This window comes from Lithobates pipiens, unplaced genomic scaffold (genome assembly GCF_037356315.1).
Source record: "Lithobates pipiens isolate NorthernLeopardFrog02 unplaced genomic scaffold, aLitPip1_a1.2 Scaffold_8, whole genome shotgun sequence".
Taxonomy (NCBI): domain Eukaryota; kingdom Metazoa; phylum Chordata; class Amphibia; order Anura; family Ranidae; genus Lithobates; species Lithobates pipiens.
In genome coordinates this window covers 159,647,769-159,791,947 of record NW_027507903.1, presented here as the reverse complement: position 1 = coordinate 159,791,947, position 144,179 = coordinate 159,647,769, and the positions used below count along the sequence as shown (strand labels likewise).

At 43.7% G+C, this 144,179-nt stretch overlaps 1 protein-coding gene and 1 pseudogene across 2 annotated transcripts; both read left to right on the top strand.

The window, feature by feature from the left end:
* The first annotated feature begins 34,793 nt into the window (after positions 1-34,793).
* FAM107B (family with sequence similarity 107 member B) lies at positions 34,794-122,147 on the top strand. Of its 2 annotated transcripts, none has more exons than XM_077474267.1 (4): positions 34,794-34,962; positions 110,430-110,613; positions 111,790-111,940; positions 115,482-122,147. In XM_077474267.1, the coding sequence occupies exons 2-4, from the start codon at positions 110,486-110,488 to the stop codon at positions 115,596-115,598; spliced, it is 396 nt and encodes a 131-aa protein (XP_077330393.1). In that variant the 5' UTR covers positions 34,794-34,962; positions 110,430-110,485; the 3' UTR covers positions 115,599-122,147. The 2 variants fall into 2 exon arrangements, with proteins under 2 accessions (XP_077330393.1, XP_077330394.1); XM_077474268.1 differs by lacking the exon at positions 34,794-34,962 and adding an exon at positions 92,767-92,787.
* LOC143964648 (U2 spliceosomal RNA) lies at positions 58,279-58,387 on the top strand (annotated as a pseudogene).
* Positions 122,148-144,179: the final 22,032 nt, after the last annotated feature.

Genomic DNA, 144,179 nt, shown 5'->3' with positions numbered 1-144,179 from the left:
AAGTCCACAAGCTATGATGCTAATCACTGAAAATTGTTCACACCTGAAGTTCTGACGGCCTATCTCATTTCTTGAGACCTTAACAAGCCAGAAAAGTACAAATACCCCCCATTTTAGTAGACATTCCAAAGTATTTAGTGAGAGGCATGGTGAGTTTTTTGAAGTTGTAATTTTTTCCCACAATTCTTTGCAAAATAAATATTTATTTTTTTCATTTTTTTTTACAAAATTGTCATATTAGCAGGTTATTTCTCACACACAGCATATGCATACCACAAATTACACTCCAAAAAACATTCTGCTACTCCTGCTGAGTATGTCGATACCACCTATGTGACACTTTTACACAGCGTGGCCACATACTAGGAGCATAAATTACACATATAATTTCTTGACTACCTCTTGCACTTTTGAAGGCCCTGGAGCACCAGGACAATAGAAATGCCTGAAAAATGACCCGATTTTGGTAAGAAAATACCCCAAATTATAATCTTTGAGGCATAATGTGTCTTTTGAACATGTCATTTTTTTTCTATGTTTCTACGTTTTTGGAAAATGTGGAAAGAAAATGAAAACTCATTTTTTAAACACAAAGTTGTCCATTTATACAATATTTGTAACACATAGCATGTACATACCAAAAATTACTACAAATAGATTCTCCTACTACTCCTGAGTACGGCGATACCAAATGTGGGAGACTTTTCCACAGCCTGGCCACATACAGAGGCCCAACATACAGAGAGCACCTTCAGGTGTTTTAGGGGCATAAATTTCAAATCTAATTTGACTATCTATTACACTTTTGTGAGGCACTGTAGTGGCATGGATGTGGCATAGATGAGAACTGATGTGGCATGGATGAGCATGAATGGGGATGGATGAGCCGTGGATGGGAGTGGCTGAGCATGGTTGAGCCATAAATATAGTATAGATGGGATGACTGAGCATGAATGAGTATGGCTGAGTATGGATGGGATGGCAGAGTACGGATGGAATGGCTGGGTATGGATGGGATGACTGAGCATGGCTGGGTATGGCTGGGTACGGCTGGGTATGGCTGGATACGGCTTAGTATGGCTGGGTACGGCTGGGTACAACTGAGTACGGCTGGGTACGGCTGAGTACGGCTGGGGGTCGATGGGGTGGCTGAGCATGGATGGATGGATGAGTATGGCTGAGCATGGATGGATGGATGAGTATTGCTGAGTATGGATGGCTGAGCATGGATGGATGGATGAGTATTGCTGAGTATGCATGGCTGAGCATGGATGGATAGCTAAGTATTGCTGAGTATGGATGGCTGGATGATTATGACAGAGGTATGGCTGAGCATACCTCTGTGCATTTACTGTGATTTACTGCTCATTTACTGTGATCCATGATGCGCCGGGTCCTCCGGATACTCCCTGTGATACTGATACTCCCGTGTGTGTGCCCCAGGTAATGTACGCCCTCCCAGAGTTATCGAGCCATGCTGTAGCTGTCATTCGGCTATAGCGCAGTTGTTAAGTGATTAAAGTGATTGTAAAGCCTTGTTTTTTATTCTATAAAATAATAAACATGTTATACTTACCTGCTCTATTGCAGTGGTTTTGCACAGAGCAGCCCGGATCCTCCTCTTCTCGGGTCCCACTTCTGAGCTCTTGGCCCCTCCCTTCTGTTCAGTCCCCCCACCGCAGCAGCTTGCTATGGGGGCACATGAGACGAGTCACAGCTCCCTGTGTCCATTCAGACACAGAGCCCTGGCCCGCCCCCGCTCTGCCCTGATTGGCTAACTGACTTTGATTGACAGCAACGGGCGTCAATGGCACCACTGCTGTGTCTTAGCCGATCAGGAATATTGGATGGCTGAAACACTTGTGGACATCACTGGACAGACAGGGACCTCAGGTAATTGTTAGGGGGGCTGAGGGGGGCTGCTGCACACAGAAGGCTTTTTATTTTAATGCATAGAATGCCCTAAGGCAGGCATGTCCAAAGTCCGGCCCGTGGCCTGGTTTTGAATGGCCCGCCTGGTTATCTAAACATATATATCTTTTGTGGCTCCCAACGATCTCCCAGCACTGGGGCTACAAAAGATATATAGTCTGGCTGCCTCGGAGGGAGGAGGTGGGATAAGTGCCGTGCACATAGGAGGAGTATTTCCTGTTTACACGGCAGCCTCTATAAGAGGAAGTCCCATCTCCAGCACTGCCATTGGACGACCAAAGGAGGCAGGACTTTCAATTAAAGAGGCCGCTGTGTAAACAGGAGATTCTCCTGTAGGATATCTTTGGCACTCGTCCTGCCCCCTTCATGTCCTCTTCAAGGCTGCACTGATAGCAAATGATGAGTGCATTCCTGGCAATGGTGGGGCTGCATTTCTTGCAATGGTGAGTGCATTCCTGGCAATGGTGGGGCTGCATTTCTTGCAATGGTGAGTGCATTCCTGGCTAATGGTGGGGCTGCATTTCTTGTAATGATGAGTGCATTCCTGGCAATGGTGGGGTTGCATTTCTTGCAATGGTGAGTGCATTCCTGGCAATGGTCGGTGCTGCATTCCTGGCAATAGTGAGTGCATTCCTAGCAATGGTGGGACTGAATTCCTGGCAATGGTGGGTGCTGCATTCCTGGCAATGGTGGGTGCTGCATTCCTAGTAATGGTGGGTGCTGCATTCCTGGCAATGGTGGGTGCTGCATTCCTGGCAATGGTGGGTGCTGCATTCCTGGCAATGGTGGGTGCTGCATTCCTAGTAATGGTGGGTGCTGCATGCCTGGCACTGGTGGGTGCTGCATTCCTAGCAATGGTGGGTGCTGCATTGCTAGCAATGGTGGGTGCTGCATTGCTAGCAATGGTGGGTGCTGCATTCCTGGCAATTGGTGGTGCTGCATTAATGGCAATTGGGGATCTGCAGATGGACACTGACCCTTATTTTGCTTCACAGTTCTTTATTTAAAATAAAAAAAAAAAATCCTGAAACTTCCCTCTTAAAGTGAAGGTGCGTGTTATACGCCAATAAATACAGTATATCCAAATAATACCCCTGAGCTCATCTCTTTACTCACACACAGCTCACAAAGGCAAGAGAATTATTGTTGGGCAGTGTATTAGAGCTCGAACAAACACACTTAGGCTAGGTTCACACTATAGCGATGCGGGAACGCCGCGAATCCGCGGCGTTTTCCCGCATCGCATGACTCCCGCCGGCAGTTCACACTGCCCTATGCGGACTGCTGGGAGTGTCAATTAAATCTTAATGACACCCCCAGATCCGTCCGCATATCGCAGTGCGATCTGCACACTCGCACAGGAATCGGATCGCATGGTGTGAACACCCATGCGATCCGATTCTGCTGCGGACCAAAAAAAGGGTCCCGTGCGAGTTTGCTGCGGGAGCAATGCGAATTCAGCCATACTATCTGTATGGCTGAACTCGCATCGCTACAGAGATCCGATGTGATTTGCACTGCAGTGCGGTGCGAATCACATCCGGATCTCCCCCTAGCAGCAGTGTGAACCCAGCCTTAGACCGAATTTTAATGGTTCAAAGAATGTCAGGCAAAATGGTCGGCCCTCGCGCATGTTCACTTCATCAAATCTGGCCCTCTTTGAAAAAAGTTTGGACACCCCTGTCCTAAGGTAAAAAAATCTTCTTTAGTTACAACCCCTTTAAAGCATACTGGTCCCTGGTTTCCTGAGTGTAGTCAGGCAGCTCTGGCCATCTCTGCTGCTGACTCCTGACACTTACATTATAGAGTTTGCTCTCCCAACAATTCTGTGGGTTTGTTCCATACGTACCAAGTTCTTCCTAAGGCACAAAACAAATGACTAAGACCCTTGTGTCTCTGAATGACTGTGATAAGGATATTAGGTTATAAGCAGTATGAAAGCCACAAACTGCTAAAGTTCATGTTCATTGCAATTTATATGTCTATTTATTCAAGGCAAATATCTAATTGGCATGACTTTGTTATAGGTCAGTAATGGCGAACCTTGGCACCCCAGATGTTTTGCAACTAATTTCCCATGATGCCTAACTGCACTTCAGAGTGCAAAAGCATCATGGGAAATGTAGTTTAAAAACATCTGGGGTGCCAAGGTTCGCCATCACTGTTATAGGTTATTTCCATTCAACATAAAAGACCAAACAGAGAATAGCTAAAGCTATTCCACAAACACATCAAATCTACTAAAATTGAAAAATAAATTTAGCTTAGCTTGGCGCTAGATACTCAGCCCATCATCGCAAGAGCCCTACTAAGTAGTCAGACCTGCCATAAACCTTCCGTCTTGCTGACAGCAGCCCCAATGGTACCTGAAAAGGATATAAATTAGGGGTACAATGATACCTATTGGTGCTGGTACTGAAACCAATACTTTGTGGTGCAATTTGGGTCCATACAAAATGAATGGGTGCAAATCGCACTGCAAAAAATTGTATGCCATTTCCCCTACCACTCCTCCTCCACACAGTAAATAAAGTGAAGTGTCACGTAGTGCAGCAATAGGCAGTTTATTAAAATGTTATAGCAACTCACCTGAAGTGGGAGGGCTAATGTCATGCAGGAACATTGCTAATTTTTTTAACTTTTTTTTTTTTTTTAAATAATGTGTTTTAGTATTCTTTTTTTCACAGTGATGGGGGGGGGGGGGGGGGGATGGGGGGTTTGGGTGTAATGAACGCTGTCAGTATTTTTCTGTTTTTATTATTTGATCTATTATTCTTTACAGTATTGTTGTTTATTACTTTTTTTTTCCCAAAGTGCTTCTGGGGAAGGGAGAGTGTGTGTGTGTGTGTGTGTGTGTGTGTGTGTGTGTGTGTGTGTGGGGGGGGGGGGGGGGGGGGGGTATAGGGCAGTGAGTGGTGTTGGTAGTTTTTTTCTTTTTATGCATTTATTTTTTTCCTTTTTTTTAGCACTGACTCCCGAAGGAGCAGCTGTTTTAATTGGGCTTACCGTTACCTTCTTGACCTTGTGTGGGTCTAGGGGTTTACCGAGGTAGATGGCCCAAGAACTGCAGAGACTGACACCAGATCCGCTTAAGGGATTTTTATTTGCGAAGAACAACAAATGAACACAGTCTCTCAAAGTAGGGTTAGAGGGTTTACGTAGGAAAGTCCAGGTACTCTTTGAACTAAGTCAAGTAGAAAAGAGTCTCTCACATTAGGAAATCCAGAGAATAGCCATTCACAGCTGGATCCTCACCCTTATTTGATAGTCCTTCTTTCACTAGGCCTAGCAGCCGATAGTGTTCAATCAAACCGAAATCTCTGCCACAGACTTGCTATAGGACACTTGAATAAAGTCTCTGCCACAGACTTGTAGAACACTTGAGTAACTGAAAGATGTAGACAACTTAGTGAACCCTTGTATGGTACCAGTATCTTGCAGCCAATCCGGCGATACCATACGAGATCAGATTCGCTTGGGGGTCTTTCATCTAAGCCTCCAGGCTCCTTCTGAGATGCAAACCCTTGCGTGGCCTTCTCCCGAAGAATCCTTCCCCGGATACTTTTTCCAGTTGCTGGGCCTCTCCACAAGCCGAGACGGCACAGGACCACCTCCGAATCCTTCCTTCAGTTACTTTGCCTCGGGCCAGCCAGCCCCGAGACTTGGAATTGGGTGGATCCGCACCCCAGGCCATGAGAGCCCTGAGGGCTGGTCAGGAGGACCAGGACCAAACAGACAGAAAGCACTTCTGAACCGGAACCCCAAAGCACGTGATTTCAGCACCTTAAGTACCCCCTCATAAAATGCACAGCAAAAGTGACACTCCCACTGGGCTGGTTCCTGGAGAGAACTGGCACTAAATGCACCCAACTGGACTGTGTTCTAGCACCTGCCAGAGATGACAACGCCACCTATAGTCAAGCAGAACACAATGCAATCCAGCCAGACTGGTACTGAGACCAAAATTTAGTGTAATTGAACCCATAACCAAACTGCGGTTCCAGGAATATTAAATGACAAAAACACATAGCGCATGCTCTTCAGGAGCCAGCGCTACATAAAGAATGAGGAAGGACATCTGGTTACAAAGAATGGGGAGATGATGAAGGTATTGAATTTATTCTTCTTCTCGTTCTTCGAGGGAGTCGGGGGGCTAACCAAAACTGCAGTGTTTATCCTTATGACACATCTCAGGAAGCCCCTCCATGGTTAACAGAGGACAGAATTAGAATTAGACTTCGGAAACTTAACATTAGTAATAAACAAGAACGGCATCATTATCAGTAATCCGCATGGATTCATGAAGAATTGTTCTTGCCAAACCAATCTATTAACCTTCTATGAGGAGGTGAGTTGCCATCTAGATAAAAGAAGGCCAGTAGAGGTGGTGTATCTGGATTTTGCAAAAGCATTTGACACAGTTCCCCATAAACATTTACTGTACAAAATAAGGTCCGTTGGCCTGGATCATAGAGTTAGTACATGGATTGAAAACTGGCTACAAGGGCGAGTTCAGAGGGTGGCGATAAATGGGGAGTACTCAGAATGGTCAGAGGTGGATAGTGGGGTCCCCCAGTGTTCTGTGCTGGGACCAAACCTATTTATTTTGTTCATAAATGACCTGGAGGATGGGGTAAACAGTTAAATCTTTGTATTTGCGGACAATACTAAGCTAAGCAGGGAAATAACTTCTCCGCAGGATGTGGAAACCTTGCAAAAAGATCTGAACAAATTATTGGCAAATGAGGTTTAATGTAGAAAAATGTAAAATAATGCATTTGGGTGGCAAAAACATGAATGCAATTATACACTGTGGGGCGAACCTCTGGGGGAATCTAGGATGGAAAAGGATCTGGGGGTCCTAGTAGATGATAGGCTCAGCAATGGAATGCAATGCCAAGCTGCTGCTAACAAAGCAAACAGAATATTGGCATGCATTAAAAAGGGGATCAACTCCAGAGATAAAATGATAATTCTCCCGCTCTACAAGACTCTGGTCCGGCCGCACCTAGAGTATGCTGTCCAGTTCTGGGCACCAGTTCTCAGGAAGGATGTACTGGGAATGGAGTACAAAGAAGGGCAACAAATCTAATAAAGGGTCTGGAGGATATTAGTTATGAGGAAAGGTTGCAAGCACTGAACTTATTCTCTCTGGAGAAGAGACGCTTGAGAGGGGATATGATTTCAATTTATAAATACCATACTGGTGACCCCACAATAGGGATAAAACTTTTTTTGCGAAAGGGAGTTTAACAAGACACGTGACCACTCATTAAAATTAGAAGAAAAGGAGGTTTAACCTTAATCTACGTAGAGGCTTCTTTACTGTAGAGTGTCAAGAATGTGGAATTCCCTTCCACAGGTGGTGGACTCAATGGGGAGCATCAATAGTTTCAAAAAGCTATTAGATAAGCACCTGAACGACAGCAACATACAGGGATATACAAGGTAATACTGACATATAATCACACACATAGGTTGGACTTGGTGTCTTTTTTTCAACCTCACCTACTATGTAACTATGTAACAATTTAATTTGTTTTTAAAAATTTTCACACTGCTTTTTTGGGGAAGGGGGTTGGGGCAATGGACAATGTTGTGGGGGGGGGGGGGGGGGGTGGTGTCAGTAGTTCAATTTTTTATATTTTTTCTTACAATTTTATTTTTTATAATTTTTTTTGCAATTTTTTTTTTTACAATTTGTATATTGATTGTATCTCCCCGTTGAGACAGAGAAAGGGACTGAGGATACAGATTCCCCAGTGCCTTTCTCTGCTGTCTCAGCATTGAAGATGAATGGACAGGAGACAGCGGCTAATGACATATTTACCGGCCCCTTCCTCCACTCTGCATCCTGACACATCCCCCCCAGCAGCCAGTGGGAGAGGAAGGAAGCCAACTATGGGGGATGAGGGGGTGGAGGAGGAGAAGGAAAGGGGACCGGAGGAGCAGCCGGAGCACACAGGGCAGAGGAGGAGGACATGGAAAAGGAGGACACAGGGAACAGCCGGGGATGATCGGCGCAGCGGAAGCCACGCAGCCATTACTTTGACAGGCTCAGGCTGTCACTAAAACCGGGCCACTGAGCAATCGGCCCACCGGGAAACTCAGAGTAGTCTCGATGGACAGTACATGCCTGCATAGCACTATGATGGCGAGTCACACAGCCATTCATGCTCAACAGTGTTCTGACATGTCCTAACTTACAGTTACCAGTTAGCATTGCAGACCAGTTGACTTAGTCTTTACAGAGAAGTAGAAGAAATAACACGTGTGTGTATTGCTGTATATGCTGTTGGTAGAAAATGAGCGGGAGGATCTGGAGCAGTGGATTAACATCACATTTTGTGTAAAAATTTACAAAAGTGCGAGTGAAACTTTAGCTCTGTTAGGAAAGGCTTATGATGGACATTCCATGAAGAAATCGAGTGTTTCTGAATGGCATAGGTGGTATAAGTAGGGTGGGAGGATATCCACGATGAGCAAGAACCCTGATGCTGATGTGTTTTTTTTTATCACAAGGGGATTGTTCACTATGAGTTCATAGAACATGGTACAACGTTCAAGAAACATTGTTACTTAGAAATTCTGAGAAGGTTACAAGAATCTGTTCATAGGAGAAGACCGGAACTCTGGCCTGACAATTGGATTCTCCACCATGACAATGCTCCTGCATAAACATTTTTTTTACAGTCCTTTCCGGGAATTAAATTTTCACATCTCGTATACTGAACAGTGTCCATGTACGGTGCCAATAAAAAGCTGGAATTTCTAAATTTTCCACAAATCTCCATCTAGTCTATGCAGCCAGCTACATTTTCCACAAATAAAAGAGTAAGTCCACGTGGATGCTTAGCAGCCTTATAAAGATCAAATCTTTTACTGACAAGGATTAGACTGGCCTGCTGAGGTGCATAGGCCTAAGCAAAAACCAACTATTGACATAATGACAAAACCCCTTGCCCCCATATAAGAAACCACACTTAAAATCATTAAGTTGGAAAGGGCAAGGCCAAAGCTTGATTTAATTTCCAACATGTGAACACTTTAACCACTTTCAGACCGGACCAATTTGCTGGTCAAAGACCAGACCACTTTTTGCGATTCGGCACTGCGTCGCTTTAACTGACAATTACGCGGTCGTGCGACGTGGCTCCCAAACAAAATTGACGTCCTTTTTTTCCCACAAATAGAGCTTTCTTTTGGTGGTATTTGATCACCCCTGCGGTTTTTATTTTTTGCGCTATAAACAAAAATAGAGCGATAATTTTGAAAAAAAACGCATTATTTTTTACTTTTTGTAATAATAAATATCCCCCAAAAATATATAAAAAAACATTTTTTTCCCTCAGTTTAGGCCGATACGTATTCTTCTACATATTTTTGGTAAAAAAAATCGCAATAAGCGATTATTGATTGGTTTGCGCAAAAGTTATAGCGTTTACAAAATAGGGATAGTTTTATAGCATTTTTATTAATAATTTTTTATTATTTTTTTTTTTTACTAGTAATGGCGGCGATCTGCGATTTTTATTGTGACTGCGACATTGTGGGGGACCCATCGGACATTTTTGACACATTTTTGGGACCATTGTCATTTATACAGTAATAACTGCTATATAAATGCAGTGATTCCTGTGTAAATGACACTGGCAGTGAAAGGGTTAACCAGTGGGTGGCAGTGTAGGGGTTAAGTGTTCCTAGGGGTGTGTTACTAACTGTGGGGGGGTTGGGCTTTCATTTAGTGTACACTGATCTCTGCTCCAATCACATGGAGCAGAGATCAGCGTCACTAGTTGCTAGGCAGAATGGAAAAATGTTGTTTACACAGCATTTCCTCCATTCGGCCGCTCCGTGAGACGATCGCGGGGATGCCCGCGGCGATCGAGTCCGCGATCGAGTCCGCGACCGGACTCACGTGGGTCCCGACCAGCGCGGGAGCGCGCCGCCGGCGGCACGCTCCCGATGGCACGGCGGCATCGAATATTGGACGTACATGTACGCCAATATGCCTGCCCGTGCCATTCTGTCGACGTACATCGTCGTGCGCTGGTCGGGAAGTGGTTAAACAAGTGCCAGCCACAGTTGTACTGTGAGCATGCTTTATGCTTCAACATTAACTAGGCGAATTCCAAAAGGGGGCCTGCCCTTAAGTGCTGGACAGACAGCCTACTTCCAATTTTCAATCAAGGGCATAGCATAGCAACTTTAAATGCTGGCAAGGTCAAGAAACTGCTGAAAAGCTGTGACAGACCATGCAAAAAAGGGGCGGGAGGGTGGGAAGCTCTTCCAGCCATGTTTTCTTCAAAAGGCCCAGAATTCCCTGGGGGCAGAACTTTAACTGAGCTCAGGTCCAACCCATCCGCCATGACTTTACCCAATCTTCGTTGACCACTCACATGACGATTACTCCTAGCTCCTGGCCATGCCCCCATCAGTCAAGACTCTCTTTCTCTAAAGGGGATCAAGAGGCCTTCATTATAAAATGTTCTTATTCAATTTCCTTTAGATTAACCTTCAACTATTTAGTGCAAGGGGCTGCCTAACTGCATACAAATTGAGGGTGTTTAGGCTTGACCTCATATGGTTTTGGTAAATCTAAAGAAAGATTGTACAAGAAAATTGTATGGCCAGTCTCAGTATGAATGTATTACTTATTGTACTGCTTTGAAATATTTACATACTAATATAGTTCTTTTCAGATGAATGGAACTAGTGACACTACACAGGTGTAACAAAAAGGACAGTTACCAAATTATTTTACGTTATGGGGAACAGAACAATCGATGGTTACACTGCAAACAGGGATGTAATATTTATCAACGTCATTATATTGTTTTGCTATTTACATAATAAATATTAAAAAAACAAATACGCAGAGCTAGAAACAAGTGTCCTTGTATGAGCTCGTTGAGAACATTGCTGTTTGCCCTGAATCTTATGCAGACAGATTCCTGTAGTTAGGACACTCCTGTACACTCTCGTAAACCTTGAAATTTGAGCTTGGATTCTGCTCAGATTATATATACAATGCCAATGAAGTATACATGGCTTTAGTGTGATTAGGAAAGAATGTGTTTAGTGATGACTAATAATGAGCTAAACGTACCTGGGCTAGGCTTGGGGTAGGTCTGCCAAGTTTTACTTAAGTTTGGGTTTTGGGTCCCAAATCTGAGCCTCGCTGAAATCAATAGGTGGAGCCCATGCCTTTTTTTTTTTGTGGGTTCCCTCTTAAAGCTGATAGTGGGGAACTGAAGGGGAGCACAGAATTCACGTGATTGATTGCACACCTGTGGCTAAACACAGGCATGAGTTACTTTGGACAAGCACAAGTCACCTGAAATTTTGCTATTTTTGCACTACTTGAGAACGCTAATGTTGATTTTATTTATCTTTTACATATTTTCCATTTTTTGACACTTTTTTCAATGGACTTTTGTTTATTTACATTTTTTTATGATAATCAATTTTTCATTAATTGTATTATAGAGGAATTTGGGCAGGCATCATATATTGTTTGTGATTAATTATTAAGGATGAAATTTGGTGTTTTAGATGGTCTGATGAGATCACCACTATTTTTGCACTCTTTGCACATTTATTTTAGGACTGGGTGTTGGGTATAGGGTTGCAAAAAGCACAATTAACAGAGCAACAATAGTACACTACCCAATATAGGTCACAAGGTGAGCACATTTCCTATGGATTTTATCTCACTATTGGAGAATTACTCATTAACCATTTGAGAAGAGTGACCCATTGGGGAATCACCCTTCAGTTCACAGGAATAACTACCACCCATTCATTGCATATTCACCTGGGAGGATTGCTCCCTAGAGGGAATGACTCTTCAGGTGATGAAAAGCCACATGTAGAAATATACATACACACAAGCTATAACTGCTTGCCGACCAGCCGTCGCAGTTGTACTGCTGCAGCATAGCTCGGGTGCATGAATCGGCGTTATGTTACGTCGGTAACATAAATGGCCACTAGGGGATACTTGCACGCTCCCGCTCATTCCCCAAGCCGATGCAAGTACCCAGTGTCTATATCACCGCTGGCCTCCCACGATCGCTTGCGGCACATGGAGAACCGGGAGCTGTGTGTGTTTATCTCACAGTTTGCAGTTCTCTGAGGAGTGAACTGACAGATCGTCTGTTCATAAAGACTACGAGCAGTGATCTGTTAGTTTCCCTGCACAGTCCCATCCCCTCCAGTTAGCACACGCACTAGGACACACATTAACCCCTTCACGGCCCCCTAGTTTTAACCCCTTCACTGCCAGTTGAATTTTTACACTAATCAATGCAATTTTAATCACACTCATCACTGTATTAATGCCAGTGGTCCCAAAAATGTGTCAAAATTGTCCGACGTGTCTGGCATAATGTCACAGTCATGATAAAAATCGCTGATTGACACCATTACTAATAAAAAATTATTAATAAAAATGCTATAAAACTATCCCCTATTTTGTACATGCTATAACTTTTGTGCAAACCAATCAATATACGCTTATTGTGTTTTTTTTTTTTTTTTTTTTTTTTTTTTTTTTAGCAAAAGCAGCCCCAGACATTTACACTACCACGACCATGTCTGACTGTAGGTATTATGTTCTTGTTATGAAATACTGTATTAGTTGTATGCCAGATGTTAAAGGACGCACACCTTCCAAAAGTTAAATTTTTGTCTCAGTCTACAGTCTTGGGGATAATCAAGATTTTTTTTTGGTAAATGTGAGGTGAGCCTTTGTGTTCTTTTTGGTCAGCAGTGGCTTTGGTCTTGAAACTCTACCATGGATACCATTTTTGCCCAGTCTCTTATTGTTGAATCATGAACAGTGATCTTACCTGAGGCAAGTGAGGCCCGTGGTTCTTTAGAAGTGGTTCTGGGTTCTTTTATGTCCTCCTGGATGAGTCGTCATCATGCTCTTGGAGTAATTTTTGTAGGCTGGCCACTTCTGGGAAGGTTCACCACTGTTCCAAGTTATCTCCATTTGTGGATAATGGCTCTCCTCGTGGTTCACTGGAGTTACAAAGCATTAGAAATGGCTTTGAAACCCTTCCTAGACTGATACATGTACATTACTTTGTTTTTAATCTGTTCTTGAAATTTTTTAGATTGTGACATTATGTGTGGCTTTTTGTGATCTGTTAGCGTGCTTCACTTTGTCAGACAAGTGTGCGAGCAGGGAACGTTTGGGAAGAGAGAGGATATGAGCTTAGAGAGAGGGTGGGCAAAAGATTTGCTTGGATTTATGATAGTTAGGGTGACTGGGGGGTATTTGCACTAGGAGGGGACATTTGGGGGAGGAGAGGATTTGTGCTGGGAGGGGGGATTTCAGCAGGGAGAGTTTTGTATTGAGAAGAGGGGGAATTTTTGTTTGGGGAGATTTTTGGCTTGCAAAGGGAATTCATGCTTAGGGCTAAGTATGCCGATTAGTGCTCACTTTTGCTTTTTGCTAGCACATGATTCTCATACATCTTGTGTGTGTGTGTTGGGGGGGGGGGGGGCGCAGTTTGGCGTTTTTGCCCTGGGCTAAAATTACCCTGCCCTGGCACTGCCCCTACTGCTAGAGCTGCTGGTCTCCGAGCCTGACCTCTAATTGTGACATGCGTATATCAGGCTTAGGTTTAACAGTAAGTCTAAGCCCCTGTACACATGGTCGGACATTCTGCCAACCAAATCCGTCAGATTTTGTCCGTCGGATCTTGTCCGAAACTGTTGCATACACACGGTCGGACTAAGTTGTCGAAAAATCCGATCATTCAGAACGTGATGACGTAATTTCGTTACGATGGGACTACGTTCAGGCTAGTAGCCAATAGCTTTGATGTAGGAATTTGATCTGAGCATGCGTGGCACTTGGTCCGATCAAAATTCTCTACACATGATCGGAATATGTCCGATCGAACCAGTTGGTCAGAAAATATTTCCAACAAGTTGGAAAATTGGGTCTGACAGATATTCAGACGGAATCAGTCCGATGCATACCACACACAGTCGGATTATCCGACAACACGGTCCGATAGGACACATTCCGATGGATTCTCCGACCGTGTGTACAAGGGCTAAGAAAAATTCTATTGTTTTACCCTAAACCTTACCCTGAGCCCTTCACTAATACTAACCCTGTATATCCTAGATCTAATACTAACCCTAAAGCCTATTGCACACTACAGTTTTTTTTGTGCAATCCAACGGGTTGCACAAAAAACAAAACAAAAAAAACTGTCAGCTGCGGTCGGAGCCACTATACTAACCATGCAAGGTTAGTTCAGTGATCTCCCCCCGCTGAGATGTGTTCTGACAGGGGGACTCTGTTTGGTTTCTATAGGCACCAAGAAATATTATTGACATGGACAGTCCCTCCTTCCTAATGAATGTATTTTTTTCCTTTTTTTTTGGTCTGATGCATATACCTCCATAAATAAATGTGCTATTTAACTCTCAAATGCATCACATTGTACTAAATATCTTGTCCAGCATATAAATGATTTCCAAATAATAGTAAAAGGTGTATGTATAAGCATATACATATTGAACAGATCATTATTTGTAAATGCATTTTTCATTATCCAGCTTTGCATATTATGCTTTTCCATCTAAGCTATGAGGTATATGTGAGGAATATGTTACAGAAAGGTGAGCAGATACAAACAATATATTAATGGACATTATATTAAAAAAAAAAAAACAATATAAAATTGTCTATGCGGCTTACCGCAGCTGAATTAGAACCGAAAGAAAGCAATTGTATTGCTGTCTCCTTCGTGATTAGCCCATCATGTTCTCTGTTCTGTATATTATTTTATAAGGAAACTGCTCAGGAAATTTGGTCTACAGGAGACATAAATTGTTACCAAATGGAAAATTGAAGCCCGTCACCCCAGCCTACAGACTCACTGGCACAGAACAAATTCATTTAAATAAAAGTTTCTATTTATTATTACTTTGTTCTGTGACTACAATTTATTGATACCTTCCATGGCATGTTGACCTTCCTATTATATCTTATGCCTGTTTTAGGTAGCACATTATTCATGTGTTCATAGCAACATCTTTAAACCACTGTCTATTAAGTCTTTATCACTTGATAGCTTACCATGCTTAAGGACATTGTGGATTCATTAAAGTGGTTGAAAACCCTCACATATACCCAATGAAGTGACTGGCCTCAGATGAGACACAGAGATGAAACAAATCTCCCTACAAAAGTTGTGCATGTCTATCTGCAGGCTTCTCTTCTTTACATCGGTACAAAGTGCTGAATTTTAAAGCTTGTCTGAGCGGTCAGAAAAAAGGGGGTGGAGAGCTAAAGTCACAATCTGCAGAGCTCAGTGAGGAGAGCTCTGAGAGCTGATTGGAGGGAAGGGACACATCCTCTTTCACACAGCACGCAGGAACAGAGCCGAGGCTGTCAATTAACTGGAGGTCCCTCAACTGTCCCCTTTTGCTCTTGGTGTCAGGAAAACTAGTAATTCATGCTGATAGAGGAACGAAGCAGCAGACAAAAGTGACACTAATGCAGCGTACACGCGATCGTGTGTGGGCTATTCTGATCATTTTTTGTTTTAAAAATCTGACGGACCTAGAAATAGAACATGTTTCAAATCTGTCCGATGGACTCAATTCCTATCGGGAAAACCGTTAGTCTGTATGCTGGTCCGACGGACCAAATAAGACGCAAGGGAAGCTATTGGCTACTGGCTTTTTTAGTACTGTCTTATGGCATCACATAATGAATGAACGGACTTTCGAACGGGCTTAGTCCGTTCGTGTATGGGCAAGTCTGTTCGTTTGGGAAGTCCACCGAAAATCCGTCAGGAAGACCGTCGGACCTAGTCTGCCAGAAAGTCCGGTCGCGTGTATGCAGCATTAGTGATCTTATCTCAGACAAGTACACACTATAGAGGGACATGCTTTGTTCATATTTCATGTATGCTGTGCAAACATGCATGTTCATATCATACTTTAATGACACCTCCAGCACTGCAGTATATTGGGTAAGGGAGGGTGGGGCAATAGTGATCAAGAATTTCTCCCCACTAATCAACTCCCCATGTAAGAAGGCTTGGCCTGGGGCTGTTGGACAAGGCCTACATAGTGATTAGCATTTCCCCATCTGCCCATTCATGGTTAGTGTACATGAGTATTTCTTATGTGTTTGCCATGTGTATACCATGGAATTTGGGATGATTTCACATTGAGATGTACAGAATAATAAAAGCAAAGCACAAACTGACTATAGTTATTCTCAAAAGCCTGTGTTCACTAGTCCTTGTCCTGCAGGGAAATGCATCCAATACAACTATCCTTCAGGTTATTGTTTGAATGCGGTGCTACATTATCTGTCACAGAACATTATTACAGGCAGTATTTGATTAAATTATATTGTAATACTGTCCACCTAATTTCTTAAATTGCTGACCACGAAGCAAACATACAAAATCCATTTTAGCCTTCATGCTATCGTATTGTTATGATTTCTATATGGACTGTTTTAGCAAATCCCTTGTCCTGAGCAGTCTTTTAATACTAGTTAAGATAATACAATCAAATTCAGTCCAAGCAAGCAATACAGTAATGTGCAAGAATAATTTACCTCTGACATCATAAATCTACTTAGATGTGTTCAAGACAATCACTGTAATGCAATGCTGGCAACCATCCAAAGTCCGGATAAAGATATTGCTATTAAAAGCTTTCTGGACAGAGACAACAGACTTGACCGAATCATGTTCATAAGGATACCTGTGGAATTTATATAACCAGCAAAAGGCAACCTGGGCCATATGATATCCTTCAGAAATGTGGAGTGCTCTCCCTATAACATCCTCTAGAACTCCTGTTGGCTACATGTATTGTATTTATGTAATGACAGAATACAACCAATGTAGAATGTGTAGCCCAAAGAGCAAGTCAGTTCACAACTACCAAACTGTGCATGCTGCCAATGAACATGTACAGGTAGTACATTGCCCGTCAATACACACACTTTACTACATCTGCAAAAAAAGAACATGCAAACGGGAGATTGTATTAGGTTCCTTCAAATGTGCCAAATTGGAAATACAACTTAACATGCAAATGGCTGCATTTGCTGCGCATATGTGTCAGTGTAGGTCAATATGTGTCAAAGCGTTGAAGCATTTACTCCCCTCTAAAGGGTAATCCTATGGTGCACACACTTATTAGTTTGGCTTGCATTTAATTAAAACAGACATCTCCAAACTGCATACTCTGCACCTTTACACATACCATGTGTGGGGAACATAGTCAACAGCACCCACTGGCAACAGGAATCTTCAACACTCTCCAATTGGCTCAAGAAAACAGTCTAGGAGTTTTAGTTTATTTAGGGAATGTTGAACTTGGATAAGGATTAGGGTACATGGGATGCCCAGAACTGACAACTGAACATCTGTTTACAAATGTAAACTTCAAATGGTTGAGGAACTGCTAAAGTCTCTGGCTGTTAAAGTCCAACTTAAGTATGCTGCACACTAGTGGGAGTAATGATGCAGCTCACACAGTAAAGAAAATAATTGGACTGATTCAATGTTCAAGAAACAGCACCTGGCTGTTCTAGGCCCAAAATAGAGATATGGGGGTGCTCCTGTCACTGCACTCTGGCTGTCCCCTGGGTCTCAGACATGTGCCATATTGTAATACACTGTCTTCTCTGTAGCTTTGGGCGTGATGCTGGTTTGTACTCCCTTGTAGTCCCCTTTAAATTGTTTCTTAAATCCAGAAAGCTGCTGCTCTGGCCTCTCTGCTGGGCAGGTTATTCCTGGCTTGGCTTGAAGTCTGCAGCTAAGTTAGCTGATTGATGTCTTGGAGGATTCCTTCTCTATCTTCTCCTGCTCCTTTTTTTTCTGCCCCAGGGGCAGTGCCCCCAGCACAGGGGTCTCCTCCAGACATCTGGACTCTGCTTTCAGACTGCCAGGCTTCTGAGCAGTGGCGGCTGGTGAAGTTTTTGGATGGGGGGGCGCCAGACCCCGCCCATCATGACCCCGCCCATCATTTTGGCCCCTCCCACTTCTCATAAAACACGCCCCTTATGTAATCTGAAAAAAAAATTGACGTGGGTTCCCCCTCCAAGAGCATACCAGGCCCTTAGGTCTGGTATGGATTCCAAGGGGAACCCCCTACGCCGAAAAAACGGCGTGGGGGTCCCCCCCAGATCCACACCAGACCCTTATCCGAGCACGCTACCCGGCCGGCCAGGAAAGGGGGTGGGGACGAGCGGGCGGCCCCCCCCTCCTGAGCCGTACCAGGCCGCGTGCCCTCAACATGGGGGGGTGCCTTGGGGGAGGGGGGCGTGCGGCCCCCCACCCCAAAGCACCTTGTCCCCATGTTGATGAGGACAAGGGCCTCTTCCCGACAACCCTGGCCGTTGGTTGTCGGGGTCTGCGGGCGGGGGGCTTATCAGGATCCGGGAGCCCCCTTTAATAAGGGGGCCCCGGATACCGGCCCCCCACCCTATGTGAATGAGTATGGGGTACAATGTACCCCTACCCATTCACCTGTGAAAAAAAGTACAAAAAAAAACACAACACAGGGTTAAAATATTTTATTGCACAGCTCCGGGGGTCTTCCGTCTTCGGGGGTCTTCTCGCCGGACTCCTCCGCTATCTTCTTGTAGCTCTTTTGCTAGCGGAGGAGTCCGACTTTCTTCCTCGCCGCCGGCCTCTTCTCCCGACTTCGGGGGTCTTGTCCCCCTCTTCGGTTCTTCTGCCGGGCCACCGCGCCTTCTTATAGCTCTTTTAGAGGCGGTGGCCCGGTCTTCTGCCGCCGCCGCCGCCGCGTTCTTCTTCTTCTTCTTCTCCTTCTTCTCCAGGAGATGTTGCCTCGACGATCTCCCTGGCCGGAATGCCAGGGACGCGCTGCGCTGCCACTTATATAGGGACAATGGGGCGGTGTCACATGGGTTGATGTCACATGGGTTGGTCACATGGGTTGATGTCACATGGCGACTGTGACATCAACCCATGTGACCAACCCATGTGACATCAACCCATGTGAAACCGCCCCATTGTCCCTATATAAGTGGCAGCGCAGCGCGTCCCTGGCATTCCGGCCAGGGAGATCGTCGAGGCAACATCTCCTGGAGAAGAAGGAGAAGAAGAAAAAGAAGAAGAAGAACGGCGGCGGCGGCGGCGGCGGCGGCGGCAGAAGACCGGGCCACCGCCTCTAAAAGAGCTATAAGAAGGCGCGGTGGCCCGGCAGAAGAACCGAAGAGGGGGACAAGACCCCCGAAGTCGGGAGAAGAGGCCGGCGGCGAGGAAGAAAGCCGGACTCCTCCGCTAGCAAAAGAGCTACAAGAAGATAGCGGAGGAGTCCGGCGAGAAGACCCCCGAAGACGGAAGACCCCCGGAGCTGTGCAAAAAAATATTTTAACCCTGTGTTGTGTTTTTTTTTGTACTTTTTTTCACAGGTGAATGGGTAGGGGTACATTGTACCCCATACTCATTCACATAGGGTGGGGGGCCGGTATCCGGGGCCCCCTTATTAAAGGGGGCTCCCGGATTCCGATAAGCCCCCCGCCCGCAGACCCCGACAACCAACGGCCAGGGTTGTCGGGAAGAGGCCCTTGTCCTCATCAACATGGGGACAAGGTGCTTTGGGGTGGGGGGGCCGCACGCCCTCCCTCCCCCAAGGCACCCCCCCATGTTGAGGGCACGCGGCCTGGTACGGCTCAGGAGGGGGGGGGCGCCCGCTCGTCCCCACCCCCTTTCCTGGCCGGCCGGGTAGCGTGCTCGGATAAGGGTCTGGTGTGGATCTGGGGGGGACCCCCACGCCGTTTTTTCGGCGTAGGGGGTTCCCCTTGGAATCCATACCAGACCTAAGGGCCTGGTATGCTCTCGGAGGGGAAACCCACGTCAAATTTTTTTTCAGAAATTTGGCGTGGAGTTCCCCCTTCAGAGCTCATTCTCTGATTGGCCACGGCAAAAGTCGCCTGGCCTGGGGAAACCTTTCTGGCTGTGAAAGCTTTTTGCATTCATTCAGCTAAATGCACGAACATTCTCCACAAAGTAGAAGCTAGAAAGCCTTTATGCGGTGACTCACCTCTGGCAGCTCCGCTCGGGCTAAGGAACGGAGCTGCCTACGTCACTTCCGGGTTTCGTGAAGCAGCCAGCCGGAAGTGACTGCCTGTCTAAGAATGACAATGCTCCCGCCCGTAGAATCACAGTGATTTTACGGGCGGAAGCTAGTCGGCGTTCTGCAGTGCGCCGCAAGGCGGGTTTTTAACCCGCAAATGAAGCGCCATGGATGCAATCTTGTGATTGCATCGACGTGGCACTTCTCATAGTGCACTGTGACCGGCGCCACAGTACACTATGTTAAATTGTTAAATGACATTTTTTTTTTTTTAAATGTCTTAAAGGGCCCGTTTTTTTTTTTTACTTTTTTTTTTTTTTACACCTAGGGAGAGGTGGGGCGGCGCCCGGGCGCCCCCTATGGGCGGGCCGCCACTGCTTCTGAGTATTTATGGGCTATAGCCCCAACTTTTGGGCCTCGCCTCCCCAGGAATTGGTGGAAACCCCATAAATATTCAGGCTGCAGCCTCTGTCCCTCCACCCACTATGTTCTGGAAATATCCAGAGTTCCAGAAGATAGGGGGAGGTAACCGAGCCACAGATTTTGAAGCACTGCACAGCCTCCAAAACAAAATTAACACATGCCTCTCTGCCTACATCGGAGCCAAAGTAAATGTACCTACACTAGCAACAGTGAAAATGCCAGGCACAGGATGGCACACATATACAGTGTTATCCTGTCCACTATAAAAGCAGTTCACAGGATTGAAAATGTGTATAGTGCTATGCTATAGGACTACAAAGGATAAGCTAGTGAAGGGATCTCCAAGCTTTCTAAGAAAAGGATCTCTGGGACTTTAGGGGATGCTAGACTGTCTGTGGCCATTGGGAGCAGAAAATGCCCCTTCATTTGTTTCAAAGGAAGAAAGCATGCCCAATTGTTTGTATCAGTGGAAGGAATAGTGATCCATCAGTGGTGTCTTTTGGAGGAATAGTACCCCAAGGGCTAGCTAAAGGCAAGCATAGGGCCCCATCTGGCCGTCAGGCCATAGTTTGGAGACCACTGGGCTAGTGTACAAAGATCTGAATAATCCCTACACACGTGTCTGCAGCCCTCTGCACATGTATTCAGATGTATTCAATTCTATGCACTGCACATGTGATTATTCTATAAACTGTGCAAGATTAAAAAAATCAGCGGTCCTAGGCAGCACCTGTGAATGAATATACCCAACAATGTGTAAAAGACATTACTGAATAAAACTGGAAAATTCCCTTGTATTTAATATTACAGAAGCATCACACAATTCCAGTGCCTATGAATCCTCACAAGAAGAAATTCTTTGGCCTGATTTCTCAAGGTTCATAAACTCGATCACAAGGCCATTCATTTTAACAGATGCAGCGAGCATAGTTTAGGGTGATTTTTAATCTTGAGATTTAAAAATCTCCCAGTGGTAAAAAAAAATAGTTCTTTTGTGCAACTGCTGGAGATTGCTAGGTGATTGTTAGATTCGATTTATAAGATTGAGTAGGAGTATGGGGAGGGGAGTATGCTTGGATGAAAAAATCTTGCAAAAAATCTTCTATATGAGCAATTGTTGAGTGAATAATCTCTTTCATAGTTTCATAGTTTCATAGTTAGTAAGGTTGAATAAAGACACCAGTCCATCCAGTTCAACCTGCGTGAGTGTCTACAATTGCCCCTGTACATTGCACACTCACATTGGTCCCTACCCTCAAAGAGCCTACAATCCAAGGTCCCCATTCATATACTAGGGCCAATTTTGGACAGAAGCCAATAAACCTACCAGCATGTCTTTCTCCAATTAAAGTCTATGGCGGGATTAATTGCTAATAGTTTCTGCTACATACTGGTGTGTGATTGTGGGAGAGCAATACATTGGCCATGCTACTAAAGAAGTCTTTCCTGTAGTAGCTCACATAGCACTAATGTGATACAAACACGACATCAAGCGTATTTTATTAGTACAATTGGGTTACTAAATATTGCTCATGAAGCTTTATACTTACTTTGAAATAATGAACAAACACTCAAGTGTGTGCCCTTAGGCTCAATTTACATCTATGCATGTTGCTTTTGAGCTTTTCTGCAGTGCTTTTTGTGGTGCTTGCCACGTTTTTGGACATGTGTTTTTACCACGATTTTATGGCGATTTTGCAGCGCTTTGCTTTGGTTGCTAAGGAGGGTCATCGTGTTTTTAACAACCAATGATTCATCACCTGTCAGCGGGCTTCCCCGCTGAATGTAAAAAAAAACAATTGTCGGCTAAACAAAATTGTGAAAAAACAGAGTGGATTCCCCCCAAAATCCATACCAGACCCTTATCAGAGCATGCAGCCTGGCAGGTCAGGAAAGGAAGGGGACGAGCGAGCACCTCTACTTCTCTCCTGAACCATACCAGGCTGCATGCCCTCAACATGGGTGGTGGGTGCTTTGGCGCAGGGGGTGGCTCTGTGCCCCCCCACCTCAAAGCAACTTGCCCCGTGTTGATTGAATCAAGGGCCTCTTCCCGATAGCCCATGCTCGGTGGTTGTCGGGGTCTGCAGGCAGGGGGCTTATCGAATCTAGAAGCCCCCTTTAACAAGGGGGCTCCCTGATCCCGGTCTCACCCCATATGTGAATGAGCATGGGGGCTGGGAGTGGCTCAGAGCAGCAGCTGTGACTCACAGACAGCATCACTCCACTGTCACCTCCCTCTTCCTTCTAGAGGATTTTACAAGAAGAGGAGGGGAAGAGAGGTGGAGCTACCTGGGGTTGGCAAGCCTCCTTGAAATGCCCAGGGTCAGCCCAGCTGGGGAGAAGTTGTCGGGTGGAAGAACTAAGAATGGAGTACTAGGCTATCGGGGCCTTTGAGGGAGCTCCCCAGTCTGGGGGGGGGGGGGGGGGTGATTTTGGGCCTGGGACTCGTGTGCAGGATGGAGCCCTTTAAGAAAGCATGAAAGATCTGGGCAGGAGGCCCAGAATAAGTCAAAGAGGACAGCAGAAGCTAGTACTGCCAGGCAAGTCTTCAGGAGGGAACCTCCGGTTGCAGCCAGGAGGGCTGGTGAGTGGCATGTGCAGTCAGGAGGACTGGAGAGGCATGCCAGAGAGGACTGAGAGAAACAATCAGAGATGAGTGTGGAGCTAGTAGGAAGGATTGCAATGTCATAGGCAGTGAAGTCGGGCAGCTGCAGCCAGGAGGGCTGGCACGGTCTGAAGAGGACTGACTGGGAGCAGTAGTCCACCAGTAAGACAGCTAGCACTAAAGAGACTTTCTACATTTCTGCTACAGTATAGGGGCCCGCGGTCCCTGCCTGCAAAAGGCTATTGCTAAGGCCTAGCTGAACCAGTGTCAGGCCTAACTACCATTTGCTAGCTGTTCCTGAAACCACAACATAGGAAGTGAAGAGTTGTGCTGGAGGAGTCTGGAGAAACACGACATCAAGAGATAACTAGGGAGAGTGTACATAGTTGTCTCTAGCAACTTTTCGATTATTTCACTGGGCATCCCATATTTCCCACACCCTATCCAAGTTAAATTCCCTCAATAAAAATAACAAAAACAAAGCAATGGACTGTTTATTGTCTTGTAGTGCCTGGGAAGTAAATGCTAGGCAGGGTGACAGGTGGGCCACATCACTCAGCAGCCCCTATGGGGATACTGCCTCAAACTGGCCAGATTATAATGCTAGATTCCGATTTGGGCCCAGTCTTTTCAAATAGAGGGGAGAGAACATAGAGTTTGTTGAAAAATCCCCTTTGTAAAAGGCTATAAGAATGTATGAAAAAAGAAATTATAGGAATAGATAGAAAAAGTAAAAGAAGAGGGAAATATATAGATATGTGGGAGTAGTAACCAAAGTCAAGAATGTGCAGGGGCAGGGGTGATGGGGCATTGAGGACACCCAAGTGGAGACTCTGGAGCTCCACACCTATAGGGAAGAGTTGCTCTCCACTTGCAGTGAGGGGTGGGTGTACTGTACCCAAGGAGGTCATACCACAAAATTTCTTATGGATATCTGAAAGAATACTAGTGAATTATTCGTGGATAAAAATACATCGACTGGGCGACGAACTTCAATAAAGCTGACAAAGTATTTCTTATGGATATCTGAAAGAATACTGGTGAGTTATTCGTGGATAAAAACACATCGACTAGGCGACAAACTTCAATAAAGCTAACAAATTGCTTTTTCCAAGCTTTCGCTATGGTTTGTTTCACGATCAATAAAATATAGGTCGCTAATTTGAATTGGGAGCAGTCAGATTTTCTAAAAAGTTCAAAGGCATATTGCAAGTGATTAAAAAATAATTTATGCAAAGGGAAAACACTGTAAATACGCATTTGCAATTTTTGATTTTATGTGCCATTATCAGATTTCCTTTTACATTTTTTAACTTTGTGAATAAAGGTTGACTGTTGTAAGCCCTCCAGTCAGTTTTTCAAGACCCGGCCACTTTTTCTGTGCAGCTTAGTTTGCATATAAATTTGGAGAATAATAAACACTTAAAAAAAAAAAAAGGAATTAATAACTCAAAATGTATTATTACATGATTCATTGCACACGGTTATCAGATGAGAGTATTTTTTTTTTTTAATGGAAGCAGTCCTTCAACTTTGCAGACAAACCTGAAATTCAGTAGCTGCCATTTTTAGAGAACCTGCTTTACTCCCTTCCCGCCTAGCCCAGGCATTCCTTTATGTGGTCCTTATACCCATTGAATGTGTTCTGTTAAATCTATTTTATAAGTGTTAAATATACCTGTTCATTTTTATAGGGCAGAACTGACAACACATGCTTTAGAATTCAAAGCCACAAATACAATGTGTTGTTATGTCAAAGAGGAAGAAACAGCATGCTATATTTCTGGCACATCAACAGTTATTTTCTTTTGTACTTAAAGGAATAAAACATAAAAAAATCTGCATGTATTACGCAGATGTACGAAACTTGTTTTTAACTAACAGTTGTGCTGAGCCGCTCCTCTGCATGCTATAGCTGTCAATTTTTATTGGGCAAGGGGTGGGATATAGTCAGGGGCGTCGGGAGGGGGTGGTTAGGGGGTGCTGAACCCCCCGAATGTGACCCCAAAAATCCCCGAGTCTCAGGCATGCAGCTCTCCATTGTTAGCCCTGAGCGGCGAGACCAATCTGATCCCGAGCGCTGCCGAGTGTGGCCAAGTTCCGCCGAGTGTGGCCGAGTGCCATAGCAGGTCCCACCTTCTGGAGCCTATAATGGATGTCCCACTGGTCCAATGCCGGGACCGCGGGACATGTGAGGTCCATCATTGGTGCTACAGGCTCCAGAAGGCGGGAATTACAAAGCGGCCGCCGTGCCACATCCCTGTCAGTGTATGTAGGTCAGGCAGGTCAGTCTAGGTAGGTCAGGTAGGTCACGGCCCAGCCAAAAAAAAGCCTGCGTCACCTAAAACAATGTGTTGTGATTGCAGCGCGATTTACCACATGACAATTGCTGCAAAATTGCAGTGGGATCGGGGTGGCATTAGAAATAATGCATCGCAAACACGCCCTGCATTTTGCAGCCACTTAAAATTGCGGTACAGAATCGTGGCGTTTCCGTCCGCATCCATGTGTGTATGCAGCCGAACAGCATACATGCAGGTAATTCAGAAACTTGGATCATAGGAACTGCAATCACACTACTCCTGCCGCTTCTCTTTTCTTGGTCATTAGAACGACCTTGAAACATTTTAAACTTCAGAAAGGAATAAGGTTTTCTCTAACAGTAAACAAAAAAATCCATCATCAAAAAATATGGTATATTAGAAAAGAACAACGATTCAGGTATAACTTGAGGACTTGTAGCTACTAGATAAATATTTGAGGTATTCAGAATTTGCAGTTTCTTAGCCATTGAACAATAGAATGAAATGTGTAGTATTAACATAGCATATCTGATGCCCGAAGCAAGGGCATGGAGGTATGACTACATCATGATGATTAGATATAGACTGAACAATGACAGAATGAGAATATTTTTTAATATTCCTAGGTAGACCCCCCCCGCCTGTTTGACACTCTCATAAAAGTGCATATACAGTAGCTTTGGGCTTTCCAGCAACTACTGTAAAACATTCCTAGATAACAGACAATTGCAATAGATGGCAAAAGGTTTTACAGTATTTCTGCCTGCATTGCGTCTAACAGTGGCCTGTAGGTTCTTTAACCACTTCAGCCCCGGACCATTTTGCTGGCCAAAGACCAGACCACTTTTTGCGATTCGGCACTGTGTCGCTTTAACTGACAATTGCGCGGTCGTGCGACGTGGCTCCCAAACAAAATTGTCGTCTTTTTTTTTAGAGCTTTCTTTTGGTGGTATTTGATCACCCCTGCGGTTTTTATTTTTTGCGCTATAAACAAAAATAGAGCGACAATTTTGAAAAAAACGCATTATTTTTTGTTATAATAAATATCCCCCAAAAATATATTAAAAAAACGTTTTTCCCTCAGTTTAGGCCGATACGCATTCTTCTACATATTTTTGGTAAAAAAAATCGCAATAAGCGATTATTGATTGGTTTACGCAAAAGTTATAGCGTTTACAAAATAGGGGGTAGTTTTATGGCATTTTTATTAATAATTTTTTTTTTATTAGTAATGGCGGAAATCAGCGATTTTTATTGTGACTGCGACATTATGACAGACACATCAGACATTTTTGACACATTTTTGGGCCCATCGTCATTTATACAGCAATCACTGCTATATAAATGCAGTGATTCCTGTGTAAATGACACTGGCAGTGAAGGGGTTAACCAGTGGGTGGCAGTGTAGGGGTTAAGTGTTCCTAGGGGTGTGTTACTAACTGTTGGGGGCTGGGCTTTCCTTTAGTGAACACTGATCTCTGCTCCAATCACATGGAGCAGAGATCAGCATCACTTGTTGCTAGGCAGAACGGGGAGATGCTGTTTACAACGGCATCTCTCCATTCAGCCGGCCCATGAGATGATCGCGGGTATGCCCGCGGTGATCGAGTCCGTGGGACGCGCAACCGGACTCATGGGGGTCCCGACTAGCAGGGCGGCATTAAAAATTGGACGTACCTGTATGCCAATATGCCTGCCCGTGCCATTCTGCCGACGTACATCGGCGTGCGCTGGTCGGGAACTGGTTAAAGCATACATCCTAGACCATGTAACAAAACAAGTCAGTATACAACAAGAGGTGAGATTCCAACAAATGTTGAAACAGGTCCTAATATTCATCATAGTTGCAGTTTTTTTTTTAATCATTGAACACTTAGGATAGCCTCCATCACTTAAAAGAGGAAAACAAATGGTGCACCTTTCCCAGTGCATCTGTAGGGTAAGCGAGAGTCCCAGCACCAGAAGACCAGTGCGGGCTTATGCTCATATTAGTGCACATATGCATTGTTCACGTGCTAGTAGACATATTCATTTTCGTCTGATTGCAGTTATGTCCAAATTTTGGGTATTTTCGTTACGTTTTAACAAAGGATAACAAACGTGCAGAATCCGAAAACCAAAAGATCCGACATAAATGCTTTATTTTTGTTTTTGTTGTGACAACAGTTCAATATAGATAGGAGATTCGACATGATGCTGACAATAACAATCTGTGTCCATCAAACCTGTGGTTGAATGTGCCTAACCTTTGCTCTATTAGTCCAAGATTATTCTACATAGGGAGAAAAGATTTGACATTACAGAGACAATAGCAAAAAAGGTCGAATGTGCCTAACCTAACTCTATTAGTCCAATATTATTCGACATAGAGAGAAAAGATTCGACATGAAGATTCGATGAAGCAGTCGCCGCGAGTGGACATTTATGGTCAAATGCTCCACCCATAGGCAATAGAAAAATTCTAATATTGGTTGACTAGTAATAATAATTAATAAATATAATTATTACTAGTGTCATACAACATTAGAATTCTACTATAGCTTGTAGGCGGAACATTCGACCGGAAATATACGATTGCAGCGTCATACAGTTTAGCTGCTCCGTCGAATCTTCTAAGCCCCCATACACACGGTCGGACATTCCGACAACAAAATCCGTCTGATTTTTTCCAACGGATTTTGTCTGAAACTGGTGTTGCATACACACGGTCGGACAAAGTTGTTGGAAAATCCGATTGTTCGGAACGTGATGTGCACATGTCTACATGCTAGTACTTCTGCCTTTAGAAGCCTCATAAGACAATCGGTCCAAGGATAAGGGGGAAGGAAATGGGCAAACGTGATCCAGGATCCAGGAAACAGTTCAAACGTCAAGTCGAGTCAGGTGCCTGTATGTGTGCGTGCTTTCAGTGCACTTGTAGTGCAAAGCGGATTTGCCTTTAGTAAATAACCCCCATAAATCTCCTACTACAGTAATAATCTACATGTGTTTTCGGTTTAAAAAAAAAATTTTTTTCCACCTCTAAGCTTTCTTATGAAACTGTCCCCTGGCCACCCTGCCACACTGCTACCAAGACCTATGGACCCAGATAACAAGGATGACTTTCCACAAATTTGTGGCAGTGTTGAATTGTAAGTCATTTAACTTTCTGCACATTTCCATTGGAAAGTTTTACACTTTCAGAGCACTTGAAGCACAAGTTCTAGTTGACACTTTCCCGATTTGTAGCAAATTTGCGTTACAAGTCCCTGCAAGTTACAGTGATAAGTCTACAGCAAGAGCTCTGCAAGTCACAGTGACCCCTGTGGTGGGATGACTATTGCACAACATAACTGAACAAGAACTTGCAGCAGACTTACAGAATGTTTGCAAAGAAAGTTGATCTGGAGTCATGCAATGGAGATTTGCTGCAATTGTGCAACAAACTTGTGAATCCTGGCAGGTCTTGCAAGTCATTTTCAAACCTGCTATCTGGGGAGTTCCATAGGAATCACCTCAACCCATGGGCTCCCAATTGGAGCTACAACTGTTTGTAGAGTGCCGCACGCAGTGCGAGAAGGAAACAGTGCCGCTGTCATTCACCGCTGTGGAGGAGGAGATTCCTTTACTCCCTCTCACGCTGCCTGTGTGTGTGCGGTGCTCTGAAAAACCACATGTACAATTATAGTTTAATGTAGGAGCACAAACATAGAAGGTGGGCTTTCATTTCCAGCCACTGTACCTATGCGTTCACAGTGACATAAGCTTCGTGTTCTGAAAGCTCGCTCTCTGCATTTTCCAAGCACACTGAGAGAACTGCTACCAACAGGTTTCGGTCAAGGCTTCTGATCAGTAGTGTATTTAGGTTTTGTGCTGACTAGGCCTGACCAAACTTGTGTACCCTCTAATTTAAATATGATCCATCCCTTCCTGTCAAGGCCACACCCCTTGCTGTTTAAGACCTGCCCTGAAATTTTCGAGTGGGGACACTAGTTCTGAGGGCCTGGGGGGCAATGGATTCCTTTAATTTGCATAGCTTTCCTCTCACTTCCTGTTTGGCTATGGGGCAGGAAGTGAAGGGAAATCTCTGCACTGGGAAAGGGATGGTAAAAAATAAACTGACAAGGGCTATAACCCTCCTTTATTCTATCCAAACTGAAAAAAAAAATGTTGCCTATAGTTGTAATTTAAGCACAAATTTCTGATAATTTTATGGAGAGGACTAAGAAGATATAACCATGTCAATGGTGCAGCAGAAAACATATAGCAGAGTGAGGAAGGTTTGTGGTCCAGGATGATAGGACAGTCAAAATTGGAAGCGGTCCAGCCGCCCACACCGTGGGCGCTTTATGGGGGTGCCAGACTAATTTGCCTCTCAGCCCAGTACACCCCATAAGACTGGCGCTACACTAACAGTGTAGCACAAGCCGGCGGGGACTCTTTCTGTGCTGCCTTGTCACCTAGGCCAAGATACATCGTTGCTTCTGATCAGGAGCCAGCGAGGATGGGCTCCCGATAATGTGACCGAAGTGAGAGCCAATACAGAAGCAACACCACCTCCCAGGCTTTAAATCCCACTTATAGGTACTACTGGAAAGTGGTATTAAGTGGTTACCAAATATACAACTGCTTTTTATGCCTGGAGATTAGAATTGACAAATATTAGCATATTATTCAATTGCAAAGTGATTGACAGCTATATTTTGCTTAAAGTATAACTAAAGAGATTTTTTTATTAATTTAAAGTTGGAAAGAGTGGTGAGGGGTTAGAGCCCCCATCAGACTTTTATTGCTTTCTGTATTCCTGTTAGGAATATTTGCTAATAGTCCTCATGTAATAGCAGAATGAACATGACAGCTTCTCTTTACAGTGCCACTACTGGCAACTAAAGCAATTATCACTTGCAGCAGGGCTGTGCCTGCACTGAATGCTTGTTTTGTTCTGGGGAAGAAGAAGAAGATTTACTTACCCTATCCTTTGCAGTTAATCCAGGCCATAGATGGAGCAATTTTTTTTCCTTCAACCAAGAAAATCGCTTGATTTACCCATCAACACAGTAAGGTAGGGTTCACACTTGCAGAAGCCGTGGCTCACAGCAGGGGGTCCGGTGCGATCCCTGTTCACTGATTCAGGTGCTAATCAGATCCAAATATCTGCCTGAATTCGCACCTGATTCAGAGCCAAAGACGCACAGGACCCTTTCCAAATGCAAACTGCAGCCACCCCCGAGGTGTATATCTGTATCTGGCTCCATTGAGAGCCTGTCACACTCTCCTGTCATGCGAACTTGATGCGGGGAAACCCACATCCAAATCGTATAAGTGTGAACCTAGCCTTAGTGTTGATGGGGGAATCCCGCCCACGGAGCTATTATTAGTGATTATTGGTAGTGGCTACAGCCACTGGAAATAATCACATGAAAAATTAGATCGATCAACTTGGGTACAATCAGCCTGCCCATGCATGGTTTGACTCTTGGCTAGTCCCTGCTGAACCAGACGATTTTGAACCGTTTATGGCCAGCTTTAACCCTTGTGGATTGCAACTTTAAATGACATCAAGGGTTTATTAAATTGCTAATGTCACCTCTGGAGCCCAAAGAAGCTGATCAAGCACATATATTGCTTAATCGGCTCTTTCCCTGTCCACAGCAGCCAGGAAATTACAAAGCTAAGCCCTGGATTGACAAAATCCTCACCACTTCCATGTTCTACTCTAAGGCCGGGTTCACACCGCTGCGATGCGGGAACGCCGCGAATCCGCTGCGTTTTCCCGCATCGCACGACTCCCGCCGGCAGTTCACACTGCCCTATGCGAACGGCTGGGAGTGTCAATGATATGTTAATGACACCCCCAGATCCGATCGCATATCGCAGTGCGATCTGCCGACTCGCACAAGAATCGGATCGCATGGTGTGAACGCCCATGCGATCCGATTCTGTTGCGGACGAAAAAAAGGGTCCCGTGCGAGTTTGCTGCGGGACCGCTGCGAGTTCAGCCATACTATCTGTATGGCTGAACTCGCAGCGCTACGGAGATCGGATGTGATTTGCGGTGCGAATCACATCCGGATCTCCCCCCGCAGCAGTGTGAACCCAGCCTTACCGTTGACACCCACCATGCCTGTCCTAGGCCAGCAGGAGAGTAAGTGTTGCCCAGGATACATGGCAGGGGTGGTACCTTACTGGTGGTGTGAAGGTCATTAGGCAGAAGTCATTAGGTGGTTTTAGTCTGCATTCATACCTGAGCAGAGCATATTCCTGTTGGTTAAGAATTTTCTTCAGGCTTATTACAGCTGTTTTTGCACGTCAAGCTTCAGGAATTTGTTTCTTGGGCAAGGCAAGGGGAGGAGAGGAGTTCTATAGGAGAAGTGGAGTGCTTCAGGTGAAAAAGCACGTCTACAGGAGCACTCACTGAAGACCAAAAATGTCTATACACTCCGGTATTTTTCTGAGCATAGGATGTAGAGTGTTACGCAACTATGTGTGAACAGGGACAGATAAAAAGAAAGGGACTCTGCATAGTCAGGTGTAGGCAAACAAGCAGATAGGGGATAATTATTAATTTTTTTATTTGGCGACGATCTGCGATTTTTATCATGGCTGCGACATTATGTGGACACATCGGACACTTTTGACACTATTTTGGCACCATTGTCATTTATACAGCGATCAGTGCTATAAAAATGCACTGATTACTGTTTAAATGACACTGGCAAGGAAGCGATTAACCACTAGGGGGCGATCAAGGGGTAGACATGGGCATCGTCAAAAAATGTTTGTTTCGTTCCGTTTCGTATGAAAAAAATATATAGTATTTCGAATAGATTTGTAAACTTTTTGTTAAAATAACGAAAGTTCGTTATGATGAATTTATCATTATGAGGGGTCCCCACCATCCCTGTGCTGAGTTCCCAGGTCTGTACACCTGCTCTGTCCATTATGAGGGGTTCCCACCAGCCCTGTGCTGCGTTCCCGAGTCTGAGTGTACACCCACTGTGCCCATTATGAGGGGTTACCACCATTCCTGTGCTGTGCTGACTTCCTCTGACTGGTGAACAAAACATGATTTGAAATTCCGAAATTCGTTAATGAAATTTCGTATTTTGTATAAAATTTGTAAGGATAGAAATTCCCCATAGGGTTCCCACTATCCCTGTGCTGACTTCCTGGGTTTTTACATTTTAGATTTGTTAACTTTTCGTAACAATTATGAATTTTCGTTATGAATGTGGATCCGAAATTCGTAAACGAAATTTTGTATTTCGTACGGAATTCGTATGCATAAAAATTAGTATTTCGGATTTGTACGAATGTACGAATTTCCAGAAATTGGTACGAAACAAATCCCACATGTCTATCAAGGGGTTAAGTGTGTCCTAGGGAGTGATTCTAAATGTGGGGGGGGGGGGGGGCTACCTAGGACATGACAGCGATCACTGCTCCCTGTCAACGGAGATTTACCCTCTCCATAAAAGTTTTATGCTCTGTACACACGGTTGGACATTCAGACCACAAAATCCATCAGATTTTTTGTGATGGATTTTGTCCTAAACTGGTGTTCCATACACACGGGTGGACAAAGTTGTCGGAAAATCCGATCGTTCGGAACGTGATGACGTTCGTTCGTTGCGACGGGACGACATTGAGGCTAGTAGCTAATAGCTTTGGTCTCGTAATTTGATCTGAGCATGCGTGGCACTTTGTCCGATCAGAATTCTCTACAAACAATCAGAAAAAGTCTGATCTGATTTTTTTGTTGGAAAATTTGAGATCCTGCTCTCAAATTTTTTCCGTCGGCATTTCCGACACACGATCGGATTTTCCTACCATATAATACAATTGGACCTTTTCCGTCGGAATTTCCGACTGTGTGTACAAGGCATTAAAGGGAAAATTTTCCAATAGAGACACTAGTCCTGGTGACCTGGGGGTGCCCAAGGAATTCCCTTAATTTGCAGTGATTTTCGCCCACTTTCTGGTTATTGGACAGGAAGTGAAGGTAAATCTACACACAAAGATGGGACAAAGATGGCAAAAAAATAAAAAATCTGAAGGGTTATAACCCTCCGATTGTACAGGGTCGTTTTTTTTTAAATAACAAACATTTCATACCTCCAGTGGCCCTGAACCTCATCTTCTGGGGTCGCCGGGCAGCTCTTGCGGCTCCTCCCCGCATCAGATAACCCCCTTGGAGAAGCGTTCTCCTGAGGGGGTTACCTTGTGGGCACGCTCCTCTGTACTCGGCCCCGCCCCTGGCACCTCAGTCATTGGATGTGCTTGACAGCAGCGGGAGCCAATGGCTGCGCTGCTATCAATCTATCCAATCAAGAGCCGGGACCCCGTGGGGGGACAGCGTGTCCCCGAAAGATGAAGGGGTTCAGGTAAGTAAAACGGGGGGGGGGGGTGGGGGGCCACTGACTGCCAGGTGCATCCTGTGCATTAAAGTGAGAAAACACAAGGGTTTACAACAACAACTTTAAGTGGGGTACACACTATAACAAAATGGGGGGAACGATCGTTCCGATTTTCCTCATTGTTTCACAGCAACTTGAAACCAAGGAAAGAAAAAATGTACAAAAATTCTCGTACGACAAAGGCTTTTTTAATTTTTTTTTTTATTGTATCTGATTGAGTTCAGTCTTCCTTTACTGATTTTTCTTGTACGAAAACGGTACACATTAAACGACAATCGTTTGTTCTGTTCCCGTACGAGAAAAATATTGGAGTTTGTCCCTTCGGAAATTTTTGTGCAGAAGGTTGGAATCGGTTGTTGAAAGTTGTGTACACACTATCGGAAAATCGGATGATCGTTCCTTGGATGAAAATGTTCGCCCGATTTCCTTAGAGTGTGAATGAGCCCCGAGTGCCGGTTCACCCATATACGATGCGGTAACCAGCGCGATTCCAGTGCGGGTTCCTGCATCGCATACAACTGCCCTCTGCGAACCGCTGCGGGTGTCAATAAAAAGTCAATAACACCCCGGGATTGGTTTGCTTATCGCAGTGCGAACTGAGAATTCCGACTGGAATCGGAATGTATGGATGTGATCACCCGTGCAATCTAATTGTGGTGCAAACAAATAAAGCGGGCACACAATCTGCATTTTTTAGATGCACACTGCGCGTAGATTTGTATGCCTAAACGCAGCGTTTTATTTCTGTCCTGTGCCCTTAATGGAATCTGGATACAAATTCCCATGAAGAAAAGTAACATTTGTCAGCCCTTGGATTGTGACAGAGGCACAGCATGTCTCTCCCAGGCTCTGATCAGATGAAAGCAGTGTGTGTTTGTGTGTCTGTGTGTGTACAGATTACAGGGGAACTAAATTACTTCCAGTCCATCTCAACAAACAAAACAGGCAGAGCATGGGAACCACTACAAGCCGCCTGTGTGATGATGGGAGGCGGGGCTTGGTGTGGGCCAGAACTTCCCTCTCCTCCCCTCTCCAGTGTGAGCTGTAAGAGGTTAGTGAGAGGTGGAAAGGGGCTGAGAGCTGTCCAGGCACAGCAGACACCCCAGGGTGCAGCCCCAACACCGAGCCTCCCTCCATACTGACACTGGACTAAGGAATACAGACCTCCAGGGGAAGGGCGCTGGCTGCAGGCAAGGTATGTCTGGCTGCAACTTTCACAGCACATGTCACATCCTCTCCATACCATGCTTAGCAATATGCTCAGCAAGTTCATCATTCATCAAGACATCAGCTAAAGGACAAGCCTCTTTGTGTATTGCCTGGGATCATTGATTTCTCTTCAAGGAGGGGATGTATTAGGAGTATTGCACTTTTCTGCTCTTTGCTATGTTTTGATTGAGGATCAGTGCTAAAGGAAACAATGAGTGTGCATTGTCAGTGTGATTCCCCCCCCCTATAGATCAGTGTGATACCCCCCCTAGATCAGTGTGATACCCCCCCTTTACCCCCTATAGATCAGTGTGATTCCCCCCCTTCCCCCTATAGATCAGTGTGATCCCCCCCCCTTCCTATAGATCAGTGTGATTTCACCCCCCCTTTCCTATAGATCAGTGTGATTTCACCCCCCCCTTTCCTATAGATCAGTGTGATTTCACCCCCCCCTTTCCTATAGATCAGTGTGATTTCACCCCCCCCCCCCTTCCTATAGATCAGTGTGATTTCACCCCCCCCCTTCCTATAGATCAGTGTGATTTCACCCCCCCTTCCTATAGATCAGTGTGATTTCACCCCCCCCCCTTCCTATAGATCAGTGTGATTTCACCCCCCCTTCCTATAGATCAGTGTGATTTCACCCCCCCTTCCTATAGATCAGTGTGATTTCACCCCCCCCCTTCCTATAGATCAGTGTGATTTCACCCCCCCCCCTTCCTATAGATCAGTGTGATTTCACCCCCCCTTTCCTATAGATCAGTGTGATTTCACCCCCCCTTCCTATAGATCAGTGTGATTTCACCCCCCCCTTCCTATAGATCAGTGTGATTTCACCCCCCCCCCTTCCTATAGATCAGTGTGATTTCACCCCCCCCCCTTCCTATAGATCAGTGTGATTTCACCCCCCCCTTCCTATAGATCAGTGTGATTTCACCCCCCCCCCCTTCCTATAGATCAGTGTGATTTCACCCCCCCCCTTCCTATAGATCAGTGTGATTTCACCCCCCCCCCTTCCTATAGATCAGTGTGATTTCACCCCCCCCCCCTTCCTATAGATCAGTGTGATTTCACCCCCCCTTCCTATAGATCAGTGTGATTTCACCCCCCCTTCCTATAGATCAGTGTGATTTCACCCCCCCCTTCCTATAGATCAGTGTGATTTCACCCCCCCCTTCCTATAGATCAGTGTGATTTCACCCCCCCTTCCTATAGATCAGTGTGATTTCACCCCCCCCCTTCCTATAGATCAGTGTGATTTCACCCCCCCCCCCTTTCTATAGATCAGTGTGATTTCACCCCCCCCCCTTCCTATAGATCAGTGTGATTTCACCCCCCCCCCCCTTCCTATAGATCAGTGTGATTTCACCCCCCCCCCTTCCTATAGATCAGTGTGATTTCACCCCCCCCTTCCTATAGATCAGTGTGATTTCACCCCCCCTTCCTATAGATCAGTGTGATTTCACCCCCCCCCCCCTTCCTATAGATCAGTGTGATTTCACCCCCCCCCCCCCTTCCTATAGATCAGTGTGATTTCACCCCCCCCCCCTTCCTATAGATCAGTGTGATTTCACCCCCCCCCCCTTCCTATAGATCAGTGTGATTTCACCCCCCCCTTCCTATAGATCAGTGTGATTTCACCCCCCCCCCCCTTCCTATAGATCAGTGTGATTTCACCCCCCGTTCCTATAGATCAGTGCAATCCCCCCCCCCCCCCAATAGATAGATAGAGGGGGAGCGCATTGTGTGTGATGTGGTATTCTGCACATGGTGACTTGTGTACAGTTGTGTCATTCTGGGGAACTTTGTGATGTGTAGATCTTATCAGGAGGGATTGTGCCATCTGGGCCACCTTCTGATCACTCCAGGGGTTTAGGGAGGTGGATTCTGAGCCATTGCTAAAGACTCACAAATGATCCCCCCTGGGTCTGCTTTATTGTCTGTACAGTATTTGCAGTTATTTGTGGATGATGCACAGTAAATCCCATGCAGCCATTGTTCTGATGACTAACGGTAATGTGTTACCATATAGGAAATGGTGTGACAGTTAAGTGACCGCACACATTGTGACAGCTCTACCAGTTGCTATTCTATTGTGGAAAAAAAGAACTTCAACAATTGTCCAGACTGAAAGGCGAAATTCAAAAAAAAAAAAAAAGGCAGAAGTCTTATTTTGAATTAAGTAATTAAATTATTTCTAGGAAATTTGAAGTTGTCATAGCTAATGTAAAATGAATTAAATTAATAATATTAAATTATGAATAGAACACATTTTCATTAAAAAACTATTTATTATTATCCATAATATACTAATTCTAATTACATTTATTATAATTAGACATAATAGTATGTTTTTTCATAAAATACTATTAATAATTTATACATTTTAATCAAGTTAATATTTAAATTACTAATGGTGTAATCATATACTATTAGTAGTTTTTATATTCTTATTTTATCAATAATGGAAAATATTGCTAAATAATTGCTAAAAGTATAATACAGTGGTTTCCAAACTACGACCTGGGGGCTGAAAGCGGCTCTTTGCATACCCTTATCTGGCCCTTGGGGCACTATTCCTTCCACTGACATCAACAATGGGGCAATCATTTCGGCACCGGTGATGGGCCGCTGTACCTCCATGCCGGCACCGGCGATGGGGCTCTAATATTTCCCCCAATACCAAAGATGGGACCATCATAGGAACTCTCTCTGATGCCAGGGCATTTTCTGCTTCCACTGACCATGGTCCGTGTGTGTGTGTGTTTATTATTTATATATATATATATATATATATATAATGTATGTGTGTGTGTGTGTGCGCATATACATTCTTTTTTTTTTTTTTTTTTTTTACATAAAACATTAGAGCAATGGAAATCACTTTTTTTTTAATTTTATGTTTTATTTATTTTTTATGTGATAAAAGCAGCAGAAGGCTTTAGTTCCCTTTTAGTGGAAAACTGGAAAATTCTAATATTGCCCAGGGATTTTTTTTTTATTTTTTAAATAGGCTGAACCAGTAGTAATGATTCCAGTGAAAACCACTGCTAAATAGGGGGTGGTGTGAATAGGCCCCTGAGTGTGGCTGAGCCATGCTGCATGCTGATTATGTTGCTGTGTCTGGGGCTCTCAGGCTTTCCCATGGTAGGCCATGTGCAGTAATGTAAACACGGCTCACTATTTGTAGCCAATCTGTTCTCTTCCTTTTTTATTTTGTTTAGATTTTGTGACATATTTGATTTAGGTTTTCCTTAATTGTATACTCCTATTTTTTTGGAGTTGGCATTGTGTGAGTTCTGTAATTTTAATCTGTTTTGTGGGCAGCATAGCATTACTCAGCTATATTTGATGACGGAAGCACATTATAGTCCACCCCATGGTATACTGAATCATCTTAAAAGCATAATCTAAGAATAGTAATAAAGAACCTCATTCCATTAAATAATCAATCTGATCTGCAGCACTATACACCATCGTACACCCTCTGCAGACCTGTTTGGTGAGTTCATTCGTTCCAGGGCTTGTTCTATTTCCGTGTCCTCATTTTGGACTATCTGGTTATGACTTGGGCCGCGATCACGTGCATTCATTTGCCTTTAGAGAATATTCCCGAACGCATATAAATGCAGGTAATGATTTCTCAATGATATCCTTCAGACTAGGAATCTATCTGGGTTGGGGTCATTCACTTTAGCTGTGGCTTTACCACTCAGGACACTATCTGCATGGAGTTTGCATGTTTTCCGTGTTTGTTTTTTTTGTTGTTTTTTTTCCCCTGGTGCTCTGGTTTCCTTCCGTACTCCAAAGACATGCTAGTAGGTTAATTGACTCCTGTCTAAACTGGTCCTGGTATGTGTATGTATACATGTGAGATAGGGATCTTAGATTGTAAGCTCCTTGAGGGCAGGTCCTCCTGTGAATGCACAATATATAAATTGTCAAGGTTAAATGCCTGAAATGAATAATGTAAACAGATGTAGACGCAAATGGGTGCAGAGTCCAGGACATTGTGGGGCGCCGTTTGTTTATCTTTTTGGGCTAGAGGGGAGCTGCTCATTGGCAGCCTATAAAAGGGGTGTGGCTTGCTGGGCACAATGAGGTTGATTTTTTTTATTTATTTATTTATTTTTCGATTAGCTACTTGCTGGAACTCCACTTTTAGGCTCCATGCACACTGAAGCTCAAAAAAGCTATTTCTGGACGCCAGATTGCTGGCAGAAAACACTGGTTGAAAAACCTGCTTTTAACAGCGTTTTATACTAGCGTTAATGAGCGTTAATGAGCGTTTTACAGCGTTAGCGTTAATGGGCGTTTTTTATAAAAATACACAGAGGACACTCCAAAAATCCCACAATGCATTGAAAAAAAGAATGCCGAACACTAATGAACGAGCGTTAATGAGCGTTAATGAGCGTTTGTCGTTTTTTGCCGCTGAAAAACGGCACTTTGAACGCGAATTTCTGGCGTTCAGAAAAAAGCCCATAAACTCCACTGCTCATTAAAGCTGAAAAACGTCCATGTGTGCATGGACACATAGGCTAACATAGAGTGGAGTTTATGGGCTTTTACAAAAAACGCCCAAACTCCAATAAACTGCAGTTTATCAGCTTCAGTGTGCATGGAGCCTTAAAGTGGTTGTAAAACCTTACAACCAACTTTGACCTACAGGTAAGCCTAGATTAAGGCTTACCTGTAGGTCCAAGAAATATCTCCTAAACCTACACGATTTAGGAGGTATTTGCCGAAAGACAGGTGCCGCTGTCTACAGCGCATGCGCCATAGACAGCGTCGCGCAGGCGCACTGAGCGCGCCGCTGTCAACGGCGATATGCCGCAAGTGCCGGCTCCCGTGTGCTTGAAAGACGGCTTCGCCGAATGACAGCAGCTGAGCAGCGAGACCCACCGAGAAGATGGATGCTCCAGACTGCAGGGGACAGCGGTGACTTCGCTGGCTCTTGTGTCAGGTAAGTGACACATAATGGACTACTATGCGATGCATAGTAGTCCATTATGCTTTACCTTTGCAGGGAATCAAAGAGGAAGTAAACTCATCAGGGTTTACGTCCTCTTTAAGCTTTGACAAAAAAAAAAAATAGAAGCTGATTGGTCTCTATGGAAAGTTACACCAGATTTTGCGCTCTTCAGGTTATTAAATCAACCCCAGTGTGTTTTGAATGGATGCACCCAGCCCCAGCTGGCAAGCTAAAGGATACACCCACAAACAGGGAAGCAGGGACCAGCCAGACATAAAAGAAAAAAAAAAAAAAAACACTTCCTAGAAGACTACATTTTTATGTAAGTCTAAAGCCTCATGCACACGAGACGCAGTTAAACGCGCGTTCAGATGCAGTTGGACAGTTTTTTCAACTGCACCTGAACTCATTCAATGTTATCCTATGTGTCCATGCACACAGTCTCGTTTTTTTCCGTTTATATGCAGTTGCGTTTAATCTCGTTTTTCCAGAAGCAAAAAAATGCGTTCAGAAACAAAAATTTCTGCGTTTCAGACGCAAAACGCGGCAAAACGCGGTAAAACGCGGCAAAACGCCGCTACCGCGTTTAGCCGCGTTTGCGTTTATATGCGTTTTTAAAGGTGACCTTTTTTTTTACATTAAAAATCTCAAAAATGATTGCAAATGATGAAAAACCATTAGAAAAATATTTTAAACAATTGCAATTGCAAGTGGACAATCCACAACTTGTGGCAAGTGACGTGGCAAGTGGACAATCCACAACTTGTGGCAAGTGACATGGCAGGTGGCAAGTGATGTGGCAAGTGGACAATCCACAACTTGTGGCAAGTGACGTGGCAGGTGAAGTGGCAAGTGACGTGGAAAGTGGACAATAGACAACTTGTGGCAGGTGACGTGGCAAGTGACCTGGCAGGTGACGCGGCAAGTGACTTGGCAGGTGACGTGGCAAGTGGAAAATCAACAACTTGTGGCAGGTGACTGGCATGTGACGTGGCAAGTGGACAATCCATAACTTGTGGCAGGTGACGTGGCAAGTGACGTGGCAAGTGACGTGGCAAGTGGACAATCCACTTGTGGCAGGGGACGTGGCAAGTGACGTGGCAAGTGGACAATCCACTTGTGGAAGGTGATGTGGCAAGTGACGTGGCGAGTGGACAATCCACAACTTGTGTCAGGTGACGTGGCAAGTGGACAATCCACAACTTGTGGCAGGTGATGGGGCAAGTGATGTGGCAAGTGGACAATCCACTTGTGGCAGGGGATGTGGCAAGTGACGTGGCGAGTGGACAATCCACAACTTGTGTCAGGTGACGTGGCAAGTGGACAATCCACAACTTGTGGCAGGTGATGTGGCAAGTGATGTGGCAAGTGGACAATCCACTTGTGGCAGGTGACGTGGCAGGGGACGTGGCAAGGGACGTGGCAAGTGGACAATCCACAACTTGTGGCAGGTGATGTGGCTGGTGACGTGGCAAGTGGACAATCCACATCTTGTGGCAGGTGACGTGGCAGGTGACGTGGAAAGTGGTGTGGCAAGTGGACAATCCACAACTTGTGGCAGGTGATGTGGCTGGTGACGTGGTAAGTGGACAATCCACAACTTGTGGCAGATGGCATGGCAGGTGACGTGGAAAGTGGACAATCCACATCTTGTGGCAAGTGACGTGGCAGGTGATGTGGCAAGTGACGTGGCAAGTGGACAATCCACAACTTGTGGCAGGTGATGTGGCAAGTGATGTGGCAGGTGATGTGACAAGTGGACAATCCACATCTTGTGGCAAGTGACGTGGCAGCTGACGTGGCAAGTGACGTGGCAGGTGACGTGGCAAGTGACATGGCAAGTGGACAATCCACATCTCGTGGCAAGTGACGTGGCAGGTGATGTGGAAAGTGACGTGGCAAGTGGACAATCCACAACTTGTGGCAGGTGACGTGGCAGGTGATGTGGCAAGTGACGTGGCAGCTGACGTGGCAAGTGGACAATCCAAAACTTGTGGCAGGTGACGTGGCAAGTGACGTGGCAGGTGACGTGGCAAGTGATGTGGCAAGTGGACAATCCACAGCTTGTGGCAAGTGACGTGGCAAGTGGACAATCCACAACTTGTGGCAGGTGACGTGGCAGGTGACGTGGCAAGTGAACAATCCACAACTTGTGGCAGGTGACGTGGCAAGTGACGTGGCAGGTGAAGCGGCAAGTAGACAATCCACAACTTGTGGCAAGTGACGTGGCAGGTGATGTGGCAAGTCACGTGGCAAGTGGACAATCCACAACTTGTGGCAGGTGATGTGGCTGGTGACGTGTCAAGTGGACAATCCACAGCTTGTGGCAGGTGGCATGGCAGATGACGTGGAAAGTGGACAATCCACATCTCGTGGCAAGTGACGTGGCAGCTGACGTGGCAAGTGGACAATCCAAAACTTGTGGCAGGTGACGTGGCAGGTGACGTGGCAGGTGACGTGGCAAGTGATGTGGCAAGTGGACAATCCACAGCTTGTGGCAAGTGACGTGGCAAGTGGACAATCCACAACTTGTGGCAGGTGACGTGGCAGGTGACGTGGCAAGTGAACAATCCACAACTTGTGGCAGGTGACGTGGCAAGTGACGTGGCAGGTGATGTGGCAAGTGACGCGGCAAGTAGACAATCCACAACTTGTGGCAGGTGACGTGGCAAGTGAACAATCCACAACTTGTGGCAGGTGACGTGGCAAGTGACGTGGCAGGTGATGTGGCAAGTAACGCGGCAAGTAGACAATCCACAACTTGTGGCAGGTGATGTGGCTGGTGACGTGGCAAGTGGACAATCCACAGCTTGTGGCAGGTGGCATGGCAGATGACGTGGAAAGTGGACAATCCACATCTCGTGGCAAGTGACGTGGCAGGTGATGTGGCAAATGACGTGGCAAGTGGACAATCCACAATTTGTGGCAGGTGACGTGGCAGGTGATGTGGCAAGTGGACAATCCACAACTTGTGGCAGGTGATGTGGCAAGTGATGTGGCAGGTGATGTGACAAGTGGACAATCCACATCTTGTGGCAAGTGACGTGGCAGCTGACGTGGCAAGTGACGTGGCAGGTGACGTGGCAAGTGACATGGCAAGTGGACAATCCACATCTCGTGGCAAGTGACGTGGCAGGTGATGTGGCAAGTGACGTGGCAAGTGGACAATCCACAACTTGTGGCAGGTGACGTGGCAGGTGATGTGGCAAGTGACGTGGCAGCTGACGTGGCAAGTGGACAATCCAAAACTTGTGGCAGGTGACGTGGCAAGTGACGTGGCAGGTGACGTGGCAAGTGATGTGGCAAGTGGACAATCCACAGCTTGTGGCAAGTGACGTGGCAAGTGGACAATCCACAACTTGTGGCAGGTGACGTGGCAGGTGACGTGGCAAGTGAACAATCCACAACTTGTGGCAGGTGACGTGGCAAGTGACGTGGCAGGTGAAGTGGCAAGTGACGCGGCAAGTAGACAATCCACAACTTGTGGCAGGTGATGTGGCAAGTGACGTGGCAGGTGATGTGGCAAGTCACGTGGCAAGTGGACAATCCACAACTTGTGGCAGGTGATGTGGCTGGTGACGTGTCAAGTGGACAATCCACAGCTTGTGGCAGGTGGCATGGCAGATGACGTGGAAAGTGGACAATCCACATCTCATGGCAAGTGACGTGGCAGCTGACGTGGCAAGTGACGTGGCAAGTGGACAATCCAAAACTTGTGGCAGGTGACGTGGCAAGTGATGTGGCAGGTGACGTGGCAAGTGGACAATCCACAGCTTGTGGCAAGTGACGTGGCAAGTGGACAATCCACAACTTGTGGCAGGTGACGTGGCAGGTGACGTGGCAAGTGAACAATCCACAACTTGTGGCAGGTGACGTGGCAAGTGACGTGGCAAGTGAACAATCCACAACTTGTGGCAGGTGACGTGGCAAGTGACGTGGCAGGTGATGTGGCAAGTGACGCGGCAAGTAGACAATCCACAACTTGTGGCAGGTGATGTGGCTGGTGACATGGCAAGTGGACAATCCACAGCTTGTGGCAGGTGGCATGGCAGATGACGTGGAAAGTGGACAATCCACATCTCGTGGCAAGTGACGTGGCAGGTGATGTGGCAAGTGACGTGGCAAGTGGACAATCCACAATTTGTGGCAGGTGACGTGGCAGGTGATGTGGCAAGTGGACAATCCCCAACTTGTGGCAAGTGACGTGGCAAGTGACACGGCAAATGCAAGTGTACAACTGCTCTCTATGCTGCTGCTGCTCACTCTGATCAAAATAGCAGAAATAGTTAAAAAAAACGCTTTGAGAGCTTGGGGAGGGTCTACATGATGTTATCTTTATAAACGCGTCTAAACGCAAACGCGTCTAAACGCGTCTAAACGCGTCTAAACGCGACATGCAAACGCGGCAAAACGCGCGTTTCTAAACGCGCGTTTCAGCTTTTTTTTAACAGAGGTTTCATCTGCGTCTCGTGTGCATGAGGCCTTAAAGTGACTTTGAAAGACAGCCTTATTCTCCAACAGCAATCCATACACATCCACTACCTAATAGCCCTGTAATCTATTGTTCATTAAATCATATCTCCTCCTTTTCTAATAAGGTCTGTGAGCTCCCAAACCTCTCCTTTCCCCCCCTTGTTTTATAACAAGCGGTGCAGGTTAGTTGCGATCATGTGCACACAAGGATTGGTCAAGGATACCACTCCTTAAAGGGTAAGTTCACCTTTTGTACCTTTTTTGTCCCTAAATTCCAGCTCCCCTATGCACCAGTATAGCATTCATGTACCTTTTGATATTTAAAAAAAAAAAAAAAAAAAAAAGCTTTCCATTAAATCTATAGTTGCTTACTTTTCTTGTCCTAATCCACGTTTCCAGACGTTTCCATTTGTAATGTCTCTTTCCTTACAGACTGTAGATCATGACATAGGAAGGAGTTGACCAGCTGACCTCATTAGTACACACCCTGCATCATCCACCCTCCCACTCCCAGGTGCACGGTTTTTAAATGAAATGAAGTCAATCAGTGATCACCATTCTCACTTCTTGTACGCGGGACGTTTCTCAACCTCTCCTGAACGCTGTAACATCACAGCTAGTAATCCACGTTTAAAAACGCGTGTTTAGCAGCGTTTACAAGCTGCACTTGCGTTCAAGAGCGTTTACTAAAGATAACCTCAGGAGAACCTCCCAAATGATTAGAAAGCACTAGAAACAAGTATTTGTGAACTATTTCAGCCATTCTGTGAGAGAACAGTGTGAGTAGCAGCTGAGAAAGTAGTGTGCTTGTAGCTAGCTGTTATTTTTTTGGTTGGTTTGTTAATATGGATCCCATGATGAGCATGTGTGAGGCAATGCTCCTGATATTGCTTTTGCTGAAGCTCCAAAGATGTAGAAAATTGCGTGAGAGGACCAGACTTCGTCGCTACCCATTGATGGCTCAATGCATTTCCACAGGATACTTTTCTAATATGTATGTAGAAATTTTTAAATTTTACACGCATGTCAATTGCCACCTTTTTGACATTCTCTTGGAAAAGGTTAGACCCCGTCTAGTTCACATAACACGTGAGAGATTGATGTAGGGTTACAGGCTAGGAGAAGGAAGAGACGATTGTATGAATCTCATTAGCTAGCTAGCATGTTGGGTCATAAAGAAACGCAAACAGCCAGACATTAGGGTCTTCAGCTCAACGTGGGGGTCATCAAGTTAAATTCTCAATGGCTGACGGGTGAGTGAAATTCCTATTCAACTTCAGGTGGATGGGCTGCCCTACGCGCGATGAGTGAAAATGCTTCAAAACGCCCCCCCCCCCCCCCCGCTAAAAAAACGCATGTGGAAATGCGAGTTCCCACTATGCAGAGTTGTGAATGGGATTTGACAGCTGAGTGTTTCTGTCCACTCTTTCTTATGTACTTGTATAAAGATGGCCATACGCTATGCAGTCTGATTGTGTAGCCATGTGAGAAGGGTGATCACTGATTCATTGCTATTTTGGTGCATAGGGGAGCTGGAAGAAGTGTACAATGGTGAATTTACTCTAACTTTAACCAACAAAAGCGCACCAAAGATACAGCAGGCAGGACTTTTCAAACCACAGCGCAAATGTAGCTCAGCAATGCGAAAAGCCTCGATGTTTCCCGCTGGAAACTTGCGTTTCAGGGCGACAAAAGCGCATCAGTGGGAAAAGGCACTAATATACATTTTTCTAAGGCTCCATTCACACAAATTTAGTTTTTTATTTTTATTTTTCATGCTTTTTACAGAAACGCAGGACATTTTTTCTCTAACATAGGTTCCTGTGGAACACGTTCTCATGAATGCATTTTTGTGCCTCTGCATTTTTGGAAAGGGTTAGGGACTTTTTTTAAATGCAAAACTGCCAAAGGCCCCTTTCACTCAGGGTGGACTCTGCAAAGCACATTCACCTGCTCAGCGGGGGGTCTCTCTGAGCAGGCGGTTGACGGGTCCGGACACGGCCCCACAGTCCTCTATGGGGCGGTACTATGGAAACGGACCACTGGTCCATTTTCCATTCGACTGTCATCCAATCTGAACCCCCAACCATCTGTTTTTGAGGGACCGGATCGGATCAGATACTGGCGGGTGTCAATGGACACGTGTCTGCTGACATCCACTGCTCCTTATCCAACAATGAATGGTCCAATCAGGTTCACTTGAAAAATGGACAGGCAGACCCAATTGGATCGCCTCTGTGAAACCAGCTTTAGTCTCTGTAACTGTCTTGTGAACGGGAGGTTCCTGAATTGGTATATTGATTCTGTATCCATGAATACTCTTTACAGCACCATAGTCTTATTATCATACAGTATTCATATTTTCCAACATTTATACAGCATTTACGAAATGGACACCGTACAGTTAAACAATTCAGTAGACCTAGGACAGGAGGGTCTTGCTCATGAGAGCTTACATTCTAAATGGGAGGGGCAAGTGATACAAAAGTTAATAAGGGATGCATTGATGGAGAAAGGTGAAGAGTTGAGTTTTTTTTAAGTGGAGGGAACCTAGTTTTCTCTGAGTTTTTTTCAGCGCTGGCCTAAAGGCGAACAGATTAGGCAATAGTAGGAATGCTCTTATCAAAGCTGAATTCCAGGAAAACTAAACTTTCTCCTGTGCAGTGGGGCTGCAGCTGCACTACAAGGGTTAACTACCTTAGGGAATTTGGTAAAGCAGCTTTACTTACCTGATCCTCCGCTCCTGCAGGCTCCCCCACACTGCTAGACTGGTCCTGGCAGCCTCTTCTCCCCTACACGCTGGTGGTCTAAGCTCCTCTGTTGTCATTAAAGTGATTGTAAAGGTTCAGTGTTTTTATTTTTAATTAAAATAACAAACATATCTTTTAATTACCTCCACTGTGCAGCTTGTTTTGCACAGAGTGGCCCCAAACATCCTCTTCTGGGTTCCCCCGGTGGCTCTCGCAGCTCCTCCCCCGTATCAGATAACCCCCTAGGGGAAGCGCTTCCCAGAGGGGCGTAACCTTGCACGCGCGTGCTCCCGAGTCCAGCATTCGACGTCCATAGCCGCCGATTGTATGACTTGGGCCCCGCCCCCCTACACTGCTATCAATCTGTTCAATCGGGACATGAGACACCACCCGGAGCTGGTGTGCTCATTCCCTTCGCATAAATTTCGAGGCTCAGGTAAGTATAAGGGGGGCTTGGGGGTGCTTCTGCATTGAAAAATGTTTTTTACCATAATGCATTTAAGGGGTAAAATGGCAAAGGTTTACAGCCCCTTTAAGACTGATGCCGGGCCCAAAGCTCTGCACTGGACGTGAGGATGCAAAGCAACAGTCCACCTCCGGAACATTGAAATGTGCTGTCAGCCCGGCGGAGGGAAGGGGGAGAGTGTGCAGACGATCAGGTAAGTAAATACGTTTACGGTTCTAGACATAAATGAGTAGCCCAATTGGGTGCTGGTTATACGGTTCAAGCTGGATTGCTCAGATCAGTGGGCCACTTGCACTCCGGCTCCTTCATACAGTAGACCTCTTGCATGTTTTTCTTCTATAAGGGTTTTTAATGCTGCTTTTAGGGGCATCTGCCATTTTCTTTTTGTCCTACCTCTAGACCAGTGTTTCTCAACTCCAGTCCTCCAGGCGCCCCACCAGGTCATGTTTTCAGGATTTCCCTCACATGAATTGGCTGTGGAAATCACTAAGGCAGTGAAACTGATCAAATCACCTGTGCAAAATAATGGAAATCCTGAAAACATGACCTGTTGGGGCACCTTGAGGACTGGAGTTGAGAAACACTGCTCTAGACGTCCCTGGATATTCGCCTATGTGTCCACGCGCACATAGCGGTCTGCAGGAGTTTAGAGGCAGACATAAACCTCATTGCCATTGTGCACCTAAACACGTGTAAACGCTAAAGCTAGGCATATTTAGCGAATGAGCATTACAGTGTTACTAAACCCAGAACAGTAAAAACAGTGTCTATATGCAGTAAAGCATGCTTGTTGTACTTGATGTGGAACCTAAGGGGTTAATCCTCTGCATTGTTTAAAAAGGCTGTTTGATCCTGTCTTCTCTGATCCTCCCCTTCTTTTTCTGTCCCCCAATCCATCCGCTGATAGAACAGAGCTTTGGGGCACTCCTGCTCTGGGTGGGAACTAACTGCCAGTGACCTCACCAGTGACACTAATATAATGATCAGTGCTAACAATATACGTCACATGTTAATAATGAGCGCTGCGTTACGGCAGCCTATCCATATGAATGGACTGCCTAATGCATCGCAATAAACCATAAATGTGCGTGCGCGGTGTTCTCCAGCACAGTGCGCTACAATGAAGGTGCGTAGGGGTGCACATAGAGTGTGTGTGTGTGTGTGTGTGTGTGTGTGTGTGTGTGTGTGTGTGTGTGTCCACAGCTCGACTGCAACAGGAGAGATGATGATTACAAAAACAAAGCAAAAAATGATGGGTGCAAAATAAAAAAAAGTACAAAAATACTACTAAAGCTTGTTTATGCAATTGTAATTTGTTTAGTATGTTTGGTTTTGTACGTAGGTGTGTTTTTCTGCCTTGTCTGATAAAACTATTGACAAAAGTAAACAATACGCATTCCGTTGGAGTCCTTTAATGGGATGGGCAACCTCTGATGCATCTGTCGCCATTCTTTATTCCTAATGCTAGACGAACAGCTGAGCTCCATTTGTTGTAGGTGCAGCTCTGTACAGTGGGAGATGAACATGAATGACCTTCCCAGAACATCATTTAAAGTCCTAGATGTAGGTGGAAAACATTAATTTTACTACATTACTATTGTAAGAAAAATCAAACTTTGCTTGTAATGAATGAGAGAAAAAAAAATAATACAATGACGTTTTTATTTATCAATTAACCACCTACAAATTGCACACACTGAAAAAAAAAAAATTTAATCAAATTAATATTTGGTGTGTTCACGCTTTTGTCTTTATCCACTTCAGCTCCAGAAGGTTTTACCCCCCTTAATGACCAGGCCATTTTTTTTTGCAATACAGCACTGCGTTACTTTAATTGACAATTGCACAGTCATGCGGCACTGTACCCAAATAAAAAATTTCCTTTTTTTTCCCCCCACAAATACTGCTTTCTTTTGGTGATTGGTCACATCCTGCGGTTTTTATTTTTTTGCGCTAGAAACAAAAAAAAAGACCGACAATTTTGAAAAAACTAAATTATTTTTTTATTTTCTGCTATTTAACATGTCCAAGAAAAAAATATTTAAAAAATTTAATTTTTTTCATCAATTTAGGCCAATATATATTCTGCTAAATAGAATACTGCAATATTGATTGGTTTGCACAAAAGTTATCGCGTGTACACATTTATGGGATATTTTTAGGGCCTTTTTAGTTATTCGTTATTTTTTTTTGTTTACTAGTAATGGCAGAAATCTTTTTTTTTTTTTTTTTTTTTTTTTTTAGCAGGACGGCAACATTGCGGTGGACAAATCTGACACCTAACTGATGCTTTTGACACTTTTTTTTTTTTTTTTTTTGGGAACCAGTGACATTATTACAGTAATAAGTGCTAAAAATATGCACTGTTACTGTACTAATGACACCGGTGGGGGGGCGTTTACAACCAGGGGAGATTAAAGGGTTAAGTGTGTCCCTATGGGATGCTTTCAAACTGTGTGGGGGGGTGGTCTCACTGAATAAACACAGAGATCCCTGTTCCTGCTTATCAGGAACACAAGATCAACAGAGTTCATCCATGTCAGAACGGTGGTCTGCCTTGTTTACTACGGCAGACTGCCGCTCTACCTCTCTGGGGAGCGATCGCGGGTGGCTGGCAGACATTGCGTCTGCCGGACCCGCTGATTGGCTCCCCCTCTAGCCAATTGGTGCGCACTGGCTGCTGCATGAAATGATGTACAGGTACGTAGTTTTGCACAGTAGAGCTGTCCTGCCGCTGTATATGTTCTGTGGCTGGTCTGAAAGTGGTTATAGGCTAACTCAACATTTTTGTACCAAGTTACACCCATATTTGTTTTTTCCCTGCAGCTGCTGTTTGTTCATTCAGAGGTCAGTAGTGTCTATAAAATGTGAGTGCTGAGATCACTGGGCTTAGGGTCCTTTGACCCTTCCTCCAGCTCTCCAACTGAAAGCCTTACTTCGGTATGGACATGGAACAGGAGGAAGAGTCTGCGGAAGTCTGGCGTGGAGCCGAAAGGCTTCAGTGCCAGTTTCCCCTAGTGGAGATGGTCATGCCAGCAGCCAAGAGGCGATTGAAAAATCGGCTCGGGTGAAGACTCCGCTGGATTCCTGGACAGGTAAGTGTCCTAATGTTAAGCCTAAAGATAAGGGCCTGCAGACTGGCTTGTCCCTAGGAACAGTCTAATTTATGTGATAAAATGGATTCACTGGCACCAGTTGTCTGTATGGCTGCAGTGCCGCCTTGCTGCATGCATTGTGTATAGATACAAAGGATTCTGGCAGGGAGTCGCATGAACTGTAAATGGCTAGATGGTATAGATGTAGCATCACTGAATTAACAAGTATATGCAAAGCCACAACTTCCCTGGTGACTAAGACCTATATACCACCCCAACTTAGACACACAAAGACCACAGAGAGGTTCTAATTATTCCAAATTCTGTCCAAAATTAAATCTTTTTTTTTTTTTTTAATACCTTGCCTAAGCATGTCTGGGCATTCTGGGACTTTTGGTTCTAATGGTTTTCTGACCTTGGTTAGTGTTGGTGTATGGTAATCTGTTTTGCGGGTTGCTGTTAATCTATTCTTTTGAATATATATATATATATTATTTTTTTGTAGCACTAAATAACTTTTCCAGCCTGTTGTACTAGTCACACTTTGTGCAGACTCCAGAATGCCAACACTGCAGTGGAAACTTCCCGTAAGCTGATGTTGACTAGATGGAGCGCACTGTTTCCACTGTGGACTTTAATGTTGATCGTATTAGAAGACGGAGATGTTGTTACTCTGCTTTATTTATCTTCTGATTACGTATTCAGTTTTTGCACATTTTAACTTCCATTGTGATCTCTTCTAGAAAAAATAGGTTCACAACAAAAGTAGTAAAAAATTGGCCATGAACACAAATTTACTATTATATGCATTTCTTAGGGACGTGAAAAATTTAAAAATGAAATGTCAGCAAGTTGTGAATGATTAACCCATAGCTGCTATACCTATACATCTGATCCTGGGCTGCGAAATCTATTCTGCTTCTGGCTGTGTTCAGTATAATGTACTCCTGATCCTTGCAGCATAAGGCAATATTTAACTTCTCTGATGGCAGAGTTTTTAAGCAGTTGCTTATTTGGATATTCATATTACCGGTATGTCTAAGCTAAATTTATCTGTCTAGTTTTAATAGCAAACCTGAAGAGATCGAACAACTGTGTCTGCCATTGCTGCATTTTTAAATTGAGTTTACTGGCTGTCTCTAGCTTTAGTCAGTTCTTGTCATCTGCATTCTCCAGGTCCACTTTTTAAGCAACTTTTTTTTTTAAAGTGATTGTAAAGTCTCGTTGTTGTTTTTATAGATTTTTTTTTTTTTTTATACTTGCCTGCTCTGTTGCAGTGGTTTTGCACAGAGCAGCTCAGATCCTCCTATTCTCGGGTCCCTCTTCTGTGCTCCTGGCCCCTCCCTCCTGTTGAGTGCCCCCACAGCAAGCAGCTTGCTATGGGGGCAACCAAGCAGAGTCGCAGAACCTTGTGTCCTTTCAGACACGGAGCTCTAGCTCGGCCCTGCCCACTCTCTCCCCTGATTGGTTAGCTGACTTTCATTTACAGCAGCAGCAGCCAATGGCACCGCTGCCGTGTCTCAGCCAATCAGGAGGGAGAATTTCAGATGGTTGAGTCACTCGTGGACATCGCTGGACAGAGAGGGGCTTCAGGTAAGTATGAGGGGGGGCTGCTGCACACAGAAGGATTTTTTTTTAACTTAATGCATTAATAGAAAAAAAAAAGTTTTTTTATTTAAATTTTTCCCCCCCTCCATCATACTTACCTAGGTGGATGCAGCATCGGTCCCCCGGTGCCTCTACACTGAGAACCAAGCAATCAAACACAGCCGATCGCTCGGTTTTCAGTGCTTCGTGAGCAGAGAGCTGCAAACTGTAAGTCAGCAGCTCTCTGCTCTGTCCCCTCCCCGCTCACTGGAGTGCTGAGCGGCGAGGGTGGGGCAGCCGGATCAGGCTCTGAGTGGCCCGCTGAGAGGCTGAGCCGGGTGTTGGTCCAGGCCCCTGGTGGATGCTGACTCTGGTCGGGATGACACGGTACCTGGACTGACATTGGTGACGTCAGCAGAGAACGGACTTCAGCCCCCTCTCTGCTGAAAATAGGCTACAGGAGTGCACATACACACAGAAGTACAGCCAAAGAAGCTTTGGCTATACTCCCTTTTTTTTGTTAAATCTTTTAAAAAAAACAAAAAAAAAAAAACAAGCACCTTCTGCCTTTACAAACCCTTTAATGCCGAACCGGTATATGACGATCTCGGGCACCTTTTCCGATCGTCCCCTGCATTGTTTACCTTTCTCTGCGGACTCGTATGCAGACACTGTGCCCACCCCTCCCCTTCTCCTGTCCAATCAGAGAGCTTTGTATTATGTGAACCTACTCGCAAAATGCAAAGCCTTCTGTGAAAGCGCAGCCAAGAGGGGTGGGCAGAGGTGTTACTGTATGAGATTGCAGCATCTCTCTTGTTAGAGCTCTGGTGGTATAGTAATAGCTGTACTCCCTGCAGTCGGTAAAACAGTAAGTTGTAAAGAAAAGAGATAAGTCCACAAGGTGGCATGAACCTTGTTGGACTTAACCCATGGGTGCTCAACCTGTGGCTTTTCATCTGTCGCGTAACTACAAATCACATAATTTGTAGATGACATGAGGCATAACAGACGATTACAAGCATGATTCCCAAAGGTAGAGGCATGATGGGACTTGTAGTTCTGCAACAGCTCAAGGGCCACAGGTTGAGCACCCATGACTTAACCCATAGCAAGCCAACACATTTTAGGCCGTGGCTGAATTCCTGAAATTTAGTTTTAAAGTGTCAGCAATCCTGAAAAATCTAAACGTGAAATGTGATCGAGTGGCATGGAAATCGGACAAAGTTTTTAAAGGCTGTGTAATTAAACCTGTTAAGTGACTATCATATGCACCTAATGTACGATTGTTCAGATTTTCTGTACAAAAATGATTTTTTTACCAGTATATGGCTAGCCTTGGTTATGGATTGGGGAATGCTGTACCCTTATCAAGCAGCAGAGCTTTTCTTTAACAAACGACAGTCTGTACTTTATACTTATAGTGGCTCTTAACTTTATTGAGACCAAGGCTCTGTAATTTCTTCTAAAATATTATACACCCCAATATTATAAAAAAAATAAAAACAGAAAAGTTTATACTCTGACAATAGTATGGGAATACAAAATGGGTATTGAAATGCTGGAAGGCTATGGATGGGGTTGGGTGTCATTGTAAGGGAGTAGAGGTTCTGGAGGGGGTGAAAGGACTCTGCAGCAGACTTGGTGACCCTGTAGAGTGTGAGGTTTTACGAGGGAGCTGGGAGCAACTGTTGGGGATGGGGTATCTCCAGGAGGCTTGGAGCTTTGCAGGGGCAATGTAGGCGACCAAAGGACCCTGTGGGAGCTGGAGGACACTGTTGGCAGTGGGGGGGCTGGAGGCTTTGCAGCAAGCTAGGGGGCACTGCAGGGTGCTGGGTGGAAGGTTGGGGCACATAGGGCTGTGTGGAGCACTGAGGGCCACTATAGGAGGTTGGGGAGCTCTTTGGGAGCTGGAAAGCACTGTGGGAGGTTTGGGGATATGCAGCTGGCTGAGGGTCCAGAAGGAGGGAGGCTGCGGCCTATAAGGGGCCACAGCCTTGTGATTGAGAACCAGCCTCATGATATTCAGTGTGTGGCTGCCTGTTATGTTAGTATAACCTATAGGAAGTATTTATGATCTACTACTATTATCAAGCTTATTCATAAAAGTAGTGCAAGGAGTAAGCTATACTGTAAAGTGGAGTTTCTATACATTGCTCAAGTTGGATCACTGAAAGATGAGTACTTTTTTCCTTTGAACATATGTGTCCATTTCATCATTTCCCAGGAGACCTCCACAATTTCCAGTATAGGGTATTCTGATATTGGGGGTCCAAAGGCCATTTATTTATACTATTAATGCATTTTTATTATTATATTGTTTTTAAATACTATATATCAGAAATTTTAATGAGATTTGTTCTCTGGAGAGCAGCTCGTGTCTGGCCATCAGCCTGACCACAAGCCATATTTAATGCTGGTCTTAAGAATGCCATTCCACACATAGCAGGACAGAGCGGAACACATTCTGCGTAGTAAATTGACTTAGAAAATCTAAATCGTGCCGCCTGGCAGTATAAGATCCAGCAGTGTGATACCCATGTAATTTACACAGCTGTCTTTAAGCTGTGCTTTTCTTTCACTTTCCTTTTCTAGTGCAAGTCTCACCTTCTGCCCTTTAAAAGTAGGAGCAGAACTGTATTTTTACTGTGTGTGTGTGTGTGTGTGTGTGTGTATTTTTGGCTGGCGTTCAGTTCTAAGTAGTAATATATAATAATTACAGTTTAGGCTTGTTAATATGGTTTAGGGAATGAATCGCATCTATGGGATAGGGTGTGTTGCAATAAGGAAACTTAACCTATGGTCTGCTTGGTTAAGGCAGTCTGTCCAAAATAAGTGGGCTACCTTTTTAAAGTGGTTCCAAGGGCAGAAGCATTTTAACCTTTATTGCATTCTATACATTAAGGTAAAAAAAACGCCTGCAGTGCAGCTTCCCTCCGCCTCCCACCGCCCTTCCTTATACTCACCAGTCAGATCTTGATTCAGCAATATGCACAAGAGCAGCAGCTCTCTCCCTGCTCATTGGCTCAGGGATAGCAATGGGAGCCATTGACTTCCTCTGCTGTTAATCACAGCCAGGGAAGGGCGGGGTTGAGCTACACTCTGCATCTATAGACACACACAGGGGGTTTCGGAGCAAGCAATCGCCACTGCCCCCATAGCAAGTGGCTTGCTAAAGTGGCACGGGGCTTGGGACCCAAGAAGAGGAGGATCGGGGCTGATGTGTGCAAAACCATTGCACAGAAAAGGTAAGCAAAACATGTCTGTTTTAAAAAAAATAAAAATACAACACACGTTAATATGAGGGAGATTTACTAAAACTGTTGCACTCAGAATCTGGTGCAGCTGTGCACAGGAAAGCCAATCGGCTTCTAATGTCAGCTTGTTCAATTGAGCTTTGACAATAAAACCTGAAAGCTGGTTTCTATGCAGAGCTGCACCACATTTTGCACACTCCAGATTTAGTAAATAAACCCAGAGTGACATAAAGTGTGTCGACACAATGCGAAGGAGTGGAGATTTGTAAATCCAGCCTTGGAATGTGAGCATTTTGAGAACCACTCCCTTTTTATTGCTTACAATGTGAGCAGTTGACACCTACCTGGAACACCCACAGTGAAATTTATGTTGCAGATCAGGCTGTCAGTCATGGAGCATAAGTGGGTGGCTTGATCTTGTGTACAACCAGATCTGCAGTACTTAGCGTAAATCGAACTTAAAGCGGGAGTCCGCCGTTTTTTGTTTTTTTGTTTTTTTTATTTTTATTTTTTAAAGCCAGCAGCTACAAATACTGCAGCTGCTGACTTTTAAAATAAGGACACTTACCCACCCAGCGCGCCCGCGATGTCGGCACCCGAAGCCGATCTCTCGATGGTCTCTCGGGTATGGGGATCAGGAAGTGGAGCCTTTCGGCTTCATTTCCCGGTTCCCTACTGCGCATGCGCGAGTCGCGCTGCGCAATAAGGATGGTCCCTGCTGTCTCTGGGATCCGTGTGTTTCCCAGCAGGCAGCGGGGGACCTTCGGAAAGGGGCGTAGATTCTACAGAAAGGGGCGTACCTTCTGCAGAATCTACGCCGGAAGTGGGTGCAGATACCTGTACTGTACAGGTACCTGCACCCCCCTCCCCCCTGAAAGGTGCCAATTGTGGCGCCGGAGGGGGGGAGTGTTCCAATGAGCGGAAGCTCCACTTTAGGGTGGACCTCCGCTTTAAAGTGTTACTAAACCCACAACAGTAAAATCTGTCAGTATATGCAGAATAGCATGCTTGTTATATTCAATGTGGGATGTAAGGGGTTAATTCTCTGTATTGTGTTAATACTGTTTGATCCTGTGTGGACAGATCCTCCCCCACCTGCAGGGTCTCTTGGCAAGGCCAGATAAGACACGGTGAGGGTAGTACTGTTGTACATGCTCAGTTTGGTCCCCATTGCTGGACAGAACATTTCCTGTTTGAGCTTTTCAGGTCACATGGCATTGACATCTCACATTTGGGTGTGTATACAGATCCTAAATGACAGCCCAGTCCCTCCCTCCTTCTCCATGCTAGTAACTAAAAAACCCACAGTGGGTAGGATGTTGCATCTTGATTCATGAATGATCCGCCTCCCATAACAGCATGAGGACACAGGCTATAGTGGAATTCTCCTCCTACCTGAACACAGCACTCAGACACGCCCTCTATTTTATCACATGGCCACCTTTTTATATGTTTACTTTAGATGCTTTATAACTGTGATCTTCGAAACTGATCCAGGGGCCAGATATGGCCCTTTGCTTGCTTTTATCCAGCCCTTGGGGCATAATTCTCCCCAGTGACGCCGAGGGCGGGTGAACAATTCGTCCCAGTGACGCCGAGGGAACAAGTCATTCCAGTGACGCTGAGGGCGGGGAAACATTCATCCCAGTGATACCAAGAGTGGGGCATTAGGAACTACATGAGATGGCAAACGATTGTGCTGTTTACTTGTATATGGCTTGATATGGGACCTTGTGATATTTTTATTTTTTTTCACAAGAAAACATGGCTTGCTCAAGAATTTGACCAATGTCACATGTTGGAAATATTGTTGCAGCCAGATGAGCTATTGCACAAGACTGTTGTGTAAAATATGGCAAACTACATATTTTAAGACCTGTTTTGTATACCCAAAATATTTATGATTTAATGTGTGTCTTAAACAGAAGAGCCAAGGACCCCACATTCATGTAAAACAAAAATATGTTCCCTATGCAACAGTATAGTTACAGCCATTCTAAGCCCTTGTACACACGGTCGGAGAATCCGTCGGAATGTGTCCTATCGGACCGTGTTGTCGGATAATCCGACTGTGTGTGGTATGCATCGGACTGATTCCGTCCGAATATCCGTCGGACCCAATTTTCCAACATGTTGGAAATATTTTACGACCAACTGGTTCGATCGGACATACTCCGATCATGTGTAGAGAATTTTGATCGGACCAAGTGCCACCCATGCTCAGATCAAATTCCTACATCAAAGCTAATCCCATCGTAACGAAATAACGTCATCACGTTCTGAATGATCGGATTTTTCGACAACTTAGTCCGACCGTGTGTATGCAGCAGTTTCGGACAAGATCCAACAGGCAAAATCCAACGGACAAAATCCGACGGATTTGGTTGGCAGAATGTCCGACCATGTGTACAGGGGCTAAAGCTTGTCATCCAATTTCCCTTTTTTATTTTTATTTTTTTATTATGGACATTATAGAAGAAGACCTTAAACTCCTTGGCTTAGGTTTGCAATCGCACTAACATAGTCAAGTAAATTCTATGGACCAGTCTCACAACTAGGCTATATAATGTAAGATTCCCTAATCCGCTTGAAACTTAATGTGTCACCCCAACATTTCATAGTGCTGATATGTGCCTGTTGTACCATGTACTTGTATAAAAAGTATCCTGCTCTCCTTGTATTGCTTGCTTTGTGTGAAATACCTGGTGTCCCTGCCTTTTGGCTAAGATCAAGTGTAGTATCTGTTCTGATCAGTTGCCAAAGGGGAGGCGCTGTTCCATCCCTATAGAGAGGGTTTGGTCAGCACTCTCCAATAGCGTAATTGGCACCCGGAATGACGGTTTTTGGTAGGGGTCACGTCGTCCTGCCCGACGGATATGGGGGGCGATGCATGATTGAGTCTGAGCCGTGAGGATGGGTGCTGCTATTGGTCTGACCCAGAGGGTCGAGTACCTGGCCTTCTGGCCTGGATTGGGGTAGTTGTAGCCCCAGACAGTTTTTTTGGGAAAGAGCACTGGCTCCTCCTTTCTGGGAGGGGAGGAGCAGTTAGTACTTCCCAAATGTAATTGGGTAGGAGTGATGGGAGCGACGGTGGAGCCTGATGGCAAAGGGCTTTCACAGAGCTCCCTGAACTTCATGCCTTCCTGCCTGGGGTGGGGGCTGCTGTGGTCTGGACCGTTGGTCAGGGCGGTCTTAAAAGCCTTTGGAGTATGTGCTCCTGGAGTGGCAGTCCAGGGGTGCCTAAAAATCACTGTGAGTGAGTGTCACTTTGATTTTGGGCACCACAGTCACTGCACCAATAGCATGCTTTTTTTAGCACCTGCCTCTTGGGTCGGGCCTTTTGGCTGATCATTTACAGTCACTTTAACGCTAAATTAAAGGAGTTGTAAACCCTCATGCGTAGAATGCATTCTATGCATTAAGGTGACAAACCTTCTGTGCTGCAGTTGCCCCCCCCAGAGCCCCCCTTTTTCTTACCGGAGCCTGATCATTCAACGACGAGCACAGCAGCTCCAGCCGTTGTCTCGGGTCTTCATTGGAAAGATTAATAGCAGCAGGAGCCAATCAAATCCAGTGACACGGGAGAGAGGGGGTGGGGCAGAGTCCTACAGCCTGTCAATGGATGCAGCAGTAAGACTTGGGAGCGTGCCCTCACGGGTGCCCCCATGGAAGGCGGCTTTTCATGGGGGCACCCAATGAAGAGGAGGTGCCAGGAGCGCCCCTGGGGACCCCAGAAAAGGCGGATCGGGGGACGCTCTGTGCAAAACACTTACACAGAAAAGGTAAGTATGACAGGTTTTAATTTTATTTTTAAAACAAACCTTTACAATGCCTTTTAAAGCGGAGGTCCACCCTAAAGTGGACCTTCCGCTCATTGGAACCCTCAGGTATCTGCACCCACTTCTGGCGTAGATTCTGCAGAAGGTACGCCCCTTTCCGCAGAATCTACGCCCCTTTCCGAAGGTCCCCCGCTGCCTGCTGGGAAACGCACGGATCCCAGAGACAGCGGGGACCATCCTTATTGCGCAGTGCGACTCGCGCATGCGCAGTAGGGAACCGGGAAATGAAGCCGAAAGGCTCCACTTCCTGATTCCCATACCCAAGATGGCGGCGGCAGCACCCGAGAGACGATCGAGAGATCGGCTTAGGGTGCCGACATCGCGGGCGCGCTGGGCGGGTAAGTGTCATTATTTTAAAAGTCAGCAGCTGCAGTATTTGTAGCTGCTGGCTTTTAAAAAAAAAAAAAAAAAACGGCGGACTCCCGCTTTAAGTATAACTAATGGCAATTATTTTTTTTTTTATTGGACCGAGATGGGATGGATTAAAATGGTGGTCATCAACCCTGTCCTCAGGGCCCACTAACAGGCCAGGTTTTATGTATTACCTTGGGGAGATGCAGACTAGAATACTGCAATCACTGAGCAGCAAAAGATATCACCTGTGATGTATTTCAGTTATCTTGCAAACCTGGCCTGTTAGTGGGTCCTGAGGAGAGGGTTAATGACCACTGGATTAAAACACTTGTGAGGTGTTTATTGCTGTCTGTGCCCCCATTAACCGATTCGCGCCCGCCCTATAGCCGAAAGACGGCCACAGAGCGGACGCTAACTGCCGGGAGGCCGTTCCTGAACGGCCTCCTGTTTACTTCCGCAATGCGCGCTCCCACGAGCACGCATCGGGGAAGTTCTGTGCTGGCAGTGTCCCTCGGACACAGCAAGTCACAGATTGCTTTAAACGGCCAATCACAGTAGCCGTTTACAGCGCGATCGGCGTGTCCAATGAGAGATGATCTCATATGTAAACATATGAGGTCATCTCTCAGCGCCGCTCTCCCTCCTCACACAGACAGAGTGTGAGAGGGGAGAGATGAACGGCTGCAGCGGCCGTAAGTTAAAAAATAAATAAAAATGCCATCCTCCCCAGAGCCACCTGCCCCCAGTGCCACCTGTTAGTGCCATTTGTCCCCAGTGCCATTTGTCATCAGTGCCACGTATCGGTGCCATTTGTCATCAGTGCCACGTATCGGTGTCACGTGCCATCTGTTGTCAGTGTCACGTGTCATCAGTGCCACGTATCGGTGCCATCTGTCATCAGTGTCACATGTCATTGTCCTGGTGCTCCAGGGCCTTCAAAAGTGTAATAGGTAGTCAACAAGTTAGATGTGTAATTTATGTTCCTAGAACATGTGACGGCGCTCCCTGCATGTTGGGCCTCTCTATGTGGCCAGGCTGTGAAAAAGTCCCACACATGTGGTATTGTAATACTCAGGAGGAGTAGCAGAATTTTTTTGGGGGTGTCATTTGTGGTATACACATGCCACGTGAGAGAAATAACCTATTACAATGACAATTTTGTGGAAATAAATAAAAAAAAAAAAAAAAAAAAAAAATCTTAATTTTGCAAAGAATTGTGGGAAAAAATGACAACATCAAAAAGCTCACCATGCCTCTTACTAAATACCTTGGAATGTCTACTTTCCAAAAAGGGGTCATTTGGGGGGGTATTTGTACTTTCCTGACTTGTCTGGGTCGCAAGAAGTGAGATAGTCCACCAGTACATCAGATATGATCAATTTTGTGCGATTCGCACCACAGCTTGTAGACTCTCTAACTTTCTCAAAGACCAAATAATATCCTTTAATTTGAGTTATTTTTACCAAAGATATGTAGCAGTATAAATTGTGGCCAAAATTTATGACGAAAAATGAATAATTTGCATAATTTTGTCACAGAAACAAAGAAATATGCGTTTTTCTTTTCAAAATTTTCGGTCTTTTTTCATTTATAGCGCAAAAAATAAAAATCCCAGAGGTGATCAAATGCCACCAAAAGAAAGCTCTATTTGTGGGAAAAAAAGTACAAAAAATTCATTTGGGTACAGTGTTGCATGACTGAGTAATTGTCATTCAAAGTGTGAGAGCACCGAAAGCTGAAAATTGGTCTGGGCAGGAAGGGTGTTTAAGTGCCCAGTAGGCAAGTGGTTAAGGAGATTCAGCCTCTCTATTTGTCCTGTTTACCATTAGGCCCCTTTCACACTGGGGCGGGAGCGGCGTTGGCGGTAAAGCGGCGCTATTTTTAGCGCCGCTTTACCGTCTTTGCGGCGGTATGAGGCTGCTATCGGCCGAAAAAGGGTTAAAAACCGCCCGCAAATCACCGGTGCAGCGGTGCTTTGCCGGAGGTATAGCCGCGCTGCCCCATTGATTTCAATGGGTAGGAGCGGTGAATACACCACTCCAAAGATGCGGCTAGCAGGACTTTTTTCTCCGTCCTGCTAGCGCACCGCTCCAGTGTGAAAGCCCTCCGGCTTTCACACTGGAGTGAAAGGGGCCAGATTTCCAGGTGCTATTTTTAGCGCTGTAGTGCCTGGAAAACGCCCCAGTGTGAAAGGGGCCTTAGCGTTGAAAGTAAAAGAAAATGACAAAGTTTGGGTTGTCCCCAGAAAAGTAATAAAGGGGAAATCTTCCAATGGGGATACAAGTTATGGTGACCTGGGGGGGGGGGGGGGGTCCCTATGGAATTCCCTTAATTTGCAGGGATTGCCTCTCTTCCTGTTTTGGCTATGGGGCAGGAAGTGAAGGTAAATCTATCCAATGGGACACAGATGACGAAAACAAATCTGACTGGGGTTATAACCCTCCCTTATCCAAAATGGGAAAATAATGTATAGTTTTACTTTAAGACAAGATGGGTGAAATTCAAGAACTAATAGCCTGATATCTATCTAGTTGAAATTTGGAAGGTGCCTTTTAAATATAAAGGTTGCCATTTCTGACTGATACTCCAACTAATGTTGATTACTTGACTGTAATGTTGATCTACTGGCTTTATTATGTCCCGAGTCAGTGGCCTGGTACAAGTATGGAGATTAGGACTTCTTTACTGAGGTCACTAAATGCATGCTTCTTCAGGGTCAATGTCTAGAGATTGGGAAATTGGGAATGGCTGCCTACTTTTTTCCCTCAATGAAGCTTGAGCGTGTATGTTAACATTTACTCTACAGGCTGCGACATTTCCTTTTTGTATCATCGTCAGTTCTAGCAATGACTATATAGTGACTATATTTGTGGCAATGCTTCAGCTGTTTATAGTGAGCAGCAGACAAGCAGCTGCTGTTGAGTTTATGTGGAGCCACCCGTAGTCAAGTAAAAAATGGAGGTAGGTTGGGCAGGGCACAAAGCTCAAATCAATAATATACAGTTATTAAAGGCATGCCTTTCAAATTTTTTGGTAATGTTGTGTATTCATTTTGGCTACTAAATAAAAATGATAAAAAGCCTTAATGTGACGTGAGCAGCTGACTAGATGTATTGAGTTGGCTTAACCTGGTTGTTTATGATGGCCCCTGACACCCATTAATTGGATGCATTTTAGATGAGGTGCTTTAATAAACAGCTGAAGGCCAGCAGACAAATCGCTGAGCTTTCAATGTTAAGAGAAGGTCACAATGACCCCTCTGTTCTAGATCTTTCCTGTTAGGTTACTGATTTATGAAGAAGTAGCATGTGTACCATTTTCTTTATGGTCCATTTTATATGACTATAACATGGATGATTAATTCATGATGTATTTTTTAGGGATAAGATTATTATTTTATTTTTAATTTTTTTAATATCTATTTTTTATACTATGGAAATTCCTTTTTTTCTTCATTTTTACCTATTGAATATATATGGAAAACAATGTTTTGTCCATGGTGACTTGTCGCCAAAATATTTATTGATCATGCCATGGAGAACCTTTTTTATTTCTGGAAGATGCTCTTTACTTGGTAATACATATCCTTTACAATCAATAACGCCTTGTTCTGATCTAGGGCTAAAATGCTTTTATGATGACAAAAGATAGCTGTTTTCATGATGTATTACAGATCACCATATATTGTAGTAGTTTAAAAATACATACATTGATTTTTGGGGGGTTGCGTTCTTTTTATGATCCTCAAAGTGAATGTTGAAGGCACATAATATAACATTTTGTGTATCGGTCAACTGCTGCAGCTAGTGCAAAGAACCTTGATAAAATGTAAGGAGGAATGAACTGTTGTGCTGATTCCAGATATTTATTATACCTTTTTAACATTTACAGACTGCCAGCAAAAGTATAGCATTTACCGTATGTGGTTATTATGCATGCTGATTTGGTAGCCTGTGGGACATACTTGCAAAGAGATGACAGTGAGGCAGTGAAAAAAAGGGACAATTGTGTTTTTAGATGGAATTACCATAATTATGGTAGCTTGATTATTAAGCTGCACTGATGCACATAAGTATCAAAAAAAAAAAAAAAAAAATTTTTTTTTATAAGAAAATTTAAGTGCAGAATTACAGGTGTGGTGGTTGCAAATCCATGGCCATTTTTAGTAACATTTGCACAGAATTGTTGCCTGAGCCTGTCTGCTCAGAGTCATAGTACCCCAGCAAGGGATACTTGCCAATTAACATTACCTTGCTGCATCCCTGCTGCAAGAGTGCATAGGGGTGCACAAGGGCCTGAAACATTGACAGGAAAGGTAATGGGACGTGATCTGCTCCTCCTCCCCCCCACCTCTACCCCTCTATCTGCCCAACCACACTCCAATCCCTGGCGTTCTGTGCCTCAGAAAAGGGATGTGTGGGCTGGAAGTTTTGAAGCTCCGCAAACAGCAGATACATGGTGGATGAAAGGTGTTGATGTCTGAGCCTCCATGCTCGGGTGAGTGAGCTCACCATCCACTGCCTGTGACTGAAGCCTCCCCCTCCTTTCCTTCTCTCTCGTGCCCAGAGCAAGTGAGTACACTAAGGTAAGGGGGACTCAGATGTAAGAAGTGCCCTGCGGACTCTGATGTAAGTGTGAGGTTTGGTAAGCTGAAACCCCCTTACATCAGAGTTCCCCTTTTTCACCACAGCGTCCCCCCCCCCCCCCTAACCACTTGCTGACCAGCCACTGTCATTATACTGCGGCAAGTCGGCACAATCCCGCGAGCTGTGTGTAAACGCACAAATCCCTGTTCTGTGAGGAGAGACATAATAGCTAGGAATCATGATCTGTCATTTCCTCTAGGTCAGTCCCCTACCCCTAGAGTTAGAAGCACACACAGGGAACACAGTTGACCCTTTGATTGCCGCTTAGTGTTAACACCTTCCCTGGCAGTGACATTTTTATAGTAATCGGTGCATTTTTATAGCACTGATCGCTGTATAAATGCCAATGGTCCCAAAAATGTGTCAGTGTCTGATGTGTCTGCCATAATGTCGCAGTCCTGATAAAAATTGCAGATCGCCGCCATTACTAGTAAAAAAAATAAAAAATGCTATAAATCTATCCTATTTTGTAGACGCTATCAATATATGCTTATTGCGATGATTTATTATTATTATTTTTTTTAACAAAAATATGTAGAAGAATACTTATCGGCCTAAATTGAGAAAAAATTAGCTTTTTATAAATGAGGATATTTATTATAGTAAAAAGTACAAAATATTATGTGTTTTTTTTTTTTTTTTTTTTTAATTGGCACTCAATTTTTTGCGTATAGTGCTGAAAAAAACCAAAAACACAGAGATGATCAAATACCACCAAAAGAAATATCTGTGGGGAAAAAAAAGACATCAATTTAGTTTGGGTACAGCGTCGCACGACCGCGCAATTGTCAGTTAAAGCGACGCAGTGCCGAATCGCAGAAAATGGCCTGGTCATTCAGCAGCCAATTCTTCTGGGGCTGAAGTGGTTAAAAATAAAATTGTGCGACCAAAGTTTTCTGGTTTGGCTTGAAGAAAAGGTGGCATCCCTACTCCCAGTAGGCTGAGTACTACTGCGCAGAGGATTTCGAAGAGGGAAATAAAGACAAGTAGTTACAGAGTTAAGGCTGAGATGCACAATTTCAGCCATTTAGCCCTTGGAGTTGAACAAAAGAATTCACTCAATTTCCCATCCATGCTAAACAGTGTAGATGGGAGAATCTCACCTGCCAGTTGTATTCTCACAGCCTCAACGCCCATAATTGTCTAAATACCCGAACAGTGACTGTACCTGTTTGGTCGATCGACAATTTTCCACCTGACACTTTCATTTGTCAATCGATTTTTGTGGTGCCAACAGGGCCAACCACAGCTCGACTCTTGGCTGATGCAGCAGTTCAACACATGTTTATCTATAGAGGTTAGTTTTTTTTTTTTTTTTTTAAAGAAATATATAGATTTTTATATATAATTGTTTTTTTGTTTTTATATTGACTTTTTAATCTCAAATTTATTGTCTATTTATCGGCACCTTTTTAGCTCAAGAAAAATGTATTCCTTTTAAATTCTAAGTATGTCTTCACACTGGTCTGTTGCGTTTCCATTGAAATGCATTGAAAATGCAGCAAGAACACCTCAATAACATACCTGTTACGTTTTTGATGCTTTTTTTGAGTCACGTGACCTTTGAAAAGCACAATATATAAGCATGGTAAAGTTGCGGTAAAATCGCAGCAAAATCGAGTGCGTTTTTGGTGCCATTATCGGCAAAATGCAAATAACCCCATTTTTGTACACCAAAATTTCAGTGCATCTTTTTAGTTCTCTAAATTAACTGCAAGATACTTTATGGTTATCTGCTGCAAAAGTTAACCACAAACAGAATTGTTCTATTGTTAGGAGCTACTGTTTCCTCTATTCCAATGGAGAATTTCCAACTCGGCATGAGCTGGCCATAGCTTCTATCCCTGTAGTTATATCTGTTTGGAAATGCTGTTAACCAATATTTTTCATTGATGGTGATATGTTTTGAAGATTTTTATTATTTTTTGTTTTATTTTTTTATTTTATTTTTCCATTTTGAATTAAAGTCTGATAGGATAATGAATGAAGCTTTCACTGATCAGACCGCAGGCATTCAAATACGTATTTACCTGTCTTACTGGAGTTGAGCACAGCAAAATTCTTTGCCATGAAGCACGTTTTATTTGCTTTTTATGTTTGTCTTTTTAAGGAAACGTCTCAATATTTAACTGTACTTTGTTAGGCCACTTTCAAACTGAGGCAGTTTTCATGCGTTTTTAGCGCTAGAAATAGCCTCTTAAAAGCACCTGAAAACTGCCTTCCATTCTGTGCAATGTGTGCTTTCACACTGGGGCGGTACACTTGTGAGACGATGGTTAAAGTCCTTGCAAACAGCATCTTTAGTAGGGCGGCTTGGGAGCGCTATAAATGGCGATCCCAAAACGCCCCTGCCCTGCTTTCAATGCACCTTTTGAAAGAGCTGCAAAACTGGACTCCCCCTACCCCCCCCCCCTTTTTTTTTTTTTTTTTTTCTTTTTTACGGTCATGTTGTCACGTGACCTTAAAAAATCCGCCGCACTAGTGCCCGAAAAGCGCAGCAAAAATTCAGCCAAAGCACCGCAAAAACATCCAGGGCTTTAGTGCTGTTTTAGTGACGCTACATTGTGAAAGGGGTCTTGGCGAAAATTGAAGTATAACCAGGATTTTTACTGGCATTTTTAATGTTATGTATTTTTTGCATTAGAAAAATGCACCTTTCCCAGGATTTGGTAGTCATTAGGTGGTTCACTTCTACAAGAAAGTCAGCAGTTGGGATCGAAAATGTAAACAAACATTTTACATGTTGGCACTGTTTCCATCGTAATAGTTGCAGCAGCAAAAGTTTGTTTTATACTTTCGAATGCACTGTTGTTCTGGAAGGGTGTCATATGATGTCCTCCCAGAACATGCCTATCGTGGGACCGCACATCCCGATTGGTCACAGTCTGTGCCAGTACCATGTGATCGCTGCGACCAATCACAGCAGATCATATGACAATTGTAAACAATGGATGGCTTCCTTTCATGCCATTCATTGTATAAAATTGTGTTGCTAGCTGGGATTGGTCACAGTGATCACATGGTACAGATGGCCAATCACAGCCCATCTGTACCATGTGATTGGTCAAAGCTAATCGCAGCTAATCCCAACAAAAGACATTGAATGAACCAGTTTCATTCAGTAAAAATCAAATAAATTTTTTTATACTTCATTTTTTTTTTTTTTTTTTTACATTCTGTCACCATTCTGTTTTCCTGATCACTGCCACACCAGTTATATGATAATGCTGTATTGCACTGGTTTGGCACCGTCCTTGGGGCCCCTCCTATTCTTGCTCTATACCTCTTACCTGGGCCAGTTGATAACCTCCCATGGCTTCCAATTCCCCCTCTCTACGCCGATGACACCCAGATCTAGCCCACCCCCTCGGTCTCCTCACGGATCTTAAACTTAATGAATAACATAACGTTATGGATGTGGCACCACTTTCTCAAACTCAAACTTTCTAAAACTGAGCTTGTTATACTTCCTCCTTCCTGGTCCCCCCCCCCCCCCCCCACGACTTCACCATTAAGATCAACAGCACAACCATTGGTCCCTCCACACATGCCAGGGTGCTGGGTGTCATCCTTGACTCTGACCTCTCCTGTTGCCATCACAACGGGTGCCCTAACTAACAATGGCTAATTTCAAAATGCCCTCCATACGTGGCCGGCGTAATGACGTCACGCGTTGAAATCACGTGAGATTTCGCATGGGACCTCCACACTGACTCCTGGGATGAATTACACGAGATCCCAGGAGACAGTGTGGCGATCACCGGACATGATGCGGATCTCCGCACAAACACCGCCCACAGCCGCAGGGAATGAAAACGAAGATTACAAAAATGAACAGGTACGATTTTAAAAAAATAAATAAAAAATAAATAAATGAAAAGCCCATTGTGCACTCTTTGCTGCATTTACAAACGAATGAGCCTAAATTTTGAAAGTGTGTGCAGAACCGCTTTAACCTCCACAACATCTCCAGAATTCAACCCTTCCTGACGAATGACACCACAAAGAAACTTATTCACTCCTTTGATTTTTTCCCACCTGGACTACTGCAACTCTCTCCTTAATGGCCTACCCTTAAGCAGGCTATCCCCCCTTCAGTCTAATGTGAATTCTGCTGCTAGACTAATACACCTCACAAATCTATCCGTGACTGCTGCCCCTCTCTGCTAATCCCTTCACTGGCTTCCACTACCCCACCATATAAAGATCAAAATGCTAACCACAACATACAAGACCATCCACCATATCGCCCCATCTACATCGCCAACCTCATCTGCAGATATCACCCAAATCGTCCCCTCTGCTCCTCCCAGGACCTCCTGCTCTCTAGCTCCCTTGTTACCTCCTCTCATGCTCGCCTTCAGGACTTCTCCAGAGCCTCTCCCATCCTATGGAACTCCCTGCCCCGGTATATCCAATCAGCCCCGAACCTGTCCACCCTTAGGAGATCCCTGAAAACTCACTTATTCAGGGAAGCCTATCCCACACCCACCTAACAACTGTCCCTGAGCTACCCCCATCAAATCATTCCCCGCATCTATTACCTTTTGTACCACTCCCTCCCTTTTAGAATGTGAGCTATACTAGCAGGCCCTCCTGTCTCTTCTGTATTAAACTGTAAAGCGCTGCGTAAACTGTTGGCGCTATATAAATCGTGTATAAAAAAATAATTATATATTATAAATAAATGTTTGTAGACTATATGACTTTCCTACAGACTAAATAATAAACACTGATTTGTGTTTATTTTCACCAAAGGAATGTAGCAGAATACATTTTGACCTAAATTTATGAAGAAAGATTATTTATTTGCACAATTTTATAAAAAATTAAGAAAATTGCATTTTTTTTTTTTTTCACAATTTTCCAGAATTTTTCGTTTATTTAACAAAAAATAAAACCACCAAAAGAGAGCTCTATTTTTGTGAAAAAAATAAATAAAAGGTTTTTTCTGGTTACAGGTATTGAAGTGGTTAAAGTAGAAATCCAAGCTTTGCCTATCTAAGACTGCTCCCACCCCCATTTTAAATCATATTTTAAATACCCTGTGAAAGGAAGATGTATATACTTGCCTATTCTATAGGCGGCTCTGGTCCAGTCATATGATGGGCTAATGGCAGCAACTTCAGGGGAGAGGAGGGACAGACTACGATGGATGCTCCATAGCAAGCCTAGGGGTGAAGTCACAGCGGAGGTACTTAAGCCGTTGTCGGCAATCTCTCCTCTCCCCCCGAAGATGGCTGCTGGAGATATCACATGATTGTACCAGAGCGCCGGTGAGGGAGGGAGTGAGAGCATGTTTTAAGCATATATAGGACTTCTACTATAACTAGTTATTGGTATGATTATCCTCAGTGTGTCGTTTTTTGTCTTATCCTGTAATTACAACAAGCAGCAAAATGTCTCTTACCCTAATGCAGGGATGCATCAAAGTGTAAAAAACATTAAAGTGTATCTAAAGTCAAAACTTGGGTTGGAAGTCCTGGCAGATTTGTATTGTTTGTGTCACCGCTAAGGAGATTCTCCCTCTTTATTCTGAAGACCATTAGCACTGAGACTGAAAGTTGGAGAGAATCCACAATTTTGAATTGTCACCAGAAGAGGAAATAGAGGGGACTTTTTTTTTTTTACTATGTTTAGTAAACGTTTAGTATGTTTGATTTACTTCACCTTGGAGAAATTTCTTCTGACTTCCTGTTATGTCTAAAGAACAGGAAGGGAATGGACATTATTAAAAACTGTACACAATGGGAAGACAATGGCGGGGCAGGAGGGATTCCCCTGTCAGAACGGTCTGTGTTGATGGGAGAATCATGTGAATTTCTTTCCTACAACCCGTGGCTACAGGAAAGAAATTCACACCATCTATGGTCGGCCTTCCAGACCTTAGATTATAAGCTTCTTGATGCCAGGGACTGATATAAAAGTACAATATATGTAAAGTGCTGCGTAACTTGTCAGTGCTATATAAATACTGGTAATAAAAAAAAATGGCAGTGATTTTTTAACCTTTCCTTACCCTATCCAAAAAGAAAATAAAGTTTTGGCCTTAGATGTGTTACACTCCTAAATTTAGTACCCACATCAGTTGATAATTTTCCCATATGGCCGATGGCGCTCTTGCCTATCCGGTGCCAGAAGTCTGGAACACTGATGGGAAATATTTTAGATTTGTTGGATATCTTTGACCTACTTCTATTTCTTTTTCCTATTTGTCATATCTGTTTCAAAATCTATAGCTGGTAGAGGGAGCAGCTCTTAATCCATGATCACCTTTACCTTTTTAATATAAGTCATTTTCTGTAAATGTTCTGTCAACGTAAAAACGTATAAGATGCAACAGTTTATCCAGGACATGTATCTGTCCTTCGTGTCTTTTTTTATAATGTACCTTCTTATCTCTTACAGAGAAAAACTTTTACTTCACACTCAAGCACACATCAGGGAAGTCAGAACAAAGTTTTTTTAGATTACCATTCCAGCCGTTATCCGTCTCTAAGTTCCAATCACTCATATCACTTCCAGCCCTTAGTTGCCAGTTGCTTCCGGCTTCCCAATTTACTTTTAAATCCTCCTCCGTTCTCCATTCCACAAGCACATGGTTTCAAAGACTGTCAAGCACTGTTGTGATCAGGGGGTGATCGGATGTATACCTTTGAACCATTTAAAGAGAGAACGCAGAAGCCCAGGCACACCCTAATCACCCCATGGGGTGCAGATTTTCCCTGTTTAGACCCCTAACATTTCACCAAAAAAAAAAAAGTAAAAAATAATTAATAAAAAAAAAAAAACTAAAATTGGAAAAAATAATAAAACATAAACTACTGAACCCATCCACTGCCCTACTAACACTTTTGTCTGCCCTACTGAGACCATCCACTGCTTTACTGACACCATCAGTATATAAACACAAGCACCCAGACGCATGTGTTTGAGCTTTGGGGTGTACACCCTAATGCAATAGGCTGTGCACACCTATGTTTGTGTGTTGCTGTTTAAAAATATATTTATCCAGCAACCTTTGCCCAATGGCAGAAAGAAAGTGTTACAGATAGCCCACAATTAAATGTCTTATATTAGCTAAAGGAGAATTCCATCTTTCACAAGTAATTGAAGTAAATAATAAATGCACCCATTTGGCAAAAAAAGTGTGAATGTATGTACAGACTATGTACAGCTATGGAGCTGGAGGACATACAGTATTAGAGATGGAGAAGAGATACAATGTATCATTTGGTTCTTTTAGATCAAAGGGATAAACTTCTGTCTGCACGATTAATCATTAAAAAAAAAATCTCGATTCAACCCCCCCTCACGATCTTAATCCAGCATTTCCGAGAGTCTGTGTAAACAGTGCAGAGCCATTCTCTGCTCAGAGCTGTAAAAAAACAAAATCCTGCATATGTTTATCAACAATAGTCAGCGCTGAGAAATAGAGAAGAGATGCAATGTATCGTTTGGTTCTTTTAGATCAAAGGGATAAACTTCTGTCTGTAAATGAGGTCAGTTTAACCACTTAACCTCTTGCTGACCAGCGCATGACGATGTACAAGGGCACGGCTGGGCAAATGGGCATACAGGTACGCCCCCCCATGTACTCTGTGAGCATGCCCGCGGGTCTCGATGTCCACCAGGGGCCCGCGATCATGTCATATAGCAGCAGAGTGGGAAGATGCCTACAGTGGTGTGAAAAAGTGTTTGCCCCCTTCCTCATTTCCTGTTCCTTTGAATGTTTGTCACACTTAAGTGTTTCGGAACATCAAACCAATTTAAACAATAGTCAAGGACAACACAAGTAAACACAAAATGCAATTTGTAAATGAAGGTGTTTATTATTAAAGGTGAAAAAAAATCCAAACCATCATGGCCCTGTGTGAAAAAGTGATTGCCCCCTTGTTAAAACATACTATAACTGTGGTTGTCCACACCTGAGTTCAATTTCTCTAGCCACACCCAGGCCTGATTATTGCCACACCTGTTCACAATCAAGGCATCACTTAAATAGGAGCTGCTTGACACAGTAAGGTCCACCAGAAGATCCTTAAAAGCTACACATCATGCCGAGACCCAAAGAAATTCAGGAACAATTGAGAAAGAAAGTAATTGAGATCTATCAGTCTGGAAAGGGTTATAAAGCCATTTCCAAAGCTTTGGGAATCCAGCGAACCACAGTGAGAGCCATTATCCACAAATGGCGAAGACATGGAACAGTGGTGAACCTTCCCAGGAGTGGCCGGCCACCCAAAATTACCCCAAGAGCGCAGCGATGACTCATCCAAGAGGTCACAAAAGACCCCACAACAATGTCCAAGGAACTGCAGGCCTCACTTGCCTCAGTTAAGGTCAGCGTTCATGCCTCCACCATCAGGAAAAGACTGGGCAAAAATGGCCTGCATGGCAGAGTTCCAAGGAGAAAACCACTGCTGAGCAAAAAGAACATCAAAGCTCGTCTCAATTTCTCCACAACACATCTTGATGATCCCCAAGACTTTTGGGACAACATTCTGTGGACCGATGAGACAAAAGTGGAACTCTTTGGAAGGTGTGTGTCCAAGTATATCTGGCGTAGAAGGAACACTGCATTTCATAAAAAGAACATTATACCAACAGTAAAATATGGTGGTGGTAGTGTGATGGTCTTTGGCTGTTTTGCTGCTTCAGGACCTGGAAGACTTGCCGTGATAAAAGGAACTATGAATTCTGCTGTCTACCAAGAGATCCTGAAGGAGAATGTCTGACCATCTGTTCGTGTACTCAAGCTGAAACGAACTTGGGTTCTGCAGCAGGACAATGATCCTAAACACACCAGCAAGTCCACCACCGAATGGCTGAAGAAAAACAAAATGAAGACTTTGGAGTGGCCTAGCCAAAGTCCTGACCTGAATTCTATTGAGATGTTGTGGTATGACCTTAAAAAGGCCGTTCATGCTCCAAAACCCTCTAATGTAACTGAATTAGGACAATTCTGCAAAGATGAGTGGGCCAAAATTCCTCCAGGACGCTGTAAAAGCCTCATTGCACGTTATCGCAAACGCTTGGTTGCAGTTGTTGCTGCTAAGGGTGGCCCAACCAGTTATTAGGTTTAGGGGGCAATCACTTTTTCACACAGGGCCATGATGGTTTGGATTTTTTTTCACCTTTAATAATAAACACCTTCATTTACAAATTGCATTTTGTGTTTACTTGTGTTGTCCTTGACTATTGTTTAAATTGGTTTGATGTTCCGAAACACTTAAGTGTGACAAACATGCAAAGGAACAGGAAATGAGGAAGGGGGCAAACACTTTTTCACACCACTGTATGTAAATAAGGCATTTCTCTGTTCTACCTAGCAACATGACAGAGATCTACTGCTCCCTGTCATCGAAAGCAGTGATCATCAGTGCATGTCCTAGTGAGACAATTCCCCCCCCTACAGTTCGAATCGCTCCCTAGGACACACTTAACCCCTTGATTGCTCCCTAGTGTTTATCTAGGCCTTCCTAGGACACTGGCCTTCCCTGCCAGTGTCATTTACATAGTAATCGGTGCACTTTTATAGCACTGATCGCTGTATAAATGACAGTGGTCTCAAAATAGTGTCAATAGTGTCTGATGTGTCCTCCATAATGTCGCAGTCACGATAAAAATCGCAGATCACTTCTATTACTAAATTAAAAAAAATATATAATAATAAAAATGCCACAAATCTATCCCCTATTTTGTGGATGCTATAATTTTTGGGTGCAATGTCACACGACCGCGCAATTGTCAGTTAAAGCGACACAGTGCCGTTTCGCAAAAAGTTCTCTGGTCAGGAAGGAGGTAAATCCTTCAGGGGTTGAAGTGGTGGTTAAAGACTAAACCTTTTTCTGATACTTGTTGGTTACAAGCTAAAAATCTGTAGTTTTTTGCTAGAAAATCACTTAGAATCCCCAAACATATATATATAATTTGAGATTGAGGTTGTTGTAATATTTTATGGCATTATTATTATTTTTGCAATGAATTAAAAACAAAAAAACTAAACCGTAAAGTTAGCCCAATTTTTTATTTATTTTTTGTATAATGTGAAAGACTATTTTATGCTGAGAATTGAGAGAATCGTGATCTTTATTCTAAGCAAAAAAAATTGTGATTCTCGTTTTATCCAGAATCGTGCAGCTCTAGTATTAATGGATTGTAAGTGCGGTGATGTTACTGCACTTCTGCTGCATTGAGAACTACAGTTCGACTGCCAAGTCAATGTGGCGCCATGCACAGCCAAGCCGATTTCAAATATGACACGATCTGGTGGGGAGAAGAACCCCACAATCCTATGCATGCTGACCATGTTCGATGGTTCCACTCCTAACAGGGGTGTAACATGAAACATGGGCTTAAAGTTGGAATTTGCTTTTTAAACCTCCGCATCATCTTCAAGCCCCTACACGATGAAACCCACCCTCCAGCTTAGTTATTTAAAATGGCTATCTACTACTGTGCAGGCCTTCTGCATTTATTCTGACGCTTGATATGTACCTTGTTCACTTCCTTCTTTTATTTCTGTATGACTTGTAATATTGAACCTAAATCAGTAAAATAAGATTAACCATAAATTGGCTATCTTTGCAAGTTGACATTTCCTGGTTCTCTCGTGCATCTAAAAAAACTGTATTGATATATTGTTTTGTTGAATCTGCTTTGTCACCCACTGTAATGCTTTTAAATGAATGTATACCCTAGGCCCATTATTTACACTAGGCTTTTAAAGTTTACATTAGCATTCTGAAGACAGTAATATCCCAATTCGATTTGTCATACGAGGTGACAGTGGCATGGCAAACAGAAAGGAATGTGAATGAGAGATTATGTGCTTAAATTGTATGCCATCATTCCTAGTTACATTTTCAGTTTGCATTTAGGCCTGGCATTGGAGGGGATTTGAATCTGTGCCTGACCTCGCTTGACATGTCCTATCATGGAGTCCTGATTCAATGCCTTTGCTTTGTTCAGCATGGAGGCCAAACTGTGTATGCCCCTTTCTTTTATAAATGCACACAGCTAAAATCATAATGTTCTGCCAATAACCTTTTGTAGTCTTGTGACTTCTATCAGTGTCCAGCCAAGCACTGGTTAAAGCTTGTAGGAGGAGTTTTCTGACTACCCTATGAGACTAGAAGATCCCTGACCCTCTGTCTGGACAGTGCTGATTGGCCCTGTGCTGATCACATGCACTCTCCGAAGGGAAAAAAAAAACCTCTCTAGCAATACACACCAAACTGAGCATGTGCAGCTTGACTCCAAATACTTTGTGCTATCAAGGAGGATGCATGTGATCGGCACAGGGCCTATTGGCACTGTCCAGACAGAGGGTCTTGCAGTCTCATAGGACAATCAGAAAACTCCTCCTACATACATTAACCAGTGCTTGGCTGGACACTGATAGAAGTCACAAGACTACAAAGGGTTATTGGTATAACATTATGATTTTAGCTGTGTACATTTATAAAAGAAAGGGGCATACACAGTTTGGCCTCCATGCTGAACAAAGCAAAGGCATTGAATCAGGACTCAATGATAGGTCATGCCAAGCGAGGTCAGGCACAGATTCAAATCCCCTCTAATGCCAGGCCTAAATGCAAACTGCAAATGTAACTAGGAATGATGGCATACAATTTAAAGAGGAGGGCCGGTTATACGAAAAAAAAAAAAAAAAAGTCAGCAGCTGCAAACACTGCAGCTGCTGACTTAATCAACACACTCACCTGTCCAGGGCGCCCGCGATGTCGGCCGCCCTCGGCCGACCCGTCCCTCGGCTCTCGGGTCCCGGCGCCGCCATTCCTTGTAAGGGAAACAGGCAGTGGAGTCTTACGGCTTCACTGCCCGTTTCCTACTGCGCATGCGCGAGTCCCGCAGCTACTGCGCATTCGCGAGTCCCGCAGCGCTTTCTGAATGGGACGCGCTGTGTTCTGGAACACACAGTTCCCAGAACACAGCGCGACCCATTACCCAGAAGACGCCGCGACGAAGACAGAAGACAGAAGATCTCCGCGGAGGAGGAAGAGGAAGATTAGGAGAAAGTGCCTAGCAACAGGCATTTCTGGTAAGTAAAAAATAAATAAATTTTTTTTTCATTTTTCTTTTTTTTTTTTATATTTTTTTGTAATTTTTTATATTTTTTTTGTTTTCAGGGTGGCCCTCCACTTTAAGCACATAATCTCAAGACTGCCATATACTGCTGATGAGAAATAGAATTTAGCAGTTTATATTTGCTAAATTATTTGCATTTCTGTGTACTGTGGGAGACCAGATATAGTGAATGCAGGGTCAAGGATTTAGTTTCATGTACATTTTGCCTTTTTCTTTAACGTGCACTTCAGCACATGACTAAGCATGGTATGTGTATTTTGTTGTGCTCAAATGAACATGCCTTCCTCTGCACCCTCAGCTGCGCAGGACAGTGAATGAATTGAAAGTGCCGAGTGGCTTATAGTTCATTCACAAACTGAAGCATAGTAAACAGTGTTCTAAATGAACACAGTGGCTGAGTGTGTTAATTTAGAAAAGGCACATATTTACTAGCCCATTGCCCCGCTCTCCATCCTGAAACATCCCTCTGCAGCAGAGAGGGGGGAAGCCGGCAGCACTGAGGGATGGAGGGGCACATGGGAAGAAGCCCAGGCAGTAGGGGGAATCTGCACTGCAAGTAGTGATTAGAGTGTGCCCAGGCACACCCCATGCATACACCTATGTGTACAGTACATTTGGGATAGCATTCACAATGTGTATTGATGCAAATTTTGGTAACATACAACCATTGTATAGTGCAGTTGGAGTTCCAGTCACAATGGATGGGGCGACGCAGATTCTAATGGGATTTTTTAAGATTATGCCGTGTATAACGTGTGCGCTGTGTAAGTACAATGTGTTTTTGCAACATATCACACTTTTTACCTTTTTTTTTTTTTTTTTCTTTTGTTTTAAATTTCTAAAAAGTCGTAATGGTATTTTATGCACTGTGCCTGCATCGTGCTCTGACCTGCAGGCACCCTGAAATTGTACGCAATGCATGTATTGCTTTGCTGTATATACAGGAATTGTGTTTTTTATGCCCTTGTGTTGTGTCCATGCAGATTGGTGTGATCGAGCGCTGACGGTCCTTTGCTGTTTGCTGGGACCAGCTCACTGAGACTTCTTTGCACACCAGGGCTCTTGTTGCCAAAATCCAAGCTTAGATCCCCCAGCTATATTTCTGTTGCATGAATAGTTGGATGTGCAAGCATAATCCTACCATCTTTGAGTAGTCCAGCTGCTTTGTACTTTCCTAAAAAGTCTATGGGCACATTAGAAAAACAAGACCGGCATGGAAGTCATGCAAAAAATGTATTTCTAGTAGATTTGTCATTTTAAGATTCTTTTAAACTCATGTTGGTGAACTAGTCCACTATTATACATTTCAATATATTTAATATTTTATAAATTCAGAATTTTTTTGTGTGTAGATATCAGTAAATGTGTATATTTAGCGTTTGCTATAGAAAAGATTACTAGCAGATGCTGATGTTGGGTGTGTTTTTTTTTTTTTTTTAAACAAGTTTATTGTAGGAACCGTAAAGTGTCATTTTCCACTTTCTTTTTGAAGTTCAGAGGCTAATCTAACACAATGCAGATACCGAGTGTTTCCTGTTAATTTTGTGAGTAAGAGTGCACATTTTAATGTTGTTCTGTCATGACTAACTTTTTCCATTCTTCTTGAACTGCTTCCCGGTGACTGCCGGGAAGGATATTGATCTTATTCGTTTTGGGGATTTAACTGAGGTATTGCAAATGATTGTATCCCTGGTGTTTTTCTTACTAGTTAAAGTGGAAATTCCTTTTACTCCTGAGTCAGAGAACATTTGAGGCTAATTGTATTTGTATCATCTCAGACAGTTTTGTGGTATAAAAACCCTATGTGTTTCTTTTTTATTTACCAAAGAATTACAGTAAATTGCACACAGTATTTGAGGACATCTATATTTTTGTCAAAGTCACATCCTTCATTTTCCTTGGATAGACTACTTTTATTGAAACTGTGCCTGACATTATACATGCTCTCTAATGGTGAATAGGGGACATGAAAATGTTGTTGTCCTTTTTGTACGTAGAAAGATTCCAACTGCAGATTTGTCAAGTCACTGGGGAAACTAGGGAATCGCCCAATATTTTGGAGTGGTCTGTCGGCTACTAAAATCTACTGCACACTCCCTAGCTTGCCTGAATGTGAATGTTGACTCCAGAAGTCCTATGAGATTTCTGAACCCAAGGAGACTTGGCATACAAAGACTTTGTCTCTTATGCCAGAAAGTTTTAGGCTACCTCCAAGTCATAATTTTTAGGTCCGGAAAGCAGTCCGTCCCATTAAAAAAAAAAAAAAAAAATTTTCTGGACCTGGACAGACTCTAAGGTAAGTGGATGTAAATGGGTACACATCAGTTTACATCCACTTGCCCATAGACTTACTGGAGCTTATGGTCAGGTCCACTTGAAAAACTGACAGGCAAACCTGATCAGAAAGCCCTGTGAAAGGATCCCAACTACAGTGGGCATGTGCATCATCGGTAGTCAATGGCGGAATAAATTTGATGCAAGGGTCCATGTAAGGAAGCACGAACCTTGTGCATACTTGATCATTTTTGCAAACGCTGCCATGGCACACACACACACACACTAATATCAAGGTCACTGTGACTTGAGCGTTTCCATTGCCGCAAATGGGGTGCAACTTGTCATGCGAATTTGAACTGCTTAGACTTTAAGTCAGCCTGCATTGCTTTAAGTTTGCAAGGAGCATGGCTTGATTGACTCTTTGCCTGGCTTTGAAAAAGCTTCCACTATTGTTCTTCTAGCCATCTCGAAAATGTGTAAGTGCAGTTTTAAATTGATGATTTCAACAGTAGGCCGGTCCTTTTGTTCATTACTTAATAAGCTTTAGAATAGATCTGCCAAGAACCATATAGATTACTGGTTAGACAGGAGTCTAAAGTATTTTAACCTTCCAGCAGTTGCACAAGACATGTGTGCAAGGGTTGAAATAGCCTCTGGAGCAGTTTGGGATGGGGGTTATATGCCGGTACACGGTACTAACGTAGTAAAAATTTGTGATTGGCTTCTAGTGCTATTACGTTGGTTAAGCTTTAGACCCCTTTCACAGTGAGGCAGAATTTAGGTGTTTTAGCGCTAGAAATAGCACATGTAAAGCGCCTGAAAACTGCCTCACAAGCCGCCCGAATGTTAAAGCCTGAGTGCTTTCACACTGGAGTGGTACGCTTGCGGGATGTTAGAAAAAGTCCTGCAAGCAGCATGTTTGCGCTTCCAAGCAGAATACAGCGATCCCAAAACGCCCTGCCCATTGAAATGGATGGGCATCGCTTCCAAAGCGCCTGAAAAGTGCTTCGGAAGAGCCGCAACATGGGCATTTTTAGCCCCTTCTTTGGGGTTAAAAGTGCCCCGCTAGTGGCCAAAAAGCATCACTAAAACGAGTGGCGCTTTACCGCTAACACGTGGCGGCCCCAGTTTGAAAGGGGTCTAAAGCAATTTCAACCCATATGGAGTCCCAGTCTTCCCCTAGGGACTTGCTTTTGGAGAACAGCCTCCCACTCCAAAGTGTAGGCATGGAGGGAGTTGCTACAATTAAGTGATAATTGAGAGTAATTGTATGATAATATTCCCTTAACATAAGAATCACAGGAACATGTTTGTTCAAATAGAGTTTGAAGCTTGTCTCTGACTGTCTGTGTTGGGTGGATACCAGTGTATCCATAAAATTCTTAATCTGCAAGAACCATATTTCTCTGGAAGGGATATTGTGACCCTGCAAACAGTTTTCCCTGTACCAATAGGCTTTGAACATCCACCAGGAAAATGCAGCTGGACTAGTAAGTCCTGAAGGGAACCAAGGGTGCCCCAAGAAAGAGTTTATTGGGATGGTAAGATCGTTTTTTTTTCTTTTGCTTGGTTCGTTATTAATAAGAGACTGTAAACCTGCATTAGGCCATTTAGTGAGGATCTTTACTAGGCATCCTTATATCATTATTTTATAAAAACGATCATTCGAGAGTTCAGGCAAAAAGTATTGTGTGCATTAGGCTTTGGTATCATACTTATGGATGCAGTAAAGGATTCTTTAGCAAAATTGGGTAGCTTTTTTTTAATACTGTTCAAGGCTTGTACAAGAAATGGACCCAATGGCTCCTCCATTAACTCCTTTGGAGTAAATGACTGTAAAACATCCAGCCTAGAGTTGTTCCACAATTTGAGCAACTTAATAGCAGACTTCAAGTTGGGTAATCTGTTGCTTAAGTATTGGATCAAGAGTGATGGGGTGGATGTAAGATTTAGACCTACATAGAGTATTTTCCACCAATTTATTAAAGCTATCAGGGGATTCATATAGTTTGGATGAATTGGACTGGAAAGTACTAAGACTGTTTTTTGACTTGATTGTAAAGGTGCCATCTTGTATTTTAAGTTGCAAGAGTTATAGGGATCGATCAGGAACTACATGTCTGTGTGCCAAGAGAGTGGAGTACTGTGCTTCCTATTAAAACCTCATTTTGGTCTTATGTAGTGCAAATAATATCCATCTTGTTCAAAGCTTATGTATGTGTTGAATGCTTGCTTTATCCAATATATAGAGAAGGCTAAACCTTTTCTTCAACATACAGAAATCTCATTTGTTGAATCCTTTTCAGTGTCTCTGCCCACATATCACCTTTTTATACTATAAATACGAATTTGTTTAGTTTTGTAGACTATAGGTCTGCTTGATGCATCTTTGCATTGTAGGGTTCTTTTAATAACACTTAGCATGTTATTGTGTGTTGGGAGCTATCTATGTTTTTGAGCTTGTTTTCTGCTAATTGGATTTGTTGGCAGGCAGCTTGTGTTTGTGTATAGTTTGATGGAATTGATTTCCAGCGACCTTGAATTGGATGTGCTCGACAATTCTGGACTTCCCCCATCACTTTGTAGAACTTTAACCACTTCAGGGCAGTGGACTTTGTACATATTTATGGATTGGAACAGTTTACACAGTTCAGCTATGTGCCCATTGATTTATTAAAAATGTTGACATTGCTTTCACATTGCATTACATTACATTGCTCCCAACTGTCCCTGATTTGAAACAAAGTTCCTCTTTTCCTCCTGTCCCTCTTTCCTCATTTTTTGTCCATTATTTTGGTCTGAGCTATATAGTTATATATAAAAATGCACTTTTTATCTTTCAAAAAGTTTCCCAGTGCTGAACCTTTCATCCAATTTCTAAATTAAATTTTCAAAAGCCAATATAAACAATGGTGTGTGTGTGTGTGTGTGTGTGTGTGTGTGTGTGTATATATACACACACATATACACATACATACATACATACATACATACATACATACATACACACACACACACACACACACACACACACACACACACACACACACACATTTTATATATTATACATTTTCTCTTTTTTTTTTTTTTTTTTTTTTGTGTGTGTGTGTCCCATCATTACAGCAGCTATAGCCCGTTTATTAGCCAATTATGACCCAATTGTGACAGAGCTCATCCCAGCTCCTGCAATGACTCCCTATGGTCGCACAAGACATCCCTGATGTGTGTGGCAACCTCAGCCTGGACTTCGACCAGGCTATGCCTCCAACGCGTTTCGCTCCACCCCTTGGAGACTAGTCTTATTTTAGCTGATGTGGCGGAGCTGCTCCAAACTCTGGTAAGAGCCCGACAATTTTATCAGGACCCACCCAGCTGCCCTATTTGACAGCTGGCTCCACCTCTCAACACAGCAGATTGAGAAATGAGTGTTCAGCGATCATGTGATTGCTCAGTTCTTGGTCTTGGTGCTGATGTGAGACAGCTGCAGATTCATACCGATGCTGTAGCATAGAGTGAGTAGAGATGTTTATTTTTTTGCAAACTGCACACTTTTCCTTTAAGGAATTTTATGTGACTGTTCCTACTGTTCAGAGTTCATTCCTTTATTTCATACATAGTACATAGTACATAGATTCTTCTTCTTCTAGCGGTTGACTATGATCAACAACCTTGTTGAAATAAGTCCACAGATAAAACGAATAAAACCACCTAAAAAAGTTAACTTTTTTATTTATCAGTAAAATAATTATGGTAAAAGTATTTTGTTACTAATCTGGAAACCAGGATGCAAGTAAAAAAAAAAAAAAATTTTTTTTTTTTTACAGTGCCTTGAAAAAGTAGTCATATACTTTGTCATGTTACAACCAAAAATGGAAATGTATTTTGGGGATTTTATGTGATTGACCAACACAAAGTGGCACATAATTGTGAAGTGGAAGGAAAATGATAAATGGTTTTCAGTTTTTATTTTTATTTTTTTATTTACAAATAAATTATGTGAAAAGGTGTTGTTGTGCATTTGTATTTAGCCCCCTTTACTCTGATAACCCTAACTTAAATCTATTGGAACCAATTGCCTTCAGAAGTCACCTAATTACCGTGTTTTCTCCAAAAAGAAGCCTGGGTCTTATATTAATTTTGGCAACAAAAAACACAGTAGGGCTTCTTTTTGCGGGTGGTTTTACCATGAAATGTAATGTCTTCTCTCCCTCTCTGCCTGTCAGAAATCCCCAATGTGAACCGAGTTAAAATGCTTGTAAAATCCTACAATCCACTCTTACAGTATTACATAATGTACAATGTGTGTGTTTCTGTAATATAATTCATTGCCTTCATTATAGCGCCGCTCTGCACTTCCGTAACCCACTCCGAGCACTGCAGAGGAGGGGTGGGGGGGCAGATCTCCTGCTGACAGCTGGGAGAAGAGCAGCAGGAGGTCAGCTGAGCACAGAGCGGCACTTTAACCACTTAATAACCGCCCTATAGCCGAATGACGGCTACAGGGCGGTTTCTTAACTCTGGGAGGCCGTCATATGACGTCCTCCCAGAATTCCGCTCTCGCGCGCCCCCTGGGGCGCGCACTCGAACATCCTTGACCGCCGGGTCACGGATCACGGTAAACGGCCGCTCGTAGCGTTTACCACGTGATCGCTCCATCAAATGATGGCGTGATCACTTGTAAACAAACCGGTGTCATGTTATGACGCTGGTTCCTCCCTCCCCCTCTCTGTACCGATCGGAACAGCGGAGGGGGAAGAGATCGGTGTCAACAGCGATGTGGGCTGCATCTGCAGTGCCCACATCGCTGCTCACCGAAAATTAACCCCTCAATTCCCTGCCAATACTCTGCAATACCCTGCCATTACTCTGAATTACCCTGCAACGCTCTGCAACGCTCTGCAACACCCGCCAATACCCTGCAACACTCTGCAATGCTCTGTAACACCCGCCAATACCGTGCAACACTCTGCAATGCTCTGCAACACCCTCCAATATCCTGCAATGCTCTGCAACGCAATACTCTGCAACGCCATACTCTGAGATACCCAGCCATACTCTGAGATACCCAGCTATACCCAGCCATAGTCGGTGATACCCTGCAATACCCAGCCATAGACACCCCCCCCCCCTTCTGCCGCCCTCCGGTGCTTCTACCGACTCGCCAATACGATCAAATCCAGAATCCTTTTTTTTTATTTTTATTTTTTTTCAGGCTTCCCAGCTTAGAGGTGAGATGCGGGGTCTTATTGACCCCATATCTCACTGTAAAGAGGACCCGTCATGCCATATTCCTATTATGAAAACGGTGTTCAAACCACACATGTGAGGTATCGCTGCAAACGTTAGTGCGAGAGCAATAATTCTAGCCCTAGACCTCCTCTGTAACTCAGAAACATATACCGTATATACTCGAGTATAAGCCGAGATTTTCAGACCCTTTTTTTAGGCTGAAAGTTCCCCCCTCGGTTTATACTCGAGTCACGCAGATCAGGTAGGCAGACGGCGGCCATTCCACTATTCAAAAGCCGCGCCTCCCTGTCTGTGATAGGCGGAAAACTCAATTTCCCAGCAGTCAGTGTTCCGCCTATCACGGACATCCGCTCATTCTCATACTACGGACGAGGATGAGAGGATGTCCGTGATATGCGGAACACTGACTGCTGGGAAATTGAGTGTTCCGCCTATCACAGACAGAGAGGCGCGGCTTTTGAACAGTGGAATGGCCGCTGTCTGTCAGACGAGGAGGAGAGGTGCGGCATGGCACACAGAGGCTGCAGATTGGCACAGGTAGGCTGCGATGGACGGGACACAGGGATGGACGGGACACAGGGATGGACACAGGGAGGTATGCAGCTGCAGATGGGCATTGTTGACCCTCTTTTCCACTCTTTTAAGCTGTAACAGTAGCTGCTGCATGTCTCACCCTCGGCTTATACACGAGTCAATAAGTTTTCCCAGTTTTTTTGTGGTAAATTAGGGGCCTCGGCTTATATTCGGATCGACCTATACTCGAGTATATACGGTAACCAGTAAAAAAAAATCAAATCGTCGCCTATGGGGATTTTTAAGTCGCGACGTTTGGCGCCATTCCACGAGCCTGTGCAATTTTGAAGAGTGACATGTTAGGTATCGATTTACTCGGTGTAACCTCATCTTTCACATTATGCAAAAATTGGGCTAACTTTACTGTGTTTCTTTTTTTTTTTTTTTAAGCACAAAACTGTTTTTTTTCCAAAAAAAAGCATTTAAAAAATTGCTGCGCAAATACCGTGCGAGATAAAAAGTTGCAACTACCACCATTGTATTCTCCAGGGTGTTTGCTAAAAAAACATATATAATGTTTTGGGATTCGATCTAATTTTCTAGCAAATAAATGATGATTTTTACATGTAGGAAAAATGTCAGAATTGTCCTGGGTGCTCCAGAACGCCTGATGGCGCTCCCTGCATGTTGGGCCTCTGTATGTGGCCACACTGTGTATAAGTCTCACATGTGGTATCGCCGTACTCGGGAGTAATAGCAGAATGTGTTTTGGGGTGTAATTTGTGGTATGCATATGCTGTGTGAGAAATAAACTGATAATATGACAATTTTGTGGAAAAAAAAAAAAAAAGTAAAAAAAATCTTGATTTTGCAAAGAATTGTGGGAAGAAATGACAACTTCAAAAAACTCATCAAGCCTCTTACTAAATACCTTGGAATGTCTTCTTTCCAAAAATGGGTAATTTTGAGGGGTATTTGTACTTTTCTGGCATGTTAGGGTCTCAAGAAATGAGAGAGGCCGTCAGTACTTCAGGCGTGATCAATTTTCAGATATTGGCACCATAGCTTGGGGACTCTATAACTTTCACAAAGACCAAATAATATCCACCAATTTGTACTTATTTTTACCAAAGATATGTAGTAGTATAAATTTTGGCCAAAATTTATGAAGAAAAAATTACTAATCTGCTAAATTTTATAACGGAAACAAAGAAAAATTCTTTTTTTTACAGAATTTTCTGTATTTTTTCTTTTTATAGCACAAAAAATAAAAAACCCAGCGGTGATTAAATACCACCAAAAGAAAGCTCCATTTGTGTGGAAAAAAAGGACAAAAATTTCATATAGGTCCAGTGTTGCATGACTGAGTAATTGTCATTCAAAATGTGAGAGCACCGAAAGCTGAAAATTGGTCTGGTTATTAAGGGTGTTTAAGTGCCCAGTGGTCAAGTGGTTAACAAAGGTATTATATTAGACACACACACACACACTCACACACTAGAGCTGCATGATTAATCGTTAAGAATCGAAATCGCAATCTTTTTTTCCCTTCCTGATCTTCAAAATAGCATGTCATGATTCTTTCTAACAAGTGCAGAGAGTTCTCACAGCTGAAAAAAATAAAAATTTAAATTAAAAATCCAGGCAGCCTGCCAAGTTTAATCTCAACAGAAAAAAAGTAGAAACAATGTAGGAAAGACCACTGTAACAACGAAGGAAGTTTAACCATTTAAAGACCAAACCTTTTGTCATTTTGTTGCTTACAAGCAAAAAATTTAAAATCATTATTTTTTGCTAGAAAATTACTTGGAACACCCAAACATGATAGATGGATAGATATAGAGAGAGAACTTTTGGAAAAGACCCTAGAGAATAAAATGGTGGTTGTTACAATGTTTTATGTCACACCGTATTTGCCCAGTGGTCTTTCAAACACAATTAAAAAAATAATACACTTTCATGAATAAAAAAAACAAAACAAAAAACGAAACGGTAAAGTTAGCCCAATTTTTTTTGTATAATGTGAAAGCTGATGTTGCACTGCGAGAATCGTGTTCTTTATTCTAAGCAAAAAAAATTGTGATTCTCATTTTAGCCAAAATTGTGCAGCTCTAACACACACTACTGTAGTACAGTAGATTCTAGGATTTTACAAGCATTTTAAACTAGGGCTTATTTTTGGGGGAAACACAGTAGTAAATAGTCCACCTGCGTGTAATTTAATCTCAGTATAAATGCAGTTGTTCTGTGAAGCCCTCAGAGGTTTGCTAGAGAACCTTTGTGAACAAACGGCATCATGAAGGCCAAGGAACACACCAGACAGGTCAGGGAAAAAGTTGTGGAGAAGTTTAAAGCTGGGATTAGGTTATAAAAATATATCCCAAGCCTTGAACATCTCATGAAGCACTGTTCAGCCCATCATCTGAAAAGGGAAAGAGCATGGCACAACTGCAAACCTACCAAGACATCTAAACTGACAGGCAGGACAAGGCATTTAATCAGAGAAGTAACCAAGAGGCCCATGGTAACGTTGAAGAAGCTGCAGAGATCCACAGCTCATGTGGGAGAATCTGTCCACAGGACAACTATTAGTTGTGCACGCCACAAATCTGGCCTTTATGGAAGAGTGGCAAGAAAGCCATAAGAAGTCCCATTTGCAGTTTGCGAGAAGCCATTTGGGGGACACAGCAAACATGTGGAAGAAGGTGCTCTGGTCAGATTAGACCAAAATTTAACTTTTTGGCCTAAAAGAAAAAACGATTTGGAGGCAAGTTACTAAAACTGGTGTACTTAGAATCTGGTGCAGCTGTGCATGGTAGACAGTCGGCTTCTAACTTCAGCTTGTTTAACCTGACAATAAAACCTGGAAGCTGATTGGTTTTTATACAGAGCTGAACCATATTTTGCATGCTCCAGTTTTAGTAAATAACCAACTTTGTGTGGCAGAAAACGAACCCTGAACACGCCATCCTGCTTTTCTTCAGCAAGGACAGTGAAGCTGGTCAGAGTTGATAGGAAGATGGATGGAGCCAAATACAGGGAAATCTTAGAAGAATACCTGTTAAAGTCTGCAAAAGACTTGAGACTGGGGCAGAGGTTCACCTTCCAGCAAGACAATGACCCTAAACATACAGCCAGAGCTACAATGGAATGGTTTAGATTAAAGCATATTCATGTGTTAGAATGGCCCAGTCAAAGTCCAGACCTAAATCCAATCGAGAATCTGTGGCAAGACTTGAATATTGCTGTTCGCAGACACTCTCCATCCAGTATGACAGAGCTTGAGCTATTTTGCAAAGAAGAATGGGCAAAAATGTAACTTTCTAGTAGTCCAAAGCTGGTAGAGACATTAACAAAAACTTGCAGCTGCAATTGCAGCAAAACGTGGTTCTACAAAGTATTAACTCAGGAGGGCTGAACACAAATGTATGCCATACATTTCAGATATTTATTTGTAAAAAAAAAAAAAAAAAAAAAAAATGTATAATTTTTCTTCCACTTCACAATTATGTGTCACTTTGTGTTTATCACATAAAATGGCAATAAAATACATTTACCGTACGTTTTTGTTTGTAACATGACAACAAAATATATGGAGAATTTCAAAGGGTATGAGTACAAGGCACTGTATACAGTGTGTATATATTAAGAACTACAAATAGCAAAGTGTTTTTAGGACATTAACATGAGCTGATGGATCTGAATAGGACCTCAATGTAAATAATTATGTGTTGCAGCATTGCAACAAAATAAGTTTTAACATGAAACCCTGCAAGACCTGTTTTGAGTTATGTTGCAGTACCTTGTGTTTTTAAATGGTACCCCATCAGTCTAAAACAATGCAAACATAATAAAGGACAGCACAGTGCACAGTAACTCTCACATTCCATGCATTTGGCATCCCATTCAAAGAAATGGGATGCCTTTAATACAGCACGTTAATGCGCTACATGTTTTAAGTCGTTCCGCACCTCACCACAACGCAGCCCATAGATTTTGAGAACGGCCCTTAAAGCAATATTAAACCCTACAAAAAATCTGTATTAGGCCTTATGCAAACTGGCATCCAGGGGAAGAAACGTCAGCTTGAAAAACGCACCTAAAGCTGTGTTTTGTAAACACGTTCAGGTGCATCAAGAACTTCGGTGTTCATCCCATTGGCACGAGTATTTGGGCATGTAAAGCATTTTTTACGTTGAAACGCTCCTCACCTGTCCTCACTGTCATGGACACATGGGCTAACAAAGAGGGCCATTTGGAGCATAAAAAAAAAGTTAAACGCTCTTAAAAGTATCGTTTTTTGATGCCCACCCCCACCCTTTATGTAAGCTCTATGAGCAGGGCCCTCCGGTCCCTTCTGTATTGTACTGTAATTGTGCTGTCCCCCCTATACATTGTAAAGTGCTGAGTAAACTGTTGGCGCTATATAAATTATGTATAATAATAGTGTTCATGAGACCTTTACATTGCAGTTTCTGAGACATGGTAGCTGCTTTAGTTTCCTTTTTTAAGGCTTTTTCCCTTTTTAAACTTTTGGCTATCGAGCACATTGCAAAGCAGTAGGGCTCTTAAAGTGGTTCTAAAGGAATTTATTATTATTTTTTTTAATAACAAACATGTTATACTTATCTGCTCTTTGTAATGGTTTTACACAGAGTGGCCCAGATCTGCCTCTTCTTTTTGGGTCCCCCCGTCTGCGATCCTGCCCCCCCACCCCGCCTAGAGTGCCCCCATTAGCAAGCTGCATTTTATGGGGGCACTCTAGTGTTCTCACTCCTTGACACTTGAGCCGTCTCACTCATGAGCATTGTCCATTCACACACACAGCGTGACCTTGGGCTCTCTCCTCATTGGTGTACTCGCTGTGATTGATAGCAGCAGGGCCTAATGGCTCCTGCTACTGTTTGAGCCAATGAGGAGACAGAGACCTGGAAGAGCCTCTGTTCTCATGCACACTGCTGGATTGAGATGGGACTCTGGTAAGTATAAGGGTGGCCAGGGAGGGTTAACTGCACCCAGAAAGTTTTTTTTTTTTTTTTCCTTTTCCCTTTTCCTTTAATGCATAAGCCGCATTAAGGTTTAAAAAAAAAAAAAAAAAAAAAAAAACCTTCTGCCTTTAGGACCACTTTAATGGTTAGGGATGCTGGTCTTCTCTCTGCTGTTCCGTACTGTGCAAGAGATTACATGACACCAAAAAATTTTTAAAAACGTATTGAAAAAATAGTTGTGTCCCCCCCCTCCAATATTTGCGTGGAGCCCTGCTTTAAGGCCCTATGCACACTACACCTTTGCTGAACGCATAGAAAAATGCACTGTAAACATGCATCACACTTTTTTGCTGTGCCATTAATTGTAGATGGCTTCCCCAACGCTCAACCTAAAAAGGGTTGGAAGCTTCTATGGCATGGGTAGGGCAGCCCTGTTAACTGAGCAGACTGTCCGGTGCACGAAAAAAACCCTCTCCCAAAAAAACATGAGCTGAAACATACTTTCCCCCTAGGTGACATGTGAATGGGGCCAAGTTGCCAATTATCAACGTACTTTGTGTTCTTTTGCACATGTTCAAAATGTTTCTAATGTGAGCTTTTCCCAATATTTACTTGTTTTATATAAAACTGTAAAATCTTAGAAGAATACATTTTGTAACTGGTGACATTTTGGCCTGTGGGGTTTATGACTCTCTACAATGATCACATCTTTTCCTCATCAACTTGGTCTATTTTCAGAGCAAGCTGTTTTGTGTGAGAGTCGGGCCTAGTAATGTGTGCCTTGGGACTGATCACACATCCATTTTCAGCCTCCCATGAATTCCGACATAACAGGACTGCGGACACACAGCGGCATGTTCAGGGGCTTCTTGTAATGGGGATAGGAAGTAGGAGAGACGTAAATGTAAGCCTAATTTCCTTGTTTGCTTTACATGACCTAGAATGATATATCGGCATCCTGTAGGGTGACATTCGCCTTTCTAGAATATTAGTTTTATTAGATGCTTCCTATGTTTTCCATATGTAATATTAACTTTGCTTTTTAATTTCTAAAATGCCGATCCCGCCAGCTGCCGATCAAAACTAAACACTAGGAGCTGTCAGTCCTTATATTCTAGGGGCATGCACTCTTGACACAGTAACATCGTGCTCATTGGACCTCCGTGGACATGTATGCGCAGTGCGTGGATGTTGGACCCCTTTCACACTGGAGCGGAGCAGGCGTTGGCGGTAAAGCGCCTCTAGTTTTAGCGCCGCTTTACTGCTGCTAGCGGGGCACTTTTAAACCCCACTAGCGGCCGAAATAAGGGTTAATAGCACCCGTGTTGCGGCACTGCCGAAACGCTCTGCGGGCACTTCGAAAGCACTGCCCATTCATTTCAATGGGCAGGGGTGGTAGAGGAGCGGCGTATACACCACTTCCGCACCACCCCAAAGATCCTGCAACACGGCATTCGGGCTTTCACCCTGGGGTGGCTTGAGAGACGCTATTTTTAGTGCTAAAATGCCTGAAGAGCACCGCAGTGTGAAAGGGGTCTTAAGGTCCAACCTCCTTGCCACTGCACACATGCATTACTGGGTTGGCAAAAGGTTAATCATGTGGTCCTAAAGCCAGTTATAGGCAGTTAGAATCTCGGCCGGTTCAGCAGGCATCGGCTGAGTTCCCAACTGTATGGGCAGCCTGAATGTGCCCAATTTGATCGTTCAACGGAGAACACAATGACTTGGTGGAAGGGATTCCCCTGTCAAAACTGTCTGTGATGATGGGGAAATTGAGGAATTTGATGGGGAAATTGAGGAATTTGATGGGGAAATTGAGGAATTTGATGGGGAAATTGAGGAATTTGATGGGGAAATTGAGGAATTTGATGGGGAAATTGAGTGAATTTCTTTCCTGCAACCTGTGGTTGCAGAAAATAAATTTGCTCAGTGTATATCCAACGGAAGGGTGTTTATTGCAGACTTCTAAATGTTTCTTCTATATAGATTTGAAAAAGATTAACTTAACCACTTGACCTCCCGGAAGATTTAGCCCCTTCATGACCAGGCCGTTTTTTGTGATACGGTACTGTGTTACTTTAACTGACAATTGTGTGGTCATGCAATGCTGTACCCAAGTAAAACTGATGTCATGCTCTCCCACAAATAGAGATTTCTTTTGGTATTTGATTACCACTGTGTTTTTTTTTATTTTATGCCCTGTAAAGGAAAAAGACCATCAATTTTGAAAAAATGTGTACTTTCTGCAAAAAAAACAAAGAAATTTGTTTGTTTAAATTTGTTTAAATTTATGTGTATAAAATATTAAAAATATATATTATACTGGAATTTTTATTTTCATACTAGTTATGGCAGCCGTCAGCGACTTATAGCGGCACTGCGATATTGTGCGGACAATTGGACACTAACTGGGTTTAAGAACAAAACGGATCTTTTTAAAACGCAAGTGTGAAAAAAAACATAAACTGGGGGTAGATCGATGGAAGAATAGCAGTAGATGGATTAAAATGATCTAAAATTATGTAGGAGGCTCTTATGACTTTAGTGCCATTGCAAGAAAAGAAATGTGTAAGTGACCTGCACCAAGTAAATAAGCATGTTCCTTTGTATTGTACCAGATTGCCTGTTTATAACATCATCCGATTAGAAATCTGAGACTGTTATCTAAAATCTGTTTCCTGTTTTACACTGCCTGATCATGTGTGTTTATCGTATCTTGTTCCTGATGTACTCGTACTATAAAAACAAAAATATTTTAAGACATGGAGCGGATTCCTTGACCTAGGTTATTTAATTTTTTTTTTTTTTCTATTACCGGTAACACAAAGATTGAGGCCACGTGTTCTCCCCATGCCACTGGAGAGTGCTTGTTATAGAGGCCCAGCTGCATATAAGAGAATATGGAGTTCAATGAGTGACAGATTCCCATGTTCTGCTCTACATGCGGTGCCAAAAGAGCCAGATGTTGAATGCTAGGTCATCTCTTCTGTCTGTGCAGGATTTAGGGAAGGGATAATAAGCTGCTTGTGTGATTCATAGGGTAGCTGTAGTGAGTCAAAGGACATGGAATGGTCAGTGCAATAAAATGTGGGGATCATTTGTGACACATCAGTTTATTTGTACATGCATGTCATTTTGTAAGATGGCAAAGTGCCCACCCTCGTTAATGTTTTCCCTTTGCCTTCCTTGGCAGCAATTCTCCCTGCATTGTCAATATCAGACAGGCGGTGCAGGTAAGTTACCACCCGCTCCAATTTCAACACAAGTGAAATAAATGCGTATAACATTTTATATAAAATACAAAATATTTTAAGGCAAAACGAAAGTGTTAATGCGAACACTAACATTTGTAAGAGAATTTAAATTGGTTGTAATCCTAAAAAAGCTCCTGTTGCCTTATAGTAGATTAAACCGCACAGCGCTTGTGCTGTGTAATCTGCCCCATTCTAAGCTGTAAAAAACCTGGCTGATCCTGCCTGTTCCTCTGTTCCGCTCTGTGTGCTGACCACGGTAATCATGGCTGATGATCCCTGATTCCCGTGGTCAGTCTACTTGCCTCTATCATCCCACTGCTCTCCTCTCTCCCCCCTCCCTCTCTGCCCCCTCCTCCCATTGCTATTAGTAGCTTTGAGTGAAAATAAAGAAATATTACTGCCAGCTCCTCTGTTCTATCGATCTATCTTACACTCTGTAAATGTTTTTTTTTTAAACCATGCCTGTAAATACCTATCTCGGATTTTTGTTCTGGCCAGTCACGTGATCTCCAGCCACTCTCCTCCCCCATTTTAAGGGCTACAGCGGGAGGGGCTGAGCGGCCAGCACAGCGGTTATGTGACCTACCCGATTGACGTCAGAGGAGGATCTCAGCCCCTCCCGCTGTAGCCCCTGGATCTGAGGAGAACGGCCGGAGGTCACGTGACTCGCAATAAAAGATCAAAGATAAGGTACTTGCAGGCATCCTGTTGGGTAGATTAATAGGAAAAGAGGGGCTGGCTGTAATGTTTCTTTATCTTTCCAACCACTTTTTTAAACAGTTAAAGCAGTTATAAAATCTCTTTTATTTATTTATTTTTAGTACCACTTTCTGACCACCCCATGGAAGATTTACTGCTACAGCACGACCGTTCTGTACATAAATCTGCACTTCTGCCTAGGGGACATGCCACTTCTAATGTGATTCATCTTGTTTGCTTGTACTTTTCCTGTGACCCGCTTTCAACAGACAGCGGGCTGAAGTTACCAAGCCGGTCTAGGCTGGGTCAAGATACAGACTGAATCGGCCCCACAACCCTGGACTGGCACCTAGCTCAGCCTCTCAGCGAGCCACTGAGGAGCCTAAGCCCAGTGCTTCAATGAGCACGGGGTGGGGGCAGGCTGGAGCGCTGAGAATTGAGCCATCAGCGGCCTTTGATCGCTTGGTTCTCAGTCTTGGAGCCAGCGGGGGACAGATGCAGCATTGGATCTAGGTAAGTATGATTTTGAAAAATCAAAACTTTGTTTTAACCCTTTGATCACTCTTGATGTTTAACCCTTTCCCAGCCAGTGTCATTAGTACCGTGACAGTGCATATTTTTGGCACTGATCACTATATTGGTGTCACTGATTTGTACAAAGTGTCAAAAGTGGCAGTGTCCGATTTGTCTGCCGCAGTCCCCCTATAAGTTGCTGACCGCCACAGTTACTAGTATATTAAAAAAAAAATTCCAGTATATACACCATAGTTTGTAGACGCTATAACTTTTGCGCAAATCAGTCAAACGCTTATTGGGATTTTTTTTTTTTTTTTTTTTTTTTTTACCAAACATTTTTAGCAGAATACATATTGGCCCTAATTTTATGTAGAAATTAGATATTTTTTTTTTTTTTTATTATTCAATATGATTTACAGCAGAAAGTAAAAAAATATTGTTGGTTTTGTTTTTAAACTTTTTTTTTTTTTTTTTTCTTAACGCAAGAAATAAAAAAAACGCAGTGGTGACCAAATACCACCAAAAGAAAGCTCTCTATTTGTGGGTAAAAAAAATTACAAATTTTGTTTGGGAACAGTGTTGCATGAACACATACTTGTCAGCTAAATTAACGCAGTGCCATATCGCCAAAAAAAAAAAGGCCTGGTCATGAAGGGGGAGTAAATCTTCCAAAGGTCAAGTGGTGAAAATAACAAACGTATCATACTTCAGGTGTGAATTCAGGCAAAGATTTCAACCTGATTTGCACCTGAATTGGTGAACGGGGACACGCTGGACCCCATGATGCGAACCACGGCTGCAGCATGTGTGCGCGGAGCCTCAAAAGTAAAAGAAAATTCTAAATTTTGGGTTGTTATCAGAAAAGTAATAGGAAGGAGGAGAAATCTTTCAATGGAGCCTCTGGTGACCTGGGCGGTCCCCAAAGTAATTATTTTGCCACTTGATCTCTGGAAGATTTACCCCCTTCATTACCAGACTATTTTTTGTGATAGGGAACTGGATTACTTTAACTGACCATTGTGTGGTCATGCAACGCTGGACCCAACTAGAATTTAGGTCCTTTTTTCCTACAAATAGAACTTTTTTATTGATGGTATTTGATCACATCAGCTTTTTTCTTTTTTTTTTTTTTTTTGCACAAAAAAAAGGCTGACAATATTTTTTACTTTCTGGTATAAATCCTATGCATTAAAAAAAAGTAAAAAAAATCTAATTTCTTAATTTCATTTAGGCCAATATGTTTTCTGCTACATATTTTTGTTAAAAAATAAATAAAAAAAATCCCTAAGCGTATATTAATTGATTTGCACAAAATGTATACTGTCTACAAACTATGGGATATTTTTATTTTTACTAGTAATGGCGGCGAACAGTGACTTATATCGGGCCCTGCAATATTGCGGTGGACATTCTGACACTAATTCCGTGTACATACGACCGGACTTTTAGACAGACTAGGTCTGACGGTCTTCCCGACGGACTTTCAGCAGAGTTCCGACGGACTTTCCGAACAAACGGGACTTGGCCACACACAAGCACACCAAAGTCCGATGGATTCGAACGTGATGACGTACGACTAGAATAAGGAAATTCATAGCCAGTAGCCAATAGCTGCCCTAGCGTTGGTTTTCGTCTGTCAGATTAGCATACAGACGAACTGATTTTTCGACCGGACTCGAGTTGGTCGGAAAGATTTGAAAAATGTTTTATTTCTAGATCCGTCTGACTTTTGGGGAAAAAAAGTCAGCTGGAGCCCATACACGATCGTAATATCTGACTATCTGACGGATTAATTCCGTCTGACCTAGTCCTTCAAAGTCCAGTCGTGTGTATGTGGTATTTACACTTTTGACACTTTTTGGGGACCAGCGGCACTAATACAGTGATCAGTGCTAAAAAAATATGCACTATACTAATGAGTGTGTGTTGCCATCTGTCTATTGCAAGTCTATTGCCATTGCTTTATCCGTATTTCATATTATCTATATGTCGTTTTGCCTAATCTCTTCCTCTGCATTGCTGGAAGGAATGCCTTGAAGGTCAAGGAATGCTGGCATCTGAGGAACGTGATATCCCATTTATAACCCTGGTGCTCTGGGAGGGCAATAAGTCGTATTTTACAGATGGTATTGGCTTCAGAACAGTTCAAGAAAAAAAAATCTTTGGTAGAATGAAGGGGGGGAAAAAAAAAATCAAAATTAACAATCTAGTCTAGTCTCACCTAAATGAATACCACTACCCCCTGGGCCCAGCTATCTTGAAGTGGCTCTTCTGTCTTGTGTCACCACTTATCAGTAATGACACCCAGTACAGAACTGCAGGCTTCCCTTTTTTATTCTTTCTTCCCACTCCTGCTTCTGTTAAATTGTGTCATTGGCAGTTGCCAAGCTTGCAGGAATGTAGACCAGTGATAGGCAAATTGGGCACTGCTAGTTCTTCCCTTGAAGACCATTGCAAAATCTAGGCCTCTGTATTTATACACTATTGTTGAGGGTGTTTTTATATTCCCCGACGGCCCATTTTGTGGTGTGTGTTTTTTTTTTTTTGCCCATAATAGAATCTGGAAGTTATAACAAAAGTGCTATGAGGTATTACAGTAAATGTTAGACATTGGGTATATAGGAACTTAGGTACTGGAAACATCAAAATGTAAGATGCGGTATGGTTCCTGCATGACAGCTTAATGCATACTACAAAAATTGTTCAATAATCTGCACCAATTTCTGAGCCGGGCCTTTGCAGCTTCTAAGTGGTGTATCTGAAGCTTATTTTCTTAGGAGCTATTAATGAATATTGTATGCATTTATAACCTAACATTAGCTTTGGCCAGACTAGGTTATCATCTTTCCTTCCCAGATTTTATATCGTAACCTGGAATCTGTCTTTCATTTTGATATCCTCCCCAGAGTCTTTCTGCAGAGCTTGTAGGCCTGATGCTGAGCTTAGCTGAGAGAGAAGCCTTTGATGTTTTGTATTATAAGGCTTAATTAACCTTCTTTTTGGCTCGACAAGGATGGAGCATTCGATTTTAATGAATAAAGCAGACCTTTGTTCCTTATATATGCATATCCTGTGAGCTGAGTGTCTTTAAGAAACATGATGCCCTAGGATTTATTGGCTACTTATTTCGGAGGAAGAAATCAGACTTTACCTACTTTTCATGATAATGACAATTTTAGTACCTGCAAAGTCGATGCATTTTTTATTTGAATTTTTTTAAAGGAAAGACAAAATGGTGTGCTACTGGGCAAATGTGTAGAATGTGGTAACCCATGACAACTGAAATAATTTTTTAGTGTCTGACTTCATACTGCTGAAAGCTGTTGGTTTGTAAGTTCATTTCATTGTAGTTCATTTTAACCACTTCAGCCCCAGAAGGATTTGCCCCCTTTTTTTTGCGATGACAGCACTGCCTCGCTTTAACTGACAATTACGCGGTCGTGCGACCCTGTACCCAAACAATTCGGTACAGCGTTTTTGATCACCTTTTGCGGTTTTTATTTTTTGCGCCATAAACAAAAAGTGACAATTTTTGAAGAAAAAAAACAATATTTTTTAACTTTTTGCTATAATATCCCCCCAAAAAATATACAGGAAAACTAATTTCTTCCTCAGTTTAGATATATATTTATTTGCGGGACTTCGACATTGCGGCGGTCAGATAGGACACTTTTTTTGGGCCCATTGACATTTGTACAGCGATCAGTGCTATAAAAATGCACTGATTACTGTGTAAATTTCCCTGGCAGAGAAGAGGTTAACACTAAGGGGCGATCAAGGGGTTAAATGTGTACCCTCGTGGAGTGTTTCTCTTACTGTGACTGACTAAAGAAGGAGCCAAATCACTGCTCCTAGCCAGTAGAAACAAACGATCTGTCTCTCCTCTCTTGACAGAATAGGGATTTGTGTGTTTACACACACAAACGCATCCCTTTTCTGGCTCGTGTGGCCGGCGGACATCGTACCCACTGGCCACGCATAACGGGGCACCCGCTATATCTGGTTAAAGGGCGGATGTACAGCTACGGCAAATTGCGCAGTAGAATGACTGCGGCTGGTCAACCGAAATTTCAGGATGCACTTGGCCAAAAACTTAAAATGACAGTTTTTCAAAAAAAAAAATTAAATTTTATGTATATTTCTATTACATTTTACTTTTTTGATTAAAATCATGAAATTAAGTTAATATGAATTTGTCGCCCATTATTGGCACCTTTTTGTGGTGGTAAAATTTTTACTTGCATTTTTGGTCAGGTAAATTTAAAAAAAAAAGCCTCCCTGTTGAAATGCAATGAAAACGCAGCAAGAATGCATCAATAACGCACCCTTGTTATGTTTTTGCAGTTTCTTCTTCATACATCACGGGACACAGAGTCGTGCTAATATTCATTACCGGCTGGTTATATTTCATCTCCAGGTGAATGGACACTGGTAGACCAAAGGTCTTTAGACGGGAAGTGATCCCCCTATATCAGTGGTCATCAACCCTGTCCTCAGGGACCACTAACAGGCCAGGTTTTATGCACTACCTTGGGGAGATGCAGACTAGAATGCTGCAATCACTGAGCAGAAAATTCTATCACCTGTGATGCATTTCAGTTATCTTGCAAACGTGGCCTGTTAGTGGGGCCTGAGGACAGGGTTGATGGCCACTGCCCTATATAACCTGTCCCATACGGGAAGTACAGTTTATTTTTTTATTTTATTTTTTACCAGTGTCTGCAAGGTGGATGGCACGGTTTGTTTGAGATCTCTGAGCTCCAGGTCTCTAGTACCACAAATTGGAGTTATTGTTAAAGGCTTCCTTTTTTCTTTGGCTGGTTCAGCTATTCAGCCAGCTGTTGCAGCAATTTGTATCTGCCAGTCCGTAAAGGACCAGGTCAAATGGCCTAACCAGGAGGATGGTCTGCCTGAAAAGAAGACCAAAATTGCTTGAGCGCTATGTTTTGCTGTTGACGCCTTTAAAAGCATTCAGTACAGAAGGTTTCTTGTTTTGGCTCACTTGTCTGTAGACTTTTGTGGTTTAAGAACTGGTCAGCCAAGCTTCCTTGTGAAATGTTATTGGCAGGTCTCCCCTTTCATTGGGAACATTTATTTGGTGATCATTTGGACAAATATGTTCAAAAGATTTCCGGAGGGAAGAGTTCTCTACTTCCTCTGAAGAAAAGAACCAGGCGTACCTCGTTTAAAACTTCAGGGACTGCTTCCTCAAATGTCTCAGCACCAAGGCAGTTCCGCAGCCAACAGGGCGCTAGGGCCAGGGGCAAGCCACAAGGCCAGGGCCAGAAAAAGCCCTGGGTCCAAAATTCTTCTAAACCCAGCACAAATCCCTCCTTTTGAGGAGTTGCAGGGGGTTCCCCCTCAGAAGTTTTTAAGATCCAGCGTTCCCTTGGATCCTCCAAAAAGATACTTATTGCTTCAGGCACTACATCATCTAGTGCATCAAGGAGTGATTGTATGGGTTCCTATATCTGAAGGAGTGAACCTGTTTTACAGTTTAAAAACCAAACAGGGTCACAGGGCCCATTTTTGGAACCAAGATCCCTGAACCAGTATCTACTAATCCAGTCCTTTTGGATGGAGTCTGTCTGCTCAATTGTAGCGCTGCTCCAGATGGAAGACTTTTTAGCATCCATCGATATAAAGGACATGTATTTACACGTACCTATCTTTCAGTCTCATCAGAGGTTCCTGCGATTTGCAGTAGAGGAACATCATTTTCGTTTGTTGCTCTACCCTTCAGGCTTGCTACAGCCCCCCCCGTGGTGTTCACAAAGGTCCTAGCACCAGTACTGGGTCTTTTAAGGACCCAAAGGATCCTGGGGCTTGGGGATCTGGATGACCTCCTGCTCAGAAATCGCTCATTATTTGAATAGCTTAGGCTGGATCATAAATACCAAAAAGTCAGCCTTGAAACCAGCTCAAGGTCTAAAGTACTTAGGTCTGATCCTAGATGCAGTCCAAGCAAGAGTATTCTTGCCACCTGCAAGGATCTGTGCCCTGAGGGATCAAGTGAGTCAAATAAGGGGCACCAGACAACCCTCCATTCGGCTCTGTATGAGTCTTCTAGAGAGGATGGTATGCCCTATGCCCAGTTCCAATCCAGGCCTCTACAACAAGACATCTTGTTGGCTTGGAACAGGAGAGGACAAGCCCTGGATTATCCAATGTACTTATCTCCTCAGGCACGCTTAAGCCTAAATTGGTGGTTCCAGGATCAGAACCTGCGAAAGGGAAGATCCTCCTGGTAACTTGGAAAGTACTGACTACATATGCCAGTCTCTCAGACTGGGGAGCAATCCTAGAAGGGCTCACAGCTCAGGGGAAATGGTCAAGGACAGAACAGATCCTGCCCATCAACGTGCTGGAATTATGGGCAGTAAGACTGGCCCTACAGTCCTGGATGATGGTGCTTCAGGACTACCCTATCGGCGTTCAGTCAGACAATGCCACTGCAGTGGCCTATATAAACCACCAAGGCGGTACCAGGAGTCATTCAGCTCTGAAGGAGGGGAACCACATACTAGCCTGACATCTTAAAAATCATCATATCAGATGTCCATTACTGCTATTTCATTTGGTCTGCACACACTCTGCATCATCTCTGCGCGCCATCTCCTTTTTTTTTTTTTTTTTTCTTTTTTTCCTTTTTTTCCCTCCTGTGTCTTCAGTTCAGGGTGGTTTTGTGGTGATTTGTTTGTCGTTAACAGGAAGCCATTATTAGAGACTTAGAGGAAACTACAAGCTAATTTTCTCACAGTAACTACGACAATGTAAAGACCTCTTTCTGGCTCTGTTAGGAAGTAAATACTCATAACAGAAGATGCTGTTCTGTTTTGTCATTTTTTTTTTTAAATTTCATGCAAGGGTGAACCTTCAAATGGTTGTAAAGACATAAGGTTTTCTTTTTTATCTTAGAGTGGTTGTAAACCTCAGACATGAAATATGAACAAAGCATATCCCTCAATACTGTGTACTTGTTAGGGCTGTCCTGATACCACTTTAAGACCGAGTACAAGTACCGATAATTTTTTTTTTACTCGCCAATACCGATTTACAGATACTTTTTTTTTTTTTTTTTTTTTTTAATCTCATGTGATAGTGGCGCATGTGTCAGTATTTAAATTTTTACAATTTTTTTTTTTTTTTTAAGAGGGGAGGGGGATGGACAGTGACTAGGGACACAGATTCCCCAGTCCCTTTCTCAGCAGCCTGCACTGAAAATTAATGGAGAGAAGACAGCGGCTCCTCTCCATTCATAAACTGAAACATTGTAAACACAGTTTACAATGTTTGTTATGTGAATGGACAGAGTCAGTAATGACTCGGTAAATCAGGCTCCTTACTCTTCTGAATGGACAGACGCCTACCGATGCTCTCCATCCTGACAGATCGAGGGGGTGGAGGAGCATGGAGGGGGGGACACCAGCGAAGCGGAGAAACGGCCGCTGTCCTATCAGATGGTGTCCCCCATCACATAGTGTCCGCCCTGTACTGCACTTGCGCAGTACGGGGGACAAAGAGAAGCCGAATATCTCCGAAGATAAACGGCGCCTGCACAGTGAGTCCCTATTCAAACTCCACCATCCAAGTGGACATAGAGTTAGAATATAAAATAGTCAAGTGAAGCGACGCCGTGCCCGAAGCATGGGGTGCGGCCCTTTTACTATGAGTAACCGTATGTCCACTTGGATGGTGGGGCTTCAACCTGGACTCAGTGCACAGGCGCCGCTCTTCTGAGACTTTCGGAGTCTACTTGTCCTCCGTACTGCGCAAGCATTGTGCCTGCGCAGTACGGGCCGGACACTATTCGATATGCGGACACTTTGTGTCAGTACACCGGCTGTCAGACTTTGAAATCTTTACAGGGTGATCAGTGCTAGTAACTCTCCCACCGCACTGATCACCCTGACTGCCCAGGTATCAGATGAAGTATCGGAGCATTTGCCTGAGTACTTGTACTCGTGCAAATGCTCAGTATCGGTACTGATACTAGTATCGGTATCGGGACAACCCTAGTACGCGCCCCAATTAAGAGCACTTGGGTCTGCTGCTTCGTTCCTCTGCTATCAGCATGAATCACAGCAGACCATTTTTTCTGACATCAATATAAACGTGGTGACGGGAGGAAGCTCCAGCTGATTGACAGGTGTGCTGTGTGAAAGAGGAGGGGGGGGGGGGGGCTCTTCCCTACAATCAGCTCCTCAGCTCTGGAGACCTTCATCTCTCCACACCCTTTTTTTTCTGACTGTTCAGACAAGCTTATACATTCTGCAATTTGATCAGCGGTAGAGGAAAGAATGCTGCAGATAAACAGGTACAACTTATGTAGAAGGATTTGTTTGATCTCTGTGTATCACGGGAGGATAGTCCCTTCACTAGGCATATGTAAATGTTTACAACCACTTTAACCCATTCTCAGAATTGAAGTGGTTGTAAACTCCATTCATGAAATTTGAATTAAGCACATAGATCTGTAGTGTGTATTCGGCTCTCTCCAAAGTTGTGGGATTGGGATTTTATGGGATTGTATGTGATAGACCAACACAAAGTGTCACATAATTGTGAAGTGAAAGGAAAATGATAAATGTTTTTTAAATTTTTTTTTTACAAATATCTGAAAAGTGTGGCGTGCATTTGTATTCAGCCCCCTTTTACTCTGATACCCCTAACTAAAATCTGGAGGAACCAATTGCCTTCATAAATCGCCTAAATAGTAAACAGTCTACCCGTGTATAATTTAAGCTCAGTATAAATATAACTGTTCTGTGAAACCCTCAGAAGTTTGTTAGAGAACCTTGGTGAACAAACATCATCATGAAGGCCAAGGAACACACCAGGCAGGTCAGGGATAAAGTTGTGAGGAAGTTTAAAGCAGGGTTAGGTTATAAAAATATATCCCTTGCTTTGCTGTTCAATCCATCATCCGAATATGGAAAGAGTATGGCACAACTGCAACCCTACCAAGACATGGCCGTCCACCTAAACTGACAGGCTGGGCAAGGAGAGCATTTATCGGAGAAGCAGCCAAGAGGCCCATGGTAACTCTGGAGGAGCTGCAGAGATCCACAGGACAACTATTTGTCATGAGCTCCACAAATCTGGCATTTATGGAAGAGTGGCAAGAAGAAAGCTATTGTTGAATGAAAGCCATAGGAAGTCCTATTTGCTGTGTCCCCCACATGGCTTCTCGCAAACATGTGGAAGAAGTTACTCGGGCCCGATAAGACCAAAATTTAACTTTTTGGCCTAAGAGCAAAATGCTATGTGTGGTGATAAATTAACATTGCACATCATCATGAACAAACCATACACACTGTGAAACATGGTGGTGGCAGCATCATGTTGTTGGGATGCTTTTCTTCAGCAGGGACAGGGAAGCTGGTTAGAGTTGATGGGAAGATGGATGGAGTCAAATACAGGACGATCTTAGAATAAAATCTGTTAGTCTGCAAAAGACTTGAGACTGGGGCAGAGGTTAACCTTCCAGCAGGACAACAACCCTAAACCTACAGCCAGAGCTACAATGGAATGGTTTAGATCAAAGCATATTCATGTGTTAGAATGGCCCCGTCAAAGTCCAGACCTAAATCCAGTTGAGAATCTAGCGAGACGTGAAAATTGCCCTTCACAGACACTCTCCTTCCAAGTTGACAGAGCTTGAGCTATTTTTCAAAGAAGAATGGGCAAAAAATTCACTCTCCTAAATGTGTAAAGCTGGTAGAGACATCCCCAAAAAGACTTGCAGCTGTAATGGCTTCGAAAGGTGGTGCTACAAAGTATTGGCTCAGGGGGGCTGAATAGAAATGCATGCCATGCTTTTCACATTGTTTTGTAAAAAAATGTTGTTCATTTTCCTTCCATTTCACAATTATGTGCCACTTTGTGTTGGTCTATCACATAAAATCCCAATAAAATATATTTAAGTTGTTAGTTGTAACATGAGAATGTGGAAAATTTCAAGTGGTATGAATACTTTTTCAAGGCACTGTGTGTGTGTGTGTGTGTGTGTATGTATGTGTAATAAAAAAAATATATATATATTCCGTTTCAGCTGCTTTTGGTGTTTTATGAAATTAACAGGTGCACTAAATGGGCAACAATGAGACAACCTCCACAAATGGTTTTACAGGTTTTTTTTCCCCCTACTCTTCTTTCCTGACTGACTTTCACTAGTTTTGCATTTGGCTAGGGTCAGTCTCACTACTGGTAGTATGAGGTGATACCTGGACCCTATTAGAGGTTGCACAGGCAGTCCAACACCTCTAGGATGACACATCAATACGTGATGTTGCCAGAAGGTTTGCTGTGTCTGCCAGCAGTCTCAAGAGCATGGAGGAGATTCCAGGAGACAGGGAGTTACTCTAGGAGAGTTAGACAGGGCAGTAGAAGGTCCTTAACACATCAGCAGGACTGGTATCTGCTGCTTTGTGCAAGAAGCAACAGGATGAGCACTTCCAGAACCCTACAAAATGACCTCTATCAGTTCACTGGTGTCTCTGACCAAACAATTGGAAACAGACTTCATGCTGAGGCCCCGACATCCTCTAGTGGGCCCTGTGCTCACTGCCCAACACTGTGGGGCTTGATTGGCATTTGCCATTGAACACCAGAATTGGCTGGTCTGCAACTGAGGCCCTGTACTTTTCACAGATGAGAGCAGATTCACCCCGACACATGTGACAGACGTAAAAGGGTCTGGAGAAGCCATGGAGAATGTTATGCTGCCTGTAACATTGTTCAGCATAACCAGTTTGGTGGTGGGTCAGTGTTGGTCTGGGGAGCCATATCCATTGAGGGACACAAATACCTCTACAGGCTAGGCAATGGCACCCTGACTGCCATTAGGTATCGGGTTGACACATTGTCAGACCCTACATTGATGCGGTGAGTCCTGGGTTCCTCCTGGTGCATGACAATGCTCAGCTGGCCTCGTGTGGCCAGGGTATGCAGCCAGTTCCTGGAGGATGAAGTAATTGATATCATTGAATAGTCTGCATGCTCACCTGACCTAAATCCAATAGAACACCTCTGGGACATTGTTTCAGTCCATCCAATACCAACAGGTTGTACCTCAGACTCTTCAGGAGCTCAGTAATGCCCTGGTCCAGGTCTGTGAGGAAATACCCCAGGACACCATGCGTCGTCTCATTAGGAGCATGCCCCGACGTTGTAAGGCATGCATACAAGCACGTGGGGGCCATACACCTAGTACCATTTTGAGTTGCTGCAATTAAATTTCAGAAAAATGGACTATCCTACTACATAATTTTTTCACTTTGATTTTCGGGGCGTCTTTGAATTCAGCCCTCTGTAGGTTGATCATTTCCATCAAACGATGTGGCATCTTTTCATTCCTAACACATTACCCAGTCCATATCCGTATAGATATCCAGCATGATATTTTTCCCCATTGAGATCTGATGTGTTTTCAAAGGGTTCCTTTAAATATTTTAAGCAGTGTGTGCGCCTATGTATGTGTGTATATATCATTTTTAATTTTTTTTGCAATCACCAAGGATGGCACTGGATCATTGTTTGTTTATTAAAACTCGGAAGCTACAGTTTTTGTAGCTGATGACTTAATTTTTGGAAACATGGCTGAAGCTCCTCTTTAATGTAGTACAATTATTTTCATGTACCCATTATCTCTTCTTTGACTTGTCACATCAGTTTCAATATTTATTTGAATGGTTGGCTGTATCACTTTTGGCAAGGGTGATGCCATTCTAAGCAGTTTTATACAGCGTGGGCAAAATTACAGAGCTAGTGATAAATATTGGATGACTCTCTGTTGTCAAAGGGAAATTTCTTTATAAATTAAGCTTCTTGGTGGTGGTCCTCCGATGGTAGTGATTTTCTTTATGAATAAGTAAAGCTGATTCAGAATGCCAAATAGTCAGATTTTTTATTTTTTTTGTTTGGTGTTCAACCACTCTCCAGTTGTCTCCAATCTTTTTTGCTGTTGTCATGTTGATCGAACGTAATTTGTGGTGGGATGTCATCTATGGTCATTAGAAGTTTGTCATTAGATACAAATGGTGTCAGTAGCATTAGTTGGTGACAGCCATTGTCCAGCACTAAGACCAGTAGCTGCATTGATCATCTTGTGAGCTCATAAGAACGCTCTGCAGCAACACAATGCATCAAAATGTTTTGACATCTTTGTCATACAGCCAGTGTGGGAGCTGGGGAAAGAATACTAAAAGAAAATAATTAAAATTGCCATTGGTTTGTCCAAAAGAATAAAAAAGGTAGAGCCCTTTATTTGAATACCATATTAACAAAGAACAATGGCACATTTACAAAACCTAAGATGTTATGCCACTCTTTGGACATGTCAGATGTTTCCCTTGAGGCACCCTATATTTACGTTGACAATCGTTGGTTTATGGGAACCACTGTAGCTAGTAAATTTGGGCCTTATTCTCACAGCCTCAGAGGGGTAATTTCTGTGCACAGTCAGTGTCAGTGCTGGGACAAGGTCTTCTAGAGTCCAGGGCAAACATGCCAAACTGCGCACCCCCCCAAGGTGTATGAGCATTATGTGTCAGAAACCCCCCACCCCCCTTCCAAAAAAAAAGAATATATATCCCTACTACCAGACTAAATCTGCTTCCCCTACTAAAATCCTCCCAGTACAAATGCGCCCCCTAAAAAATCATCCCTTCTAGCACATCCTCTACCCTTTCAAATCCCTCAAATTTCCTCTCTGAATACATATCCTCTCCTATTCTAACACAAACCCCCCAAATCCCCACTCATAGCACACACCCCATATTCCCCTTCTAAAACAATTCTTACCCTCTTCTGCCCCCAAAATCCCCCTCACAAAACATGTCCTCTCCCCCCATCTCCTATCTCCTTGTGATGCGCCCCCCCAACCTCACATGACACCACAGTGCCCAAGGCAGCCGGCCCTCCTGCCCACCCCTTGTCTCCTGCCCACCCCTTGTCTCCTGCCCACCCCTTGTCTCCTGCCCACCCCTTGTCTCCTGCCCACCCCTTGTCACGGGACGCTCATCACATGTGTGTGCAGCCTCAGCGTTTGTCAGAATGTCATTGATTTGTAGAACTTGATGCCGTGGCTATACGCAAACACCTTTGTCTCCTGGGAGCAAACATCACTATTCGGATGTGTAAATGAGACCTTAAAAGAGATGTTACTTCTGTGTTCCTGTCCCCAAAGTCTTCTGAAAAGATGTTTGGATTGTTAAACTGTGATCCCTGCCAGTTACCCTTTGCCATTAGATTCTAATCTCTTGCAGTGCTTCAGGGTTCACTTTAAAAACATGATACGTGAGTTGTTGACTGATAACCATCAGTGTTCTTGTATTGATCATGTTTTTGTCTTTTTTTCTCTGGTGTGGCCTACATGTGCTCTGTGCCAGAAAGTAGGATGCTTTTAATGCGGGTTTCAGCTTTCAACAGACTTGAAAATGTGTCTCAACAGTTTCCTTCCTTCAGTTAGAACTTTGTCACAATGTCTGGTAACGGCTTACTCGCTACCAAGAATTTCCTTTTTCTTCCTGTAATGTTCTTCTGTTGCTGTAATAAAGGCAACCCTTGGTAAATTACACTTGAGTTATTGACTTTCAGGCCACGGACACATTGACTGCCTCTTGAGAGTGTCGAGTGGTCATGGCAACCTGACTACAGGGGGTAATTTTATTCATCATTGATGCCTACAGTGACAGCTGCTGTCAGTACACATTCTTAACACTCAATGTACGTCAGACATTCTCTTTAGGCGTGTCCAGCATTTGGTCAGTGTGTATTGACAGCTGTTGTCACTATAAGTATTGATGATGGTTTGACTGGAGAACTGTTGTTGGCTCCTGCATAGATGCACCACTTACCTTTTTACATGAGCATAAGATGCAAATGGCATTTTATACTTTCTTATAAGATTCTAATCACCCCGCATGTAGTTATCCATATCAGTGTTGGGTCCCAGTTTCTGTGGTGTTTGTTAAAATATAAATACCGGAACCCAAGACCAATTAAATTTGATTAAAAATACAAATTTGCTAAGAATGCAACATGTTCAAATTGCCTTTTATATTTTAAAAAGTTACCTTTTTTGAGTCTGGTTATATTGTACCAACAAAAAGCTACATTTATTTGCCATGGGATACTGCTCCTCCTCTTTGGTATATCCTTGTAACAGCAACTTGATAACAAACCATGCCTTCCCCTCATCAGAGGAGGAGAAAGCCACCCTTAAAAATGAATACAAATATATATATATATTATATAGAACGTTAATTCACCCTTGAGAAGAAAGATGTAATTCTGTTAATTTCTAGCTGTTTTTTTGTCAGCAATTGTATATATTTAAATAGACGTTCATTATTCAAAATATATTGTACATCCACTTGTACAATTTTATTAAAGGTTTACAACATCACGATTTGAAACATATTTCCTTGATTATAATGATTGCTGTGTATTTCCTGCATAGTAAGGGTTTTTGTCAATAAATATTTGGAGTAAATATTCAATGAACGATTGTTTTTCCTGCGTATCTTTTGCTTAGGGTGTTTTATCTTCCTGTTTCAGTAATTACAAACATCTGGTTGTTGAATATGCTTGATTGAGTTTTATTCTTGCAGACTTCACTGCAAACTGTCATGTCTGTTGTTTCAGTATAGAGTTCAATATGTTACAGTGTTTAACATAATGGTGGGAACTTGTAGGATTCCCATCTCTTTTTTAAAGTCTCGCTGCAGGGCACTAAAAAAATGTTTTTGCAGTGGGGCACCCCTGTGCTGGAATGGATAAATGGTTGTTTTAAGCCTAGGGTACAAGTTAAAAAGGACTTTATCCCTTGCAACTGCAGGCTCCTTCTTCCACATAAATGGTCCCCCAAAGCCTGCCCTTTTTGCCTGGTCCGGTCACCAGGAGTATTCACAAAGGTCCTTGCCATCAATGTTGGCATTTCTGGCATTTCTCTCATTCCGGTGTATTTGGACAATCTGCTCCTGCGGGAACATTCAACACTGCTGCAGCCCTACATACTAAACGCATTGAACGAATGGACCCTGTTCTTGGATCAACCCCTACATCTGAGCACCACAATCAAGTTAGCCTTGGATTGATGGCTTGCTTTCTATCCCTGCGCCGGAGTCAGGGAAGTCCTTTCTCCCAGTGGTGTTAAAGATTGACAGGTGCCAGACTGTTAAGCTAGGAAGGTGTCCTGGATTGCCTGTCAATTCAGAGGAAGTGGTTGTTGACAATAGCCCAGATGCTGATCAGCATCCAGAAGCCCAAGGAGATTTGGATTACTCTTCAGCACTGCTCCCCACACACACACCTACACACACACCTACACACACACACACCTGGGGCTGCCAGGCAGGGTCCATTCTTACAAGGCCATGGCAGTGGCATATGTAAATAATTAAGGTGGTATTCGGGTTGCTCTCAGAGAAGTGGAGTTAATTTGGATTTGGGCATAACTTCATGTTTTGGCCCTGTCTGCAGTAAACATTCCAAGCATAGAAAGTTGGTAAGTGGACTTCTTAACCTGCCAACAGCTGTATCCTAAAGGTTGTGTCTGTATCCTGGAGGTTGCCTACTGTGGAGGGGGGCCAGGCGTAGACCTGCTTGCATACAAATTCACCCCCAGGTTAGACAGACTTCTGTCCTGGGATTCTTGAGCCTTCAGAGCCCTGGTCATTTTGTGGATTCCGTACAGTCTGATTTTATGTTACACTCTCTGTCAAACATCTAATACTTCTGGTTCGGAGGATAGAGAAGGAAGGCATATCGGTGATTTTCATTGCACCAAATTGGCCCATGAAGGCATAATACTCAGACGTAGTCAGACTCCTAGCATATTCTCCATGGGCCCTACTAGATCATCCATACCTTCTTTCTCAAAGTCCCATGTTCATCCTGCTTAAAATTCGCTGGCATGGACAGTTTGGTTGTTTTAAAGCCCTAATCCTGAAAGTATTCAGACAGGAAGACTCCACCAGAATTGTCGCGCTTCATAGGCTTTTCAGGATCAGACCTCGGCTTTCTAGGTAAAGAAGCTGCCACCTGTGTTTTTGCGCACAAGTTTGTCAATTTTTACCTGGTGTATTTTCAGGCCTTAGAGGTCTTCTAGGTGGTTTTGTTTTTAGTTTTAGTGGGCAAGGTAACTAGATAAAGAATATCCATGTCTTTAGACCTGTAAGCTATTTCTGTTGCTAAATTTTTTGAAAGGTAACTCACAGAGGCTATAATTCATGGTCCATTTTCTCACATTTTCAGACCAGATTACCTGCTTGTAAAGCTGATTTAGATAATGTCTGCACTAATTTTCCAATATATATGATATATTGCAAATACAATTAATAGTAACTTATGTATGGGTATTTATGATGCAATTTTAATGATTATTATTTCCTTTGCTACAGGTAATTCTCCAACTGACTCAGTGTTTGGGGAAAACTTTCCAGTTGTGAAAAGCATCATGGCTGAACCAGACTACATTGAATCAGATAATCCAGAATTAATAAAGCCCCACAAGCTGGTCAATCCAGTGAAAGTCTCCAGAAATCATCAGGATCTTCATCGAGAATTATTAATGAACCAAAAAAGGTATGATTTTGTAATGCTGTTTATTCACACAGGACAAAACTTAACCAAGTCATACAATAGGCTTTTCATGATATCTGGGTTGTGTGTTCACAGTTTATTTGCCAACCTCACCTTTATCTGATACTACCTATGCTTACCAGCTGTCACTTGAGGTGAATGCAATGTCATGTACACACTGATATTTTTTGCCGTCTGATGAAAACTCTTTGCAGGAGAATGTCTGTCAGTAAACACCTTTTTTAGATGTTCTGAATTAACTTTTTTTTTTTTTTTTCTAAACACAAAGCTGATCGCCTGCTACTGAATGTTGTAAGACCCTTTTTAAATTGCAGCACTTCTGCATTACTACATTAAAGAGACTCTATCACTTTAGGAATACTATATACCTGCAGCAGCTTTCAATATCCTCTGTTGGTTTGATAGAGAAAAGCTTCAGCACTTACTGATCATGCTGACCCTAGGTCCACACTTCTGCAGGTGCAGGAATTGATTTTCCTGCGGCTGCGTTTTTGAAAAGGTGCAATTTATGGAAGGTTACATAGGCATTTCGATATTCACAACTGATATGCATCTACGGAAGATACAGGGCAGATGGCGTGTGTGTCCCACACACCGTTCCTCCTACACTGAACTCTAATCAACCCGGATAATCCAGCGGTAACCCAGATAAAGAAATCGGGGGTCCGTTAGTGTAAAAAATCTTCTTACAGGGAATTTATTCAATAAATATTGCACTTGCACATTTTCAAAAGTGTACAGGCAAAAGTTAAAACCAACAGCAATCAGTACTGATATAAACAAGCGATGAAAGATCTGTGTATCCTTGCCCGACTGGTTTCGTCACAAATGGACTTCTTCCGGGGAAACTTCTGGGTATCTTTCTGTTATATCCAGGAGGGCTTATGCAACTAAAACACTAGTATTTTGGGGTAGAAAGACATTGTGAGATTACCAAGGGCTTTTTTTTTTTTTTTTTTTTTATTTACTGAAGCTTTTTAATATTTGAATCTGTCATAAATGAAAATTATCAACCTTGTGAAGAATACAAGAGTGCTTGCAGCTTTATGGGGTGTGTGTGTGTGTGTGTGTGTGTGTGTGTGTGTGTGTGTGTGTGTGTGTGTGTGTGTGTGTGTTCACATAATAAACTTTTGTTTAATTTATTTTTGTTACTTATAGAGGCCTTTCACCCCAGAACAAACCAGAATTACAAAAAGTAATGGAAAAGCGAAAACGGGATCAAGTTGTCAAACAGCAGAAGGAAGAAGCTGAACAAAAGAAGTCAGACTTTGAGATAGAGCTTCAAAAGAGACATCAAAGACTTGAGGAAGTGAGTGACTTATTATATACAGTTGTGCTCATATGTTTACATACCCTGTCAGAATCTATGATTTCTTGGCCATTTTTCTGAGAACAAGAATAACACAAACTTTTCTTTCACTCATGGTTAGTCTTTGGCTGAAGCCATTTATTATCAGTCAACTGTGTTTACTCTTTTTAAATCTAAATCATAATCCCAACATAAACTACCCAAATTACCCTTCTAATAAGTTTTTAATACCGTGTATGTGCCCCCTTTAACATCAATGACAGCTTGAAGACTTTTGTGGTATTTGTGGATGAGTCTCTTTATCTTCTCAGATGGTAAAAAGCCTCCAGCTCCTGTAAATTCTTGGGCTGTCTTGCATAAACTGCATGTTTGAGATCTCCCCAGAGTCGCTCAATGATATTGAGTTCAGGAGACTGAGATGGCCACTCCAGAACTTTCACTTTATTCTGCTGTAGCCAGTGGCAGGTCGACTTGACCTTGTGTTTTGGATCAATGTCATGCTAGAATGTCCAAGTACATCTCGTGAGCAGTGTTTTTTGAGAACCTACTGCATTCATCTTGCCATCAATTTTGACCAAATTTCCTGTGCCTTTTGTAGCTCACACATCCCCAAAACTTCAGCGATCCACCTCCGTGTTTCACAGTAGGAATGTGTACCTTTCATCGCAGGCCTTGTTGACTCCTCTCCAAATGAAGCGTTTATGGCTGTGGCCAAAAATCTAAATTTTGCTCTCATCACTCCAAATGACTTTGTGCCAGAAGGTTGAGGCTTGTCTCTGTGCTGTTTGGCGTATTGTAAGTGGGATACTTTGTGGCATTTGCATAGTAATGGCTTTCTTCTGGCGACTCAACCATGCAGCCCATCTTTCTTGAAGTGCCTCCTTATTGTGCATCTTGAAACAGCCACACCACGTGTTTTCAGAGAGTCCTGTATTTCATCTGAAGTTATTTGTGAGTTTGTGAGGTTTTTCTTTGCATCCTGAACTATTTTCCTGGTGGTTGTGGCTGAAATTTTATTTTCCACTTCTTGATTAGAGTTTGAACACTGCTGATTGGCATTCTCAATTACTTAGATATTTTTTTTTTATATCCCTTTCCTGTTTTATACAATTCAACCTTTTCCCGCAGATCCTTTGACAATTATTTTGCTTTCCTCATGACTCAGAAGCCAGAAACGTCAGTGTAGCACTGGATGAAAGATGCAAGGGTCTGTCAGGAGTCCAGAAACACATTGACCTTTTATACACTCGCACTAGTTACAAGCAAACGGATCACAAGTGAGGATGGTTACCTTTTTAATAGTCATTCAAACCCCTTTGTGTCAACTTGTGTGCATGTTATCAGGCCAAAATAACCAGGGTATGTAAACTTTTTTGATCAGGGTCAATTGGGTAGTTTCTGTTGTGATAATAAATGGCTTCAGCCAAACACTAACCATGAGTGAAAGAGAAAAGTTTTTGTGTTCTCATTCATATTCTCTGAAAAATGGCCAAGAAATCATAAATTCTGCCAGGGTATTTAAACGTACGAGCCCAACTGTACTTTAAAATGATACTAAAGTCTTGTTTTTTGTTTAAAAATAACAAATATGTCATGCTTACCTGCCATGCCACTACACAGAGCAGCCCAGATCCTCCTCTACTCTGGTCCCTCGCAGGTGCTCCTGCCCCTCCCTCCCGCTGAGTGCCTCCACAGCAAGCAGCTTTCTATGGGGGCACCCAAGCCGAGGTGCTGCTCTGTGTGTCAATTCAGACAGTCACGGCCGGGCCCTGCCCCCTCTCCTCATTTGGCTCACTGATTAGCTGAGACACCTAGCAGGCACCATTGGCTGCCGTCAATCAAAATCAGAAGGGGGAGAGTCTTGGATGGCCGCATCTCTCATGCAACATCGCTGGATCGGGATTGGGCTCAGGTAAGTATTAGGGAGGCTGAAGGTTGCTGCTGCACACTGAAGGTTTTTTATCTTAATGCATAGAACCACTTTAAGCTGAACTCTGAGCACAAAGACTTTAATTTAACCACTTCCCGCCCGCTGTGCGTCATACAATGTCCTTGACTTTGAGCCGGTATATCTGAATGATGGGTGCAGCTACAGGCATCATTCAGATATTGGCTTTTTCAGCTGGCGATTCCCTACACCATAAGAGTGATCATAGTGACTGTTCTGCCGATTGATCGTTCGTTCTTAAAGGCGGCGACAGGGGAAGTCCCTCCCGTCGCCCTCCGTGCTTCTACCGACTACCGAAGTAAAATTTTAAGAATAAAAAAAAATGTAAAGCACCCCTGTCCCCGTGTTCTCGCATGCAGAAGCGAACGCATACGCAAGTCCCACCCACACATGAAAATGGTGATCAAACCACACGTGAGGTATCAAAACATGTAACCAGTAAAATTATTTTAAAGCGTCGCCTATGGGGATTTTTAAGTATTGAAGTTTGGCACCATTCTACGAGCCATGGGCTAACTTTACTGGGTTTTTTTTGTTTTGTTTTTTAGCACAAAACTTTTTTTTCAAAAATAATTTATAGATATAACGTTTTTAATATCTATATTATAAAGAACTTTTTTTTTTTTTTTCCCCTTTTTTTAGGAAAGTGATCACATTCCCTCTGTTCCCCGCTGCTTAAGAGCTGCAGGAGGAGAAGCAACAGGACACTGAGCTTTCCAGTGACTGACTGTGCAGGGGAGGGGGCATGTTAGGACAAGTCTGATTGGAGGAGAGTAGGCTGAGTTCCCAGCACAGCCAGACAATGGACTATGGTGTGTTCTCCTGCTTGGTTTGGTCAGTTTTTGATAGGAAAGCAGAGTGACTGACACGAACACCAGGGATTTCACACAAATTAAGCATTACGAAGAGAACAGGGGACTTTTTCATACAAGTATATGGTACCGCGCCACATATCAGGAATAGGAAATGTTGGAATAACAAAGAATTTAAGTAAGAATACACACACATCCATTTTTTTTTTTTTTTTCAATTTTCTAGATAATCTTTGCTAATCCTGGAGTTCAGCTTTATAGACAAAATTGCCTAAATTTTGCCAGCAGCCTCCTTTACCTGTCTTCTAGCAAACTTTTGTTACTTGTACACTGCCTGCAGAACATGTGCGCTAAAGTCTGCTGTCAGCTGATGTCACTCCGCCAGGCCATGCCCTGGATTGATCCTGGTTTCACTGTCAGGATCCACCCAGATACTTGTACCTCTTAGCGGGCCTCTTGGAGACTGAGCCAGCCACTCCTGCCCCCTCCATAGCCCAGAGTTCGAGTGACCGTTCGAGGGGCAGAGAGCTGGTGGCTGACAGTCTGCTCACTGAAGACCGAGAACTGAGCAATCGGCTGTGTTTGATCACACAGTTCTTGGTCTTGGAGGCTCCGGGGGACAGCTGCTGCTGGGATCGATGCTAAACTTTTCTTTTAACACTCTCTACCATGCTTTACACTTACTAAGTATATTTAGTGCTCTCATGCAGTGCCTGCTTTTTCTAAGGAATGCTTTGTCATCGAAGTCCTCATTTTCTAATCGGTTTCCTTTGTCATGCAGATGGAAATGGAAAAACATAAGGGTGAGGAAGAACAGGAAAACAAGCCTGAGTTTCTCAAAGTTAAAGGCAACCTCAGGAGAATGAATCAGGAAATATCCAGTGCCAACAATTCATAGACACCAGCATGTCAAGGGCATTGTTGTTTGCTGTAGAAAGATATTTTTACTGGACTGGAGATGAACATTTTGTTGGAGATTTGCCTTAATGGACAATTTCAGGTTGAATTTTCACCATTGATGCAATTAAGGCCTGACATAGCAGAGGCATCTTTCAAGAGCCAAGATAAGACTGTTAAATTACAGTATCTGGATTCAGAGCTGTCTGCTGACAACGTGGCCTTTCTGTTTTTGTTTCTTTTAATGGGTTGACACATATTTTGGTTAGGCGATGCATTGATGCCATGCAGGTCCTGTGCAAACCCTTTCTTTTTAAACCATTTTGCAGGGTATTATGATATTAGACTGAATTAATATAGTTGCTTTTTATGTTCATTGGGAAGACGAGAGAGAAATCTATGGTGTCATTTTTTTTTATGCACCCTTCCCAGTCCTTTTGAAGTGCTGGAATAAAAACTAGGATCTAGGTAGTTCTGCTACACTGGTTTCATGCTGGAGGAGTAGGCGTGGTGGACTGATAACAATTACATAGGACTAGTGATACAGTATGCCTAAACTGCAAATATAGGTGCCCAACAAGGTACATCTTAGAAAAAACAGTGTATTATTTTGTGAAGATTACCTTAAAAACTGAAGGGCATCTATATATACATTTTAATTTAAATTTCAGTTACTTTAGCTGTTTTAAGTCTTTTGCTGGATTCTTTTTGGGGATAAAAATTGTGGGATAGTGAGACTGCTTTACTTATCCATAAGGCTGAGCTAAACATATTCAGTAGTAGGCAGAAAAGGCTATCCGCTTTAGGTAAAGCCTTCAGTGTTTCCAAAAGTTTTCAGCATGTCAGGCTGTTGGGCATTCAGTCTTGATACATATTTTAATTTGTTTTTGGTTTTATTGTATCAAGGATACACCTTTCTTCTATTAAAGTAACAAAATTTATTTCTTCCCGTAAAGCTGTGACTTGAATATTTTTTAGTTTGCAGATGGGAATGGTAACGTCAATAAGTTGCCTTTTTTTTAACATGTTTCTGGTGTATAGAGCCCAAAAAGTCAGGTCAGTCTTTCTGTCCCATTCTTGAATGTTAGGTGAAGTCCTAGAGTCATTTGGCCAGATCGGTGGAAGTCATAGGTGTGGCAGATTTGGCTAGACTCTTTTTGTTCTTGATGTCTCACAATATGCTGTCACACACCCACTTGTGTCATCATTATTCTGCCTTTCAATTGACAAATGGTATTGGTATATTGGTTGACCGGTTTTCATGTGTGGGCAGCTTTGAATAACAACTTTTCTATGAATTATTAGTGTAATGGTGGTAAAATGGTGCACTAATACGATATCTGAACTAGACACAGACACCGATTTGGGTTCTTAATTGCAGTATCCTATAGCAACCAATTAGAATTCAATCTGCTCAGAACAATATAAGACAGATTCTGATAGGTTGCTTTGGGTTACTGCACATAGGAACTCTCTGTAGAACAAGGTCATTTCTGTACAGGCATGGTGCCCCTTCCATCAGGGTCTCCTTTATATTATGGTCTAAAGTAAGAACTGAGCATATTGAGTTATATAAATCATGGTTATGTGCTACCAGAGGTATTACTCATTTAAAACCATCTGATAAATTGTCTCAACAATACGGTCATCAGAAAAAATGGAGACTGCAGTTTCATGACACCAGAAAATACACTACCCCTGTACTAGCACAGTAATTTACGTTATTGCAGAAAAGAAAAGAGTAGCTTTAGCAAAGTTTTGTTTTTTAATTCTTGATTTGCATTTTGCAAAGATGAATTTTGACCTGTGGTTCTAGTAAAGCCGGGAGGAAAATTCTGTAAGGCTGTCGGAACATACAGTAGGTCATGTGCAAACTGCATTAATCAGAACTTGAGTTCAGTTTTTTTGAAGCCAAGTCAGTTTTAAATTCTGATTATTCACTGCACTTTGCTTATTGCTTTTTCCTTCCTTTTGCTGAATAAATATGTATAGGGTGGTTTGTATTAATAAAAAACATGGAGAGAATCCAATAATGTTGCTAAATGTTACAACGATTTAAGAATTCTTATTCGATTAGGAATGCGTTTACTTATCCTTGTAAACTTGAACATTATCAGTTGGGTTGCTGGCAATCTGTGAGAAGATAGTTCCATAAACTGGCACCATACTCCACATTTTCATGTGCCATAATCATCTATGTAGATGTACTAATTCTTCTTAGGTTCATGTTATGTTTATCATTTCCTGTAACTTACTGTGCCATCTTTATGTCTATTGTAAGCAAGTCGGTGAAACCAATTTTTAAAGAACTGCAAAAATATTATTCATTTTGCAATGTTCTGAAAATCTAATTTTGTAGTCAATCATCTAAATTGACTTAATATACTATGCCTGTTTTGTGTGTCAAATGTTGTATTTATTATTGCTGGGTCATTTCTGAAGTTTAAAGGGCAGTATCTGATTAACTGACTTAATATTTTGGTTTGTTGTACAGTTTTCATTAAAGTTTTCCTGTGCTACAGAATGATAGACAGGAAAAGTTAAAGTGATTATAAAAATATTTAAAAAATAAAATAAACTTGCCTTTTCTGTGCAATGATTTTGCCCAGAGCAGCCCTGATCCTCCCCTTTTTCGGGCCCCTGCTGGGGCTCTTGGCTCCTCCCTCCTGCTGAGTGGTCCCATAGCAAACTACTGCCTGCCCCCAACCTCTCCTCACAGACTGCGATTGACAGCAGCAGGAGCCTCTGCCTCTGGCTTCTGCCTTCATAGCCAATGAGGGGAGAGAGTGCGCCTAGCTCTAGCACAGCACTGGATTAAGATCAGGCTCAGGCAAGTATAAGGCCTCATGCACACGAGACGCAGGTGAAAACTCTGCTCAAAAAAAGCTGAAACGCGCGTTTAGAAACGCGCGTTTGCATGCCGCGTTTGGACGCGTTTTAGATGCGTTTAGCCGTGTTTGTGTTTATAAGCGTTTATAAAGATAACATCATGTAGACCCTCCCCAAGCTCTCAAAGCATGTTTTTTTTAACCATTTCTGCTATTTTGATCAGAGTGAGCAGCAGCAGCATAGAGAACAGTTGTACACTTGCCTCTCTTTCTGTGGTATATATTTTGAAATGGATCCCATATTGAATATATGTCAGGAAATACTCCTGATGTTGCTCTTGATGAGAAAGCAACGTCATCACAAATTTCGTGAGAGGTCCAGAGTCAGCTCATCGATATTGGACCCATCCGTTGATGGGACAGTGAATGTCCGTTGGATATTTCACAAACATGTATGTGCAGCTGCGTAGCTACCCCAACAAGTTTTTTAATTTTAGCCGGATGTTGTAGTGCTAGATCCACAGTGTCTGCATACCAAATTTGGGGTTCCTGGCAATAATTGGCCCCAAGATATGGGCCCCCAAAGTCGGGTCACAAAATGTCATTCTCTGATGCAGAAAAGTGCATGACATTTTGCGACCTGACTTTGGGGCCCCCTATCTCGGGGTCACTTAGTGATAAAAACCCCAAATATATGTTGGATATGTTGTAGTGCTAGATCCACAGTGTCAGCATACCAAATTTGGGGTTCCTGGCAATAATTGGCCCCAAGATATGGGCCCCCAAAGTTGGGTCACAAAATGTCATTCTCAGATCATATTTCTGAGTTTTCAGGTCCAAAAAATTGGGTTCCTTTTAAAAACGCATATAAACGCAAACGCGGGTGCCGCGTTTAGCCGCGTTTTGCATCAGAAACGTGAACATTTTTGCGTCTGAACCCATTTTTTTGCTTCTGGAAAAACGAGGTTAAACGCAACTGCATAAAAACGGCAAAAAACGAGACTGTGTGCATGGACAAATAGGATAACATTGAATGAGTTCAGGGGTAGTTGAAAAAAGTGTCCAACTGCATCTGAACACGCGTTTAGCTGCGTCTCGTGTGCATGAGGCCTAAGTGGGTGCTGGTGGGGATGAAACCTGGACACAGAAGATTTTTTTTTTTTACCTTTAATGCAGAGAATGCATTAAGGTAACAAAAAACAAAACAAAACTTCTACATTTTTCAACCATTTTAACTATCTCATAGTAATGGTTTACAACCACTTTAAATATCTAATAGTAATAGTAAAATATTTTCACTTAATTCTACATGAATCTTTCTGTGAATTTGTCCATTCAGTTTCCATGTTGTAAAAAGCCCAGATAGGTGACACTGTGAAGAGATCTATTCTTTGAAACTTTGTTTCTGGTGGTCCTTGGACAGTAATGCACAGCTAATCTTACCCAGGTAAAGTAATGCAGGATACCCTAAAGCTATCATAAAGAGAATGGCTTTAATATTATGCACCATTGACAATTACTTTATAGGATCTGCCTATCTAGCATGGAGTATGGAAAGACACTGGGAAGTCTGATGTTTAATCCGCAGTATAAAATGGCCTAGACTCTATCATTAATTGGAACAAGGATATAAATATGGGAGCAGAGTATTTTTTTGGAGGGTGCATGTTCCAGGATTGTCATTCTGGGTCAGTGACTTGCTTAGGTTAAGGATGACCACCCTGAAACATGAACCTTCCAATATAAGGTAGTGGCAGCTCCCATATTTATATCCCAACAGATTCATTTTATTGTGTATATCCAAATCAAGACTAACTTGCATTTGACAGTAACTTTTTTTTTTTTTTTTTTAGCAACCGTTATTTTAGCATGGGGATCAATCTGATACAATATTCATACATTGCAAGCTTTAGTTAATGTTGTCAAGAGTGGTAATCTAGTTCATTAGTAGGTAGAAGTACTATCCTGCTATTAAAAGAAAAGTAAACTGTAGTACTTTTACTAATGAACTCCTCTTTTTGATCAGAGATGGGTTCACTAACGTACTCTTGTGACCTAAAGTCAGTTCATAGTGGGCCGCTGAAGGCTAGAGGCTTAGGACAGAGCAGAGTCATGGTTCAAGAAGGATCCCGAAAATACTGTCATGATCTACCCAGGCTGTCTGATTTCCAGCATGCAGCGGACAACCAGAGCGAGCAGTGCCCACCCACTACCCTGACTGTGGCCCCAGTCAACACTGGAGTAGCAGAGAGGAGAGATCCCTGCACAGACTCCACTAGAAGCAGAGACCAAGAGCTGTCTGATCAGCAGCCATGTGCCGGTCAGCTCTCCAGTCTTAGAGAGCATAGGATAGCTGGTGCATAAGGAGGACAGTGCAGCAGAGAGGTGAGTAAGGCCTAGGCATACATAGTTTGTATCTCGGCCAGTTTAGCAGGAACTGAATGAGATTCAAACCGTTAATGGGCAAGCTGAATGTACCAAGTTGACTTGGGTACAACCAGCCTGCCAGATTCTCTTGCGATTATCGCTAGTGGCTATGGTAGTCACTATATATAATGGTTGTCTTATCCTGGCAGAGAAGGCTTCACCTCTCCACCGGGAGAAGACAATAGACTTTCCACAACAACACTGTCTGTGTTGATGGAGGAATTTTGGTTGCAGGAAAGACATTTTCTCAGTGTATGGTCAGCCTAAATTATGTTTAATTTTTTTATGCCCCGGTTTATTTCTCAAATGATTATTTTAAACATGTTGGTGAAAGATGGACAATAATTGACATTGCTTTTGTTGAGCTCATTCTGATTACAGATTTGCCCTGGCCATCATACTGAAAAAGTGGCTTCATGGTTTTTTTTGTGTGCAGTCAGAAGTCCTGTCAATGTGCTTATTCTGGGTCATTAACACAGGATGTACTAGCATATAGGAGCATCAGCTGGCTATCTCGCATATTAAGGAGGTGTTAGGAATGGCAGCCTACATATTTTACATATTTCTTCTAGTAACACACTGCCCTTAAACAATGTCTTTTGTCATTATCCCTAGTGCATGAAGATACAGACTCTTTATAGACCTAAGATCAAATTTTTTACTTTTTTTTTTTTTTTTTCCCCCTCCTTTTACCTTGAAGTTGACCAGGTTGGTTAAGCCTAACAATAAAAAAGAGAAGCCTGATTTAAAAAAAAAATAAAAAAAATTTTTTTTTTGATAATGTTCTAATTTACTGCACTGACTTAAAGTTGACCTCATGATTTTATTCTCTACAAAACAAGGGTATTATTTTTTCATTTTAACTAAAGTTTTCATTCTCCTTGGAACTAACCGCGCTTAAATATTTGGTTGGTGATAAAGCGCACCAGTTTGAATTATCAGAAAAAGTGGAATAGCTTCTGATTTGTTACATTCCTTTAGGAAAATATATACACTTTGTGGGACTCCCACTAAGCAGGTCAATTTGGAATATTTTTTATTCATAGACATGAGGCAGAGATGTACTATTTTTTGTCTTTTCTGTTTGTGCATTTTTGAATGTTTGCCTCTTCCTTTGATAGCAATCTATTTTTTCATTGCATTCTTACCAGTTTATACAAAGGGAGCCTATTTTGTTTTCATGATTATACAGTTTTGTATTTGCTGTTTATGTATAATTTTACTGTGTTTTAAAATGAGGGTCGAAATACTCAAACCAAATCTGTGCTTAATAAATCTATATGCTAAGCTATGCACATTATGTCTGCGGCTGTGGTTTTTAATTTAATACTCATGATTTTTAGACCATTGTTCATTTTACATTTTTGGTTACATTAATGGTTATTTGTGTACCAGTATGTACTATTTACACCTAAACTGGCTATATAATGTAACCTTTGCAAATTGTAGATAAACCCTGTCTGGAGAAATACACTACCCTAGGTATTCAAGGAAGAGCAGTACTGCAGTTTGTATAATTTAATTGTACCTACAGTTAAGCCTATAGTAAGGCTTACCTGTAGGTACTGTAAATTATCTCCTAAACTTGCACCATTCAGGAGATATTTACTATATATGCTGTCGCCGATGTCATCGGCACATGTGCACTGAAGGAGCGGCCCACTCGTGGCCTTTCTTTAGGGCCTGTGCCGTGACCAGCGGCACCTGCGCGCATGCGGGGGAATGACGTCATCACGGCTCTGGCCAATCACAGTGCCAGAGCCCGCGAAACTGGAAGTAACTCTGGGAAAGATGTTGGCCGTGTCAGTGGTATGTCAGCATTGCATTGTTCTAAGGTAAGTATTTTGTAATGAGCGACTAGCTCATTATGCCTTTTTGTATTGCAGTTTTTGTATTTTTTTGTTTTTTGAACATCTTTAAGAAGCAGCGGTTTTTTTTTTTTTTCACTTACTAATGCACATTTTCCTTGTTTGCCAAGTTAAAGGCAAACAACATTTTTCTGACCATAGTTCATGTAACACCCATGTTTCGCTGTACCATGAAGCATGGTTAGAATTTGCAGAGTTACAGGAGCATGCAGTTCCTCTCCCTGATGGCTGCTGTCAAGTTTGAAATTGGCTTGGATATGGGGGGCTCTACCTGCACAGCCAACTCTTTCAGGAATTAAAAACTTGAAGTTTGTAAAAGTTTGTCTGCCACCACAGCAGAGGGACTCTTGAGCCTCGTACACATGATCGTATTTTCGGCAAAGTGTCACACTTTTGTCTGAACGGCACACAATTGTCGGCCAACAAACAAGAACATAATGACGTACTGCGTGGAATTTCAGCTCTTGAACGCCACCCTTTGGGCACCTTCTGCTAATGTTGTATTTGGTGATCATTGATTCTGAGCACGAGTGCTGGACTTTGGACTTTTGTGTGACGTACTTGTGTACACACGGCAATCTGACAACAGACAGTTGTCTGCCGAAAATGTACTAGCCTGCTAACCAACATTTGTTGGCTGAAAGTTGGACTACAATTGTCTGAAGGAGCGTACTAATGGTCGGATTTTAGGCAAACAGTCTATTCTCACACATTTCCCTGCTGAAAATCCGATTGTGTGTACGAGACTTAAGTTTTCAACATGATGCGTTGAAGTCGCTGCACTCATGGTCTATTGACACTTCCTGCAGCTCTGTAATCAAATGTCTGTACTATGTTCCATACCCAGCGGCAGCAGGAAGGGTCTTCAGGAGACTGTGCATTGCTCTTGCACTCCAATGTTTTCCAGGTTCCTACGAAAAAAAAAAAAAAAAATTACTAAAAGCACATTTTTATAATGAATATGGGTGCATTCATTTTTGTCAAAAAAGGTGACCTAAGCTGTTTGTTAGTACCCAAGGTAATCTAAATACACACACCTTTTATTTGGGTTAATGTGCACCTATTAAAGTCCAAAGAAACAGATTATGTGAAAAGACATTCAGATTCAGTATCTGTGATGTGATACTCTTCAGCACAGTTCATTAAAAAATTCACTTTAAAGAGTCGGTGAAACAATCAACTATCTGCCGATTTAGTGTGGGTATCTTGAAAAGCTGGCCAAACACTTCATGCCCTCTACCACAGACAACAATGGCCGCTTACCAAATGAACTGGATACCCATTACAGAGATCAAACAGGCATGATCATCAATGACCATCCAGGCATCCATTCATGGTGAAAGGACACAGGCCACAAGATTGGACCAGACAGTATCCGCACTCATAGAGGGGAACAGAGGCCGCACATAGTGTAAAACTGCCAAATAATTTATTATATAAAAAAGAAGACGTATATGCTGCATCTGCTTTTACCACTGTAAGTATAACAACAAATGGTGCCTTTGCCAGCGTACCCCTGGTGGGAGTAGTAACGTCCCAGATTAAGCCTGTTTCACTGTCAAACAGCGTCATCAGGGGAACTTTTGCGCAAACAAGGTGAAGCTATGTTTAATCTAAATATCCAGTTATGTGCAAAGGCAAACAAACTGAACTTTTGTAAGCACATGATTGGTTAATGAAAGTGAACACTACTTCATATAATTTTTCTAAACTCTGTGATCGTTCATATTCCTTCCTTTATAGTAAACGATATCTACTACTTTAGAAAAATCAACCCCATTAAGTTATGTGCAGATTCTCATTACGGGAGCTGGAGGCATGGCAGAGCTTCAATTATTAAACTAAATGTTGGGATTAGTTTATTGAGCGCCATGGATTCAAGAACTCCTAGGTATTGGGGGAAGTTAAAGTGATATTTTTTTTAAATAACAAACCTGTCATACTCGCCTGCTCTGTGCAATGGTTTTTCACTATATGTAATCGTATGCTTACAATTTATAAGCTTTCATATGAATCCAGGGACTGTCCCTAAAAACTTGAGGCCATTTGGTCTAGATGTGTACATTTTCCAGACACTATTTTAGCCTTTTGACTGTCGGGGGTGGTATTACCCTAGTTTCATGTAATCTAGCCCTTACTGGTCATCGGCAGAATGGACACTTCACATAGGCTAACTCTTTCTTTCCTGACAGACTCCATGGCAGCCTACGTGTGGGTTTAGTCCCGCCTCCATTACCCTATAGGACGACACTCCCATAAATCTTTGCTCCCTGCCAGAGGCCGTGTCTTTTTACCCTGAAGACTTGCATTTTTTTTTCTGCGATACGGACCGGCCGAGCGACTTGGAGTCGCATATTTCCAATAAGCTCTAGCTACTAGCGGAGTATGGAAAAGGGGCATATGGAAGAGGCGCTGAAGAGGTGTATGCCTGGTCACTGACAGGTGAAGCCGCATGATTAGTCGTGAGCCTAGCTACTAGCAGGTGACTTTCGCCCCCCCCCCCCCCCTCCTCCCAGAAGTCCGGCATGTGTGGGGACCTACCTCGGCTGGTGTCCGTCTACAGGAGTGGTGAGCTGTTTGTTTTTTCCATGGCAGCCTTTCTGTGTCAGTTCTGTATGTTTCTTTGCTGTTTTGCAGTGGCTTTTCTTTCCCCATACACCGAACAGTGCTGGCTGTATCTGGCTTGCTGGGCAGCTGGTTTCCTTGCGTTCCAGCCGCCCAGTTACTTCTTCGTTCGCCGCTTGGTCGTTCTGCGCATGCGCGAGACCGGTGCGAGGACGAGGCTTGGTTCGCGCATGCGCGTTGCGGGCTTTGCGCATGCGCACTAGCATTTTTATGACAAAATTCGTGACGTCATTAAGGCGGCAGTTTTAAAAACAGAAAACAACTTGCAGTGATTCTGGGATACTTGTAAAGCCGGCAGTGCCATTCCTGAGCCCTGGTTTCTCAGCATTAGGTATGTGTCTCTGTTAAGGTCAGTTTATCTCTGCCTCCTCAGCTGTTTTCTGGGTTTAATTGAGGCTATTTTATCTCCAGCCCTGATGGATCCTTTGGATACCTCACCGCCTGCTAGTGGCCAGCCCTCTCGGAGAAGGTACTTGTTTTTTTGGGTTACCTGCCGGGGGGGGGGGGGGGGGGGGGGGCGACAGTGGAACATTAGGGAATGTTCCACTAACACTGCTGGGTTTTTCCCTTTTTCAGCCCTTCTAGGTCTACTCAGCGACGGAGTTCTCACCGAAGAAGTGATTCGTCTAAATCCCACCGCCGGCATTCCTCTTCCAGATCCAGACGACATGATTCTCCTGCGAGAACCAGTCTCCATAGCCGGGAATCTTCCCGCCCTTCAACAGCCTGCCCAGGTAACGCAGCTGAAGGTTTATGCTGGGGATGCAGGACGCAGGTTCCTGCTGACAAGTTCCTTTGTGATGCCTGTTATGTTGAAGCGACAGGTGAAAGGAGTGACTCTGACCAACAGCTGAAGTCTATGGTGGAAAGATTGGTCAAGGACAGTCTAAAGAAATTTGAAGTCCCCCAGTTGTCTCCCATAGAGTCTCCAAGGTCTCCGGGGAGGGATGCTGAGGCCCAGGACACATGGGATTCCTCGTTGCCTAGCCACCCGTCTGCTGTCCTCTCAGAGAGTGAATCTGAGGAGGAAGAGTCTGGTTCGGGTTTTGACTTTGCCCTGCTCCCTCCCTTGGTCAAAGCTATCGAGGAAACACTGAACTGGGAGGAGCCGGTAGTGGACCCGGCGAAACAAAGAGTTTTTTAAGCAGTTAAAGAAGGAGCGTATTAGCTTCCCTTTCCTCTCAGAGTTGGGAGAAGTGATCTCGGATGATTGGAGTAAGGTAGAGAAAAAGAATTCTCTTCTATCTAAAATTCAGAGACTTTACCCTTCTAAGGTAAGGACGCTCTGGATAGGAGATTAGATTCTGACCTGAAGAGGATCTATCTTACGGCTGGCATGGCCTGTAAGCCGACCCTGGCCTTAGCGGCTCTGTCTAGAGCGATGGAAGTTTGGTTCGATAGTGTTGATGAAACACTCAGGAATGTTTCTGAAGATCTGGCCAAGCGTTCTCCCATTCAAGAACTAAGACTGGCTTCAGCCTTCTTAGGAGAGGCCTCGATCGATATTATCCGACTGGTGGCTCGAGTTATGCTCTCATCTGTAATTGCCAAGCGTGCCCTGTGGCTCCGTCCTTGGCTAGCCGATCCCGCTTCTAAGCAGGTTTGGTGCCGTATTCCTTTTGATGGTTCTTCCCTTTTCAGCAATAAGCTGGATAGTGCTATGACTCGAGCCACTGGGGGTAGGTCGGGATTTCTCCCCCAGGATAGGCGCCTGCAGAATCAAAGGAGATTGTTCCCAAGAAAGCAGGGTCAAGATCGTGCCAGGGAGGCACGCACTTACAGGCCTGGACGGAATTTTCCAGATCTTGGAGGTCCAGACAGACATCTCTCAAAAAATCCGCAAAGGGCAGTTCGATGGGGGAAAAGGAGCCTACTAAGTCCTTTTGAGATCGTGCCCGTCCAGGTGGTCCGGGTAGGAGCTCGTTTGTTCCGCTTTCGGCACGTCTGGGCGGCCTTGATCCAGGACTTTTGGACCGTCAAGACGGTTTCCTCCGGGCACACGTGGTCGTTCAGCAGTGTCCCCAAACTCAAGTGTGTTCCCACATCCTTTCCAGAGTCGGAAGAAAAAAGACAAATTCTTCTAACCTACATAAAATCTTTGTTGGATCAAGGCGCCGCTATTCCTGTTCCAGACGATCAACGCGGCTTGGGAATGTACTCCCTGTAATAGACTTGACGCGTCTAAATCGCTTCATAAGAAATTCAAAATGGAAACGCTGTCCACGATTCAACATTCAGGGCAGCCAGGAGACTGGCTTGTCTCAATAGACCTCAAAGACTCATATTTTCACGTCCCAGTGGCCACAGAGTTTCTCCATTGGCCAGCTTCATTTACAGTTTACCTGCCTTCCTTTTGGTCTGCCTTCCTTTTGGTCTTTCAACCTCTCCTCGCACATTCTCGAAGGTCCTTCTAGCAGTCGTAGCATTGTTGAGAGTCAGGAAAATCCGGATTCATCATTATCTGGACGATTTGCTTCTTCTTGCTCAGGACAAGGATTGTCTCTTGAAACACAGGGATCAAGTCATCGCATCCCTCAAGGAATTCGGGTGGCTCCTGAATTTAGAGAAAAGCCAGTTAGTTCCTACACAGTCTCTCGTGTTCCTCGGCGCCCTGTTCAATACGGCAAAAAGTACCATCTCTCTGCCCGAGGAGAAGATTGCAGTAGTACGGGACAGGATCCACCTCGCTCTCTCTTCGTCTCGTCTCAGGGCTCTTCATTGCCTAAAGATCATAGGCACCATGGTGTCTACTATACCGATGGTGAAGGGGGCACAGTGGAGGATGCGCCCCTTTCAAATGGGTTTTCTTCGCCAATGGTCGGGAGAAAAGGTCCAGTCCAGCGAGATTACTCAGACCATGAGAGGTTCCCTCCTCTGGTGGCTTCATCGGGAGAATCTATTGAATTGCCACTCTCTTTTTCCAATCAAATGGATCTCAGTAACGTCAGATGCCAGCAACAAGGGCTGGGGGGCACATTGTCTATCGGAAGTGGCTCAGGGCATTTGGGGTCTTTCCCTCTCGGGGAATAGTGTCAAATGTGTTAGAACTTCGAGCAGCCTTCCTAGCGCTGTTGGCATTTCCGCATCTGGTAATGAGTGCATCCGTAGTCCTCAGGCTGGACAATACGACTGCGGTCGCATACGTAAGGAAGCAAGGGGGCACCAGAAGTCGGTCTCTGCTGAGGGAAGTGGATCCAATAATGCGTTGGGCCCAGAGGAATCTGGCCAACCTAACAGCAGCTTATGTGCCTGGAGTTCTTAATGTCCAAGCGGACTTTCTATCACGAGTCCACTTGGACAACAATGAGTGGACCCTTCACAAAGATGTGTTTCAGTGGGTTCTATCCCTGGGGATGTCTCCAGAAGTGGATCTCTTCGCCTCCTGTTTCAACAGGAAGCTAACAAGGTTTTATTCAAGGTTCAAGGATCAGCAGGCCTACGGGATAGATGCCCTATCAGAGCAGTGGTGGTTCCACAAGGCATACACCTTCCCTCCAATTCCAATTATCTTTCAGTTCCTGAAGAGACTCAGATGGGAAGAAGTGGAGGTGTTGGCAATAATTCCGCATTGGCCCAACAGGCCTTGGTTTCCTCTCCTATCCCTCCTCAGCTTTCGGGACCCAGTTCCTCTTCCGTCCGGAGGGGACCTGCTCTCCCAGGGGTCGATTCTCCATCCATGTCCGGCTCACCTTCAGTTGAGGGTCTGGTTCTTGAGAGGGGAAGGCTGGAAGCACTGGGGTGTCCTAAGGAAGCCATTTCCACCCTCTTAAGTGCAAGGAGAAGAAGTACTAATAAGGTGTATGAACGGATCTGGACCAAATTTTTTTTCTTATGTGTCCTCCAGAACCAGTTCCTACGTTTTACCCACAGTTCAAGACGTTTTGGGTTTCCTGCAATCAGGCTTGGGCTTACCCTTATCAGTTAGCTCCCTTCGGGTTCAAGTCTCGGCTATTTCCGCATTTACAGGGGTTCAGTGGGCTAAGCATGCCCTTATCCAGCAGTTCTTCAAAGGCACAGTAAGATTGAGACCCCAGAGAAAGCCCAGATTCCTTAAATGGGATCTGTCTCTAGTGCTGGACTTCTTTTCTCTTCTCAGTAAGGCTCTTTCCATCAGAGAACTCACCTTGAAAACTGCATTCCTGGTGGCGGTCACCTCGGTGAAACGAGTATCAGAGATTCAAGCTCTAGGAGTCAAGGAGCCTTTTCTAACTTTTTTCCAGACAGAGTGGTCCCAGTTCCAATGTTGGGGTCAAACCCTAAGGTCACTTCGGTTTTTCATGAAAATCAAGAAATCTCTCTACCCTTATTCAGATCCTCGGATTCCTCGGAAATTCATCCTCTTGATGTTGGGCGCTCATTAAAGCTCTATTTGGAAGCTACAGCTCCATTCCGGCAGTCGGACTTCCTGTTCGTTCTGTTCTTTGGGAAGAACAAGGGCACTAGAGCATCAGTCAGGCCAATTGCGGCATGGATAGTTCAAGCGATCCAGTGGGCATACAGAGTAAGGGGCTTGGCTCCTCCTCAGGCAGTGTCGGCGTATTCGACCAGAAGTCTTTCTATCTCGTGGGCGGCCTCTCGCCACGTGGCTCCTGATGTGATTTGCAGGGCGGCCTCGTGGTCTTCGATTCACACCTTTATGTCTCATTATTGTGTTGAGCCGCCGGCTCTATCCTCAGTTGACTTTGGAGTCAAAGTTTTGTCAGTTGAAGGTGTCAAATAAATCTTTGTTAAGCAGCCTTTTTGCCCACCCGGGTGTGTCTTGGTGAGTTATTTCCCACACGTAGGCTGCCATGGAGTCTGTCAGGAAAACGGAAAATTTATGTCAAATACTTACCGTAATTTTCCTTTCCTGATGGACTCCATGGCAGCAGGAGTTCCCTCCCAAATGGCTGGAGTAGGATAGTTACCGAACACGGCCTCTGGCAGGGAGCAAAGATTTATGGGAGTGTCGTCCTATAGGGTAATGGAGGCGGGACTAAACCCACACGTAGGCTGCCATGGAGTCCATCAGGAAAGGAAAATTTACGGTAAGTATTTGACATAAATTTTCCGTTTTATAGCCCTTTATTACTCCTTGAGGATTCTACTAGTTGATTGACATATATGATTGCTATGAAAGCTGTTGTGTGTATTTGTGACCTATAACTGTATGTTTTTACTGTTGTATGTTTACAGTACAAGTTGGATGAATGTGGTGAAAATTCTCTAAGCAAAGAAAGCCCAAATCAAAACAGAACAGGATTTTTCTTGCGCATGAAAGAACAATTGTAGTTGGCAAAACTTCACTTTACTCACCAAGCTAAATGTAAATTCACCTTCCAAAGAAATAATTCAATTAGCTTAATGAGTAAGATGAAGCTTTCCTGACTTCAATCACCCAATCAAGTTCAAGCAAGTTACTTTTAAAAGAGAAGTATTGCCAAAGCTTCTCTTGTCTGTCACTTGCTGTCACCCAGAATCAGCCACTATTGGGCTATTGCCCGATATCAACTGACGTGAGCCACTCCAGGTTCTGCAAGGATGCTGACAATTAGGGATGAGCCAAACACCCCCCGGTTCGGTTCGCACCAGAACTTTCGAACGGACCCCAAATTCATACGAACTTTAGAACCCCATTGGAGTCTATGGGACTCGAACGTTCGAAATTAAAAGTGCTAATTTTAACGGCTAATATGCAAGATACTGTCCTAAAAAGGGTTTGGGGACCTGGCTCCTGCCCCAGGGGACATGGGTCAATGCCTAAAATGTTTTTAAAAATGGCCGTTTTGGTGGGAGCACTGATTTTAATGACTATTAAAGTGAAATATTCCTTTAAATATCGTGCCTGGGGGGGTGTCTGTAGTATGCCTGTGAAGTGCCACGTGTTTCCCGTGTTTAGAACAGTCCCTGCACAAAATGACATTAAACGGAAATAACACCATTTAAAACTGCTTGCGGTTTTAATGTTATATCTGGTTCCTGCAATATGGTTGAAAATCATTGAGAAAAATGGCATGGGTAGCACTCCCTGCCCATTACCAGCCCCTTTGGGTCTTGTACGCATATTAAGGGGAACCCAGTACCCATATTTAAAAAAAAAAAGGAAATGCGTGTGGCCCCCAGGCCCTATATACTCAGAACAGCAGTATACAGGCGGTGCAAACAAGACAGGGACTGTGTAGGTTTGTTGTGTTAAGTTGAATCTGTTTGTAATTTTCAACTGGTACATTTTTAAAGTGTAGCTCCAGTCAAAAAAAACTATTTTTAAGCTTTTTGGAAAACATAGGGAAGGGTTATCACCCCTGTATAATTTGTTTAGTTGTACATCTTTTTTCATCTCACTTGCTGTTGTCTCCTTACTTTTGCAAGTAGGAGATGTTTGTAAGTTGGATGTTTGAAAGTAGGGGCCTGCCCTATATGCTCTGCAGAAATGGCGGAACAAGGTGTTGGTTTTGCCACAACATTGTAAGCCCTCAAAGTGACTCTTGAAGAATTGTAATTACATACCATTGTTGAACAGTGGTAGAAAAATTGACCTTTGGTGGTTATGGTGCTGGTGCCACAACACTATAAGTCCTCACAGTTACTCTGGGTGGGCACAGGAACGGGCCATCCTGTGAAATATTATATCAAGAATTGTAATTACATGTCCCTGTTAAACAGGGGCAGAAAAATTGGGCCTTAGGCACTGGTGCCACGACACTGCAACCTCTCCCATTTACTCTATTTTTATTGCAGGAATTAGCCCTGCTGCAAAGCATTGCATCAAAAGTTGTAATTAAACTGTTAAACAGGGGCAGAAAAATTGGGCTGATGGCATCACCCAGAACCAGAAATGTTCTTCCAACATATCAGCGGAGGAGGAAGAGGATAGACAATCAACATAACAGGACAGTCACTCAGCATCAGCATAGGCAGTCTTGAAGGGATGTGATATTTCAAAAAAAATTATTCGGTTACATCAGCTTCAGGTGCTTGGTAGCTGTGGGTGATCCAAGACTGATTCATCTTGATGAAGGTCAGTCGATCAACTGATTCGGTGGACAGGGGCACCCTGTGATCGGAAACAAAGCCACCAGCAGCACTGAAGGTGCGTTCCGAAAGAACGCTGGATGCAGGACAGGCCAGTAGCTCAATTGCATACTGTGCAAGCTCTGGCCAGTGATCCATCCTCGAGACCCAGTAAGCCAGAGGATTTTCGGTGTCCAAGTCTGACCTTGCCCCTAGGTATTCCTGCACCATGTAAATCAGACGCTGGCGATGGTTGCTGGAACCGATCATACCTTGGGGCTGCGGACTAAAAAATTGTCTGAAAGCATCAGTCAGACGGCCACCTTCTCCACCGCTCCTTCTGACCGATGCCTCAGCAACACGTTGTCCAGGACCAGGAGTTTGTAACCTCCCAGTCTCTGGGAACGCGTTGCACAGACCTTTCTGCAAGGCCTCCCAGAGATGTCTCATCCTCTGCTCCCTCTGCGATGGCAAGATAAGGTCGGCAAACTTACCCTTGTACCGTGGATCAAGGAGAGTGGCCAGCCAGTAATGGTCCCTCTCCTTGATCCGAAGAATACGAGGATCCTTCCGCAGGCTTTGCAGGATCAGGGAGGCCATGGAGCGTAGGTTAGCTGAGGCATTCAGTCCGGTGTCCTCGGGGTCACTAAGGACAACATGATCCGCAGCTACCTCCTCCCAGCCACGTACAAGTCCAGGTGTTTCTTGGGACTGTAAATCATCCCTACAAGACTGCTGCTGATGCTGAGTACCAGCCTCCACCTCCATGCTGACACAATCATCTTCCTCCTCCTCTTCCTCCTCCTCATCCTCTTCCTGTGTGATGGGTGGCACAGCAGGAACACTGTCTGGATAAAGGGGGCCTTGAGAGGCAAGGAAGTCCTCCTCTCCCTGCCTCTGTTCTGCCTCAAGTGCCCTGTCCATTATTCCACGCAGCGTATGCTCCAAGAGGTGGACAAGAGGTACAGTGTCACTGATGCATGCACTGTCACTGCTCACCATCCTTGTGGCCTCCTCAAACGGTGACAGGACAGTGCAAGCATCCCTGATCATGCCCCACTGGCGTGGTGAGAAAAAAACGAGTTCCCCTGACCCTGTCCTGGTGCCGTAGTCGCACAGGTACTCATTGATGGCCCTCTGCGGCGTGTGCAGCCGCTGCAGCATGGCCACCGTTGAGTTCCACCTGGTGGGCATGTCACATATAAGGCGGTTCTTGGGCAGGTTCAACTCCTTTTGGAGCTCAGCCAGCCGAGCACAGGCATTAAATGATCGGCGGAAATGCACACAGACTTCCCTGGCCTGCTTCAGGACATCCTGTAAGCCGAGGAACCGCACATTGTACAAACTCACGGAAGGGGGCTGAGTCTACCAACTGAAAAGGCAGCAGTTGAAGTGCTAGAAATTTAGCCAAGCTAGCATTCAACCGCTGGGCATGTGGATGGCTGGGAGTGAACTTCTTTCGCCGGTCCAGCAGCTGGGGCAGGGACATTTGCCTGCTATAATCGGACGTGGGTGTACTGCTAGCAGAGTGCCCGGAAGCACTTGGCTGTGACACACCTAATTCTACACCTTCATTCCTCTCAGAGCAGGTTTCAGAGAGGACTGAAGGTCTAGTGGGGTTGGAGATGCCAGCTGATGAGGAGCAAGGAGAGGTCCGCTTTGTTCTTTGGTGTGGGTCTTTGAGGTACGCTTGCCAACGAGCTGCATTAAAAGGTCAACATATGTCTGGTCAAGCATGTGGTGCCCAAGCGGCTGATGTTTTGGCCACGCGAGATACGCTTGAGACATATGTTGCAAATAGCAGCGGTGCAATCTGATGCACTCGTCTCAAAAAAGGCCCACACCAAAGAACTTTTAGAATAACGCGCAGAGGCAGCGCCCTGCACAGGCGGAGCTCTGCGGTGTGATTCAGTCGGTGTGCTGCCCCTAAGCTGGCCCCCGGAGGGCATCCTGCCTCGTTGGACATGTGCTTCCTCCTCCTCCTCCTCCTCCTCCTCCTCCTCCTCCTCCTCTCTCCTACCAGGCACCCACGTGGAGTCAGTGCCCTCATCATCCCCTCCCTCTTCATCACTGTAGCAAACCTGGCAATATGCTGCAGCTTGTGGAACATGACTGCCAGATTGCTGTCCTTCTTGAGCATCCCCTCTCTCTGCATTCACGCTACTGCCTTCCTCTAGCTGAGTGTCATCATCAGAGCCTACAAAACACTGGGCATCCTCCTGGAGCATGTACCCAACACTGTGCTCAAAGAGTTCAGGAGACTCCTCAGGAGGACGTGGTGGGTCTAGGGAAGGAGTCACTGATGATGACATTGAGACGAGGGAAGGCGATGCGTTGGCAGCTGCTTTGCTAGTACCCTGAGACTGGGTGAGAGAGGATGAGGTGGATGAAGAGGGCTTGGTCATCCACTCTACCAAGTCGTTGGCATGTTGCGGTTCAACATGTCCAGCTGCCGAAAAGAAGGACAAGCGTGTCCCATGGCCACGTGCTGATGACAATGCACCGCGTCCACGACCAGCACTGTTGTCTCTAGACACAGAGCCTGCTTGCCCTCTTTTATCGGCTCGCGCCTGCCTGCCTCTCCTTGCTGGCCTTCCAGACATGGTTATGGCCTGAAGGGAGTTGGGTAAAACAGCAGTTGGGTAGTGTATATTGTGCTGGAGGCACACAACACCCACTAACTCCTGCAGATGCCTTTATTATAGAACACCAGAGATAAAGGGGTATACTGTAATGGAGTCACACAACACCCACTAAGCCCTGCAGATGGCTCTATTAGAGAACAGCAATAAAGGGTAGATACATGTGTATATTGTGCTGGAGGCACAAAACACCCACTAACTCCTGCAGATGCCTTTATTATAGAACACCAGAGATAAAGGGGTATATACAGATGTATACTGTGCTGTGCTGGAGGCACACACAACTTCCAATAACTCCTGCAGATGGCAGATGGCAGATGGCTCAAATAGAGAAGAGCTATGTAGGTGGATATAGCGGTGTGTACTGGGTACAGAGCACACAGACAGCACGCACAAGCTCCTAACACTACTGACTGCAAGCTCTATAATAAAAGATAGATCACTAGCTATATATAGGTGAGGTGAATATAGCGGTGTATACTGCGGTCAGGGCACGCAGACAACAACCACTACAGAAGAGCAAGATCGAAAATCGGCCGATAACGATCGGTGTATACTGTGTTGAAGGTACACAGAACACCCACTAACTGCTTCAGACGCCAACACACTACACAAGGCCGCCGCGCTGGCGACCTTATATAGTGTGGGGCGTGTACTACACAGCCTGAGCTATGTTTGGCCACAGGCATCCTGTGGCCAATCATGGCTCTCCTCGCTGCTGGCGCTGTGATTGGCCAAGCTTGTGGGGTCACAGTGCATGCTTGGCCAATCATGAGCCAGCAATGCACTGCGATGACGCAGTGCATTGTGGGCCGTGAGCGCAACACGAATTTGGCGCGAATGGCCCATAACGTTCGGAATTCGCCGAACGGGCAAACAGCCGATGTTCGAGTCGAACACGAAGCTCATCCCTACTGACAATATTGCAATGATCCACCCAGCTAATCCAAAGCGTGCAAGTACACAGTACATACGGTGCTCCTAGGAGAAGTGCAAAGTCCGTTGGAACCTCCATCTGTAGCTGCAGACCACTGGTTCTCAAGAACCCACAACGGGCCATGTTTTGGCAACTTCCCTTAGAAAAATAGCTCTTATCAATACCAGTATATTAATTTAAAGCAGCTGTGCAAGATGAAGAAAAACCTAAACACATGGCCTGTTGGGGGTACTTGAAGACTGAGGTTGAGAACCACTGCTGTTAGATCATCAACAGGGTAGAGGAGTGGACGGGGCAACTGGATGGATGGCTAAACGGGGAAAGGGATTGAGACTGGAACCTCTGCAGCTCCTGTAGTAGATCTGGGTAGGATGACCTCAATGTTGAAGAACATTGAATAGCAGGGCACTGAGGTCAGTATCAAATAAAAAACACTTTGGCCTCTTTCACACTGACGTCCCGTTCAGGCCCGCCTGTCAGTTTTTCAGGCGGACCTGAACGGGTGCTCCATAGAGGTCTATGGAGCGTCGGATGTCAGCGGTGACATGTCCGCTGACATCCGACCCGCTCCGATCCGAAAAAGTGTGACGGAGGAAAAAGCTATTTTTCCATCCGTCTGCGGATCGGATCGGATGACGACGGGCACTGCGGTCCGTCATCATCCGATCTCCCATAGGGGAGAGCGGCGCTGTGACAGATCCGTCCCTGCGCAGTGTGCAGAGACGGACCTGTCATCTCCCTGCTCAGCGGGGATCGGCGGAGTGATCCCCGCTGAGCAAACGGACATCCACGGGGCGGATCAGAACTGATCCGCCCCGTGTGAAAGGACCCTTTATTAAAATAAGCAGTGCACTTACATTGAAGTTGGCATGAAATGGCATGGATAGGGAACACCTGAGACCAAACAGCTGTAATCAGTGTGAGGCTATAGGCATCACTAAGTGAACAGAGACTGGAGATGACGGAGCCAGCCCGCTCAAAGTATATAGATCTGAGCAGGAGCGTTCTAGGCTGCACATGAGGATGACAGCTGTCAAAATGCCTGATGGATGTTGGAATAGGGGTTTTGTGTGACGTGTTTCCCGGGACTTTGCCCTCATCCTCAAACATCGCCACTAATATCCATACTTTGAGCTGTTCACTCAGTGATGGTCTTGCAGGACCTCTCAAGCTCCATCAGGTCGGATGGGGAGCGTCGGTGCACAGCCATTTTTAGATCTCTCCAGAGATGTTCAATCTGGTTCAAGTCTGGGCTCTGGCTGGGCCACTAACGGACGTTCACAGAGTTGTCTCATAGCCACTCCTTTGTTATCTTGGCTGTGTGCTTAGGGTCATTGTCCTGTTGGAAGATGAACCTTTGCCCCAGTCTAAGGTCAAGAGCGCTCTGGAGCAGGTTTTCATCAAGGATGTCTCTGTATTGCTGCATTCATCTTTCCTTCAATCCTGACTAGTCTCCCAGTTCCTACCACTGAAAAACATCCCCACAGCATGATGCTACCACCACCAAGCTTCACTCTAGGGATGGTATTGGCTAGGTGATAAGTGGTGCCTGGTTTCCTTCAGACATGATGCTTGCCATTCAGGCCAAAGAGTTCAATCTTTGTTTCTCATGATCTGAGTCCTTCAGGTGCCTTTTGGCAAACTCTAGGCGGGTTGTCATGTGCCATTTACTGAGGAGTGGCTTTCGTCTGGCTACTCTACCATACATGCCTGATTGATGGAGTGCTGCAGAGATGGTTGTTCTTATGGAAGGTTCTCCTCTCCACAGATAAAACGCTGGAGCTATGTCAGAGTGACCAGCGGGTTCTTGGTCAACAACCCGACGAAGGTCCTTCTCCCTCCGATCACTCAGTTTGGCCAGGTGGCCCACTTTAGGAGTCCTGGTGGTTTCAAACTTCTATTTACGGATGATGGGGACCACTGTACTCATTGGGATCTTCAATGCTGCAGAAATTTTTCTGTACCCTTCCTCAGATCTGTGCCTCCATATAATCCTGTCTTGGAGGTCTACAGACTATTCCTTGGACTTCATGGCTTGGTTTGTGCTCTGACATGCACTGTTAACGTTAGCCTGTGAATACTTATGTACATGTGATTTTTTTTTTTTTTTTTTCATAAATTTGCAAAGATCTCTAACAAACTTCTTTCACATTGTCATTATGGGGTATTGTTTGTAGAATTTTGCAGAAAATAATGAATTGAATCCATTTTGGAATAAGGCTGTAACTTAATGTGTAAAAAGTGAAGCGGTGTGAATATTTTCCAGAGATGCACGCTATGTTTGGAACACAGCAAAAACGAGGTAGAAACATTTCCATGTGCATTTTTCTTTGCAGGGTGCTAAAACACCAGGGTAAGGACTTTTATGTTTCATTTTAAAAAAATGATCGCTATTTTCAGATGAATCCAATGAAACCTGAAATTCGTAGTAACAAAACTAAAAATAAAGATTCATATGTTTGTGTAAAGCTCTGGGGAATAAGCCTCATGCATTTTGTTTGGATTTCCCAAGTTTGTGTTCAATATACTTGAGCCAACTCCCTACCACAGTATTCTTAAAAAAAAAAAAAAGAAAGCGATGTTCATTTCCGGAGAACGGTTAATAAATATAATTCCAGGAATATGCTAGTGCACCCTTGAATGACTATGATCTGAGCCAATTGAAACCGTTCTTGTGATCATCATAATGTGACAGGATGACCTGTAGCTTCTTCACCTCCATCCTGCACAATAAAAATATGTTTTTTTTTTTTAAAAGTTGAAATTACTTTTGAGTGACAATTTTTTTTAAAAGGGGTCATTTCGGGGTTCATACTGTTCAGCCATTTAAAAAAAATAGAAAGTAAGGGAAACAAGTTTCTTTTTCCATTCTTTTAAAAAGATTTTTATATACTACCAAAAGGACGCTCTATTTATTTCAAAAAAGTTAATTTGGGTACAGTGTTGCATATCCAAGTAATTGTCACATTGTCAGCTTGCTAATTTTCATAGGCGTGCGCACAAGGTGTGCCCAGTGTGCCTGGGCACACCCTAATCGCCCATTTAGTACTATTGGAGGATGGCTGGCAAACTGCTAGTTGGATAAACTAATGGGGTTTATGCTCATAAATGTGTGATGCTTCTGTTTTAACCCCTTCCTGCCCAGCTCCAGCATTCCTTTAGGCTTGGTTCACACCTATGCATTTTTTTGTGCGTTTTCAGTTTTGCAGAAACACACTACAGTCCATTTAACATGGTTTCCTATGGATGCAGTTTACATCTGTGCATTTTATGGAAAGGGGCAGGGTTTTTTTTTCTTCTGGTTTTTGGTTCCATAGACTTCAATGATTTAAAGATGTGCATTGAAAAAAAACGCAAAATGCACCTGCAATATGCAAACTGCATCTTGCACAAATGTGAATCAGTCTTAGGGACTTGTTCACATGTTCTTTGGTCTCTGAAAAGTGATCTGTGTTCAGAATGCTCTTAAGAGAATATTTGGTAGGCAGTGAGGAGGCAATGTATCGCCTCCACACCACCTGCTTTAACCCCTAGAACCCTGCACTAGCATAACGCAACTACCTGCATTGCACACAGTTGTGGGGTGCATGCAGAGCAGCCTCAATTACTTGACTGGGTCATGTTTAGTAGGCACTGTGACCACAGAAAGCAACAGAGTTTATAATTCCTACCACGGTCACAAAGATTCATAGTGGCAGCATATGTACACCCTAGCCTTGTGTTCCCAAACTATCCATCAATTTACACATGGTTTGTAAAAAAAAAAAAAAAAAAACAGGCACTTTTCTCCTGTCTGTAAATGTCTGTGGACAAACGTGTGTTTGAGCTTTGGGGTGCATACCCTATTGCAATAGACTGTGCACACCTATGCTGCTTTTAATGCTTTTAGTGATAGTCTTCATCAAGCCTTAATACACGCGTCAAGGCCAAATCTGGCCCTCTAGTCCATTTCATGTGGCTCTCGCACCTCTCCTGCAGCTGTGGCACCTCCTCCTCTCCATCCCCACACTCTCTCAGGAGTGGGCAGCAGAGGGGAGGACAGAGCTCCTCGGCTTCTCTGTGTAGACATGGCGAGGCTCGTCTCTGCCCCCTATCTCCACGGTCAGCAGCAGAGAGGAAGACCGTACTTGTCCTACGGATCCTGTGCCTCTCTGTGCAGCACACCCTTGTCTTGACTTCCCCTAGGCTCTGGTAGCTGACTCCAACCCTCCTCTGGTTCCCCCCCAGCAGCACAAGGTGAAGGGGGTTTCACTGTGATGTAAGGGAAGGCGGGGGACTCTTGACATCTGATGTAAGGGGGGGTTGCCCTGCACATCTGGCATTACAGATACAGCTGGCCCTTTGTGGGCAAGCCTAATACTGATGTGGCCCACGATGAAATTGAGTTTGACACCCCTGCCTTAACAGGTCCCTTAGCTCATTCTATGATTTCATTAACAATGACTACACAAGTCCTGAAGAAGGTTTTTTTTTCTACTGAAACGTGTTCAATATAATTGATGCACTTAACCATTATGGTTTTAAAAATCCTTTAAGTGGGATTAACTTTTGTAACAGGCACACCTCTGTACACATCTGAGTGACTGTTAGTCAAAATTTTACAGCACTGAAACTGAAAAAATTTCCTGGTAATGAAGCCTATTTTTAAACCTCCAGTCTGTCTTCATAAAAGCATTCTGTGTTCCCTGCCCAACAAGATTCATACTTGGAGAGGCTCCCTGGAATGTTGCTCTACTAGTTACTGTGATCCAGCATCACATCTACAGTTGACCAGTCTACTATTCAGTTATATATATATATATATATATATATATATATATATATATATATATATATATATATATATATATATATATATATATGAAGCAGGAAAAGAAATGTACAATATCTGCAAAGAAGAGATGCTTATTGTTGGGAGTGGTCAGATGCAAATAAGAAAGTGCCTGATAATACACCTATACAAGAAATGCTGTGGAAGAAGAAGCATTTGAGAGCCGTTTGGGAGGGAAATGGAACCCGACCTTTAAGGAACTATAACTATACGTATGAACACTGTACAGCTGGCCAGCTGCTGTTTGTAGGAACAGTCAGGCAGGTTACCAAACCTCCCCCTGGCTTCTTTTGTTCCCTGATGCCGTGTACACACAATCGGACTATCCGGCGGACAACCAGCCGGACTATGGCGGGAGTACGCCGGAATTTTGAAATGAACGGACTTGCCCACACACAGAGTAAAGTCTATTCATTTTGAACGTGGCTCTAGGTAGCTGGGACTAGCAAAGGAAGTGAATGACGCCGCCTCCATCGGTACACCTCGTTAGCCCGTAACCTGCTATGAATTTAAAGGGGAAGCCCTACGCCGAAAAACTGGCGTGGGGGTCCCCCCAAAGCCCATAGCAGACCCTTATCCGAGCACGCAGCCTGGCCGGTCAGGAAAGGGGGTGGGGACGAGCGAGTGCCACCCCCCTCCTGAGCCATACCATGCCGCGTGCCCTCAACATGGGGGGGTGTTTTGGAGAAAGGGCGGCCCCCCACCCCAAAGCACCTTGTCCCCATGTTGATGAGGACAAGGGCCTCCTCCGGACAACCCTTGCCGTTGGTTGTCAGGGTCTATGGGCGGAGGGCTTATCGGAATAATAATGGGGGTCCCCAGATACTGGCCCCTCACCCTATGGGAATGAGTATGGAGTACGATGTACCCCTACCCATTCAACTGGTGAAAAAAGCGTAAATAAAAAAACACAAACAAGTTTTTAAAATAATTTATTGGACAGCTCCGGTGGTCTTCTCTTCTTCCGTCTTGGGGGGGTCTTCTCGCCGGACTCCTCCGCTATCTTCTGCTCTTTTGCTAGCTCTCTTACTAGCAGAGGAACCAGGCTTTCTTCTTCGTTGTCACTGCCGTCCGGGGGTCTTGTCCCACTCTTTGGGGGTCTTGTCCCACTCTTCGGTTCTTCTTGCCGGGCCTCCATCTTCTTATAGCCCTTTTACTAGCGTTGGCCCGGTCTTCTGTCGCTGTCGCCTTCTTCTCTTCTACTCCTCTTCTTCTTCCTTGCAATGTTGACACAACGCTAGCCCGCAATGGCAGGGATGCGTTGTGCGGTGACTTATATAGGGACAAGGGGTGGGGTCACCGGGTGATGTCACATGGTGACCCTGCCCCTTATGATGTCACAGTCTCAGCATCCTCTGGGGATGTGACGTCATAAGGGGTGGGGTCACCATGTGACATCACCCAGTGACCCCGTCCCTTGTCCCTATATAAGTTGCCGCACAATGCGTCCCTGCCATTGCGGCCAGAGTGAGCATCGTGTCAACATCACAAGGAAGAAGAAGAGAAGAAGGCGAAGAAGACCCCCGGATGGCAGCGACGACAAAGAAATGAACGGACTTTTCTCCATGTGGGGAAGTCCGTTCATTTCAAAAGTCTTGCGGACTAGCACACAGATGGGCGGATTGTCCGCCGGACTGCCAAGGCTGGAGGACAATTTTGAGTCAAAACTTCTTTCTAAGTCCGCCGGACTTTTGGAAAGAAAAAGTCAGCCGGAGCCCACACACGGGCGGATTGTCCAGCGGACAGTCTGATCTTGTGTACGTGGCATTATGGGTTTAGCTGCACAGGCAGCACCTACCAGCACCATTCATCTCCTCCCCTTCCCTTCTTAGAGACATAAATAAAATGTTGGTAGAACCAAGTCCCACTTTTTTTAAGCTGCTGCCAGGTACTGTGGTTGTGTTTGTCAGATTATGTATGTACAGTATATCTGACCAGTCTTGTAGATCTACAAGCAGTTTTTACCAAGAAATACAAGGGACATGGTTGTGTAGGCCTATATTTCAACCCTCTTATCAGATTCTGAGACAATAGCAGAAGCGGGGTTAGGGTCCAGGAAAATCCTGTCTATAAATGTATTACGGTTACAGAGACTTTTCAAAATTCACAGACTCCAGTGGCTGTCTTTTGTAGTAAAAGCAACATTTTTTCAGGTTAAAGAGGAACCGAGCTGTGGAAGCTACCGTATGCCCAAAAAAGCAAGCAGAAGGCAAAGGACTAGTATACTTCTCAATACTAGAATCTCTGAAAGGACAGAAAGCTTTCTGGATAACTCAAATCATTTTGTCAGGCTTTATAAAAAAAAAAGCTTTGGCACCCAAATTCAGCCAAAAATTCGTACTGAAATCGGACCTGAAACAGTGAACAGGGATGCACTGGACCCCTGCTGTGAGCCACTCCGAACTGTGCTGTCAACCCAGCCTAAAAGTTTGCATCTTTAATAACTCAATTTAGCCAATAAAGGGTATCGCTTAAACTAAACTGCATTAATCAATGGTTAGCATGGCACAACACTCTACTACTGCTAAGAAAGAAGGACATAATGTCAAACCACTAAAATAGGTGTTTCTGTATTATGCTGAATATTGTGAGTAGGGTGTGGTTAAATAGAGGCTGAGCCTACTTGCAGTATACACTTCACACATTTGCCACCATCTTTGTACCCACAAATACTTCTTCATTTATTAAAAGAAATACATTTCTTTATTTCATATGCTTTTGTACGTACAGAATATAGAGAGAGAGTTAAAACTTTGGCTGAGCCTGACTTAAAGAAAAACCTTATTAAATCAGTTGGAGACCACTTATTACCAGTGACTGAGACAATATATTAATTTGTGTATGACTATGTCATGAACAGCACAGCTCAAAGGGTGCAGTGTTCAGGACAATTGTCAGTCAGTGAAAGGAAGAATTCCCAGTACTGGCAGTCAGTGTAAGGAAAAATAGCCCACAGTTGGTGGTCAATGGGAGGGAAAATTCCCCACTGTTGGTAGTCAGTGGGATAGTGGGATGCAAAATGCCCCACTGTTTGGTAATCAGTGGGATGAAAAATGCCCCATGGTTGGTGGTTAATGGGAGGGAAATGCCCCCAAGATTGGTGGTCAGTGAGAGCAAACATATTTCAGAATTTTTCTTTGTGAGGGGAAGGATGCCCTGATGCTAAAGTCCTTGGGAGGAAGATCACTTTATCCAACCACACCAGCAAAGATGCTATTCCAGCTGCTGGAAAGCATCCAGCATGAGAAACCATTTGGGACCACAGGATTTTAAAATTCTGGAAAATGCCTGCTGGATCTGGAATGGTTGGTATATAAAGTAGAGTTGTACATTAATAAGATGAGGTTATGAATGAATAAGCTTTTTATAGTACTATCTGGACGTAATTGACATAGAAACACTTAGTTCTCAGGTGCTATCTGAATTTAGCGCAG

Excerpts from the sequence above, each read along its gene's own strand:
- FAM107B (XM_077474267.1), top strand. The coding sequence starts at position 110,486 with ATGGCTGAACCAGACTACATTGAATCAGATAATCCAGAATTAATAAAG. Across the intron at positions 110,614-111,789 it reads TTATTAATGAACCAAAAAAG|AGGCCTTTCACCCCAGAACA; the intron begins GTATGATTTTGT and ends TGTTACTTATAG. Across the intron at positions 111,941-115,481 it reads GACATCAAAGACTTGAGGAA|ATGGAAATGGAAAAACATAA; the intron begins GTGAGTGACTTA and ends TTTGTCATGCAG.